The sequence below is a fragment of the Haliotis cracherodii genome, unplaced genomic scaffold, assembly GCF_022045235.1.
Source record: "Haliotis cracherodii isolate W230 unplaced genomic scaffold, xgHalCrac1.p SCAF_13, whole genome shotgun sequence".
Taxonomy (NCBI): Eukaryota; Metazoa; Mollusca; class Gastropoda; order Lepetellida; family Haliotidae; genus Haliotis; species Haliotis cracherodii.
Window position 1 is genome coordinate 17,504,074 of NW_027266268.1, and position 139,378 is coordinate 17,643,451.

Here is a 139,378-nt window from a genome sequence, read left to right on the forward strand (position 1 = left end):
CAACAGGTGTGTGATCAGCATGTGAACAGCATGTGTGATCTTATAGCGTCTCCCCAACGATGACATAAATTGCTTCATGTGTCATGGGGGCGGTCAGGTAGCCTAGTGGTTAAAGCGTTCGCTCGTCACGCCGAAGACCCGGGTTCGATTCCCGACATGGGTACAATATGTGAAGCCCATTTGTGGTGTCCCTCGCCGTGATATTGCTGGAATATTGCTAAAAGCGGCGTAAAATCAAACTCACTCACTCATGTGTCATGGGCTTTATAATCACCGTCGACAGATGTGTGATCTTAGCTTGAACGATTGAACACTTGAAACGCAGAGAGCAAGGGAAATAGGCCATGTTTAATGTAGACATACTACATGTGGATCCAGAGAAGGGGTGCAGACTGAATCGTTTGGTGATAAGTTTTCATCCTCAATAAATGTGCACCCTCCAATTCCTAGAAGTTGAATCACGCCTGCAAATACAAAAATGCTGACTCGGTTGTGAGATAAGCGACCAAGGTTTTTGACACTAATTCAGATGCCTTATCTTCAAAAGGCCTTGAATATAACAACCCTTGAATAGGCCTTGAATATAACAATCCTTGAATAGGCCTTGAATAAAACAATCCTTGAATAGGCCTTTGATATATGACAATCCTTAAAATGCCTTGACCGTTTCAATAGCTTGAAAATGCCTTTTATGGATTGAAGATTAAACCTATAGAGCCCTTGAATTAATTTCAAACATGTCAAGTAAATAACTGTTTTGTTGACCATTTTTTTAGATGACTTATTTTATGATAGCAATATTGCAAGTATTTTCCAGTGAAAAGTTCAAGTGCAATTACTAATGCCATGATTATGCAACAAGATTGTACTTGGTTTACACCGAATGTATAAATGTAGTGCGTTTTCTTGCCCAGGGTGTTGTTCCACAAAGTGATCCTGGCACTAAGAAGATGGTAACTCCCACTGTAACGGACTTGTGACATTGTGTGGTGATCACTGTGTGGAATGGCCCTGATGTCAAGTGTAGTATGCAGCTTTGTATTATACATGGCTAGTCATTGTCTAGTGGTTCCTTTTAGTTCCATGGTATTGGGTTGTTTTGTAATTTAGAAAGTAATGCTCAATGATGTTTAAATTTTTATTTTTTTTCTGCAGTCATGTTATTTTTGTCATATACAAAATCATGTAAGTGCTTGTATGGTTACAAGTCAGTTTTGACTAATGTGATTTAAGAAAGCAATTTGTGTATGAAATTATTTTTTTATGGAGATATATCTATCAAAATAGTAGAAAATGCTTTTTACGAAACATAACTTGTTTTTTTAGGTAGTGTGTGAACATTGCAATATTGGTGTGATGAATGTTTTATGATCTACTTGGCTTTTTTTATTCATATGTCGGGATGTACCGTATCTGCTGTAATAAGTGCTCTTGTGCTTAGAAAATTTTAAAATGGGGGTACTATTTTCAGAGATTGGGTGGTGGTGAACAAACTGGACTCAGACGTCAATGAAACTAAAATTTGTTCATTAACAGCAATAAGTAACTATGTGTACACCTTCTTAGCTTTTTGGGGGGGCAGTCGTGTAGCCTAGTGTTTGCTCGTCAAGCCGAAGACCCGGGTTGGATTCCTGACATGGGTACAAGGTGTGAAACCCATTTCTGGTGTCCCCCTCCGTGATAATGCTGGAATATTGCTAAAAGCCCCGGGGGGAGGGGAGCACGGGTGGCCGAGTCGTCTAAGGTGCCACGATTCGCCGTGCAGAGTTGCATCCCTTGGGCGCGCAGACACCTATGATTGTGGGTTCGAATCCCGGTTCGCCCCAATTATGTTTCTAGGTTTGTCAGCACCATGCCCGTGCTCGTGGTAAACATCTGAAACCTGCATCACTTCGGGCTTTCCTCCCACATTAAGCAGAGACACCGCGATATGACTACTGTTAAAAGCGGCGTTAAACCCAACTCACTCACACACTCCCTCACTGAAAGCGGCGTTTAAACCACACTCATTCACTCTTAGCTTTTGTTTTCTTTAAACAACCAGTAACACACACAAGAACATAGGGACTGTCATGGTAATTTTCGGTCTATAGGGGATTCTGATGCTGATGCTGATGCTGATAAAGTTGGTCAGGGGCTGCTTGTCGGAGCAAGGGGACAGGAGTGGTCAGTCGTCTGAGGCGCTGCCATTTGCTGGGCAGAGTTGCCTTCCGTGGGCATGCCAAAGACCTTTGATCGTCAGTTCAAATCCTATTTCGCCCGATTATGTTTCTAAGTTAGTCAGCACCATACGTTGCCTTTACAGTAACTGAAGAACCCAGGAACATATGATTGTGGGTTCAAATCATAGTTCGCCCCGATTATGTTTCTAGATTTGCCAGCACCATACCTGTGCTCATGATGACCAAAGTGGTAAACGTCTGAGACCTGCATCAATTCGGGCTTTCATCCAACATCATGCTGACACGCCGTGATATAACTGGAATACTGTTAAAATCGGCGTTAAACTCACTCACTCACTCACCAAAGAGGTAAACATCTGAAACATGTATCACTAGAGGGTTTCCTCTCACATTTAGCTGACATGCCGAGATAGAGCTGGAATATTGTTCAAAGCGGTGTTAGGACCACCTCACCCACTCACTCATTATTGTAGCAGGGCACTTAATACTGCAAATACGGTACAAGAAGCATGATGGTCAGTATGAGTTTTGAGTTAGATCTGAAATATTCATAAAGTAGAGATGAGTATCGGTGACAGTATTTCTCAGAGGACTAAACTAAGCGACAGGTGACATGGCCTGTAACCATGGCAACTGTTATTTATTACTCATATGTACAGCTGTAGTAGATGCTTTTGGCTGGTGTGAAGTATGCCGTTCATATATTGTGATCATGTTTTGAAAATGTCTCAGATTTAATGCTTTGTTGTAAGTCCATGATTTGTGTTCATGCAACCCATCTCTAATCACGTCTGTTGATATTTAATGTATATCTAATTCAGTTCAAATAGTTTTGTTAACTTTTGTGATCTATTGAAATTGTTGTAGATTGAAGAGATTATATGACACTGTCAAAAAATACTTTTTGAATGAGGTCTATTTTTTATAAAACATTCCACCTTGGTCTGGGAACAAAGACAGAAGATCTCCTTATATGGTAATTATGTAGATGTTAATGCTGGCTTTTCTACAGCTGTTTTGTGGCAGGATTTTAAACTGGTTCTTTAGTTCACATGCTGATTTTTGAAAGAATCTCACTGTACCGCTTTCCTCACATATTTGTGTTCCGGTTACCATTAGCTGTTATATAGAAACAGATTATAACACACATCTGGAAATTGTCAACATGATTTGTCTTGTGCCCATTGTCTGAGGCACACATGTCGTACAGAGTTTCATGACTTTGTTGTGACAGGATCCTCTGTTCATGGTTTGGAATGGCTATCTTGCCGCATTTTTTAAGAATGTCATGAGTATTCAACTAGTGAAAGAAATTTGACACATAGTAAATGGATTTTTTATTATTATCAATATTATTATTATCATCACTTATTTAATCAGAATGATATCTACAGAATTCAAAGACTGTTTCATTGCATCTGATGATATGAATATGTAGTGATTAACTGACAACTAGTTTTGTTCCATGAATATTTAATTAAGGACCAACTTTTAAAAGACATCACAATAGTGTTACTATTTTTTTTTAAAGGACATCAGAATAATATACACAGACAAATTCTGCAAACATAAATCAATTATGTATTAAATTAATACATTTTGTTTCACAACATATGGCTTACCCTTTTCGTGAACTCTAGGTGCCCTCCATTCATATACTTTTCACCACTATTTTGCCTTTTATGCACTATAATATATACGCAGATAACTGAGGCTGATTTTTCCCGGGCATTGAGGATTTATGTATTGTTAAGTTATCAGACATCTTGCCAAAACATTTGCACAACTAATTCATGTATCATTACTTATCAATTCTTGCTCAATTTTGATATTTTTTACTGAATGAAGTTCAACCTATTTACCTGGCAGTGTGTTCACTAGTCTGTTGTATACACATAGCCTCACCTGAATCCCAAGATCAGTTCCGGTTCTGACGCCAGGTGCTGCATGTGATAGACCTGCAATACTCGATGTAGGGTGTCCTGATTCACCTATGTATCCGCAAATTTCACCAGAGGATACAATACTTGATACGCCTACCCTGTAATATGTATCGATACTGAGGTGTGTATCGTGCCACCCCTAGTTCGATGCGACGTATTACAAAACCCAGTCAGTTCCGTCAGTTCATTATCAAGGGCAATTAGTTATATTATCGTGTGTGTGTGGAGCTATCATATCAGAGTTAGAACAGAGTAACCCTTTTCAAGTGGTCGGGGGTGGGGTGGGGTGGAGGCACGAGTGGCCTAGTCGTCTAAGGTGCCACGATTCACTGTGCTGAGGGTGCGGTCAGGTAGCCTAGTGGTGAAATCATTAGCTCCTGACATGGGTACAATGTGTGAAGCCCATTTCTGGTGTCCCCCGCTGTGATGTTGCATAACAGAAATGTCCGGAAGATGATTTCCTGATTAACAGGACTGAACTAGAAGGGTTTCAGTGTGTACATGTCATCCTTATTTGTTTTACTGTTGCCTCATCAATATTTTATTTATCTTTCCTGAAGCTGATGTATGATGAAGGTGTGTATTTTGTTTTGAAAATATTCTTCGGTACTGACTATTCCATCTTCTTAGGTCATGGTTAGGAGATTTCCAAATGATAAATTTTTCGCAATAATCCAGACGAGAATCAACAGGGAACATATTCTTGCTCCATTTGGGATTTGTAATTGTTTCACCATGTGTCATTGTTGCCAGAAAACAGTCACTTGTGTCTCATACCAAAATTGCAGAGGTGAAATATAAAATTATGAAAATAATTTGTCTCTGGTGAAATTAACAAGACCCCCAATATGACTCATGCTATGTTATACTACTCAAGGGAAGTTAAAGAACACCCCATTCTTTCATATTACTGAATTTATTGGGGCTGCTTAATCCTTACTTTTTCGAGTAGCATATATGTGACCAACCATGAGATTAGGAACCTGATGGGGGGAAAATTTTGACTGCTCATTATATTTTAAAACTACAGGATCTTTGGCACACAAAAGTACTATTCACATGCGTCATTTCATATTTATAAGGGGCACAGGTGACCCAGTCGTCAAAGCTCCATAATTTGCTGTGCAGAGTTGCGTCCCTTGGGCACGCCAGAAACCAATGATTCGCCCCAATTATGTTTCTAGGTTTGTCAGCACCATACTCGTTGGTTTCACCGAAGTGGTAAATTTCTAAGACCTGCATCACTTCGGGTTTTCCTACCACATTTAGCTGACAAGCCACGATATAACTAGAATACTGTCAAAAGCAGCGTTAAACCCAACTCACTCACTCATATGTATTACAGAGATACGTAGTATCAAACATTTGGACTCATTTTCCGCAAGTCCCATTTTCAGACTTGTAACTGTTTATGTAATTACTGCTTTTTGTAGAGATAATGTCTCATTAATTGAAAGCAGACATGTATTGACATGTTTTTTATTACAGTACAAACTAACAGGAGAAGAGTAAGATATTTTTTGTACAGTCCGCACACATGATGATTTTTATGGAAGTAAGTTGATGTCAAACGTTTTTGACACAATTGTATCTTGGCACCCATAAGGTCACTTTTCTCCTGGTGGATGACGTGTATGCATTGTCAGCTAAATACAGGGTGCCTAATGAAGGGTCCTCAACCCTGAAGTGTTTATTTTTATTTTATTATTTTATCTATCAGGATATGTCTGGAATTATAGCTGACATGTTGTGATTAGTGTTCAGCTTCAGCATCTTATAGCATCCTCCTCTATATCTCCAGGCCTGCCTAAAGCATGTACTCTAGTCTACTGCATATTGCTTTGGATTGCTTGTCATTTGAGACCTTTTTTTTAACATATACATGAACATATTTTAATCTTTTCAATATATTTGTAATGGTTATTATCTTGTTATCATATCTATATTCCATGTGAACGATATTGAGTATTACATTTCTACAATAAAATATTCTTTGTCTAGTTTTGTGTTGTGTACATTTGTCAAAAGGCTTTTTTGAAGATAAGCATGTTTACAGAATTGTGGGCGTTATTTATACCACAAGTACAAAATGTAATTTCTATTCATTCATCACTCGGGGCGGTCGGGTGGCCTAGTGGTTAAAGCGTTAACTCGTCACGCCGAAGACCCGATTCCTGACATGGGTACAATGTGTGAAGCCCATTTCTGGTGTCCCTGCCGTGATATTGCTGGAATATTGCTAAAAGCGGTGTAAAACCATACTCACTCACAAAAAAACTGCAAATCTGAAAATATATTTTTATCCACATCGTCAACTAAAAAAATACTAATAATTTTCAGTGCTCTGTTTCCCTTAATGAAATCTATGGTTGTTAGACAGACATGATGTCAAGCTGAATTAAACAGATTTTTTCAGATTTGGGATTGAGAAAAAAACATTTGCCAAGTAAAGTCAGAAACATTTCAGGGATCCATAGCAACAACATTTTCACCCAATCAAATTTCAACACCCCCTCACATGCGTAGTACATTTTATGCCACTGAATCCTGCACTTGTGAAGGACAAGTATTGTGAGACCCGTGAAGATCAGGGGTAGAATAGGTCTACAGCAACCCATCCTTGCCGTAAAGTAAAATCGTAAGAGGCGACTAATGGGATTGGGTTGTCTGGGTCGCTGACTTGGTTCATGCATGTAATCGGTCCCAGTTGCGTGGATCGATGCTCATGATGTCAATCAGAGGATAGTCTCGTCCAGACTCGATTATTTACAGACTGCCGTCATATAGCTGGAATATTGCTGAGTGCGGCGTTAAACACCAAACAAACAAACAAAGTTATTTTAGGAGAGAAAATGTCACCGCAATACTAATTTATTTTGGGATATTTGAATAAATGTGCTATTGATACTATGGAAAACTACTATTCAGGATAAAAAAGAACCTGTTTTATTTTCCATGCAAAGTTACACGTCATCTCGTCATCTCGTGATCAACATAATGAATTGTACATATCGAATTTGAATCATGGCATTCCCATAGTTGTATGTCTGCAGACACTTTTCTCACTCAGACTAATCCCTGTTGTTTCCAGTGATAATGTTTTTAATTTAATTTAATTTAAACTGTAAATGTAACGTGTGGAGTGAGTGAGTATGGTTTTACGCCGCTTTTAGCAATATTCCAGCAATATCACGGCCGGGGACACCAGAAATGGGCTTCACACATTGTGCCCATGTCGGGAATCGAACCGGGGTCTTTGGCGTGACGAGCGAACGCTTAAACAACTAGGCTATCCGACCGCCACTGTAACGTGTGGAACAGAAATGTTTCTTAAAAGAAACTTACAAAATGTTAATGGCACATTAGATATTACATTCAAATGAAAATGTGTCTTTGATCTCAAGTGCTCATGTCGTGTTCGCTGTGGGGAATCGAACCCGGTCTTTGGCGTGACGAGAGAACGCTTTAACTACTAGGCTACCCCACCAACCTTAAAAAAAGAGCCCTAATAGGCAGTGAATATGATTTTACGCCGCATTATTCAAGCAATATCACGACGGCGAACAACAGGAACTGGCTTCACATATTATACCAATGTGGGAATCGAACCCGGGCCTTCGGTTTGACGACCGAACGCTCAACCAGCAGGCTACCACAGCAACCAGGGCCCCGTTCCACAATGCGATCTTAGTGATAAGTTGGTCGTAACTCCCATACTTTATCATTGGCTTACGACCAACGTAGCACTAAGATCGCTCTACGGAACGGGGCCCTGCATACGACCTGAAGGGAATGAAAACGTGTTGTATACCACACAGAAAAGTGCGCATGTAGATTTAAACATAGAACAATAGCTGTAATAGAAACAAGGATCATACGACTTCAATGTGTTATGAGACACGTGGGGAACATTACTGTTCTCGGCCGGACACGCTCCTAGCCACCACGGGAACATCACAGAAACTCAACACCGACTGTCGCGCGATGCTAGACTTGCTGCTGTCGCTAGAAGGTGCATGACTGAAAAATAGGGAATACACATATTTATGCTTGTTTCTATGAAGTTGTTTATGAGTTGTGCAGTTCGTTGAAAAATCCCCACAGTTATCCACACTCGTGTTAACGATGAAAACCTTACAATGTGTGGAATATATTTAGCTCATTTACCGAAGCCGCATAAAAATCGAGTTGTACCTTCCAAACGGAACAGATTGTTTAGGACGAGTTGGATAGTACCAACTCGTTTCCCTGTAATTGTAGGTATAGATATGCACCTAAAACGCGAATTGAAGTTAAATAAGAATGAAATATAAAAGAAAAGGTCAAAGGTCGTTAGTGTGTCGCGGGGGGGGGGGGGGGGGGGGGGGGGCGGGGGCGGGTCGGTTGGTCGGGTTTGCTGACTTGGTTGATGCATGTCATCGTATCCCAATTGCCTGGATCGATGCTCATGATGTCAGTCACTGGATTGTCTGGTCCAGACTTGATTTTCAGACCGCCGTCATATATCTGGAATATATCTGAGTGCGGCGTTAAACAACAAACAAACAAATAAGTTCTGACCCGTTGGGTTCCAGGGCAGAATAGGTCCCCAGCATCCCATGCTTGTGTAACAGCTGAGTAGATTAGGTTCGGGTATTGTGCAACTCGCTTCATCATCTACAATGTATCCCCGTGTGCTCAGGCTATCAACCACTGGTTCGTCTGTCAAGATTCCATATTTTCAGGATGCCATGATATAGCTAGGAAAATACTGAGTGCGGCGTAGAACAACATTACTCACTCTCCATAAGCCCCGTTTCTCGGAATGATGGTAGGTAACTGACAAACGAAGAAAATATAAGGACCTTTTCAACAAAACTATCTCAGATTATCTTCTTTGTTTAATTATAGACACAGCAATCTCTTTCCGCAAGTTGGTCAGTAGACTAACATTTAGTCTCTGAAATCTTATATTACACAATATCCTTCCTGACTCTAAAAATTAAAAAAATAATAATCCCTATGCTGATTTCAGAGCTTGAGCTGGCTAGACTTGCTTTTGTATGCATTTCAAGATATTTTGTTTTAATTAAATAAATATATTCCACGGTCATGGCGCAGGACTAGTTGGTCAGTCGCGTCGGTCAGTGGTAGCCGCACGATTTGAACGAGCACGTGTGCAGGTCATGCACGTTCAATTACGTCACACATGTACATATACGCGAAGACGTCAGTCTACATTTTCAATGATTCGGTACTAACAAAAAGTAGGTTACAACTATTTCAAAATATTCACCTAGTTATATTACCCCAGGCAGCTAACAGCAAGGCTAGACCCCGGAAGCCAATTGTAAACCAGTTCGTGTGTACAGTGAAGCCATTGTTTCCAATGCGAACCGGTGATGACAGCTGTAAATGGTGAGTTGAACTGATTGATTTCTCCTTATCAAAGCATGTCCCTTGTCGAAAACCACGTATGAGGAACGTCCTGCAGTTCTATATGTCAACAGAAAATATTATATTTTATAAGGTATTTGATAAAATACTGCTTTTGGCTTGATTCCAACTCCGACCTCAGTTAAATGCCTACTTTATTGCTTTGCGAAAATATATCCACACCTGTTTGTCAACATAAACAAACACATTGCTACCGAATTATGCATGCGATCACATCCAACACGTGTTTAAATATCTGCTGCTCTAATTTAGACGAATCGGAGATGGAATCGTATGGGACGTTCCATTCATAATGGGATAGTTTGCACGTAAGGTACAGTCTTTCCCAAGTGTCAATAATGTAGGTTTCAGAGCGTGTATGTATATATATATATATATGCATCTTTTCGTACCTATTTTTACCTATATTGAACTATCGTGGATTCATATATTTTGTATGTTCTTCGTTCATTCATTCTTATTGGTAGTTATTGTAGATAATTCAAACAATCAAAATAAAGTATATATTACTTAAAGTATTACATACCACATTCGCCTTTAATGTATGCGGGGCGGTCGGGTGGCCTAGTGGTTAAAGCGTTTGCTCGTCACGCCGAAGACCCGGGTTCGATTCCCGACATGGGTACAATGTGTGAAGCCCATTTCTGGTGTCCCCCGCCGGGATGTTGCTGGAATATTGTTAAAAGCGGCGTAAAATCAAACTGACTCACTCACTCATTTAATGTATGCGACTTATTTGAAAACGGGTGAGCTTGGAATTATTTTAATTAAACGCGATCGAAGGGAGAAAGGAATCAAATCAAGATATTTTCTTCAAAGATATAAATATCTTTTCTAGATCGGTTACTTTTAATATACTCATGCTAACTTGCTATTTGTCTGCACAAAGCTAAGGCGAGGCTGTGGTTTTGCTCGTTGTAGAAATATCGACGCAATGTCCATGTGTACATATAAAGTAATCTCGTAAATTCTCCTGTACCCAGTGACCAGCTGACTTGCTATAAACACCACACATACACGTTCCCACACAGGCTACAGGTGGGCGGGGCAATATGATATGTTTACATTGCGCCATTGTCCGAGCGTTGCCTAGCAACGGGATATTCTCGGGTCAAACCCATTTCAGGTGTATGCCTTGATACAAAGATTATCAAATTGCATGGCAGGGGCCTATATCACCAGCTATAACAATTTTGTTTTATAGGTTGCGGAATGTTGAAAACTTGAACATAAATGTTCATTCTCTTAGTGTAGATTAGAGCACTCGGAACTTGCTGTCTAATCGTTAAAATTGTAAGTTAGAGTAAGTCTAACCAATTTAACGACTAGACACCATGGCCCGAGTGCTCTCACCTGTTAAATCCATTGCCAACATTTAGAGAACCCTATAACCTAAAATGTTGAAACAAAAGTGTTTTGATAAAAGTAGTTTTAAAGATAATCAAACACTCTTTGCTCAACAGAAGCCGACTTTGCGTGATGCACATTAAATATGTTCCGGGACTTTCGCACGTGCAGCTCGCTCCTTGGCGATTTGGGTTATGAAATGCATGTGCCGGGGCATGTAAACAATTCATATAGGGCCAACTCGAGCATATGTATCAATCAGTTAATGCTACTTACCCATATCCATGGCCTTATTATGGGCAAATAGCCCTGATCGCGATAAACGTAATTTCTTTTCTGTCTGTCCGTTTCGTTGAACGAAAAGGCACCCATATCACAAGTACGTACGAATACTAGTGAGTGAGTGAGTTAAATTCAACGTCGCATCGGCATTATTTCAGCTATATAAGTGAGTGAGTTGAGTTCAACGCCGCTTTTAACATTATTCCAGTTATATCGCGGCGTGTCAGCTTAATGTGGGAGGAAAGTCCGAAGTGATGCAGGTCTCAGACGTTTACCACTTCGGTGAGACCCACGAGCACGGGTATGGTGCTGACAAACCTAGAAATATAATCGGGGCGAACCGGGATTGGAACCCACAATCATAGGTTTCTGGCGTGCCCAAGGGACGCAGCTTTGCATAGCGAATTGCGGCGCCTTAGGCGACTGGGCCACCCGTGCCCCCTTCAACCATTTAACGACGAGATACAAATACTACAATGCCCTACTGTATAAAAAAACTGCTCAAAAAACATATTTCGCAGTTCATTAATGTTGTAAGAATATATTTTGTCATTAATTTTATAAAAAAAATCTATGTCAGAAGACTTGTTAGCCGACACACATTTTTCCTGAAATTGCTCTGTGGTCAAGGTAAATGATAGGCGGAAAAAGTTGGCTAATGCACGGTCATAGACAAAGGAGCCATGGTTTAAAATATATTAATATTTGAATGGACTATGTGATATCTTGTAAATCATATTAAGTTAACTACTCCCTCCGTGTAATGAGACCGTCTGCGCGAACATCATGCATCACTGTGTTAGATGAGGGTACGAACCGAACCGTGCATATCTCTCTGTTTGTTGTTTAACGCCGCACTCAGCAATATTCCAGCTATATGACGGCGGTCTGTAAATAATCGAGTCTGGACCAGATAATCCAGTGATTGACATCATGCGTATCGATCCACGCAGTTGGGATCGATGACATGCATGAACCAAGTCAGCGAGCCTGACCACCCGATCCCGTTAGTCACCTCTTACAACAAGCATATTCGCCTTTTACGGCAAGCATGGGTTGCTGAAGACCTATTCTATCCCGGATCTTCATGGGTCATATCAGTACTCTGGGTGCCATTAAATCTTCATCTGACACGCAGGTGCCAATATTTCAATGTTAAAACTTGTTTTTCGTCTAATTATTCTCGAAAAGAGTGAAAAATCAATAAACTTTTTCGCTCTGAGCTTATTGGCACGCATGTTCATGCATTCTATATGTGGAAATCCCAGTCTAATTAACTTGAACTTTCCTTGCCCTAAATGGCTTGCAAAATATGTGTGAAGAAATATCTCTCAAGATAATATCCAAATCTTTCTACTTTCGGAAAAAATACCACTATTGGCTTTTAAGTTTGGCTTACCTCTCTTTAAGGGGGGAAATCCGACGAAGAAATAATCCAATTGGTGTCGCCATACTAAATTGAAAACATCAATGCCAGAGGATCACCAGTCACGATTATCTCTCGTAACAGATTCCACTGGGCGTGAAAGGCAAAATAGTGATAAAAAGTATATGTATCGATAACTGAAAATCAGTGATGACACCAGGTGTTCGCGAAAAGGGTAAAACCCGTGAAGATCCGAGGTAAAATAAGTCTACAGCAACCCATTCTTGCCGTAAAAGGCGAATTTGCTTGTCGTAAGCGGCGACTAACCGGATCGGGTGGTCAGGCTCGCTGACTTGGTTCATGCATGTCATCGTATCCCAATTACGTGGATCGATGCTCGTGATGCTCACTGGATTGTCTGGTGCAGACTTTAATATTTTACAGACCGCCGTCATATAGCTGGAATATTGCTGAGTACGGCGTTAAACAACAAACAAACAAACAAACAAACAAAAAGGGTAAACCTGTCCTGCACTACGGGTAGCCCCCACCACACACATAATTTTCAGGACAGTCGGGTAGCCTAGTGGTTAAAGCGTTCGCCCGTCACGCCGAAGACCCGGGTTCGATTCCCAACATGGGTACAATGTGTGAAGCCCATTTCTGGTAACACCCGCCACTCTCACAATTTTCACACAAAATTAAGTGTTTGTTCATTGCCTAACGCTGCACCCAGCAATACTCCTGTCACACGACGTCGAACCTATACAATCGAGTCTGGGCCAGACGATCCAGTGAGAGTGAGTCTGGGCCAGACAATCCAGTGACAGTGAGTCTGGGCCAGACAATCCAGTGTCAGAACAGCGCGTTTACCGATTTTGATATTTTAACTAACGCATTATGTGTTAAGTTTTTATTTCTTCTAGGCGGTGGGGTAGCCTAGTGGTTAAAGCGTTCGTTCGTCGCGCCGAAGAACTGGGTTCGATTCCCGACATGGGTACACTGAGTGAAACCCATTTCTGGTGTCCCCCGCCGTGATATTACTGGAATATTGGTAAAAGCGGCGTAAGAGGATAGGTACTTTGTCAGAGTACGTGGGGTCTGGAACAGTAAGGAACCAGGAACAGTTTTGTCGTGTTATCTTGACTACCAGACAACCGTGACAAGGATTCCCCGGTGACCAGGAAGTTATATCGCCCCCAAATGTATATCCTGTTCGTATTAAGTATAGAGCGACCGTTGTGTAGTCTGGTGGTTAAAGCGTTCGCTCGTCACACCGAAGACCCGGGTTTGATTCCCCACATTGGTGCAATATCTGAAGTCCATTTCTGGTGTCCCCCGATATTGCTGAAATATTGTAAGAAGCGGCGTGAAACCATACTCACTCGTATAGGAATTCCCATCAGTTACTGCATGTAGTTGCGTCCCTTAATTATGCAAGGATCCGCTGATCGAAATTTCATTAGCAGATTCAAACCTAATTCTGATCCTTGATTTGTGAGCCTCATACCGAGCTTTTAGCTTTCACCAAAGTGGTTTCACATGTCCTCCGCCGTGACGATGCTGGTGTAAGCTGGTGAAAGACTTAAGAAATATGATCGATTTGCCACCTGTTTGGGACAGTTCTAATGTCTCGGCCAAAACAGTTCTTTGTAGGCTCTGCATAATTGCACAATGAAGCCTGTCTTCCCGAGGCAAGGGAGTTAACTGACTGTAAAAAGTCCGGGAAGTAGACTAAAACCACACATAGAGTATAACAGCGAGACTCCCGCAAGAACACAATATTGTTGTGAAAGTTTATGAAAAGTGTCATTGGAGCTTGACCACCGCGAATGTACAACGAGTGACCTAAGTGCACGTATACCAGTAAGAGGCGTCCTGTATTAATATTGACAATGTATCGAGTCCAGCTGATCGAGACCATGCACTATCAAGGGAGAGCACTCTTCCTTTCATAAACCAATCTGATTGAGGCAGTGTAAAATCCTGGCTTGGCTATTCAAAACCAAGCCCGATTGGAACTGTTCAATGACTCAATCAAAGTTAATGCTGGAATTACCAAGACAAGTATTTTAACAGCATATTAGTGTTTATCCTGCATTTCATTAACTCATCGAGACGTTCAAACACAGGGCTGTGAAACGTAATACAATATTCTCCTTTCAGCAATACAAATATTTTCGATTAATTTCTGACTGTTTAATTGCATACAAGAAACTGTACTGACTGTGCTCGTTGGCTTTAGCAAAATGGTTAATATCCAAGACCTGGATCACTTCGGGTGTGGGCTTAATAATAATAATAATAATAATAATAATAATAATAATATTATTATTATTATTATTATTATTATTATTATTATTATGATATTAATTTATTTTTTTTAAATTTTATATTTAAAAAAAATATTTTTTTTAATACTTAATAATATGATACTCAAAAGAAGTTAAAGAACATCCGAATCTTTCTTATTACTATAGTTAATCCACATGAAGATTAACTACAGTAATATGAAAGAATCAGGTGTTCTTTAACATCCTTTGAGTAGTATATATAATCTTACAATCCGCGATATTTACTGTTTAAAGCGGCGTTAAAAACATTTGATCTCAATCACTCCAAATACTCAACGGCCACACGGACCCGTGAAGATCCGGGGTAGAATAGGTCTTCATCAACCCATGCTTGCCGTAAAAGGCCACTGTGCTTGTCGTAAGAGGTGACTAACGGGATCAGGTGTCAGGCTCGCTGACTTGGATGATGCATGTCATCGATCCCAATTGCGTGGATCGATGCTCATGATGTCAATCACTGGATTGTCTGGTCCAGACTCGATTATTTACAGACCGCCGTCATATATCTGGAATATTGCGGAATGCGGCGTTAAACAACAAACAAACAAACAAAACTTTCAGAATGGTGTCTCTAGAAATGCAGACACACATATACCAGTCACCACCAACAGCGGCGCTCACTTCTGACAAGGACTGAACACACTGCAAATAAACGCGGTCCAAAATAGCCTCGATGAGGAAGTTTATATGATTTATTGTTTTGAAGTGCTTGTGTCAAAGTAGGCTGGATGTATAGCAGTTTATTTATCTAGGTATAGGGACATCCTCGGGCCATTGGTCGCCTTGTTTAGATCAGCGATAGGAACACATTGATAAAAGTTTGAGAAACTACATAGCTAGTCTGACATACAGACCCTGAAACAAATATATCCAATACAGCCCATGCAAGCCTATAATGTTTGTCAAGTCTAGATTACTGCGGTATCGGAAATCAGTATCTTTAAATGTAGAAAGACTCTGGGCTCCTTTTTATTATATTTTACAACTGTAATTTAACAACTGTTTTTTTCTGTTCATTTCAGAGACTAGATGCTAGTTAACTATATAGCTTAAACGCTTGGTTGACAGTTCATTGAATAAGTGAATGTTTTCCTAACGCCGCAGTCAGAATTATTCCAGTTGTATATCGGCGAGGGACACCAGCAATGGGCTTCACATATTGTACCCATGTGGAAAATCGAACCCGGGTCTTCGGCGTGACGAGCGAACGCAAAAACCTCTTGGCTACCCTACCGCCTCTTGAAAAAACCCTGTATACGTTAGCTTGCTTAATAGTTCAGTGTAGCTTAAGTGAATGTTTTCTGAACGCCACAGTCAGCAATGTTCCAGCTATGTCATGGCGACCAGGGAATTATCGAGTCGAGGTCAGACAAACCAGTGGTTGACAGCATGAACGACGTTTCAGGCTACGAGTAAGTGAGTGAGTTAATATTTAACGTCACTTTGGCGATATTTCAGCCATATCGTGACGAGTCCGGTCACAATGGCCTACTGTCAATAAGTCGCACAGTGTTGTGTGCCGCGGGCATGCAAGAAAGCTATGATCGTTGGTTCGAATCCCAGGTTCGCACTGTTTAATTTTTGGTTTGCCAGCACCACGGCCGTGCTCGTGGGTTTCACCAAGCAAAGACCTACATCATTTCGGGTTTTCCTCCCACACCAAGTTGCCACGCCGCGATATAACTGAAATAGTGTTCAAAGCGCTGTTAAATCAAACTGTGGGAATCAAAAAGTAAATATTTAATTCTGTCTCGAAAAAAATCCAAGCTGGAAAAAGTTGTTGATTTGACAAGGACTATCGCTGAGAATAGAATCCTCCGGATTAACAGGGTTTCACTGTAATCCAGACCAGATTATCTCTGCTTCATACCGCCTCGGTGCTCCAGCGGATAGAGTGTGTCGACCACCTGGAAGGACGGTCGGATAGCCTAGTGGTTGAAGCGTTCGCCCGTCACGCCGAAGACCCAGGTTCGATTCCCAACATGGGTACAATGTGTGAAGCCCATTTCTGGTAACACCCGCCACTCTCACAATTTTCACACAAAATTAAGTGTTTGTTCATTGCCTAACGCTGCACCCAGCAATACTCCTGTCACACGACGTCGAACCTATACAATCGAGTCTGGGCCAGACGATCCAGTGAGAGTGAGTCTGGGCCAGACAATCCAGTGACAGTGAGTCTGGGCCAGACAATCCAGTGTCAGAACAGCGCGTTTACCGATTTTGATATTTTAACTAACGCATTATGTGTTAAGTTTTTATTTCTTCTAGGCGGTGGGGTAGCCTAGTGGTTAAAGCGTTCGTTCGTCGCGCCGAAGAACTGGGTTCGATTCCCGACATGGGTACACTGAGTGAAACCCATTTCTGGTGTCCCCCGCCGTGATATTACTGGAATATTGGTAAAAGCGGCGTAAGAGGATAGGTACTTTGTCAGAGTACGTGGGGTCTGGAACAGTAAGGAACCAGGAACAGTTTTGTCGTGTTATCTTGACTACCAGACAACCGTGACAAGGATTCCCCGGTGACCAGGAAGTTATATCGCCCCCAAATGTATATCCTGTTCGTATTAAGTATAGAGCGACCGTTGTGTAGTCTGGTGGTTAAAGCGTTCGCTCGTCACACCGAAGACCCGGGTTTGATTCCCCACATTGGTGCAATATCTGAAGTCCATTTCTGGTGTCCCCCGATATTGCTGAAATATTGTAAGAAGCGGCGTGAAACCATACTCACTCGTATAGGAATTCCCATCAGTTACTGCATGTAGTTGCGTCCCTTAATTATGCAAGGATCCGCTGATCGAAATTTCATTAGCAGATTCAAACCTAATTCTGATCCTTGATTTGTGAGCCTCATACCGAGCTTTTAGCTTTCACCAAAGTGGTTTCACATGTCCTCCGCCGTGACGATGCTGGTGTAAGCTGGTGAAAGACTTAAGAAATATGATCGATTTGCCACCTGTTTGGGACAGTTCTAATGTCTCGGCCAAAACAGTTCTTTGTAGGCTCTGCATAATTGCACAATGAAGCCTGTCTTCCCGAGGCAAGGGAGTTAACTGACTGTAAAAAGTCCGGGAAGTAGACTAAAACCACACATAGAGTATAACAGCGAGACTCCCGCAAGAACACAATATTGTTGTGAAAGTTTATGAAAAGTGTCATTGGAGCTTGACCACCGCGAATGTACAACGAGTGACCTAAGTGCACGTATACCAGTAAGAGGCGTCCTGTATTAATATTGACAATGTATCGAGTCCAGCTGATCGAGACCATGCACTATCAAGGGAGAGCACTCTTCCTTTCATAAACCAATCTGATTGAGGCAGTGTAAAATCCTGGCTTGGCTATTCAAAACCAAGCCCGATTGGAACTGTTCAATGACTCAATCAAAGTTAATGCTGGAATTACCAAGACAAGTATTTTAACAGCATATTAGTGTTTATCCTGCATTTCATTAACTCATCGAGACGTTCAAACACAGGGCTGTGAAACGTAATACAATATTCTCCTTTCAGCAATACAAATATTTTCGATTAATTTCTGACTGTTTAATTGCATACAAGAAACTGTACTGACTGTGCTCGTTGGCTTTAGCAAAATGGTTAATATCCAAGACCTGGATCACTTCGGGTGTGGGCTTAATAATAATAATAATAATAATAATAATAATAATAATAATAATAATAATAATATTATTATTATTATTATTATTATTATTATTATTATTATTATTATTATTATTATATTAATTTATTTTTTTTAAATTTTATATTTAAAAAAAATATTTTTTTTAATACTTAATAATATGATACTCAAAAGAAGTTAAAGAACATCCGAATCTTTCTTATTACTATAGTTAATCCACATGAAGATTAACTACAGTAATATGAAAGAATCAGGTGTTCTTTAACATCCTTTGAGTAGTATATATAATCTTACAATCCGCGATATTTACTGTTTAAAGCGGCGTTAAAAACATTTGATCTCAATCACTCCAAATACTCAACGGCCACACGGACCCGTGAAGATCCGGGGTAGAATAGGTCTTCATCAACCCATGCTTGCCGTAAAAGGCCACTGTGCTTGTCGTAAGAGGTGACTAACGGGATCAGGTGTCAGGCTCGCTGACTTGGATGATGCATGTCATCGATCCCAATTGCGTGGATCGATGCTCATGATGTCAATCACTGGATTGTCTGGTCCAGACTCGATTATTTACAGACCGCCGTCATATATCTGGAATATTGCGGAATGCGGCGTTAAACAACAAACAAACAAACAAAACTTTCAGAATGGTGTCTCTAGAAATGCAGACACACATATACCAGTCACCACCAACAGCGGCGCTCACTTCTGACAAGGACTGAACACACTGCAAATAAACGCGGTCCAAAATAGCCTCGATGAGGAAGTTTATATGATTTATTGTTTTGAAGTGCTTGTGTCAAAGTAGGCTGGATGTATAGCAGTTTATTTATCTAGGTATAGGGACATCCTCGGGCCATTGGTCGCCTTGTTTAGATCAGCGATAGGAACACATTGATAAAAGTTTGAGAAACTACATAGCTAGTCTGACATACAGACCCTGAAACAAATATATCCAATACAGCCCATGCAAGCCTATAATGTTTGTCAAGTCTAGATTACTGCGGTATCGGAAATCAGTATCTTTAAATGTAGAAAGACTCTGGGCTCCTTTTTATTATATTTTACAACTGTAATTTAACAACTGTTTTTTTCTGTTCATTTCAGAGACTAGATGCTAGTTAACTATATAGCTTAAACGCTTGGTTGACAGTTCATTGAATAAGTGAATGTTTTCCTAACGCCGCAGTCAGAATTATTCCAGTTGTATATCGGCGAGGGACACCAGCAATGGGCTTCACATATTGTACCCATGTGGAAAATCGAACCCGGGTCTTCGGCGTGACGAGCGAACGCAAAAACCTCTTGGCTACCCTACCGCCTCTTGAAAAAACCCTGTATACGTTAGCTTGCTTAATAGTTCAGTGTAGCTTAAGTGAATGTTTTCTGAACGCCACAGTCAGCAATGTTCCAGCTATGTCATGGCGACCAGGGAATTATCGAGTCGAGGTCAGACAAACCAGTGGTTGACAGCATGAACGACGTTTCAGGCTACGAGTAAGTGAGTGAGTTAATATTTAACGTCACTTTGGCGATATTTCAGCCATATCGTGACGAGTCCGGTCACAATGGCCTACTGTCAATAAGTCGCACAGTGTTGTGTGCCGCGGGCATGCAAGAAAGCTATGATCGTTGGTTCGAATCCCAGGTTCGCACTGTTTAATTTTTGGTTTGCCAGCACCACGGCCGTGCTCGTGGGTTTCACCAAGCAAAGACCTACATCATTTCGGGTTTTCCTCCCACACCAAGTTGCCACGCCGCGATATAACTGAAATAGTGTTCAAAGCGCTGTTAAATCAAACTGTGGGAATCAAAAAGTAAATATTTAATTCTGTCTCGAAAAAAATCCAAGCTGGAAAAAGTTGTTGATTTGACAAGGACTATCGCTGAGAATAGAATCCTCCGGATTAACAGGGTTTCACTGTAATCCAGACCAGATTATCTCTGCTTCATACCGCCTCGGTGCTCCAGCGGATAGAGTGTGTCGACCACCTGGAAGGACGGTCGGATAGCCTAGTGGTTGAAGCGTTCGCCCGTCACGCCGAAGACCCAGGTTCGATTCCCAACATGGGTACAATGTGTGAAGCCCATTTCTGGTAACACCCGCCACTCTCACAATTTTCACACAAAATTAAGTGTTTGTTCATTGCCTAACGCTGCACCCAGCAATACTCCTGTCACACGACGTCGAACCTATACAATCGAGTCTGGGCCAGACGATCCAGTGAGAGTGAGTCTGGGCCAGACAATCCAGTGACAGTGAGTCTGGGCCAGACAATCCAGTGTCAGAACAGCGCGTTTACCGATTTTGATATTTTAACTAACGCATTATGTGTTAAGTTTTTATTTCTTCTAGGCGGTGGGGTAGCCTAGTGGTTAAAGCGTTCGTTCGTCGCGCCGAAGAACTGGGTTCGATTCCCGACATGGGTACACTGAGTGAAACCCATTTCTGGTGTCCCCCGCCGTGATATTACTGGAATATTGGTAAAAGCGGCGTAAGAGGATAGGTACTTTGTCAGAGTACGTGGGGTCTGGAACAGTAAGGAACCAGGAACAGTTTTGTCGTGTTATCTTGACTACCAGACAACCGTGACAAGGATTCCCCGGTGACCAGGAAGTTATATCGCCCCCAAATGTATATCCTGTTCGTATTAAGTATAGAGCGACCGTTGTGTAGTCTGGTGGTTAAAGCGTTCGCTCGTCACACCGAAGACCCGGGTTTGATTCCCCACATTGGTGCAATATCTGAAGTCCATTTCTGGTGTCCCCCGATATTGCTGAAATATTGTAAGAAGCGGCGTGAAACCATACTCACTCGTATAGGAATTCCCATCAGTTACTGCATGTAGTTGCGTCCCTTAATTATGCAAGGATCCGCTGATCGAAATTTCATTAGCAGATTCAAACCTAATTCTGATCCTTGATTTGTGAGCCTCATACCGAGCTTTTAGCTTTCACCAAAGTGGTTTCACATGTCCTCCGCCGTGACGATGCTGGTGTAAGCTGGTGAAAGACTTAAGAAATATGATCGATTTGCCACCTGTTTGGGACAGTTCTAATGTCTCGGCCAAAACAGTTCTTTGTAGGCTCTGCATAATTGCACAATGAAGCCTGTCTTCCCGAGGCAAGGGAGTTAACTGACTGTAAAAAGTCCGGGAAGTAGACTAAAACCACACATAGAGTATAACAGCGAGACTCCCGCAAGAACACAATATTGTTGTGAAAGTTTATGAAAAGTGTCATTGGAGCTTGACCACCGCGAATGTACAACGAGTGACCTAAGTGCACGTATACCAGTAAGAGGCGTCCTGTATTAATATTGACAATGTATCGAGTCCAGCTGATCGAGACCATGCACTATCAAGGGAGAGCACTCTTCCTTTCATAAACCAATCTGATTGAGGCAGTGTAAAATCCTGGCTTGGCTATTCAAAACCAAGCCCGATTGGAACTGTTCAATGACTCAATCAAAGTTAATGCTGGAATTACCAAGACAAGTATTTTAACAGCATATTAGTGTTTATCCTGCATTTCATTAACTCATCGAGACGTTCAAACACAGGGCTGTGAAACGTAATACAATATTCTCCTTTCAGCAATACAAATATTTTCGATTAATTTCTGACTGTTTAATTGCATACAAGAAACTGTACTGACTGTGCTCGTTGGCTTTAGCAAAATGGTTAATATCCAAGACCTGGATCACTTCGGGTGTGGGCTTAATAATAATAATAATAATAATAATAATAATAATAATAATAATATTATTATTATTATTATTATTATTATTATGATATTAATTTATTTTTTTTAAATTTTATATTTAAAAAAAATATTTTTTTTAATACTTAATAATATGATACTCAAAAGAAGTTAAAGAACATCCGAATCTTTCTTATTACTATAGTTAATCCACATGAAGATTAACTACAGTAATATGAAAGAATCAGGTGTTCTTTAACATCCTTTGAGTAGTATATATAATCTTACAATCCGCGATATTTACTGTTTAAAGCGGCGTTAAAAACATTTGATCTCAATCACTCCAAATACTCAACGGCCACACGGACCCGTGAAGATCCGGGGTAGAATAGGTCTTCATCAACCCATGCTTGCCGTAAAAGGCCACTGTGCTTGTCGTAAGAGGTGACTAACGGGATCAGGTGTCAGGCTCGCTGACTTGGATGATGCATGTCATCGATCCCAATTGCGTGGATCGATGCTCATGATGTCAATCACTGGATTGTCTGGTCCAGACTCGATTATTTACAGACCGCCGTCATATATCTGGAATATTGCGGAATGCGGCGTTAAACAACAAACAAACAAACAAAACTTTCAGAATGGTGTCTCTAGAAATGCAGACACACATATACCAGTCACCACCAACAGCGGCGCTCACTTCTGACAAGGACTGAACACACTGCAAATAAACGCGGTCCAAAATAGCCTCGATGAGGAAGTTTATATGATTTATTGTTTTGAAGTGCTTGTGTCAAAGTAGGCTGGATGTATAGCAGTTTATTTATCTAGGTATAGGGACATCCTCGGGCCATTGGTCGCCTTGTTTAGATCAGCGATAGGAACACATTGATAAAAGTTTGAGAAACTACATAGCTAGTCTGACATACAGACCCTGAAACAAATATATCCAATACAGCCCATGCAAGCCTATAATGTTTGTCAAGTCTAGATTACTGCGGTATCGGAAATCAGTATCTTTAAATGTAGAAAGACTCTGGGCTCCTTTTTATTATATTTTACAACTGTAATTTAACAACTGTTTTTTTCTGTTCATTTCAGAGACTAGATGCTAGTTAACTATATAGCTTAAACGCTTGGTTGACAGTTCATTGAATAAGTGAATGTTTTCCTAACGCCGCAGTCAGAATTATTCCAGTTGTATATCGGCGAGGGACACCAGCAATGGGCTTCACATATTGTACCCATGTGGAAAATCGAACCCGGGTCTTCGGCGTGACGAGCGAACGCAAAAACCTCTTGGCTACCCTACCGCCTCTTGAAAAAACCCTGTATACGTTAGCTTGCTTAATAGTTCAGTGTAGCTTAAGTGAATGTTTTCTGAACGCCACAGTCAGCAATGTTCCAGCTATGTCATGGCGACCAGGGAATTATCGAGTCGAGGTCAGACAAACCAGTGGTTGACAGCATGAACGACGTTTCAGGCTACGAGTAAGTGAGTGAGTTAATATTTAACGTCACTTTGGCGATATTTCAGCCATATCGTGACGAGTCCGGTCACAATGGCCTACTGTCAATAAGTCGCACAGTGTTGTGTGCCGCGGGCATGCAAGAAAGCTATGATCGTTGGTTCGAATCCCAGGTTCGCACTGTTTAATTTTTGGTTTGCCAGCACCACGGCCGTGCTCGTGGGTTTCACCAAGCAAAGACCTACATCATTTCGGGTTTTCCTCCCACACCAAGTTGCCACGCCGCGATATAACTGAAATAGTGTTCAAAGCGCTGTTAAATCAAACTGTGGGAATCAAAGAGTAAATATTTAATTCTGTCTCGAAAAAAATCCAAGCTGGAAAAAGTTGTTGATTTGACAAGGACTATCGCTGAGAATAGAATCCTCCGGATTAACAGGGTTTCACTGTAATCCAGACCAGATTATCTCTGCTTCATACCGCCTCGGTGCTCCAGCGGATAGAGTGTGTCGACCACCTGGAAGGACGGTCGGATAGCCTAGTGGTTGAAGCGTTCGCCCGTCACGCCGAAGACCCAGGTTCGATTCCCAACATGGGTACAATGTGTGAAGCCCATTTCTGGTAACACCCGCCACTCTCACAATTTTCACACAAAATTAAGTGTTTGTTCATTGCCTAACGCTGCACCCAGCAATACTCCTGTCACACGACGTCGAACCTATACAATCGAGTCTGGGCCAGACGATCCAGTGAGAGTGAGTCTGGGCCAGACAATCCAGTGACAGTGAGTCTGGGCCAGACAATCCAGTGTCAGAACAGCGCGTTTACCGATTTTGATATTTTAACTAACGCATTATGTGTTAAGTTTTTATTTCTTCTAGGCGGTGGGGTAGCCTAGTGGTTAAAGCGTTCGTTCGTCGCGCCGAAGAACTGGGTTCGATTCCCGACATGGGTACACTGAGTGAAACCCATTTCTGGTGTCCCCCGCCGTGATATTACTGGAATATTGGTAAAAGCGGCGTAAGAGGATAGGTACTTTGTCAGAGTACGTGGGGTCTGGAACAGTAAGGAACCAGGAACAGTTTTGTCGTGTTATCTTGACTACCAGACAACCGTGACAAGGATTCCCCGGTGACCAGGAAGTTATATCGCCCCCAAATGTATATCCTGTTCGTATTAAGTATAGAGCGACCGTTGTGTAGTCTGGTGGTTAAAGCGTTCGCTCGTCACACCGAAGACCCGGGTTTGATTCCCCACATTGGTGCAATATCTGAAGTCCATTTCTGGTGTCCCCCGATATTGCTGAAATATTGTAAGAAGCGGCGTGAAACCATACTCACTCGTATAGGAATTCCCATCAGTTACTGCATGTAGTTGCGTCCCTTAATTATGCAAGGATCCGCTGATCGAAATTTCATTAGCAGATTCAAACCTAATTCTGATCCTTGATTTGTGAGCCTCATACCGAGCTTTTAGCTTTCACCAAAGTGGTTTCACATGTCCTCCGCCGTGACGATGCTGGTGTAAGCTGGTGAAAGACTTAAGAAATATGATCGATTTGCCACCTGTTTGGGACAGTTCTAATGTCTCGGCCAAAACAGTTCTTTGTAGGCTCTGCATAATTGCACAATGAAGCCTGTCTTCCCGAGGCAAGGGAGTTAACTGACTGTAAAAAGTCCGGGAAGTAGACTAAAACCACACATAGAGTATAACAGCGAGACTCCCGCAAGAACACAATATTGTTGTGAAAGTTTATGAAAAGTGTCATTGGAGCTTGACCACCGCGAATGTACAACGAGTGACCTAAGTGCACGTATACCAGTAAGAGGCGTCCTGTATTAATATTGACAATGTATCGAGTCCAGCTGATCGAGACCATGCACTATCAAGGGAGAGCACTCTTCCTTTCATAAACCAATCTGATTGAGGCAGTGTAAAATCCTGGCTTGGCTATTCAAAACCAAGCCCGATTGGAACTGTTCAATGACTCAATCAAAGTTAATGCTGGAATTACCAAGACAAGTATTTTAACAGCATATTAGTGTTTATCCTGCATTTCATTAACTCATCGAGACGTTCAAACACAGGGCTGTGAAACGTAATACAATATTCTCCTTTCAGCAATACAAATATTTTCGATTAATTTCTGACTGTTTAATTGCATACAAGAAACTGTACTGACTGTGCTCGTTGGCTTTAGCAAAATGGTTAATATCCAAGACCTGGATCACTTCGGGTGTGGGCTTAATAATAATAATAATAATAATAATAATAATATTATTATTATTATTATTATTATTATTATTATTATTATTATGATATTAATTTATTTTTTTTAAATTTTATATTTAAAAAAAATATTTTTTTTAATACTTAATAATATGATACTCAAAAGAAGTTAAAGAACATCCGAATCTTTCTTATTACTATAGTTAATCCACATGAAGATTAACTACAGTAATATGAAAGAATCAGGTGTTCTTTAACATCCTTTGAGTAGTATATATAATCTTACAATCCGCGATATTTACTGTTTAAAGCGGCGTTAAAAACATTTGATCTCAATCACTCCAAATACTCAACGGCCACACGGACCCGTGAAGATCCGGGGTAGAATAGGTCTTCATCAACCCATGCTTGCCGTAAAAGGCCACTGTGCTTGTCGTAAGAGGTGACTAACGGGATCAGGTGTCAGGCTCGCTGACTTGGATGATGCATGTCATCGATCCCAATTGCGTGGATCGATGCTCATGATGTCAATCACTGGATTGTCTGGTCCAGACTCGATTATTTACAGACCGCCGTCATATATCTGGAATATTGCGGAATGCGGCGTTAAACAACAAACAAACAAACAAAACTTTCAGAATGGTGTCTCTAGAAATGCAGACACACATATACCAGTCACCACCAACAGCGGCGCTCACTTCTGACAAGGACTGAACACACTGCAAATAAACGCGGTCCAAAATAGCCTCGATGAGGAAGTTTATATGATTTATTGTTTTGAAGTGCTTGTGTCAAAGTAGGCTGGATGTATAGCAGTTTATTTATCTAGGTATAGGGACATCCTCGGGCCATTGGTCGCCTTGTTTAGATCAGCGATAGGAACACATTGATAAAAGTTTGAGAAACTACATAGCTAGTCTGACATACAGACCCTGAAACAAATATATCCAATACAGCCCATGCAAGCCTATAATGTTTGTCAAGTCTAGATTACTGCGGTATCGGAAATCAGTATCTTTAAATGTAGAAAGACTCTGGGCTCCTTTTTATTATATTTTACAACTGTAATTTAACAACTGTTTTTTTCTGTTCATTTCAGAGACTAGATGCTAGTTAACTATATAGCTTAAACGCTTGGTTGACAGTTCATTGAATAAGTGAATGTTTTCCTAACGCCGCAGTCAGAATTATTCCAGTTGTATATCGGCGAGGGACACCAGCAATGGGCTTCACATATTGTACCCATGTGGAAAATCGAACCCGGGTCTTCGGCGTGACGAGCGAACGCAAAAACCTCTTGGCTACCCTACCGCCTCTTGAAAAAACCCTGTATACGTTAGCTTGCTTAATAGTTCAGTGTAGCTTAAGTGAATGTTTTCTGAACGCCACAGTCAGCAATGTTCCAGCTATGTCATGGCGACCAGGGAATTATCGAGTCGAGGTCAGACAAACCAGTGGTTGACAGCATGAACGACGTTTCAGGCTACGAGTAAGTGAGTGAGTTAATATTTAACGTCACTTTGGCGATATTTCAGCCATATCGTGACGAGTCCGGTCACAATGGCCTACTGTCAATAAGTCGCACAGTGTTGTGTGCCGCGGGCATGCAAGAAAGCTATGATCGTTGGTTCGAATCCCAGGTTCGCACTGTTTAATTTTTGGTTTGCCAGCACCACGGCCGTGCTCGTGGGTTTCACCAAGCAAAGACCTACATCATTTCGGGTTTTCCTCCCACACCAAGTTGCCACGCCGCGATATAACTGAAATAGTGTTCAAAGCGCTGTTAAATCAAACTGTGGGAATCAAAGAGTAAATATTTAATTCTGTCTCGAAAAAAATCCAAGCTGGAAAAAGTTGTTGATTTGACAAGGACTATCGCTGAGAATAGAATCCTCCGGATTAACAGGGTTTCACTGTAATCCAGACCAGATTATCTCTGCTTCATACCGCCTCGGTGCTCCAGCGGATAGAGTGTGTCGACCACCTGGAAGGACGGTCGGATAGCCTAGTGGTTGAAGCGTTCGCCCGTCACGCCGAAGACCCAGGTTCGATTCCCCACATGGGTACACACATGTGTCAAGCCCATTTCTGGTGTCCCCCCCCCCCCCCCCCCCCGCCGTGATATTGCTGGAATATTGCTAAAAGTGGCGCAACGCTTTAAGTACTCACTAATTACTTCGGTAAAACAAAACGAATGATTACACTTGAAGAGGTCAACACGCCAAAAGAAGGTCCCGTGGACAAGATGCCTAAGATTCACCAATGGCTGTTAACTGCTACTATGAGCTTAAGTCTCTCTCCTCGCCCGACCGAACGTGTATTTATTGCTGGTTGTTTTTCATTCCTTTGAAGAACTGCTGATCATAAATCCGAGTTGTTAACTCTCGGACGAGACACTTATTCAATATACAAGTGTAGGTGAGTACTTGGGGTGTATCGATTGATCCTATTGATCACAATTGTCCACAGCCCGATAGCAATGTAACAATGACATACCAAACATCAATAGTTATCGATACTACGCCGCACACGTGATAAAATTAAAACATACTGTTAATCATATTATTTTCAAAAATATTCAGAAAAGCTCAAAAATATTTTTTAGGCAATAATAAGATGTATACTCCTTTAAACCACATTTCACTTTTCCGGTAGTCTGTTATTGATCTTTAGGACATCGTGGGCGTGTAGGCTTTGTAACCATATAAAAAATAGCTAATTTAATTTAAAAATATTTAGGGATATTTTTGTAAACGTGTGTTTTAAAATATAAGAAACAAGAAAATCTGTTCACTTTCAAAAACTGAAAAGACTTGCCGAACTTGCATACACTTTCTTTGTAGTTTTCGAATATTTGAAGGTGTGTGGGAGACTATTAAAACTGCGTTGAAGGATGATGAGGTTGTTTGGTTTTTTTAACGCCGCACTCAGCAGAATTCCAGTTTTATGACGATGTAACAAATGTTATATTTGGGATAACACTTTCTTTGTAAAGTACCGATTCTCGTATTTTGGGGGGTATGAGTCCCGTACGGGATTCGAACCCACACAGCCAGAGTGGGGCACCTCATCGCCATCACACAAAGACAGCGATCTAACACACTCAGCCTCCGAGACTTCCACAAAATGAAAGTCCGAAAACTGGTATTCTAGATCACGTGCTTTGTGTACCCCTCTGACAAGTGTAAATTGGCACGGCTCCCATGGCCGAAAGCTATGAACATTTAAAAAGTGGTCAAACGTAACAAATTATATATTTGGGATAACGCTTTCTTCGTAAAGTATAGATTCTCCTATTTTTTGCGTTTAGTCAAGTCACACTTTATGACGGCGGCCTGTGAATAATCGAATCTGGACCAGACAATCCAGTGAGCATTGATCTTGATCCAATGACATGCATCAGCCAAGTCAGCGGGGCGGTCGGGTAGCCTAGTGGTTTAAGCTTTCGCTCGTCTCGCCGAAGACCCGGGTTCGATTCCCGACATGGGTACAATGTGTGAAGCCCATTTATGGTGTCCTCCGTCGTGATATTGCTGGAATATTGCTAAAAGCGACGTAAGAGGGTAGGTACTTTGTCAGAATACGTGGGTCTGCCCCTCCCCCCCTCCCAAGTGCGTACACGATGACCTCGGGAGGGGAGGGGAGGGGAGGGGAGGGAGCGGAGACTTCCCTGTGACCTTACACTGTATATCTCATAAGGAAGTCCCCTTGTGGCGCGTGACTTGCGGTATATGGGTTTGATTCCCCATCATCTCGAGGTTCCAAACATTTACACGACGTCTCAGAATAACCAGGAACAGTATTGTCGTGTTACCTTGACTACCAGACAACACTGACAAGGATTCCCCGGGGACCAGGAAGTTACATCGCCCCCAAATGTATATCCTGTTCGTATTAAGTATAGAGCGACCGTTGTGTAGTATGGTGGTTAAAGCGTTCGCTCGTCACACCGAAGGCCCGGGTTCGATTGCCCACATTGGTGCAATATCTGAAGTCCATTTCTGGTATCCCCCGATATTGCTGGAATATGGTAAGAAGCGGCGTGAAACCATACTCACTCGTATTGGAATTCCCATCAGTTACTGCATGTAGTTGCGTCCCTTAATTATGCAAGGATCCGGTGATCGAAATTTCATTAACAGATTCAAACCTAATTCTGATCCTTGATTTGTGAGCATCATACCGAGCTTTTAGCTTTCACCAAAGTGGTTTCACATGTCCTCCGCCGTGACGATGCTGGTGAAAGCGGCGTAAAACCATACTCACTCACTCACCACAGTGGAACACGTCTGCGATCTACGTCATTATCATGCTGTGATATAAGTGAAATTAGGTTTATTTTCAAATTATAAAGTGGCGTAAATAATAAAGGTCAAAGTCAAAGAATAATCAGTCTCGATTATCTGCCGAAATATATGTCATTGGTCGTAAAAAGCACACTAGTGGTGAAGGGGCGGTCGGGTAGCCTAGTGGTTAAAGCGTTCGCTCGTCACGCCGAAGACCCGGGTTCGATTCCCGACATGGGTACAATGTGTGAAGCCCATTTCTGGTGTCCCCCGCCGTGATATTGCTGGAATATTGCTAAAAGCGGCGTAAAACCATACTCACTCGCTCACACTAGTGGTGAAGATTTTATGAATGGATCACTGAATGTCAGTGATGACACCGGGGGTTCGCGAAAAGGGTAAGCATGAACTGCCCTACCAGTAGCAACCGCCACTCACGATTTGAATAAAAAGTAAATATTTGTTGTCTAAAGCCTGAGGTAAACATTCAAAGTAAAATGCTGGCAAAATGCCATCGGCTTTGAACACAAGTCACTCACTCACACAGTATAAGAGGTAAGCGGAAGGTATGGAAGTACTTATAGTTTATTTTCGATGTGTTTTTGGCAATGGAAGCAAACGTATACATGCCCCAATCTGCAAGTCTCAAAATATCTTATTGTTATCAATGTACAGCTGGACATTACAAATAGAATATCACAGAACGTGATATGATCATATTATTATGAGTAGATCGCAACCGAAAGGTTTTTTAAAATTAATTTTGAAGTTAAAATGGTGTTTTTGATAAGTATGCTGTATTGTGTTGTTCTTTGTTGTTTAACGCCGCACCCAGCAATATTCCAGATATATGACGGCGGTCTGTAAATAATCGAATCTGGACCAGACAATCCAGTGATTAATATCATGAGCATCGATCCACACCATTGGGATCGATGACAAGCATCAACAAAGTCAGCGAGCCTGACCACCCGATCCCGGTATATTGAATGTACCTATATATTAGTGACCATGTACGCGAAATGATGACAGACAAACACAACGATGACCAACACAGCCAATACACCCCCAGCCCCGCTCATGGGAATTGCGTCCTAGAAGAGGCCCCCAGTAAGCTATGCTTGTATAAGCGACGACTTGCTTCATGGTGGTCGGCCCCGACCGCTTGGTTTGATTGCATGTCACAGTGTCCTGGCCACAGGCTAGACTTGCACATGTCTATAAGGCAATGATTATTAGTTCAAATAATAATTTCTAGATTATGTAAACAATAAGAACAAGTTGCAATGATTGGAGTCAGCTAGCTTGTACTGTTCACATATCTAGACTTGCCTATTAGGAGGATAGAATTAATTTACATCCATGGACGTTTCTTTCAGTACAGCCTTGGAGCAAGGCTAGCCCTAAGCCTTTGTGTCGTTGCATAAATATATCTAGAACTAATATATCACACGAGTCTCTGAAATGCACTATTCAGTGTATCCTTACACTATTGTGACTGCCCTGGGTGATTTAGAGTGTTATCCTACCCTTACAGCGGTGATTAGTACTCATGTTATCAACCACTGGTTGGACTGTTCAAGGCTAGACCCAATCACACCCATCAGGTCATCGTGAACTAACTGTGTGTTTACTGACTATGACGTTCTGAACGGTATGTTTTGTTTGTTTGTTGTTTGACGCCGAAATATTCCAGCTATACGAGGGAGGTGAATGCCATGCACGCAATCACCTACCAAATAAATCTTTAACGATGTTGTATAGAAACATGCATGAACAGTTCACCGGACCACAATTGTGTGGTACAAACTCCATTATTGACAGACCGCGGTCATATAGCTGTAATATTGTTGTATGTGGCGATAAACAAACACAAACAAACAACGGCTGAGCACTGACGCAAAAACGTTAAGTTAATATGAGAGGCCAATAATATGATCTAAGTAATATAGAGCTTTTCATTCAGTTCCACGAATACCCCACCTGTGCATTGCATGAAACTGATAACCCACTGAAGCGTGAAGATCGTGTCGATTGAATTCCGTTAACTGTTCATGAATATTAATGAGACCCCATACGTCATCGCTTTCCGCGAAAGCATGACCACGCGCTATTCAAATCTGATGGGTCAGGACGTGACCTCAACGCGGTGATTCTCCGAGAAGCGTCTTTGACAACGAAGCATGTTGTTATTCAGGTGAAAATGTCGTTGTGTGAGCCAGTTTGACACAGTGGAATATACTAATACGTTTACAACATGACGAAGGTAGCACCTGAAGACCACCCAAGTCCAGGAGGTGAGTTGATGATATATCATTTATGAAAACACCTATTCGATCTTCAGGCTGTCCAGGTGCAATATACCCGCCTCGTCTACATAATCGATGGTGCTTGATCGATAAGGCTCACTGTCTTTCACAACAGCATCTACGCTCGTAACAAAAGGCTGTTATTGACATCGGTGTGTGCATTTACCCAATGTTGAAATCATCATGTTTACTCGACTCCCGCGGGTATTTTGGCATCAATTTGCTGTGAAATCTGACCATGGCTTGTGTCAATATACATTTCCATCACGTACACGTTAAAATGTTTTCAGGCATAATACAAAAACATGGCTTACATACAGTGTAAATGTTTACATCAATGTTGTATGTGTAGTGTTTTAGCTCATTCTTAAATCAAGACAAATACTAAAATGTATTGAAATAATAAAGTTAGATAAAACTGTTTATCGGGTACACATATTTTTTGCACACTGTGAACAAACTACGATGTTTGGAATCAATAGATACCAAGGCGTCTTTAAAATCAATTCGATCCACCCGAAGTTGTTTACCTGATCATATATACAGATACCACGGCGTCTTTATAATCATTTCGATACATCCGAAGTTGTTTACCTGATCATATATACAGATACCAGGGCGTTTCTAATTTCAATTCGATACATCCGAAGTTGTTCACCTGATCATAAACATTTAGTATTGACAGTATATTTAATGAGTATCTTAATAAAATAGTATGATATAGTATATAGTATTATATGCTACTATCATCAAGCTGGCAATCGTATATCAGATTATAATAAGGAACACTAAACTTGCTGTCAATGAATTGTTCTGAAAATACATACACTATCCTGAACATGATGTTAGGGACACCGCCCATCACATGCCGACGACAGAATTACAATTCAACGTTGTATAAAAAAATATTTTTTTAAGAACAAAATGTATCTATTTCAAAAGCTGGCCGCTAATCCACTTAACATCCACGGTTGCGTCTAATCGGATTAAACTTGATTACAGTGAGCTGTACTTTGACACTGGTTTCACCGTGTTTAGCGTTTAGTGTTTAGTTACAGTGCGAGTCTGTACGACTCTGAAAACGTCCAGTTTTCGAATGCATGCTATCAAGACATCTGTAACATGCTGAAGTAGAATGTGTTTCCGAGCATTTTAGACAGACATGGTCACCTCACGAATGTATCGTCATATATACAGTTAACTACGTTTATAACGAACACGCTTATAACGAACTGACGGATATAACGAACTTATTTTTTAGTCCCGGCCATTTGACGTAAATATGCTGTATATATGCTTATAACGAACTACGGTTATTACGAACTAAAATTAGTGGTCCCTTTGAGTTCGTTATAACCGTATTTTTCTGTATCATATAATTATGTGTAGAAAACTGATTCTAGTATAATACTTAATTTATTTCTTGAATGGATCAAGGAATTTCCTCGGGGATGATTCCCAAACCATCCGTTCATCAGCATCATCATCCTTGGTGGGTTCATTGAAGTTATGTCCGCCTCCTTTGTCTATAGTGGAGAGAGCGTTTACCCCGGAGAGGAGAAGGTTGGGGGTTCGATCTCCGGCAGCGTCGTTCCGAAAGACGTAAAAAGATGGTTCTTGTTGTTACCCTGCCTGGCGCTTGGCATTAGGAGTTACACCAAGGAATAGTCGGCTCGATGTCAGTATAACGTGTCTTAAAGGGGTGTTCAGTGGGCTAGCTCGATTAAATCCCGGCATTAGCCCGAACTAGTACAAGCAGCCACACACACACGCGTGCATGCACGTCGCTACGTGAAATCATTTTGAATGCGACATAAAACCCCATATCACCTCACCTCGCATTATTAAAGTTATAAACGTCTACTTTGGGCTTCCATCTCTGTTCAAGCCGACACGCCGTAAAATAAATACCCGTATGTGTAAAGCAGCGTACAAATATGCATATAAATATATGTTTTAATATTTTGTTTGTAATACAAATTGTTTTCGCTGCACTCAGCAATATTCCAGCTATATGACAGCGGGCTGTAAATAATCGAGTCTGGACCAGACAAACGAGTGAGTGATGTCATGAGCAACGTCCACGCCGCCGAGGCACAATGACCCGCAGTCATCCAAGTCATCGAGCCTGACCACCCAATCCATTAGGTCGCCTCTTTTGACCAGCATAGGTTACTCGACTCGATAGGCTCGCTGACTTGGGTGATGCATGTCATCGATCCCAATTGCGTGGATCGATGCTCATGATATTAATCACTGGATTATCTGGTCCAGACTCGATTATTTGTAGACCGCCGTCATATTTCCGAGTGCGGCGTTAAACCAACCAACCAACCAACCCAGTCACCTACCAAATCCCACCCTCACACTTGTGATGGATTTCGGATTAAAAAAGGCCCCAGCAACCTTTGCTTGACGAAGGATGCGGCCAAATGGGTCGGGTTGTTAGGTTCGGTGACTTCATTCGTGTCATCATATTCCGACGACATATCAGTCACTGGATTGGATGGAATATTGCTAAGTGCGGCTAACAGCAAATAGCCTAACCCTCAAAAGACTCCCCTCCCGCGCACCTTATATAATAGATATAAGTATAGGTACAATTGAATCAGATGGCTTGGCATTTGAAAGAAATGAGTGAGTGAATGTTATCTAATGCCGCAATCATCAATATTCCAGCTATATCAGCACGGCGTGTAATTGATCTAGACCAGACACAGTTGTTAATAAAATTATGTAGTCTATAATATTGTTATGCCTAAATATGTTTGACAAATATGTATTTATAAAGAAATTTGTATTTATGACTCACTTGTGTATATATCAACTTGTTCTCGTCGCTATATGGCTGAAATAAAGCTAATGCGACGTCAAATTGTAATTCACTCACTCACCCATGTAGTCTGGTTGCTATGACACGCAGTCAACCAAGAAATCGAGTTTGATGCCCCGGTTCAATTTAGCCTGTAAATAATCGATCCTGGACAAGACAAACCCGTGGTTGATGTTACGTACAAGATTTTCTTGAGGCAACAATTTGCTTGAGGGGTAGTCTGACACGGGTCCCAATGGGTTGGTTTCAAGAGGGGTGGTTGGATGGTTCATATGCTCTCATATACGTATAACTCGAATACACTAAACTACGGTTATAACGAACACGCTTATAACGAACTGACGGATATAACGAACTAACTTTTAAGTACCGACTATTTGCTGTAGTTATGCTGTATATATACTTAAAACGAATTACGGTTATAACGAACTAAAATTGGTAGTCTCTTTGAGTTCGTCATAACCGTAGTTTACAGTCTCGAAAACTTCGGATATGTCGCAGCCTCCATCTGTTATCTCCCGCTTCGAGAAAAAACAAGATGGCCGAGCCTGTCATGGATGACATCCACCTTACAAATGCTAATACTATCGTCAGGCATGCCAGCAGCTCCTCGACACGCTTTCTCTCCGTGTAATCTTGTAAGGTACATGTAATAAATAATGGAAACTCCATACAGGGTTGGAATATCGACCACGCCGCGGAACATCCATCCAGTAATACTTGACATGCTAAAAGCTATTGAAGAAGAAAAAAAGGGCAGACATTAGGCGTTAGAGGAAAAATACGTTAGATACCACAATCATGTGTGACCTCTTAATGCAGTTATTTATAATCACGTCCCTCAGACCCATGAAGATCTCGGGCAGAATAGGTCTTCAGCAACCCATGCTTGTCGTAAGAGGCGACTAACGGGATCGGGTGGTCAGGCTTGCTGATTTAGTTGATGCGTGTCATCGTATCCCAATTGCGCAGATAGATGCTCATGATGTCAATCACTGGATTGTCTAGTCCAGACTCGATTATTTACAGACCGCCGTCATATAGCTGGAATATTTCTGAGTGCGGCGTTAAACAACAAACAAACAAACAAAAATCAATGTGTCGCTTACTTCTGTTTTTGTTGTTGTCTTTTTCACTTGTATGTTTACCTGCATGCGACGTAAAGACAACTTTCTTTTACCAACCGCAGGATAGGTTTAATTCAACAGGGTATTTACAAGCACAACGAAACTCATTTTAAAAAAAACAAGAAAAAAGTTGTGTTTCTCACCAAGAGCTTATCACGTTTCATTTTTTCAACTGGACAGAAAATGCTTCGTGAGGGTCTTTCAGACAAGGAAAGATAACTCTTCATTTATTGAGCTAATGTTAGAACATTTTTTGACGATGGCGAGAAACATTTTGTAGCTTATCCTGGCCTATCCCCCGTTACTTGGACTTACAAGGACTTATACCTCATTTGTCCCCCTTCTTCCCCCAACCCCACCCCCTCACCTGTGTAAAGACCCACCGTCAGCCCATGTTCCGCTATCTACGTGAACTAGAATCTACTAACGGCTTTCACTACGTGCTGTTACCACAACACACAGACCGCGCTATCTCAAACACTGACCTGATCGCATCAAGTTTCCTCCTTCAAAGTAATTTCGCGGTCCCTTCCTTGAAAGCGTTTAATGTAATCTTAAGCTTAAAGGTTAATAAGTCCCGGAAAACCTTGTCACTCAGATTGGCTGTTCGTCATGGCAAAATATACCTTGCAGTCACGAAGCAGCTTATATCATGTAGCTGGAGTACATATTATATTCAAAAATTAAAATTATTATTGAATATTATATCGTTTATTATGTGAAAATTAATGATAATTATGATTTATTTGTTTCCCTTTAAAACTGGTACATACCCCTTATGAAAGAATTACACGTTTTAATATAACTTGTTAATTGATTACCATTTCTGGTGTCCCCCGCCGTGATATAGCTGGAATATTGCTAAAAGCGGCACAAAACCATACTCAGTCACTGTTAATTGACTGAGTGAGTGAGTTTTGATTTACACGGCTTTTAGCAATATTCCAGCAATATCACGGCGGGGGACACCAGAAATGGGATTCACACACTGTACTAAAGTGGGGAATCGAACCCGGGTCTTCGCCGCGACGAGCGAACGCTTTGACCACTAGGCTTCCCGACCGCCCTACTTGTTAACTGCAGGAATTGCTAATCCGCATATCAATTGATATTGATTTTGTTCCGACCTAAACAAATTGAAATATAGTGAGTGAGTGAGTACGGATTTAAGCCGCTGTTAGCAATATTCAAGCAATATCACGGCGGGGGACACCAGAAATGGGCTTCACACATTGTACCCATGTCGGGAATCGAACCCGGGTCTTCTGCGTGACGAGAGAACGCTATAACCACTAGGCTACCAGACCGCCCCTGAAATGTGAATATAAAAGATTTCTTTTTATAAACACACTTGTAGCCTAATCTTCAGGTAAAACGACTTTTGAGTAAAGTACTTATGATAGAAAAGCCTGACAACACAGTTTCTTTCACTATAGGATAAGTAACTTGATGAAGTATTTGAAGTTTTGGTAAAGAGTGAGTGAGTGAGTGTTTAACACCAGATCCACCAGGGCGGCCTCCAAAAACCCGTGATATTGCTGGAATCATGCTGACTGCGGCATGATAAAACATTCAGTCGTAGACGTTCATTAAGAAGGTGAGGAAAATCGCCTTCAGCACTTGTTGGATTCCAGGTGAGAATCATTCTTGTCGTGAGAAACGTCAAAAAGGGGATCGGGTGGTCGGGTTCTTTGACCTGGCTCAAGGTGTGTCTTTCTTCCCAGGTGAAGACGGTCGTTGTTTATTTCAATCACTGGCTTGCCAGATACGATCATTTTGAGGCTTCCGTGATATAATTGCCTGCGACGTTAAACAACATACTCTCACTCACGCTTTGGTCGTGTCTTTTTGTGGGATCTCGATCCGTTTCAACCGAGCTACTTTTACAGATAATGGCTTTACATATATACTGAAGATTTGTTCGTTTCTTTGTTGTATGATGCTTTGACACTTTCGTATACAAACAGTCACAATATTTAGAATTAGCCTTTGGGTATAGCTCGAAATCGGGCACCACCTTAAAAAAAACAAAAACCAAAGTGTCTATGGCCAGCTCCTCTATGGGGGATTTCTCGACAGTGAGGTACCCCCGGGGCTAGCCAGTATATAAACTCTAGACACCTTGAATGGTCACGAATTAACTGCATCGTCAATTATCTGCTCGATAATAAAATTTGAGTTCGTGCGCCGAGAAAAGATATAAAGGCTTTCCAAAGACGTTTGACCACATTTAAAATAAGAAATATTTTTACATATAAAGTAGTCATATAGAACGTTTACAGTTTCCACAAAAAAGCGGTTATCTTAATAGTGTGTGATATTAAACAATGGTTATATATGAGAGTGTAAGTTTAAGCATATACAAATGTGTCATGAGCTAAGTGATAAAACAACCAAATACAAATAACAATTCTAAAGTCAGTCTACAAAAATACCTGTGAACAAAGCTTACATAATCTTATGTGACACTTATTTTCAGCCACTCCTAATTATGATTACACTTTGCTTAATGGTACTGCCATAAGATATGTCTTATTTACGTATAAACTTCGTTAAACCAAATGTCCGTATCAAATGTACGCAGATTTAAATATAAATAACAACATGCGTTGGCTGTAATTTCTGAGCATAAATCATTCATTTTTGATGCTGGTGTACATGTATGTTATACTTGAAGAACTCTGGAACAGAGGGCAATATCTATAATTTATCTAAATTACCCTCGCCAGCAAACTATATCTGTAAGCATCTACATAAAGTGAGTTAAGGGGCCCATTAACAAATGTCCATTCACATTACTGAATGGTATAATATATGGATATATGTACTTATTAGGCATTGCTCGTAATGTAGACATATTTGCTGAAGCTGTGTTACAAATATATTATGCTCAGACCTATGTAAGTACAAGAGAGTTACTTATTTGTACATCGCTAACAGATTAACTAAATGATTACATGTATATTATTACCGATTTAAGCTCTGGCTTAGTTGTTCTATTAAAATAGATATGTGGGATGTAAATACATATTTGTTATATATATTAATAATTATATACTAGCTGTAGAAAGTAACGTTTTCTGGCAGGCTAGTTCCATCAAATAACTCTTATAAACAATTATTAAAGCAGTCTGGATTCTGTTTATGTAAAAGTAATACATGCAATGTATGGTTCATCATATACCCTTTACATTGAGGGGCGGTCGGGTAGCCTAGTGGTTAAAGCGTTCGCTCGTAACGCCGAAGACCCGGGTTCGATTCCCGATATGGGTACAATGTGTGAAGCCCATTTCTGGTGTCCACCGCCGTGATATTGCTTGAATATTGCTAAAAGCGGCGTAAAACCATACTTACTCACTCACTCTTTACATTGAAAGATAATGTACATACCTCGTGTGATATAAAGAGTCCGGTCAAAGTGAGGTAGTTCGTCTGCATTTACGCAACGTTTTCACATATACAAAATAACTGAGTCACATTAAAATATCAATATGCAGATAAAATACACAGCTTGCTACCACGACACCCGATTGTTAACATCTTATTTCCTACTACACGAATGTTTTTGAACTCGGAACATGTTTGATATTCAATATATTCTATTTCTGGTGTCCCCCGCCGTGATATTGCTGGAATATTGCTAAAAACGGCGTAAAACCATACTCACTCACTCAATATATTCTATACCGTGGAGTTAATACTTAAATGGTAGTTTTGTCTAAACCTAACGCACATAGACTTGACAGATAAGTCCTTTAAACAGATACAATCCACTTAATATATTTGCCCTTGTACATGGTCAATAACATAAGATTAAATACATTTACATCTGATAATATTGCTCCATATACGATACAAATTATAAAACAATTTAAATTATAAATTTAGAGAAATAGTAAAGTGAACATGACTTACCTCCAAAGAAACCAACCAAAGTGTCTATGGCCAGCTCCTCTATGGGGGATTTCTCGACAGTGTGGTACCCCCGGGGCTAGCCAGCATATATACCCTAGACACCTTGAATTGACACGAATTAACTGCATGTTCAATAATAATGCTCGATAAGAAAATTTGAGTTCGTGCGCCGAGAATAAGGATAAAAAGGTTTTCCAAAGAAGTTTGACCAAGTGATGTCCACATAAGTTGAATAATACTTGATGAGCGGTCCGAAAATATTGATACAATTTGGGCGTATTGGTCAGCAAACGTGTGCTAAGCGGTCATTGCGATAGGACCCCCTCCGTGGTCTTGTGGTAGAGCGTCCGCCCGGAGAGCGGAAGGTCCGGGGTTCGATCCCCGACCGCGTCATACCAAAAGACGTTAAAAGATGGTACTTGTTATTACCCTGTCTGGCTAAAATAAGGACTGGTCGGCACGGAGTCAGTATACTGTGTCTGAGTGGGGTATTTATGTTAAACTGCACTATAAATCGGCATCAGCCCGGAGTAGTACAAGCAGCCACACACACACACACGTGCATGCACGTCACCATATAAGTGCAATAATCTTGGACGCGACGTTAAACCCCATTTCGCCTCACCTCATTGCGATGGAGGCTGAGACACGTACAGATAGATAATACTAACCATGCTCCAGGGATGTTATACAATTTTCTAGACAGCTGCGACCTTCACATGTGCGGCTGACTGAATACCTAAATATAACACAATAAAGACTATTTATACCATATTTAACTTTTATATAAATTTTAAAGAAAAAATGAACAATATTAGCGCTATGACAGTCGTTTCATGCCGTACTCAGCAATATTACAGGTGTATGACGGCGGTCTGGACCAGATAATCCAGTGATTCATGAGCATCGATCCACGCAATTGGAATACGATGACATGTATCAATCAAGTCAGCGAGCTTGACCACTCGCTCCCGTTAGTCGCCTCTTACGACAAGTATAGTCGCCTTTGACGGCAAGCATAGTCGCCATTTGTAGCGACAAGAATTGCTTGATGAAGATCTATTCAACCCGGATCTTCATAGGTCTATATGCACTGGATATCTTATTTTAGGGATATATGTTATGACACTACGTGCTCAGTGTTCCTTAAAAAAGTATCCCCACAATATTCATGACACCAACTTTTTTGTCTAGTATATATACATATCAGTAGAAATGTGAACCGTTCTTTCAAGCAGGTCAACACATTGGAGCTAGTTATAGAAGTACAATGTCATGTATATCTCTTGACGATCTTTTAACCTGCTGTAGTATAGCGCCTGACGTCAGCGCCTACCTCACACAGATTCCTGTCATTCGTCACCACTCGCCCCTTTCCGTATTCGGCTTCTCCCGGAATAACACGCGTTGGTCACGCATGAGATTCCTGTCACACCCGGGACATGTATTGCACCATGTCACAGACACCGTGATTCATTCACACACATGTGTTCCTCCAGTGAGCCGAAACAAGCATGGCGCCGTGCCAATAATCTGTCTGAAAAACGCATCACTCTCTCTCTCGCTCGGGTCAACACAGACGCACATACACCCGAAACACTAGTGTCAAAACTTGTGGCGTCACCGTGAGCAAGCGACTTAGTTTAAATGTACCCCTGTTCACCCAGCAGGGAACGGGAACCCGGTATGTGAGGTGGATGTAAAAACATAATAGCGCCCGCTGGCAGCGTGGGTTGTATACTTCCCAGGGAGTTGAGAATGATGACTGTCATGCAAACGGATCCACTGGTCTGGCAGCGATAGAAACTTTCATGTACATGTTTTTCTGAGGTATAATGGTATAATTGTCAGGTATATCATGAAGCGGAACTTGACAGAAACATATTGATTTTATTTGTTGTTTCAAACCCTATGGGGATTTCGGGATAAGATTGGTCCACTGTAACCAATGCTGGTCGTGAGAAGGGAGGGTTAGGCTGTTCGCTGTTTCATCGCACTGAACACTCCATCCAATCCAGTAACAGATATTATGAGCAACGATCTATGCCGTCGGGACACAATGACACGTGCGAAGTCACCGAGCTTGACCACCCGACCCATTTGGTCAGCTGTTACGGCCACCATTCTTTGCTTTGACCTTCTATTCCGACATCCCCACAGGTCTGAGGGTGGGGCTCGGTAGAGGACTGGCATTTTGTCGGGTGGGCTGGGTTCAGAGTTTAAGGTTCATCTCCAGTTTCCGCAATGTTTCGGTGATGGCAAAGGCCGTTTCGCACTCCGTAAGGCTTCCGGGTTAGAATTGGTCCCCAGCTGGCCGTAAGAGGCGACCAAATGGATCGGGGTGGGGCTGGGGGTGGGGGTGTGTTCTCGGTGACTTGGTTGATAGCGTGTCCTCGTACCCCGAGGCATGGATCGGTGTTCACAATATCAATCACCCGGTACAGACTCGATTATTTACAGACCGCCGTCAGATTACTGGAATATTGCTGTGTGTGGTGTTAAACAAGAACCAAAGTCTCGCTCGCCATAACAAAATGACAAAAGGCGGGGATACCACTGAAACACAAAGATACAAGGATACCTCTAAAAAAGATGATGTCATGTTCAACCCTTCCCTTTAAAAGGGCAAGGACGGTCGACTCGTCTTAGGCGCCGCAATGCGCTGTACAGAGTCGCCTCCCTTGGGCACGGCGGATTATGTTTCTATGTTTGTCAGCACCATACCCGTGCTCGTGGGTTTCACCGAAGTGGTAAACGTCTGAGACCCGCATCACTTCGCGCTTTCCTCCCATATCAAACTACCATGCTGTGATATAACTGGGATATAGTATAAAGCGGCGTGAAACCAGACTCACTCACGCACTGTTTAATTCTTCCCTCATATATTCTTGAAGATTAGAGGTAGATGTTGGGTAGCCTAGTGGTGAAAGCGTTAACTCATCAATGACCCGGGTTCGATTCCCCAATGTGTGAAGCCCAATATTTGTGTTCCCCGCCGTGATATTGCTGCAAAATTTGCTAAAGTCGGGCAAAACCATATTCACTCTCTTGAATTAACGATGTCTTCACGTGAGAGAAAAATATATTTGATTTTAGCATGTCATTACTCAGTGTTAACCAGCGTGTTTGTTGTTTCTGGAGGTATTAACCTAAATCCCCCCTGGTAGATATCGATCTGTGATCAGTGTACTTCCTCGTAGAAATATCGATTAGTGTAGATTGTTATACAGCAACAACAAATAAATCATACGTTCGGAAAAGATCGATTCTGATTTGCTCATTACAATATCCTTCGTTCTGTCACTAAGCAGTTTTGGGGGAAGAAATTATCGATAAAATTAACTTTTCGCAAGCGTAATGATGGTTTCAAATGTTGCAATGTTAGCTGCGAACAACTGAATGTATTTTGTGAATTTGAAATGCAGATTTCCCGTGTGTAGTTCCCGCAAGAAATAGATGATGGGAGTGATTGTCACATCGAGACTAGCTGAATTATTTATCGAATGCTGTAACTATTATCGACTACCGCAAAACACCAGATCTAATTCCGTTTCAAATCATGCGTTAATGTTATAGAACTGTTTGCTAAGAAATGTTTTTTTGTCAGTGAAAGCATAGGCCAATTGTTCCTTAATTCACGTCAGGTGAGAATCAATATCGTATGAACATGAACGGTAATGTCCCGGATTCTGGTGAAAAAATATGAGGCCAAACGAAAAGGAAAAGAAATGTTTCTCATTGTCGTGCGGGGTAAGTGAGTGAGTATGGTTTTACGCCGCTTACACCGCAATACCAGCCTTCCATATCTATTCCAGTTTGTTTATTTGTTGTCGAACGCCGAACTCAGCAATATTCCAGCTAAATGACGTCGGTCTATAAATAATCGAGTCTGGACCAGACAATCCAGTGATTGATATTGTGAAGAACGATCCACGCCGTCGGGGTACGATGACACGCCATGAACAATTTCACCGAGTCTGACCTCCCGATCCATTTGGTCGCCTCTTCCGATCAGCATAGTTTGCTGGGGAGCTATTCCAATCCTACGGGGGTCCTTGTTTGTAAGACCGCCTCTAGTGGTAGAGCGTCCGCCCGGCGTTCGATCCCCGGCCGCGTCATACCAAAAGACCTTAAAAGATGGTACTTGTTCTTACCCTGCCTGGCGCTCGGCTTTAAGGGGCTAAACAAGGACTAATCGGCTCGGAGTAAGTATACTGTGTCTGAGTTGGGTATTCATGTAAAACTGCGTCATGGTATCTCAGTGGACTAGCACTATAAAATTGGCATCAATCCGGACTAGTACAAGCAGCCACACACGCTATATAAGTGCAATAATCTTGGACGTGACGTCAAACCCCATTTCAACTCATCTTTTGTTTGTAATGATGAAATCGTATAGCCAACGTACATGTAATATGACAACCGAATCTTGCAGTTAGTGAGTTTTTTAAGCCATGCACCTTTGTGAGTGAGTATAATTTTACGTCGCTTTTAGCACTTTTCCAGCACTATCACGACGGGTGACACCAGAAATGGGCTTCACACTTTGTACCCATGTCCGGAATCGAACCCGGGTCTTTGGCGTGACGAGCGAAGGCTTTAACCACTAGGCCACCCGCCCGCCACTCTTCAATTAGAGTTATCTTTCCGTTACTTTGCTTTACGGCATGTTACACTATGTACAAAACTATTACGGTTCAAGTTCATGGAATGTTCTTTAAACACTTTCCTTATTGGAATTTAATATTATCCCTTATTTTAATTATTTGATTGTCTTCTTTCATTCGCTGTTTGAAAACAACATCATGAACACAAAAATGCGTTTAAATAAAAGAGAAAAAATAATCATGTTTACCTTACCATTTTCTAAGTCTGGAATTGATCAGAAACAATTTTTGGCCGAAAATTATAATCGTATCAACGACATGAAAGACATGCGTGCTGCACGTGCACCTTCATTTGTCCACGCGTGGTGTGAAATAGGTGTCGACGGTTGGATCAGTCTATTGTTTCACGGGGAAAGGATTAAAGTGGACACATATTTGTCACTGGCCTTTCTCACAGTCCCTGGACCTTATTATTTCCCTCACACCCAACCCTAACTATAACGCCAAAGCTTCTACATGAAGCAAGTCTAGAATTTCCCCTCTCACTTGGGCTCCTTTTTCAAATTAAATGGAGTTGTTTGTTTCTGTTAAAATTATATATTTTTAGAGACTAAGCGTTAGTCTAATTACTGGGAATCACGGATAAGTTAAACCAACTCATAAAACGCGTTTGAGACAATTAGGCGGTGCACAGAATTTGGGCAAACATGTTTGGTTTGTTACAGTGAGAGGGTGTACGCATGAAATTGACTACGCTCCCGTGGACACATGTGTTGTTCATAAGTCGATACCAGAATTCTCTAAAAGTCGTTTGATGGAAGTTACTTTAAAACAGATATGCATGTCAAGTCTGGCTAAGCATGACCAAATCATACATTCACAGGGATTCATTTTTGAGTATGTCATTGAGTCTACTATAACTACGTTAAGGTCTCAACCTTCACAGGGGCGGTCGGGTAGCCTAGTGGTTAAAGCGTTCGCTCGTCACGCCGAAGACCCGGGTTCGATTCCCGACATGGGTACAATGTGCGAAGCCCATTTCTGGGGTCCCCCGCCGTGATATTGCTGGAATATTACTAAAAGCGGCGTAAAACCATACTCACTCACTCACTCACTCACTCACTCGACCTTCACAATCATTTGATGAGTGAGACAACACTATTTAATGTTGCTCTCGGGGTAAAAAAGGTGTTCCATTTTCACAGCAAATGAATTCCCTTCATTCTCGCAATACTTCTCAATTGTTTTTATGTATATGCAGGTTTGTTGTCACTGTTTTCAGTCATCGAGCACCTCACATCAGCACTTACTACTACGCTATTGAACTCGCGGGTCGGTCGGGTAGCCTAGTGGTGTTGTAGTGGCGGTGTTCACTCGTCACGCCGAAGACCCGGGTTCGATTCCCGACATGGGTACAACGTGTAAAGCCCATGCCTGGTGTCCCCCGCCGTGATATTGCTGGAATATTGCTAAAAGTGGCGTAAAACCAAACTCACTCACTGAACCGCACGTATCCATCGTACCACTTGTCTCGGACCACCCGCTACCCCTATCTACACAATGGTACGCGCCAGTTTGCTAACGTCATACATAGTCCAACGGGGTTAATTGTCACGTCACAACTCACCTTATCCTGGCCTACCAGTGGCTCGTCGAATGATTGTCGTGTTGGTATAAACGATCACTTCATACACCGTAGCCCATATATAACTGAGACGAGTGCACGGGGTTTTAAATCATGACAATCGCGTACAGGTTTCTTTAAGACGCGAGGAAGAATTAATCACCCAACGTTATTTCTGTTGCAAATGGAATTTCTTTGTGCTCGCAAATGGTCGCCAATAGTTACGACGTTAACAAAAAGGAACATGTATAATGGGTTTAAAGGTAACATGGCGGTTTAATATCCCGCATATTCCCGCAGAGGCAGGGAACATGTACATCTGGTCCAGACTCGATTATTTACAGATCGCCGTCATATAGCTGGAATATTGCGTTGTTAAACAACAAACAAACACTCACAGACTTACTTTACTCGCTAAAATGCGTTGTGTTGTGGCTACATACCCGTATCGACAATATTTAGTCGGACTTATACAGATAGTGATTGCACAAACTGCTTCAGATATAATATACTGAACCAAATTAAAAACTTCACAATCCTAAAAATTTAACATTTTGACCAGTTATCATTGTGGGCCCTTGTTGTGTATTTAAACAGTAATTACCACGTATTGTCTTCAGATAACACCCGTTTTTGTGCAGGTGAATCGATCAAAATCATGTGCACAGCACTATAGTGGCAAAAGTGCTTTTTCACGTGCAACTGGTCACGTGGTCATAACACCGCACGTGTTTTCAGCCATACTTGTTAGCAGCCATTAACAAAAAAAGAAAAACACAAGAAAACAAAAGTCTTTACAGCCATTTGTCATGCCACGCCTTTCAAATGTGCAACGTGAACGTGCCATCGGCATGTTGCAGACGGGAACGTCCGTAGCTGAAGGACGATGGGTTGTAGTCGACGGACTGTTTATGATTTACAGACGCGTCTACAGCAAACGGGTATCACCGCTGATCACCCTCGGCCAGGCCGACCACGTGTGACGTCACATGCAGAGGATCGTCAGATTGTCTTAGGTCACCTCCGTAACCGACTTTGACGGCTACATCAACCAGAAATGAACTGTTTAGGGGTAGACTGAGCGCAAACTGTTGGAAACCGTCAGAGAACTGCTCACCTTCAAGCACGACGGCCATACTGCGGGCCGATTCTGACTCAATTACACAGACTTCAACGTCAATTGTGGGCACAGCGACACTTACGATGGACTCAGAGGAATTGGAATCAAGTCGTCTTCAGTGATGAATCCCGATTAAATCTTCGATTTGCTGATGGTAGGGCGAGTGTGTGGAGGCGCCGTCATGAACGTTACACCCAGTGTTGTGTACAGGACGTTGACAGATTTCAAGGCGGAAGTGTCATGGTGTGGGGTGCTTTCTGTGGCAATGCACGTTCCAGGCTTCTTGTCATCCGTGGGAACCTCAACGCTGCTGCTTACTGCTACCAGGCACCAGAACTTCTGCCTTTTATGGCAGCACATGGACCCGGTTTGATCTTCCAACACGACAATGCCAGACCCCACACAGCAATTTTGACAAGGGATTTCCTTCAGAATGCGGGAGTCAACGTCATGGACTGGCCGTCAAGGTCTCCCGACCTCAATCCCATCGAACACGTCTGGGATGCTCTTGGCAGAAATCTGCGCACTCTCAAGAAACAACCACAGAATTTGCAAGATCTTGGCACCATTTGCTGCAACAATGGCGTCGTCTTCCCAATCATGTGTTCACAAGCATCACAAGGTCCATGCAGAGGCGTTATGTGGCAGTTGTCAACGCACATGGTGGCCATACACGCTACTGAACTTGTGTGCCATCAGATTCTCGTGCTTGGGACTTATGATTTATGTTATTACCGAATACCGTAGGTGCTTGAAACAAATAATGGTTACCACCGTTAATTAACATTCTTCTTTGGACATTAATGATTAAAAATGACCTTCTCTGATACATTTGTCCGTTGTATATCATATATGGGATTACTTTAAAAAAATGTGAAGTTTTTAATTTGACTCAGTATACTTTAATAAGGGCCTGAGTAATAGTCCGAACATTTAAAGAAATATACTTAAGTCTACTTTCTTAAAGCATTTCATGATGCACAAGGATTTTGTCAAAGATCTCGCTCATGCAAAGCATGTGGTTGACAGCAGATCCGCACCGACATGGTAAGATGAAACACATGGGACATCCGATCATCAAACCCCTACCGGTGGCACCCGTCACAAACACACGCAAAGGCTTGTCAATTGTTCACTCGAACACCCAACATATGGTACAAGTCACGCTGGGGAATTGCATCGGAAATCACGCTTGTCGCTGATGCGACAAATTTGGAGAGGTCTTTCACACGTCTACCCTAAAACGTTTTACTGAGGCCTTGAATGTTTTTACCTTGATCAAACTGCTTTAACCAAGAGCCCATGACGCTCTTTGAAATATTCGTGGACAGATTTTGTGGATCGTTGCTCATGCTTTCAGTCACCCGTTTGTCTGCTCCAGGCTCGATTGTTAACAGGTCGAAAAAAATGTGCGGCGTTAAACAACACCCACTCACTCGTGCTCACCCCACATTGTTCTTGTATTAAACCTCGGGATAAAATAATGGACCAGAATATTAAACCAACGTATGTATTAACCTGTCGGTGTTTACATTTCGATCCCATGTGGCGGACCGACAATGACTTCTCTGTAGAAACCGGCTGCATTGTCACATGGCTCTTTGATCGCGTTGCGTGTTTGGCGTGGTCGCCCCGGCAACATGGTCAACAGATAACCCAAACAACATGATGTACTTCCCCAAACATGTTTTACCGTCACCAGAGGTCAACCGGTAATATGCCACGCAAAATAAATTTAGGACCAACCGATTATTTCTAGATCTATACTATAGTTAATTCATCATGGCATGACGGTTGACCTATTGTAATATAAAAGAATCGGTTATCCTTAACTTCTTTTATGTAGTATATTATATTGAGTAGTATTATATGTAGCCTATGACTTCGGTCAAGGTAAATACAAATCGACTGTTGACTTTCTCTCTTATTTGGGATAACACACTATGCAGATCAAAGCGAACACACTATGAATGTCAATATCACCACCGTGGATATTTGATTGACGTGTTTTTCTTTCTTGGTCAATGTTATCTTGTCATTATAACGGCCCCACGTGGAGAATTCAATTGATATATTATTAGTGTTTAAAGTACACCCGTTAAGGGCTGTTGGTGTGAAAGTATGTCGTGTATATTAAAATTGAAAGACTAATGGTTTTATTTTTACTTGGTTTACAGATCAGCAGACCCTCAATAAAATTAAATTAAAAATTTGTCTGAGAAATCCACAAATATCAATATGAGAAGCGATCACCCTTCGACTTACCTTGAAAATGCCGATTTTCTTCATTTCACCCAACCAAGAATGCTTTTAAAAAATTCGGGGGCATTGGGTCGCAATGGCTGTGCAGAGTTGCGTTCCTTGTGCTCGTCAGAAACCAATGATTGTGGTTTCGAATCCCGGTTCGCCCCGATTATGTTTCTAGGTTTGTCAGCACCATATCCGTGCTCGTGGGTTTCACCGAAGTGGTAAACGTCTGAGAGCTGCAATCACTGTGGGTCGTAATATACGGGACGACTAACGGGATCGGGTGGTAAGGATCGCTGACTTGGTTGATGTCATGGTATCCCAATTGCGTAGACCGATTCTCATCATGTCAGTCACTGGATTGTCTGGTCTCGACTCGATTATTTACAGACCGCCGTCATATAGCTGGAATATTGTTGAGTGTGGCATTACAATAAACAAACAAATACATTATCTGATCGTGATACCAAGTTTATTGGATTGGCTTACCGCACCTATAACACAAGCCTTTATACCTATATGGAGTTGATGACTTCCAGTTGTTGGGTAGAATGCATCATGCATCACACCAAATACACGCAGTCGCTCAGGTCGGCTTCAATCAGTTAGAAGTCCGCAAATAACTCTCCGACAGGCTATAACAATCATGTGAATCAATCAAAGCCTCGCTCATTCTCACCTGGCAACAAGGTAAACTGAACGCACTTCAATTAACTAGACCAACAATGACGTAAACAGACAGGGATACAGATGGGAGTTGTATCTATATTCATTACTCACATTATCAGCATTGATGTGAGTTGTTACATTCTTGATACATGTTAATACTGGTCACACACACACACACACACACACACACACACACACACACACACACACACACACACACACACACACACACACACACACACTCCCTCTTTGACTGTTGGATGTTAAAAAACTCCTCTCATCCCCACTGATTCACGCACTCTCTCTATAACGCTATCCACCCTCGTCTATAACGCTACCCCTCTCTCTACAGGTCTATCGTTTACCTTTAAAAAACAACGCAATGCCATAAAGATTCGTTTAAACTCGTGACGTATGTTTTTTTTTACTTAGCTCTTTACATAATGCTCTTTCCTTTACAATTCACACCAACATTACTCTTTAACCACCTGTGAGTGAGTGAGTGAGTATAATTTTACGTCGCTTTTAGCACTTTTCCAGCAATATCACGGCGGGGGACACCAGAAATGGGCTTCACACATTGTACCCATGTCGGGAATCGAACCCGGGTCTTCGGCGTGACGAGTGAACGCTTTAACCACTAGGCTACCCGACCGCCTCCATAACCACCTGTAGAATCAGAACATACAATACTGTCATACGAACATAAACTGTCTCGGTACACTCTGTTATACAGTCCACATAGTATTGGGAATGTTTATTTGAAGTAGGCGTCATGTATTTGTTCATTGTACGTGTGCCGGTAGTCCTCAATACCCACCTTAAAGGGGAATCGTGTCTTGAAAAGTTAATGAATTATGCACCTGTCATCTATAGCTTATATTAAACTCGGGTAATCGTTAAGTACACAGATACGAGAACGTTACCACTCTTCCTGGTCGCTTACATACTTTGTTAACTATGACGGGTGTTGACGTGATTATTCCGCGGAGAAACACCCCTTTGTTCCCGGTAGAGCCTAGACTAGAGCCAGTCTCTACATCATTTGTTTCATTGTAAGAAGTGTCCATCAGTTCCTGTAACAATGCGAACGCTGCTGCCAAAGGTGAAGTCTTGTTGATGCTTCCGGAAAACACTAAGGGCCCTATGCCTGGGGTTGATGAAATATGTTCTGTCTTCATTTGCAAAAAAATCCGAAGTCTGATAAGAAATATGATAACGTATGCCTTTTTGCCAGCAAACACTGGTGTAAAATGGTATTCGAAAATAATACAAGACAGGAAAATAACTACGATATGCGCCAGGAACTCGTTTCACAAAGCGATCTTATCACTACGACTGTAGTTATGATCGTCTTGTCGCGTTCGTGGGCACGATGGCCAAGTCGTCTTAGCGATTCACTGTGCAGAGTTGCGTCCCTTAGGCAGGCCAGAACCCTGTGATTGTGGGTTCGAATCCCGGTTCACCCCGATTGTGTTTCTAGGTTTGTCAGCACCATACCCGTGCTCGTGGGCTTCACCGAAGTTGTAAACGTCATAGACCTGCATCACTTTGGGCTTTCCTCCCACATTAAGCTGACACGCCGCGATATAACTATACTGTTAACGGGGCGTTAAAGCAACTCACTCACTCTTATCGCTTTCTTGAAGGGAATCCCTGGCTCTGAGTGGTGTGTTGAAAGGGAGATAACTCTGATCAATCTATGATGATATTATTGTAAAATTCCTCTCGTTTTTTGCCCAAATCATATTCTGTCAGGGTTCTCGCGTTATTAGCTCACCTGCCTTGAATGAGCGGTAATGGTCCACCCGTCCGATATCTCTTCGTCATTATAACCATCCTCTTTTACAAATCAAGGGATGAGGCTAAAGCCCAAGGTATCCTCATAACAGGACTCAGATTTGTCGGTTGAATTTTGATTTTGAATTATAATTAATGGTAAATTATTATATTTTGGATAAGGATAGTTTGTGTTGCATTTGTATCGGAACTTGTAGGTGATCATAAAAAAGCAAAACATTTTGTCCTTGTTTGGGTCCTCATAAATAATCTAAATCTTAATTTCACATTTATTTCATTAATTCACATTTCAATTCTTAATGCAGCGTTAGAAATTGGCACTAGTCCTATAGCCCTTGCCAATTTGCCCAATGGTAAAGGTATCATAAGGACTTGTAGAAATTTGCACTTTTTAAGGGATTTGCTATATGTTATCATTATAAGGACTAGTGCACGAAAACTGTTTAACCATGCTTAATGGGAAAGCGATCTTTCCCATCGGCGGTAAAAATAATACCTTTGTTATTCTGATAATACCTTTTTCTGTTGAACTATCGGTTTATAATGTCGGTTGATCCGTTAACCAAGAAAAAAACGTAAGGCCCGAAAAGAATGAAGATTGTGATTGTTTTAAGAAACCGCCAGGTCTTTAAAGTTAAAACTTTTGAATAATATGTACCAACATATAGGAACTAGTCACTAAAATACCTTTCTCGCCTAGTCAGCCTGAATTTGTATTCTGTAGGCCATGCAAGGGAATCTCGTTTTCACATCGATTTTGCTGAAAATGCACACGGCAAATATTCATAAAAACGCACTTTTATATATCATGTGCTGAGATAAAGTGTATTTAATTGAAACTACTTCTTAATTGATTATTGATTTATGCTTTGAATATTAGTTTGGGCGCAGTGAGTGTAAACTCGTTATTGAACAGCTATTAACGACAGCTTGATGATGTACATCATGGAGCCAGCAGGGCGCGCTGACACTGACTCCGTGATACAAAAGAGTCAGTTAAAAAAACGATATAAAAAAAATAATATCATTGAATTGTTTCCCTTCAGTGAAACAGATGTGACAGTTTCCTCGCACTGCATCGCGAAATTGTTGATTGGCACACTTTGCAAAACCACGGTCGCATCTGGCGCAGATATTGAGAACAGATATAACTCAGAATATCAAGTTCGTATGATAGGGACATAGATGTGGAATGACCTCTGCGAGTACAACTGTTACTGTGGCAATGCTGAGGGTGCCAATCTTTTGGTAGGATGTCAAGCCTTGATGAATTGTATTCCGGTGTGGGGTGTCGGGTGGCCCCCTCAATGCTGTGTCGTTATATTTTTGTTCTTGGGCACTAACGTCCCTTTAAATAGGCATCAAACGGACCTTAGCTGCCGACGTAGAACGTTATTCCATTCATATGTCCGTTTTCCTTTCAGAGCGATTACTGTGTTCGATTACATAAGGGCTTGTAACGGAAAACACCGCGACTAGGTTTGTCAGCACAATACCCGTGGGTTCCACCAAAGTGGTAAACGTCTGAGACCTGCATCACTTCGGGCTTTCCTCCCAGATGAAGCTGTCACGCCGTGATAAAATCATACTCGTTGCGTCACAGCACATTTTGTAATGATAACACACTATATCATATACCCGTTGCATGTACAGTAGAGCCAACATGGAGATGGTCATATCACAGGGGGTGTAACAACCAGACCCGTATATTACACATCTGCCGGCCTGATATGGCTGGTCAATGCATTTTGAATGGGCAATCGATATAAGCCAGGGTAAGAAATTAGAGTTACGTCCCTTAGTGCGTCGTCTGCTCGGCAAGTGAATTCCCGTGACAAGGTGAATATGTTTTTATAGACAGACACGAAATTTAGAGATGTTTTATGAATGTATACATTTTACAATTTGATGTTATGGTACATGATAAAAAGGTAATTGTATGGCGGTTTTCATATAATACCCTACATCAACCCTCGACCCCCAAGATCAGCCCAAGAGCCTTCGGTATGGGGGTCGAGGGTTGATATGGGGTATGATATAAAAACTGCCCAAAATAACCTTTAAATATCCACAGGGGCTCGTAACACAACAATTAGCAGCTACTCTGGCCATCTGTACCTTCAGTGACACAAACACGATACGTAAACCAGTATTAATGTTACCTTAACGACCAAATCAACATGTCAAAATGGTAACATTTTGGGTTTTTTGTTTTGCTTTTTTAACTTTTTAGTCTGTTGCAGTGACAGTTTACATCTTCGCATATTACACATACAGTTGTTGTACATTAAGAGAAGAGTGAGTGAGTGAGTATGGTTTTACGCCGCTTTTAGCAATATTCCAGCAATATCACGGCGGGGGGACACCACAAATGGGCTTCACACATTGTACCCATGTCGGGAATCGAACCCGGGTCTTCGGCGTGACGAGCGAGCGCTTTAACCACCAGGCTACCCGACCGCCCCATTAAGAGAAGAGTAAATGACAGCTTGAACAGTACTTGCTGAAATATCAAATATCGTAATATATATTTGCAATATATTTTGTTAGTAAACAGTTTTGAGTAAGCTCCCTCTGGATTTCGAAAGTTGGAATTTTGTGCGGGATTCTTTTGTTAAAAGTAATTTTTGCAGCACCAACATTATGGTATTTACAGAGTTATTGGTTTGTAAAGTATACCCGAGTAAAATGTTTTCTTTTGAAATAAGAATGTCTATTTTCCCTTTATTGAGAAGCCAGTTTTCCTCCCTAGTTGGTAAATTCAAAGTTCCAAATTACCCGTGACTTGACTATGAAAAACTGAAGGCGAACTAAATTGTAATGAGGTCGAAGCAGTTAAATGTCTGAAAAATGGAAAACATGTTTGGGACCGGACGTGTTTACTGAGGAATTCTTAAACTTCTTCTGGAATGATATTGGTATTTAAATACTTAATAAGAGCTCTCATTATTGCATGCATAACTGGTTAACTATCCATCTCACCAATCACATGTGTGCCATAAGATAGTTAACCAATACCAAATATTGGCGTCGAATATCATTATAATCGGTTTTCTATATGGTTGCCTCTATAGCTATATTGCGTAGAACATAATTTGTTTTGAATATATCTCTTAACAAAAAACAGAGGGGTTTTATGCCTTGGCGATACATTGGGGAAATAGCAAGACCGATTTAATGCACTATACTGAAAATTATCAAATCCCAGGCCTCTTTTATTATATTTCTCCATAAAGACCACAATAGGTGGTACAAGAGCAAATAGTAATATAGAACATCATTATTAGTTTACATGACATGAGAATGGCTAACATAATTTGTGAGTGTGTAACGTATTGAATATGTTCATTCTAAATTGTGTTTTATATTCTTTTTAAATACCCCTGTAATAAACGGTCAAAATGTGTACGAGATCAATATCCGGAAGCATAAGCCATATATATTATCTAGAGTAAACAATAAGTTCTATAGAGATTTACAGATGTCTTGTTTGGCTTTCGTGGGGGGTCTAGTAAATAATAATATTTCTGTCGTTGGCATTCTTTCACAAAATGTCTGGTTAAATGATAACATACACCTGGGGAAGGAAACGGTTGTCTACCAATCATGGTTTACGAAAGGCATCATATTTACAAATTATTTTATTGATGAAAAAGAAACATTTTCTCTCAGCAATAAAACATTAGAATTACCGTATTCTACGTAATAAGCGCCCCGCTCTAATAAGCGCCCACGGCGATATTTGCTAATTTATTGGCTAGTGAACAATCCCAATTGACACCCCTTCGATTGATCAATGTACACAAGACATATTTTCGCGTATAATATGCACTCGTGTGTTTTATACACCCTTAGTTATGGGCAATTAAATTCTGGAAAAATATATCTGTCGTACTTAAACATTTCAGGCTGTCAGCATAAACCACGCAATTTATCTTTCAACTCTGTTTTTTTTCACCAAAATAATATTCTTATAAGAGCCCCCTATGTCTAATTTTGAGAGCGCCCTGGGCGCTTATTACGTCGAATACGGTAGTTACCCAAACTTTCTAAGCCTGATCCTGTCTGTTAAGCAATGCTGTCGGCAACAGGGCATACCTAATTTTACTATTTACTGTATTTCACTTGTTAAAACCAGGACAAATCCTCAATATTTCTATAGAATACATATGGATAAACAAATCACCAAGAAACAACACCTTAAAAAGTAGCCGGAATCCCTGCTTGGATGTTAAATCTGCGAAGAGTTATCAATCTTATACCGTTTCGGTCTCATTAAAATCAGACCTTAGTTCTCGCTATCGCTAAACAAAGATCTGAGGACGAACCCATTACGTCAGAATGACCTTTCATCCAACCAATCAAAGCGTCGCTTACCAGATCATGAAAGTGACAGCCGGAATGTGTTTTCTCATCATGCAACCTCGAAAACGTTAACACGGGGTATTCCGAACGACAGTTACTGCCCGTACGACTGATTCCGTCAAAATTATCGCCTATCTCTCGCTTCCGTGGGACAAACATTTGAACGGAGGAGGCGTTCAACTGTACATGGGAAGTACTGTCATACAATCTCAACCATATATTAGACATTCAGGAATGTTCGTTTGTTCAGTTTTCAAAATTTTAATCGAGTACTGTGCCAACATATTTTTCACGCGTATTTTGAAATGGAAGTCGCCAGGTTGAAACGAGTACCGTAATGCTCGAGAAAGCTGCTTTCTAATTGGCTGATGTTTGTCATTTCAGTGGTTGGTCAAAGTTCGCGAAAGGTCGCTCTGACGTGACCCGTAATGGGATGTCCTCATATCTTTGTTTAGCGGCAGCGAGAACTTAGGTCTGATTTTAATGAGATTGATACCGATTAAGTGTACAAGGTCATGTAAAAATAAGCGGTTTCAATGTCACATATCACATCACATTCAATTTCGCTTCTGAATGAAATAAGATACGGGGATTGTGACTTTGTTTAGTTATTGCTCAAACGATAAATTATTTCACACCTATTTTGGAAACGTCAAAAGGTACCATATTTAATTTTTCTTTACATTTAAATAAAGGGGGCGGGGGGTCTCAAGCTAAACACTCACGCTATCAACCACTGGTTTGCACGCTCTAGGTCCACAGACGCCGTGTTTCAACGGACAAATTGCTGACTATCGCGAAGAGCCCACTCATACCAATCAAACAGTTGTTGACATGTAAATATATCGCCGCACATGCAACAGATGAGTGTGTCATTTATCAGATCCCAGGTACAGGATGGAAAGTGCTTATTGATTTCCAACATCTGGCACTGATGTTAGTGTTGTTTAAAGCAGGTACCATGGGCAGCAAGGCTGTTTAGTCCACGCAATTATTGATAAATCTCCAAGTCAGTTTCTACCTAATGGATAAATCCATTCACTTGAAACATCCGATGTATAACACGTAAAATGAATAAAATATGAAATATTATTATTCATCGAAGCACATATATTTTACAGGTGAGCCTTCCTCTACTGACCCGTCCGTATTACAGGGGAACAGTTTGTTTGACCAAACCCAAAGACCTCTAGAACACGCGTTATTTCGAGGGTGGAGTTCCAACGTTTGATGTCGGATAAAACAAAAAATCTTTAGGCCTCGGTAATTAAGTTTTGAGGCATACACCCACCCACCCCTACATACCCACCCATGATCTCCGTCCCCACTACCCTCTATCGTGAAAATGTTGACACCCTCAAAGAGAGCAACTGAAAGTACAATGAAGAAATGTAATCAAATTATAGAACAGGTGTGGATCTACAATAACATGCATTAATGTCTTTGACCCGATCCTGCGGGAACGTCGATCACGCCGATCGTGTTCAGAGTGAGATATAACGATTAGGTCTACTACTTATTGCCTTGAAGAATGGAAATAGATGGAGGACTTGCAGATGTATCGCCCTAACCCCCTCACTGCACATACGTAATCTTTAGGAATAAGATCGTTTTACCGACATGTATTTTTAACTGCCCCCTGTGCTGGCACGCCTTGATTTTTCTAACACAGTCGTCATAACCGCGTTATATTCTTTTCATGCTTAACATATCAATATCCTTGGTTACTCGTGCCTTCATATTCCAACTGTGCAGAGTTGCGTCGCTGTGGCACGCCAGTAGCATATGATTGCGGGTTCGAATCCCGGCTAGCACCGAGAATGTTTTTAGATTTGTCAGCACCATATCCGTGCTCGTGGGTTACACCAAAGTGGTAAGCGTCTGAGACCTGCATCACTTCGGGCTTTCCACCCACATTAAGCTGACACGCCGAGATATGACTGTGTAATACTGTTGAACGCGGCGTTAAACCCAACTTACTCACTCACTCACTCGTATGAATCACGGTTTATTCCACGTTATAACTCATATCCTGTATATCTACAAGACTGCCCTACTCATGAAACGTTCAAGACTGCTGGCAGATCGTTTTGTGTTATGTGATTGTCACGTACGTGAACGAATGAAACAAGCTCACCCATATACGGCGGATGTTGGATTTCAGCCAGCGCTGCGACATTATTTCTACTGTGATTTTGGGGCGGTCGGGTAGCCTAGTGGTTAAAGCGTTCGCTCGTCACGCCGAAGACCCGGGTTCGATTCCCGACATGGGTACAATGTGTGAAGCCCATTTCTGGTGTCCCCCGCCGTGATATTGGTGGAACATTGCTAAAAGCGGCGTAAAACCATACTCACTCACTCTACTGTGATTTATATATGTTTGCTTGCCACACATAACGCGTCTGTTATCCAATCTGACACATGTAGTCTATCCCCAACACTGTACCAGCGTACTCAGGCCTAATAGTATCATGTCATAGAGTATGTAGGTTCCTCATCGCGGTGTAACGGGAAGTCCGATTACACACCCGATAACGTTAACCCCGCTGTAACGCGCACAGTTCTACATTAATGATAAACATTGCCATACAAAGTGAAAAACGATTGTCAATTACGTGCGTTATGACTTATCATATTAGTGCTACTGAGTGTATCAATAGTATGTCACTCTACGACGACAGCTGAATGCATTACCAAATGTGTGCACGGAATATACCGGGCTTTCCCGAGTACCTTACATTCAAGCACCGAGTGAAGCGGCAAGCTTTTATATATCCGCTGAATTTAACGCTAGTTGAACCAGTTGGCTAAAGCGATACAGTATTTCATACAGCCAAACATTACATGCATTGCTAATTAGAGACGTAATTCTCCATATAATAACCCTAGAGAAAATTGGTAGTTTCCTGTATTTAAGTTATATGATCCATAATGAACTATGAAAATAAACAAAGGTCGGCGAACATGTCCTCACGGAAAGTAAACATTGTGTCGGCGACCGAGTCTGTACGGCTGATCAATGCGGTTATATAATGGTAAGCTCTTCACAGCAGTTACCTCCCTTAGCTTTGTAAACGGGACTTTTGATATTTGCGTTTAATAAAAATACCATTCACCGCTGCCTCCCTAAAATTGCTACCGGTTTAATTTTGTTACTCACGTCTGTTTTTACATTCTGTGTTCTGTTGATCCTGGACAAAACACAATTTTTCATCGGAAATATATTTGTTTGTTAAGTAAATCATAGCATGAGATTTGTTTACAACGAAGAATTGGATTTTTACTGAAATTATGACAGTTTGTCACAATTTTTTGTCTCATATGTATAATTATAGGCCATGAATTGAATAAATCATATTCATTTTTGTATTTTGTGTTTTATTTGTTACGTGCTTTATCGTTGTTTATTTTCAAACCTACTCTGATATATATAATTATTTTTTTCATACGTTTTTCGTTTCCCATTAAATTTTAAATAAACGCATTCCATTACAAAGTGGAGTTTTCGATAAAAATGCGTTTGTGGTTTTGTAGATCCTATATAAAGAGAAAAAGATACATCAACCAAATACGTGTGATAATGAATTTTATGTATCATATCCAAAATATATTGCAATAACGATGTTTAATTACCATCGTCATTCACACAATTGTTCGATTTTGCGCTTTTATTAACTGTGCAGCTTTCACAGCCTTGGTTACACATCACCCGAATTATTCAAGTTAAATAAAACGATTCGTTACACAATTAAGATCTATTTATTGTCTTTGGTGGTAATTTATACAGAAATAAAGATTTCCACACTCTACCCCTTAGTATTAAAATATCAATGTGTTACCGAACAAACTTTGTAGTACATACAAGCTTTAACATAACATACTCCTATATACATTGCTATCTATATGCACATGAATCAATATGGCCCAGCAGACGACACGTTTTGTAGGAACAGCTGTTGGATATATATTATTATTCCTTCCAATCAATGGCATCATGGACGATTCTATGCCTCTGCTGAGGATGCAATGTATATATTTTGCAAGTGATCTTCATAATAGGAGCGATCTGAGGTTATGTAGCATCAGCAGGCAGTGTTGAAAACAGCTTCGTCCTTTAGAGGTGTTGGTGGAACCATTGTGTGAGGAACGTCTAGGATGTGTGGAGATAGTTAAACAGACGGCATTAGTGTGTGCTAGTTTTGTCGTACACATTTTGAGACTTGTGCAAACGTGGTGTATGTAACGACGAGCGGAAGTGGTCAATCGGCAGACGACATTTGAAATCAAACCCTATATTTTTGGAAGAAACATAGTCTTCATTCTAGCTGTGAAGACGTTTTCATCATACATCGGTTAGCAAATAGCAAGAGGTCCTTTGGTGCATATGAACTGATATGGAGTGAGCAGACGACACGTACATTTGTAGAGCTATAAGGTTTTGGCGGGAAATAGCTGCTGGTGATAAAGGGTTATCTTTGCGAAGTGATAATCTGATTCTGATGATTGCATGTGACTGCTGACTTTGACAACGAATGTTACAGTGTCATAGCCATGTCGTCGGAGACATCGTTGTTGACAGTTGACGAAGGTAAGGCGCGTTGTGTAGCCATTTTGGTGAAGGATTTGGATAAATGTTTTATGTTTGAAAATCGTTTACATCGACGTGTGACCCGTGAAGATCCGTGATAGAATAGGTCTTCAGCAACCCATGCTTGCTATAAAAGGCGACTATAAGTTGGTCAGGCTCGTTGACTTGGTTGATGCATGTCATCGTATCCCAATTGTGTTGATCGATGCTCAATGGGTCAGTCACAGGATTTTCTGGTCCAGACTCGATTATTTACAGACCGCCGCCATATAGCTGGAATATTGCTGAGTTCGGCGTTAAACAACAAACAAACAAACATCGACGTGTATTCAGCATGTGGCTCCTCGGCTGACGTATTGTTATCAGGGCTGCAGGTTACAGGAATATCTGAATAATCTCCACCATATTGCCATCCATTTGAAAACTAGGGACGCCTCACGTGTTGCATGGAATGAATCATAACTAGATTAAATTACGTATACGCACCACTGGGCGAATGAATGGGCGAATGAATAGTTAGGTTGATTGTATTGTTCCGGTTTGTACATCTAAGGTTTCTTTTTTAATATTCAAAAATGACAATACTTCGAAAATGATTCGTTACAGCAGAAATTTGTTAATCCAGACGATTTCACTTGGTAGTGTCCGTATTGTTAACGAAGTAAGTAGTTGTAGAATTCAGAATATGCAAGGCGTTAGGTTTAGTCGAGGCTGGGGGAATGCCATGCATAACTCGCAACACAGCATATAAATCTTTTCAACAGGTAGATCTGTGCGTTTTGGCCTTTTAAGAATTATAGGTACGAAAATGGCTCTACGCACCAGCATCTAGACATTATAGGAGGCAACAACTCACTCGTTAAACTCACCATTGAGCGTGGAACAGTTTAGACTTTCTTCAAATATATTCCTTTGAAGAATCGTGCTTATTAAATCTTTATGGCTGGTATTCAAGATGTGTAATTTGATAAAAACGTTGCTTATTTGACATTAAAAAAGCAACTGATTTCTCCAAACCAAGGTCCAACTAAATGCCACAAAATGCTACAGGATAACCCTGTTAATCCGATTAACGAATCTTTGTTATTATGTCACTTTGTATACATAGGGAGACCGGACTATCGAGGTTTCACCTGAATGAGTAGGTTCCAACAGAAGGTTAAGTGAACATGGTATTTCAACTCTCTGTCTCCAGTAGCTGACAAGGGCACAATTAACGATCGTGGAGGGTCAGTGTGCGGTAGATCCTGCTCGGTGCATTGCTTCAGCCTTTCACCTGTTTTACTGTTAAGGGGTGTGAGGTAGCCTAGTGGTTAAAGTATCCGCTCGTCACACCTGTTACCTGGGTTCGATTCCGTGTAGATCATGTTTGAAGTTTGTCCATAGTCCTTGAGTTCTAGACGCTGCTTTAAACGATATTCACACACGCACACACACACACGCGCACGCACGCACGCACGCACACACACACACACATTCAGTGGAGACTCCGGGTTGTCTCAACCAACCTATAATTGTAAGACGTGCCTCGTGGATCGGATCGTCACGCTCGGTTATTTCATCGATTGCAGGGGCGGTCGGGTAGCCTAGTGGTTAAAGCGTTCGCTCGTCACGCCGACGACCCGGGTTCGATTCCCGACATGGGTACAATGTGTGAAGCCCATTTCTGGTGTCCCCCGCCGTGATATTGCAGGAATATTGCGAAAGGCGGCGTAAAACCATACTCACTTACTCACTCTCATCTCATCGATTGCATGTCATCGTACCTCGACGGCGTTGACCGTGCTTACAGTATCAATCACTGGTTTATTTGATCCAGACTGGATTATATACATATTCCGTCACCTGTGATATTGGTGCGGCGTAAAACAACAACAGATTAACAAAACACTGAGCATAAACTTACCTAGCTGTCACTATTTCATAAAATAGTGTGTACAAGTAATGTATAATTGATTACAATGCATTTTATAGTCATCCTCTTTTTGAGTTGATTTATTTAACGTGTTGAATTTCATTGTCGGGCATTTATTATATTTTGTAGTAATTTTATACCGTGGCGTCACTGAGCGATGCTCGACTTTTCAGATTCTTCAATGAAGGTTAACATACTTGTTATGTGCATGTGATGATAGTCGACTTCCGCGGTCGTGTCACTCCTCCTGTTATCACAGTAAATGTTATCAAGGTGTTGGCGCGTACTATAAATTTAATCTGCATTACTTACATCAATAGTCAGTAGCAAGAAGGTCGGCATTTGCGATAACCGCAAAATTAATTACCTGGGTTAAACTCAACAACAAACAAACTACCTCGATATCACTGGACTATTCATGACTGCGACACTTGACAATATTCACTCACTCATTCAACTTGATTTAGAGGATGAACATTATCTGTTAAATTGACAAAAATGTGCGTAATTTGTATCTGGAACCGACGCCATTACCTAAGGGTTTCAAATGTGTGTATTCGAAGTTGTATTCGATATTCTTCTGTGTTATTGAGTATTTGGTTTCCAGGAATTACAATACCGCCGGTAACAATGGCGGACACTGTTGCAGTGTAATCGGTCAATAACCCAAATTAGGCCACGTTGCACGTATTACATGAACAACAGACAACGCCAACCACGATTTATGACTTTCAAAATTCGTCATACAAAAGTCTCATACAGCCATTAAACCACCTGTCGGTCATATTTGTGTGGACTTTCATGTTTAACACCAAACTGGCCTATCACTAACCGATCGACCTAGTGATTGTATTCCACTTCAAGGCGGACGCCAGCTGTCGACCAAGTCAGGTTGCCAGTCAGTGTACCCAGTTAACTTACAATCATTAAAATCACTCCAAGGATATATCAATGGTATTCATCGACGTTTTCTCTCGCTCTCACCGCGCCAGTTGTACAGATTAAAATAAAAAATGCAGCAAAGTGGGTTTGGGTGATCCTGGCACAGTCAGGCTGGTTAGGCTCATCATCAGCCCAGGGTCCTTGCCCCCTCTACACGCAGCCCAGACAGCGAATGGGACTTCTCCCAGGAAGCGCTGCCTAGTGAAACCCACCAAGAATTTTTCGGAGAATGTGAAGACTCCCAAACACTGCAGCCTTCTGCATTACCCAACTTGCCAGAAGGGCTGTATTCCTGGTAGTAAACCCTGGTACTCTCCCAATGTCTGTCAACAGGTTTGGAGGTACCAAACCTAAGGCACCGAGAACAATGGGCAGTCGGATAACTTCGTTCTTGGGATGCAAGCGTGACATTTCGAAAGCGAGGTCCGCATATTTGCCATGTTTTTCCCCCAATCTTGTCAATCAAATTATTATCATTATTGCAATTATTATATAGTTGCATGGTTCAGTTCAACGGTTTTGTCCATGTTCTGGTGGTTTGTCTGTATAAGGATAGTGAGAATGGCTCATGAACCGAAATACCAGCCTTCCATATCTATTCCCGTTTGTTTGTTTGTTGTCGAACTCCGAGCTCCAGCTAAATGACGTCGGTCTATAAATAATCGAGTTTGGACCAGACAATCCAGTGATTGATATTGTGAAGAACGATACACGCCGTCGGGGTACGATGACACGCCTTGAGTGAGTGAGTGAGTTGGGTTTAACGCCGCTTTTAACAGTATTCCAGTCATATCGCGGCGTGTCAGCTTAATGTGGGAGGATCCCCGGCCGTGTCATACCAAAAGACCTTAAAAGATGGCCTGGCACTCGGCATTAAGGGGCTAAAACAATAACTAGTCGGCTTGGAGTAAGTATACTTTGTCTGAGTGGGGTATTCATGTAAAACTACCGCATTGTATCTCAGTGGACTAGCACTATAAAATCGGCATTAATTCGGACTAGTACAAGCAGCCACACACGCTACATAAGTGCAATAATCTTGGACGCGACGTCAAACGCCATTTCAGCTCACCCCTTGTTTCTAATGATTATTGACAGGAAAATTGTACATGAATTATATGCTGTGACAACCAAATCTTGCAGTTAGTGAGTTTTTAAGCCATGCACCTTTAGCAATATTCTAGCTATACCCACGCAGGGGACATATGATATGGGCTTCACACATTGTACCCATGGGGAATCGAAACTGGGCCACCACCACCTTCCGAATACAAGGATAAGAGGTTTAGACTGCAACATTTCAAGTAAACGAAACTGATTTAACATGAGCATTGGACACGTTTATTACTTCTATTACGGTACGTCGTTGGGATGGGAAACGACGATAGGACCACGTACCGCCGTTTTAGAGGTATATAGATTCATTCTGAGAGTCACAGGTAGCTCAATGGTCTTTGACTACGACATTCGCAGTGTGGTGTTCCCTCCTTTATTCCTTTTAGGATCCGCTGAAACTGGGTTCGATTATGAACCTTGGTTTATCAGCACCATAATCCCATAAAGTGGTAAATATCTAAGACCTGCATCCGTTCGTCATAATTCCCACATTACCTGACCCGCCGTGATGATTGAAATACTGTTTAAAGCGGGTAAAATCAAACCCCGAATCAATATTTGCAAAAGATAGTAAAATGAAAACTTTTCACAATCATTTCTTGCTAACCAGCATCGTGAACAGTTCGGAAAATATGAATAACTCAAAGTATTCAATGTATGAAAGTGTCACAGTAACTTGACACGTGAAACTACGTGTTCAGTCATAAGCGTGGGTCACAGCGTGAAGGGACATGTCGTTGGAACCGATGCTGTTACTGGTGAACGCCTGTGTGAGTTGGTAACATCTTGCTCGCCCAACTCGGGAGCCGGCAAAATGTTAACACTGGAATGTATGGATCTGACACACAGACTGTTAGCGTCAATCAATCACAGTTATTTAAAAAAAAATATGGCTAAAAAATATATAATGCTAACTAACCTCGTTCGCGTGAGCGCTTGAGAGTTTGGCGAGATAGCCGTGTGGTTTTGGAGAAGACATACTTGTGTCTGAGAGGGGACAAGCAGCAACGCCCTCCCCCCTCCCCCAACATACACGTAAACACACACACGCGCACACATACAAACACAGAGGTGCATAAACGCAATATAGTTCAATAATCTTGACCGACCCTTGTGTGGTTAGCAGATATCAAACTATAGTGTTAAAGTGAGTGAGTGGTAGAGTTAGGTTAGATAGGTTTAACACCGTTTTTAACAATATTCCAGTTGTATCACGGCGTGCCAGCTTAATGTGGAAGGAAAGCCTCGAAGTGATGCGGGTCTTAGACGTTCACGTTGGTGTATCCCACGAGCACGGATATGATGCTGACTAGCCCAGAAACATAATCGGAACTAACGGGGATTCGAACCCACAATCACAGGTTTCAGTCGGGACTTAACTCTGCACGGCAAATTACAGCGCCTTTGTCGACTGGGCCACTCGTACCCTTTCATCGTGTTTAAACTAAAGGGAATCTACGTTGTCATCCTCTGTATCTCAAGGGATCGTATTTCGCTAAACCTACACCCAGGAGATAAAAAAGATGATACGTTGTAGGTCTCAGGTACTATCGCACTACTACTACTACTACTACTACTACTACTACTACTACTACTACTACTACTACTGATACTACTGATATTACTACTAATAATAGAGGCTATCTGAACGACCAATGCATCGAGTTTATGCGCAGTGTGTTGAAAAGATCAGCAATCCTGCAGAGTCCTTTATTGGATGAAGTCGTCTGGCCTGAAAAGTGTCAATAATATACATTTCTAAAAGACATCTAATGTCTGAAAATACAGAAGGGACAACCTGAGTTAAAACCACAATATACTGAGTTATCCTTTATATGGGCTGGAGGCACCATGCCATACCATACCATACCATACCATACCATACCATACTAGCTTGCCTTCTTAACTAGAACAGTAGTATAGCCATGCAAATATAAGCCTAAAAAACATTTCCACAATCAAAAGAAATCTCTGCCCAAAACCGAGTCCACTGTCCGATTCCGACTGTATCATCAGAATTTGTTTATGAATCATTATCAAATAGGGATGATTCCTTCTCACTATTGGAGTTTTCGTAGGATTATTTGATATGTGGAACGCTGAACACTTGTCCTGTAACGGTAAACAAATTGTATGTTAAGCCCCTTTGTGCAGTCGATAACGACATGCATCGTTATTATAACAATGTCATTATATATTATAGATGTTTTGTTGTTGTTTTTCAGGGAAACCATTGGTTTACGACCCATCTTTCAAAGGACCAATCAAAAAGAGGTAAGTTTTGTCAACCTTTCAATAATTTAAAATCAATTACACAACAAACCTTCAAGACAGACAGATTTTGTTATGTTGGAGGCCATAAGACGCACAGTACAAATTAATTTTGACTAGATAAATTATCTGAACACTGTTTTGTTTTATATTTTTAATCCATCTGAAGAAATCATTTCTCAAGTTTTACTATTTAACCTTTACCATGTTAAACATACGGAGCCTCTTTACTTGTCACAAATATTGTTCAAAATGAGAACCACTACAGTTGAAATAGAACATTTATTAAAGTGAGTGAGCGTGAGTGAGTTGGGTTTAACGCTAGTTTTAACAGTATTCCAGTTATGTCACGGCGTGTCAGCTTAATGTTGAAGGAAAACCCGAAGTGATGAAGGTCTCAGACGTTTACCACTTCGGTGAAACCCATGAGCACGGGTATGGTGCTGACAAATCTAGAAACATAATCGGGGCGAACCGGGATTTGAAACCACAATCATAGGTTTCTTACGTGCCCAAGGGACGCAACTCTGCACAGCGAATCGCGGCGCCTGAGGCGACCCGTGCTCCCACATTTATTTAAGATTTTACCATGACTTATATAGTGTGTGGCCTTTTTTAGCCAAATGTATGACAGCTAAGCCCATTTATCATCATAATGCTTATTGTTTAAATCCACGTTGTGGCATAAATTATATTACCGATCAGCATTTCGGGAATATATATCAAATTAAATTTGATTATATATCATATATTGCCACAATTCATAACATCTGTCGAATATAACTCGTAACTACATATATCATGAATATTTACAAATCAGGAACTTACATTTGTGTTTATAGATTGTGATATATCATATAATGTATTTCCATAGAGTAAAGGATTTCACTCGTAACATATCAAAGCCTATATAACACCATGTATACCCACTGATCGAATCATATGTGTTATATATCATACTGTCACATGTATATCAACAGATCAAAACATCTGTTTATTAATAGAGTATGATGTAGCGTATGTCGTATGCATCATGATATATACCACGTTATAACATATATCCTGTATATCCACAGATCAAAGCATCTGTTTATTAATAGAGTAGGATGTAGTGTAATGTCGTATGTATCGGGGGGCACGGGGGGCCCAGTTGGGTCCCTTATTAGACACGCCAGAAACTTAGGATTGTGGGTTCGAATCCCGGTTCGCTCCGATTATGTTTCTAGGTTTGCCAGCACCATACCCGTGCTCGTGGGTTTCACCGAAGTGGTAAACGTCTGAGACCTGCATCACTTCGGGCTTTCCTCCCACATTAATCTGACACGCCGTGCTGTAACTGGAATACTGTTAAAAGCTGCGTTAAACCAAACTCACTCACTCACTCGTATGTATCATGATATATTCCACGTTATAACATATATCCTGTATATCCACAGATCTGAGCATCTGTTTATTAATAGAATATGATGTAGCGTATATCGTATGCCTCATGATGTATACCGGGTTATAACATATATCCTGTAATATCCACAGATCTGAGCATCTGTTTATTAATAGAATATGATGTAGCGTATATCGTATGCCTCATGATGTATACCGGGTTATAACATATATCCTGTAATATCCACAGATCTGAGCATCTGTTTATTAATAGAGTATGATGTAGCGTGTGTCGTATGCATCATGATATATACCACGTTATAACATATACTACGTTATAACATATATCCTGTATATCTACAGATCTGAGCATCTGTTTATTAATAGAGTATGATGTAGCGTTTGTCGTATGCATCATGATATATACCACGTTATAACATATACCACGTTATAACATATATCCTGTATATCCACAGATCAGAGCATCTGTTTATTAATAGAGTATGATGTAGCGTTTCTCGTATGCATCATGATATATACCACGTTATAACATATATCCACAGATCATGCACGGACATCATCTGCTGTATACTATTCCTGGCGTTTGTGGCGGGCCAGGTAGTCGTGGGCTTCTATGGTGAGTCCCTTACAAACCACACAACATCGATGTAACATAAGCATCACCCCAGTTCCATTCTCAGCTGTAACAGCCTAACGTCACCAACTTTTCAGCTCTAAATACTTGAGAGTTCCTTAATACTGCAGTGTTCCTTGATAGAATTGTACCTTATGCACAACGTTATTACGAGGACTACCCAGCAACCTGTGACAGCTTCCTGCCCGCTGCATTACACCAAAAAGCAGCATATCAGGACCACAAAAGAAAACCAGCATAGAACTACCAAACTATGGAATATGTATAAACTTTACATTGAAATTGCCCCACAAATTATAAACTTACACATTTCCACATAAAGCTTGAATCGTAAAGATAACAACCCTGTACAATTTCAATGGAACCAAACATAGTATGACACGTGGTCTGTCTCACGGTCCTTGAATATTTCCAAATATATTTTCCCTTTCGCTCAGTCCTGTAATGCAAATTGCCTAAATGAAGCAAGCATAGATTTTCCTCTTGCCATCTCACTGGGGCTCCTTATCAATTTAAAGGGAGTTTTTTTCTTCAAAATTATATATTCTCAGAGACTAAGCATTTGTCTGAAAACCACCCAGTACACCGTCCTACCCCCCAACTTAAGGATTTTTGGTCGACAACTTTTGAACTGCGCTTGGCTGTACAAGTAGTACATCTGTTCTATGATGGCTAAAACTGGATGAATAACAACTCACTCTCCTAAAGCTATAGTTATATTTCCTATTAGTTTAGCTAACTATACGAATCTTGATAAGCTAATATGTGTTGAAGCTTAAATATTTTCAGGGTGGATTTGGTTACCAAACATTAAACATTATGAATCGCTTGACCATTAAATCTAACATATTCATTATCAACGTATCCAGAGTGAATATTCATGTAAGGAGAGTTGAGCCATGTCAAGACAGTGTGAACAACGTTATAGTAACATGCCTCTTACTACCCCCACAGCCTATGCCTATGGGGACCCCACCCTACTGCTCTACCCCCAGGATTCTGAGGGTAACCTGTGTGGAATTGGTACAATGAGGTGAGGTCCAATATTTGTGCTGATATATATTGTAGTGACCGCTCCTCTTGTGGTCCGTGTTTGATCGTATAGTTATTGTTCATGTAAAACCGTACGATTTGGAATGTAGCTGTCAGCAAAGTGATCGAAATCCGGACGTTGTTTTATAACGTAAATATTTATATCCTGAAGTACTAAGTTTTGCAGATGTATTTCTGAGACCTTTGTTCAATTTTTAGCAGTTTGTATTTCGAAGTGGTGTCCGAAATTGACCAAAACAGGAGGATCTGTGCGGCATGAAAACACGTTATATCTTGATGACATCCATTGAACCACAGTGTATTAGAAGTGTGTTAAAGAAAATGGCAGATATTTGTCACATTATAGTTGACATATTGTCTTTCTGCAGAGAATTTTCTTCAGAAATCCTAGCTTATTTGTATTATTTACATAAGAAATATCCCTCAGTAGAAATACATTTTTTGAAAGGCATCGATGTTTTACACAAAAAATATGTATAATACAAAAACAACAGGATACATTTCTGAGACGTTTTTACAGGGGGAAGACCGACCTCTTCTTCTTCGACCTGACGGAATGCGGCCGGATGGGGCCAGGTGTTTTCATCAACGGTTGCCCCACACCCCAGGTAGAGGGATACCGCCAGTCAAACCAGTCCCGTGGAGGTTGGGGTTGGGGTTGGGGTGGGAGGGTGGTGGTCAGGTGTAGGCCACAGACTTGTCATAAGAGCCGCACCGTGCCATCATGTGTGGTTCGGTGCTCATGCTATCAACCACTGGTTATCACTGACAAACTCAAACATGTACAGTAAAGCTTTAATATTGCTGATGTGGGTGTTAACCAACACTCGCTGATTCTCAGCCAGACCATTATACAAATATAACCATACAACTCCCGAGAAATCCCCTTTTTGGAGCAATCAATGTCTTTAAACAGAATAACGGTCTGCGAAATATAAAATAATATACCTTTCGCCGTGATATTGCTTAAACATTACAAAATGATGAAAGTCTTAGGTGCCTATATTCATTTATTGTTGATCAAATGAAAATAATACAATCAAAATCATATGGAGCGACACATTCAACGCCGCATAAAATCACATTCACTAAACGGCCACGGCGCTTAGTCACAGTCAAGTTATACCTGTAAGGTTTGAAAGGTACAATATACAGTTAATTTCCTCAACCTTGTTAATCCGGAAGCTATAGTTCACTGGGACTCAGACCTTGTCCATTGTAGCACATTTCAGGAATGCGATTCCTATGCGACGTAGTATGTCTCTTTTAGTATACATAGGGATGTCCGGAATAGCTGTGTCCGGATTAACACGGCTGTACTGTATATTCCAGGTGTGTGTGTCAAGCTGCCCAACTTCCAACTACGTGGCGTTTCCTGACTTCCTTAAAACCGGGAACGCTGCGTCAGATTTAATATGTGTTGACGGCGCAGACAAAACAAAGGTAAGAAATAGTTCTGTCTCTCACAACAGATCGATTCCCAATCTCATTAAAATCCGATCTAAGTTCTCGCTGCCGCCAAACCAAGATCTGAGGACATCCCATTACGCTTCACGTCAGAACGACCATTCGCGAGGTTTGACCGACCAATGAAACGACTAACAAGAAGTCGACATCAGCCAATTAGAAAGCAGCTTTCTCGACGTTTACGGCACTCGGCGACTTCCATTTCAGACTACGCTTGAAAAGTATGTTGATACAGTTCTCGATAAATATTTTGAAAACTGAACAAACGAACATTCCGGAATGTCTTAATATGGTTGCGATTGAATGGCAGTGCTTCCCACATACTGTGCAACGCCTCCTCCGTTCAAATGTTTATCCCTAGGAAGCGAGAGATAGACGATAATTTTGACGGAATCAGTCATACTGTCGTTCGGAATACCCCGTGTTAACGTTTTCGAGGTTGCCTGATCAGAAAACACATTCCGACCTTCACTTTCATGATCTGGTAAGCGACGCTTTGATTGGTCGGATGAAAGGTCGTTCTGACGTGACCCATAATGGGATGTCCTCAAATATTTGTTTAACTGAGATCTGTTTTTAATTAGATTGGATCGATTCCCTATATCTTTTGGATATATCTTGAGTTATTTTCCATTCCGTAGTTGTTTATTTATGTTCCCGTCCTGATGGCCAGCGACGTCCTTGAATTTGCAAATCAGGAAAACGTTCAATGTCTTGAGCATTTTGAGAGGCGTCATTTTTTGTCATTTCGAAAAAGAATGAATTTAGGTTGGTATATGGAATTAAAAACCATAATTATACCAATCTACCTCTTTATTGTCAAAGTGTTGACGCGAACATGTCTATCAATTTATGCTTTATATGTCTTTGTTCACTGCTGAATATGCTCTTCTGTATTTTGTAGGTGTTCATGTAAAATGATTGTTTATCAGCCTGGTGCCTTAACATTCGTAAATAAAGAAAGTATTCACTTTTGTTTGATGGTGTCTAAAAATGAAACAGACAAGAAATGGTTATTCGACGGTGATGTATTTGCTGGGGATGTCACAGTTGTAGTGCGAATCCCAACTCGGCAGTGTTTCGGCGACTATTTTCAGCCGGGTAACTTTTTGATAATGTTATTTTTTGGTCAAATCCATTTTTCGAGTGAATATACTTTCTTTTGCGGGGCAGTAGATGCTAACTACGGGCGACATAATCTGGGTTATCTGTTATAATGTTACAACCACCTATACACTGAGTACGTAATTGTCCATAGAGGAGTAACCATCAAGTTTGTCCTTCACCTTGCAGCAAGTGAGCGAGCTAGTAACGTCGAAGGCCTGTGCTCCGTTCTACTTGAAGAGTACCTCAGGTAGGACTTAATCTGACATATTTCTCCAGGGGATTCCATGGAAGAATAGGTCCCCAGTACCGGAAATTGGTTGATGTTCAATTGTTGAACATTCTGATAATCGTCCTAGATTTTAGATTTTTGACTCAATGCCCATTACTATCGTACCATTCATCAAGAAACTCTGGGTGCCATGACATTTCAGACAGATGGGATCAAGTGTTTACGAATACATATAGCAAGTGATTCCGTGGATGACCAATGTTTTGTGCGTTAATGTTTCCATAAACTTGAACAAATTGGGCCACGCCCCTTAACGAGCTATTTTGCTGTATCATTGCGCTGATGGATGTCACTGATTTTTTTCTCGTTGTACACAGTTTTGTGTGATATGTATTAAATAGCAATATGTGAATTTATTATTATCGATTAATTATTCATAAAATATGAAACTTTTCAATATTATTTTTGAATTTATAAACGCAAATGTACGTAGTATACACGCATAAGCGCAGAACATATTGGCGTACTGTCTGAATACACCTCTGATTATATCCTTGTGGTTGTAACAGATCTGTAAATACACCTCTGAATATATCCTTGTGGTTGTAACAGATCTGTAAATACACCTCTGAATATATCCTTGTGGTTGTAACAGATCTGTAAATACACCTCTGATTATATCCTTGTGGTTGTAACAGATCTGTAAATACACCTCTGAATATATCCTTGTAGTTGTAACAGATCTGTAAATACACCTCTGATTATATCCTTGTGGTTGTAACAGATCTGTAAATACACCTCTGAATATATCCTTGTGGTTGTAACAGATCTGTAAATACACCTCTGATTATATCATTGTAGTTGTAACAGATCTGTAAATACACCTCTGATTATATCCTTGTGGTTGTAACAGATCTGTAAATACACCTCTGAATATATCCTTGTAGTTGTAACAGATCTGTAAATACACCTCTGATTATATCCTTGTGGTTGTAACAGATCTGTAAATACACCTCTGAATATATCCTTGCAGTCGTAAAAATATCTCTTAATACGTCCCTGGATATATCCTTGCAGATCTTTGAATACAACTCTAAATATGTCCTTGCGGTTGTAAACAGATGTCTAAATACACCTCTTAATATATTCTTATAGTTGTAAACAGATGTCTAAATACCCCTCTGAATATATCCTTATAGTTGTAAAAAGATCTCTCAATACCCCTCTGAATATATCCTTATAGCTGTAAACAGATGTCTAAATACACCTCTGAATATATCCTTACAGTTTGAACATATCTCTCAATTCACCTCTGAATATATCTTTGCAGTTGTAAACAGATGCCTGCCAGATATAAGCCAGTTCGTCAGTTTGGGTAACAGCGCTGCTGAGGTGGCGACCTCTGCCGGAAGCAACATCCCCATCACAGATGGCAGCAACAATACAGTCACAGGGGAGGCCCTGAAGGTGGCTGAGGAGTAAGTACACACAGTTGTCTCCTCATCATCAATAATGTCAGTTTTGCCGAGATGTATCTTAGGGTCATAAGACTCATGATGCTACTATACGTCAAGAGTGCGCAATGATTTAATACCAAAACAGAACTGTACGTTTTGAGTCGACCAAGCACTCGAAAACACGACGACCGGGTACAAGGAAAAACGACGACCACACACTCGGAAAAAAAAGCGGCGAACACGCACTCGGAAAAAAACGATGACCAAATACTCGGACAAACGGCGACCCAACACCTTAAAAACGGCGACCAAACACTCGGAAAAACGGCGACAAAGCACTCGAAAAAATGACCATGCTCTCGAAGGCACGGCAACCACGCATTCGAAAAAACAACGACCATGCACTCGAAAGCACGGCAACCATGCACTCGGGAAAACGGCAACCACGCACTCGGAAAAACGATGACCACGCACTAGGACAAAAACGACGACCACGCACTCGGAAAAGCGGCAACCAAGCCCTCGGAAAAACGGCAATAATGATGACCAAACAATCAGAAAGGATACGACCCATAATCAAGCTCTCGAAAAATGGACTACTGGATTCCTTCCCGACGTTATCCGAGTGGTTGGTGGTCTCAAAACGGACCTCCTAATAGTATAGTATACTCAATATTATATTTCAGGTTTGTTGTCTTTGTGTGCACAAATCCGACAGATAGCAAACCTAGTTCTATCTTATTGGGTAGATATTATTTCTTTTATTGCAGGCCTAATTTGGAATGTCCAAAAGCCTATGGTAGATGTGTAATCTATATCTGAATTTCAGGCTTCAACAAAACATGAATATAACACCGAGTGTCCTTGAGCGCAGTGTCAGGTTATAACGCCTCCGCATGACAGTCAATTTGCCATGTAGCACCTCATGACTATACCAACACACAGATACGCTGACTGCATCTTACGATCAAATGGGTATCTTGGTTTTTAAAAAATTCTTAAGTTCATGTTCGTTGCTCTATATATTAGATCAAGTCATTCACTTCAAAATGACCAAGTCCAAGGCCTTATTTCAATAATAGGCAGAAAGTCTTCTGAAGCCACGGATGCGCTTTTTAGACAAGAAAAGATAACCCTTCTTAAAATCCGGACAATCCGGACATTCGTGATAATAAAATCAAAACCGTTTTAACGTATACAACAAAATATGTGTTGTCCTGAAAAGGTCGTTGATATAGCATGTATCTGAGACCATATTATGAGACATTCTGTTAACTCTCCAAGAAATAAGCAGTTTATAAACTTAGAAACCCCGTTTAGACATGGTGAATGCGTCACAGATCGTGTATTGGTATGGTCGTTGGTGCTACGTGACCCCTTACCAGGTGTCTTGCACGTCAGGGAAATGGGTTGACGGGGATGTGAATCATCCTTTATGAGGTGGAGCGAAGATATGGCCGGATTGTTTTCTGACATTCTTCGGAAGACAATTTCTCATTTTTTAAACATCTTATCTTTTATGTTCATAAATGTTATATCTTCTATTCCATGCTTTGGACGGACTGACGTCTTTCTTCATTTTCTGAACAACTGCACTTGTCACAGTTGGTCTTGGTGGCGAGTAACCCATTTCGCTAGACATGACTCTATATTCGCCACATAGAGCTACATCTGGTGTACTGCATGTACTGCATAATCACCATTATTGCATAAACTTAGTATAATGCCCTGAGACACGTGACTCATAGTTGCATCCTCGCATATGTGGGTTTTACAGTACCTTTTCGTAAACGTCCATTAAAACAGAGATTGACTTGTCCGGATTTGTTGATTGCGTGTCATCGTACCCTGATGTCGTTGAATGTTGTTCATGCTTTCAGTCACTGGTTTGGTTTAAAGGCCACTTAATGTATTGCGTACGCCGACGGCGCGGTACGTTGCTCATAATGTTAATCACTGGTTTGCCTAGTCCAGAATGATTACAGGTCGGCGTCACGAAGCTTAAATGTTGTTGAACAACACACAAACAAACCAAACGATTTATCCAAACTAGTAATTTAGGTAATAATTATATTCTTGTACAGACAACATAATAACATCACATTTCAAATCTATCCACACTCGTAAAAAATAAATGAAAATAAATCCAATTCAGTCAAAAGACAATCAACAGTTTAAAATCCCCCTTGGCAGTGCGGGTTAGAATAGGCCCGTTTGAGGCGACAAAATGGAACGCCTGGTCAGCCTCAGTGACTTGGGTGATGTCATGTCATAATATCAATCACTGGATTATCTTGTCCGGATTATTTACAGGCTGCCGTCATACAGCTGGAATATTGCTGAGTGCGGAGTAAAAACAACAAGCAAACAAACATTTAGAAACATTTTAATTTTTAAAGTTCAACATCGTTTCATTCGTGTTCTTTTAAAATTCCCAACAGAAACACTTTCCGAGAGATGTCGATTTCCAGTAATTATTATTACACTAAACTACGTTTATAACGAACACGCTTATAACGAACTGACGGATATAAACGAGCTGTTTTTGGTCCCGTCCATTTGCTGTATATATGCTGTTAGTATGCATATAACGAACTACGGTTATAACGAACTACATTTAGTGGTCTCTTTGAGTTCGTTAGAACCATAGTTGATGTAAAAGCATAAATATATAGAAAGGCATTTGGTCATATGTTTTCAAGACACTGTATTGATATGCCATAACTCCCCAACGATAAACAACACATACACGTGCATCATCTATTGTATTTCAGAACATTTATTCAATATTAATTCTCTGTGGTGAATATGTTTCAATGCATGTCCAGAGAACTGCTTGCATCTCCTCTTGGTACCAGTGTTCAACTCTATTTGCATGCTGTGCGTATTACTGTCAGCGGAATATGAAACTAGTATTGGGTAGTGACTTATATTTGGTAAAATGCACCTTTCGGATATTAATAATTGATTTTAATTTTTTTCTCATATTACAGAGTTGAATGAATATATCGACACAAACTGTGTAAATGAATACGCTAGATTTAATACACGGTGTCCTTGGTAGAGATAGCTAGAACGCCCAATACTTCTGTGAATACATCTATACATAACACGGTATGGATATCAATATTAATTTACAGGCAATATACAATTTATTGCTGTCCATAATGTAAACCGCATTTAGGGTTAGTTATATATTCTTTGCAAAATAACAAAAGAATAACTTGTAATCCGGCTGATTATTAGAAATCGTGCAATCAATGTAAGCTTTTCATCAAAAGGGGTCTATTTAGATCTTTTAAAACTACATTCGAGAATATCCATGTATCGCGGACTCTTATTATTTGAAAATTACACAAATTAAATGTTGATTCCGATACTTCATCATATTCGACACAACATTGTGAAATTCGCTTTGTGAAACGAGGCTTATTGGGGGACTTACGGCAGACGTGGTGTTGTGGTAGCTTTGTGAAACGAGACCTATAAAGTGAATTACGACAGACGTACTGCGAAAATCAATTTGTGAAACAAGGCCTATTGAGAGATTTACGACAGATGTATTGCGAAGATCGTTTCCTCGTCTTAGTGCTGTGTGACCACTTTGTGAAACGAGGCTCATTGACGCGATTACGACAGACATAATGTTGTATGACCTCTTTTTAAATGAGATAAACTGACGAAATAACGAAAATCATGCTAAAATTTGTTCATGACTCAATTCTCTTGTTCTGCTGCCGTGCGCAGGTTACCCGTACAGCCGGACTTCCGCGTCTTGTACCGTGCGATCTTTGCTAGGGACGTCTCTCCTAAATAACGATAAGAATATTCAAAACGAAATATATGAATTCAACAGTTTGCTGATTATAAACATGACCTATATTACTTAAACTATGCTTCTATTAATATTGAAATATATGATTACCATGCATTTCTTTCAAACAAATTTGTTTGCGAAGTGTTTGAGACAGGTGTCACCGCTATACATTGCTGACACATAGAAACAGTTAGATTGAACCTTTTGGTAAAGTGATCTTATTTACCAGTACAAGGTTAAATATATCAAGTTTACAATTAACACATATACCAAGTATATAGTACTGACCTCCATAACCTATTTATGTTCATGATTCTTCTATACATATATACATTTATTTAAACACGCAAATTATGAAATATCCGCTTACTTTGGTGGAGGAATTTATGCTTGCACAGGAATCGATTTGTTATTTCTTGCCAACTACATATTTCAGTATTTGCTCTTGCATAATTATATATTGTTGTTTACAAACAACTTATCTGTTAAATATATATTATATATATCATATCACCTTTTCGTGAACTGTTGTAATTGTCATGTCAGTGAAGGTGTAATGTGGTTTAACGTCGCGTCCAAGATTATTGCACTTACAAAGCGACGCGCATGCACATTGTCTGTGTGTGTGTGCGCGTGCGTGCGTGCGTGTGTGTGTGTGTACTAGTCCGGACTGATGCCGATTTATAGTGCTAGCCCACTGAGATACCATGCCGCAGTTTAACATGAATACCCCACTCAGGCACAGTATACTGACTCAAGCCGACCAGTCCTTGTTTTAGCCCATTAAGACAGGGTAACAACAAGTACCATCTTTTAACGTATTTGGGTATGACGCGGCCGGAGATCGGACTCCGGAGACTCTACAACTAGACCACGGAGACGGTCTATTAGTTAAATCAAAGATCAACGCACATGGTATCTATATATTGTAGGTTAGATAACTATATTTACATTTTGATTACAGTTATAGCTATGATGGAAATAATTTGAAAGTTAGCAAATCGATTTATTATATATATTCTATTGTAAGCAGATTAAACTTATGACTTATGTAAATAAGAACCGGCTGAGTATCGCATTTTGTAGTCTCATGTAAACTGAAAGACGGTTTTGTTTGCAATAATATAATATAAAACGTATAACATAACTGACAGTGTATATTGTAGAAGTATTCTAATAGAGGGCGTAGAGACAATGTATATGACGCGTGTTTGCAGAACACTTCCCCATGAGGTCCTAAACAAAAGTAATGAAATTGTCACAATAAACTAACGTGTTGGGTAAAGAAACGAGGGACGGTGGGGGTAGCCTATTGGTTAAAGCGTTCGCTCATCACGCTAAAGACCCGGGTTCGATTCTCCACATGGGTACAATGTGTTAAGCCAATTTCTGGTGTCCCCTCCATTATATTGCTGGAATATTGCTAAAAGGGACATTGGATATTTTTAAAAATAATTTCGATTAAACATTGTTATTATTCGCATTCCGGCCCAAACCGAATGGCATTTTACGGGATCTGCTGATTTGTGCCGAATGCAAGCAATGCCCTACATTAAGGCCTATGTGTTCAATTGCAGGGTGTTCCAGGCTTTTCTCAAGGCCAAGGAATATGGAGAGAAGATTATCTCGGACATTGTGGAGACCTGGTACTTGATCCTCGTGTAAGTACCATAAGAAAGTACCGTTATTGAGACCATTTCTGAAGAGAATAAGACACGTTGGCATATACAACGACACCTCGTTAATACGTACGCGTCCCTCCGCGCCTTGATGACTACCTCTAGGAAGTCTACGTGGATGCCAAAGGATATGAATGAGTATGAGTAGGAATAATAAATTCGGACCCTGGTCTATCCGCACGATTTTACTGGGAAGAGCAATGTCCGGATAAACGAGTTTCGCCGTGTATGTAAAAAATATTTTCTCAAAAACTTCATTTCATACGCATAACAGTCGGGTTGGAATCAACTGTTTTATAACTTTAAATAAGTGAGTGAATTGGGTTTACCGCCGCTTTTAAAAGTATTACAGTTATATCGCGGCGTGTAACTTTAAATGAATCAAAAACAACAAAAAAAGTAATCACTCCTTTGCAATCATTGTGTGTATGTACAAGTAGCATATTTGTTAGCTGGTATCATTGTCATCAATTACTGTAGTTTTTAAACATTCTAACAATTTTTTAACAGAGTGCATTATACTTGTAGGTGTCTGGTGTTGACGATGATTGTCTCCCTTGTGTACATCGTCATTATGAGATGGATAGCCGGATTCATGGTGTTCTTCAGCCTCGTCGCCTTCGTCGGCATCTTCGGCGCAGGTCAGATATATGCAGTTGCATTTAGTTTAATTCATAAGGTTAATTTATTCATTAATTTGGTATTCTGTCAGGAGGGACCCGTCAAGATCCGGGGTAGAACATGCTTGCCGTAAGGGGCGACTATACTTGAGGTAAGGGCGGCTAACATGATGTCAATCATTGGATTGTTTGGTCCAGGCTTGATTATTCACAGACAGGCGGAGCACGGCTGAAGATCCGGGGTAGAATAGGTCTTCAGCAAGGCATGCTTGTCGTAAAAGGCGACAATGCTTGTTGTAAGAGGCGACTGACGGGACCGGGTGGTTAGGCATCGCTTGGATGATGCATGTCATCGATCCAAATTGCGTGGATCGATGCTCGTGTTGACAATGATTGGATTAACTGGACCAGACTCGACTATTTACAGACCATATAGCTGGAATATTGCTGAGTGAGGCGTTTAACAACAAACAAACAAACTCTGTCAGGAGGGGGGCGCTGGGGAAATAAGGCGAGGTTCGAAGGTGCTACAATTGGCTGTACACAGGTGTGCCATGAAGACATGGGTTCAATTCGAGGAAGGGCGTTGCAAAACTACTGACGTCAATGTTGTGAACATCAACATCTCTGTCAGATATAGAAATGTCTGGCATATAAACCGAAAGACTGGAACACAAGAGGTCCGAGGCAAGAGCGTCTATTAGCCTGTTTATCAAAGTATTGTAGAAAATAGGTTTTGATTGAGGCTAGTGGACACGCTTGCCTCGGGGAGATGACAATATAGATACGGAAAGGCTCAGAAATAACCTGTTTGAAGGGTTAAAATTCCTGGTTTTACAAGAATCGGTCCAGTTCGGCTGGTGACCTAACCATTCTTGGACCAATAGGGTAACCGAATGTCCTAGAGTCATTTAACTTAAGATCACGTGGGGAGTTTTCTGTCATTAAATTTTCACAGTTAATTCACTCTGTTTTTGTCTTTCTGGCGTTGCTGTGGACATCAACATTTTTCAGAATTGCCAACTTCGATTCAGTTTCATAAGGCCATGACTTTTAACCAATATTGCGAAAACAGTACATGTTCTTACACCTTGTTGGCCGTGGGCTGGCCTAGTGGTTATAGTTTTCGCTCGTCACGTTGATTCTCCACATGGGTACACTGAGTGAAGCCGTTGTTATTACTGACGTAGTGCTTAAAATATACTACTCGCTCGCTCTTACACCTTTCCCAATGTTTTATCTAGGCTCCGGCTACTGTTTCTATCAATGGTACTACTCCCGAGGCAGCCAGGAATCCTACACGATCTACATGGGGGGTCTGACCTTCACTTTTCAGAAGGAAAAGCTATTTCTCGGATGCGGTAAGTGATAGAACTACTTCCATAAATAGTTCTCCGACGCCATTTTGTATAGCCGATGTAAACGCGATTAGTAGGCGATTTCTGATTGGTCATATACAGACAATTGCTTGACAAAGGCTCATGCATCGAATATCTATTTGTAAACATGAAAATGTTGGTGAAAATATTGACAAGAACAGAGACTGGTTTTATTTCTTCCCAACTGTTGCTGCATTCACACACACAGGCTTGTCTTGACAAACACGAGTTTGCAAACATTTATTGTCCGTGTTATGGTGGCCCATAAGGGACATGGAGTCTGTTTTTCAATATTTTGATATTTCACTTACAGTTATCGTAACCTTTTGCAAATTAACACGATTTGTCATATAAATATGTGATAAATCATGTATAAAGTAGATATTGAATCGCTGAAAAGTGAGGCGAAAATGTCAAAAACTAAAATGAAAATATCAAAAGCAAAACCGAAAATGTCAAAAACAAAAGCGAAAATGTCAAAAACTGAAATGAAAAAATGATAATATTCACACCGCGGTGGAAATAGTTTTCTGTATTTTCATTTTAGTTTTTGAGTCCTTAATGAAGATTTCATTATTTAATATAATACCGTAAAGTGTATTGACAAGTGCATGATCTGATCAAAACCATGGCACTTGCAGGCATAACAGCGGGCGCCATTTTCCTCATCGTCATGCTCATCCTGCTCTTCCTCATCTCCAGGATCCGAATCGCCATTGCTCTCATCAAGGAGGGAAGCAGGTATGTGATGAAGTATTATATACTACTGAAAAGAAGTTCTAGAACACCCGATTCTTTCATATTACGATAGTTAATCTGTCAGCTGAACTGTAGTAATATGTAGTAACTTCTTTTCAGTCGTAAATAAACTAGTTGTCAAGGCGAGGTTTGCTGCCACCAGCATGTAGTACTGTTTATAATTTCACAAAATGATAAAGATCAACGACCTCCCACTGTAAGTTACGAGCCTTCAACTGCTGTCAACTACTAAACACGCCACACTCACTCGTTTTCTGAAATAATCAATCACGTATAAGCGAATATTTTTTATTATTAGTCATTTGAAGTAATTTTCTGCAAACGTTTGTATTTTTTAAAGTTTTTTTTAAAGTGATGTAACAGACCCATTGTGCCAAGTGCAACCCCTTGCTTAAATTTGAATACTAACATTACTGACCTTGATCAGTGGGAGCATGGTGGATCAGGCATCGTAATTTGTTAAGTAGAGTTGCGTCCCTTGGTCGGTCCAGGATATACTTATCGTTGTTTCGAATATCATATTAGACCCAAATATAATGACACCCGTGGTCGTGGCTTTCCCCAAAGTCGTAAACATCTGTGACCTTCGCCACTTCGGGCTTTCCGACCACGTAAATTAGAAACGCCTTGATATAACAGACTCAATCACAAGAAGTGTCCGAAACATTTTCCTGGTAGAGAATCTGACGTGTTGCCTTATCATCATCTGTATCTGTGAGTAAGATAAATTCAACGTCATAAATGGCACTGACGTCTTCACGTCCCCTTGAATAGTCGATGACATCATTGGTAAATCCCTGGCTATTTTTACCTCCGTCACAAAAGAGCTCACTGTCATAGATAAAATTTGGGTCGTGAGTGAGATAGATTTAAGACAGCTTCAAGAATGACTCTTATGGCAGTCGTACGCTTCATGAATACGCTGGTCACAAGTGGCTGCTTGTTTGGCTCGGTAACTTGGTTGATTGCGTGTCATCGTACCCCGACTGTGTGGATCGTTGCTCATAATATCCGGGGTAGGACAGGTCTTCAGCAACCCATGCTTGCCGTAAAAGGCGACCATGCTTGTCATAAGAGGCGACTAACGGGATCGGGTAGTCAGGCTCGTTGATTTGGTTGATGTATGTCATTGTATCCCAATTGCGTGGATCGATGCTCATGTCAATCAAGTTCAGACTCGAGTATTTACAGGCCGTCGACATATAGGTGGAATATTGCTGAGTGCGGCTTTAAACATGAACAAATTTAGAACATGTACACTATATGTGACCGCTTTGTATTTCAGGGCAGTGGGGAACATGATGTTCACCCTCGTCTGGCCGATCTTCCCCTTCATCCTACAGCTGGCCGTCGTGGGGGTCCAGCTGGCCATCGCTGTGTATCCTTGTTACCATGGCAACAATATATAGCTACACCCTTGTGAAGAGGCCACCCTTAATCTTATACATTGAGATCCGGGTTATGAAATATCCGGATTAAGGAATGAATACTGAGTGATATAATTTCATTTAGGGAGCCGTTGATCGCCCTGGAGACGGGGGTTCCAGATTAACGAGGATTAATAACTTAACAATATGATTTTATGATTACCGTTTTTGACATAGTCAATAATTGATTGTTTACCCAAATACTGAATTCTTCGTGACATAACTATTCATATTTGGGACAACTGTTCTTACCAGGATGCATTTTATTTTTTATTTTGTCTTCTTTATTCTTCTGTAACTGCCTGGTCAGGTTATTTTTCATTTAACAAAAATGATATCCGGTCATTGTTGATTACGGAATATTTTGTTCAGGTGCATTGAATAATGCTCACTATATTGACCACTAGTTTGTGTATTTCGCACCTAATTACCCAACAAACTCTTTAATGTAATTGTGAGACTGAATTAGTTGACGTGTTTCGATTATTCTGTTATAAACGCTCGTTATTCTCATAATACCCCGCTTGCCTCGCTTGGTAGGTCGTAAACAAATACATGCTATTTATTTGTTTGGTGTTTTTATTCAGGTATATTTTTCACGAATGTAGCTAGCCAGGGGGTATAAACATTAATAATATAAATACTAACATTGCTTTGTGTTTCTGGTAAACCTGTTTGAAAGTGGGAAAAAAACATATCATGATGCCAATAACAAAATATTGAAATAGGTATTGCAATGCAGATCTAAGAATTGTAATATTGTTTCAGTTCGGTGCCGTTCATGGAACCGCTCAATATCATTCTAATATATGATATGATCATATATTGATAATGGATAAGAAAAATAATGGATATTATTTGGTAGTGTTGAAACAATATATAGCCCAGGTATCAAAATAGGATGCTACATATAGATTTGTCTTAATTGAATTAGGTTATATTTTACTGTTATCCTCAATACTTCAAGGGTTAGAATACACTACGTTCCTCCATATACGGCTTAATAGTGACGTGTGTCTATAATTCGTAGACTAAATGTATATAAAGACCCCGGGGTATTGTAACATCCTACTTATGAGATGTGACCCGAATGCAGAGCAATAGGATTACGTCACTGGAGGTTCATAATACTGAAAATCAAATACCAATTTAATAGTAATACTGCGCCAGATATTCACCATTAATATGCACGGGGCGGTTAGTTAGCTCAAGCGTTCGTTCGTATCGACGGAGACCCGGTTTCTATTCCCCATTGGTACAATGTGTGAAGCCCATTTCTGGGGTCCCCTGCTGTGATATTGCTGGAGTATTGCTAAAAGCGGCGTAAAACCGTACTCCCTAAATATGGTATAAACCTTAACTGGCTAAAGCTACCTCGCGTCTATTGGACGGAACCAGCAACTTGGCCAGAACAACATCACGTTCGCTAACGGGACTGTCAACGAGGACTTGGTCAAGCAGACCACTAAAAACCTGTTCCAACAGATACCCTGTGACACAGATGTAAGTATACGTGATTGGGGCAGGTTGCACTTTTGTATCGGCCCTGACCATGTTTTTGTAATAAAAATTGTTTGAATGGTGGGTGATCTCGCATGCTTACCCTTTTCGCTGATTAACAGTCATCCGTTCATATTCTGTAAATTATGTGTTTGTAATGAAATTAATTTTCATCACTATCTTGAAACCCTATAGGATATGTTTCGATGACGTTTTGAATTTAAATACTTTTTCAAGTAGTGTGCAATGGTTACGACTCAAACGTAAGTGCTTTCTTCCCACATTAATCTGTCACGCCGCGATATATCGGGAATACTGTTAAAAGCGATGTTAAACCCAACTCACACAAACACACATTTTCTTTTTTTTTTTATAACGTTAGCGCGTTGTCAAGAAGCATGTTTGTATCATTCTGATAAAATCAGACTGTGTGAGTTGGTGAGTTGGTGACAAGAACATTTTCATTTTCAGACGAATGACACCACTCTGGGAAACGTGTGTGGTTACTTGAAGTATGGGCGCGGAGAGTAAGTCACTCAAACATTCATTGTAAACCGGACCGCCTCCGTGGTCTAATGGTAGAGCGTCCGCCCGGAGAGCGGAAGGTCCGGGGTTCAATCCCCGGCCGCCTCATACCAAAAGACGTTAAAAGATGGTACTTGTTGTTACCCCGTTTGGCTCTCGGCTAAAACAAGGACTGTTCGGCTCGGAGTCAGTATACTGTGTCTGGGTCGGGGGTATTCATGTTAAACTGTGGCATGGTATCTCAGTGTGCTAGCACTATAAATCGGCATCAGTCCGGACTAGTACAAGCAGCCACAAACACACACATACACGTGCATGCACGTCGCTATATAAGTGCAATAATCTTGGACGCCACGTTAAACCTCATTTCACCTCACCTTTATTGTCAACCATTCAGTGAGTGAGTGAGTTAATATTTGAAGTCACATCGGCATTGTTTCAGCCATATCGTGACTTGCAACCATTTAGTACATGTGATGACAGGGAAATTTGCTAGCCTTGTGCTAAATGTTTGCTCGTCACCTCGAGGCCACGGTTCCATTCCCCACATGTGAACAACGTTTTAAGCTTTTATTGGTGCCCTCGCCGTGATACTATTAAATGGTTTGAAAGCGGCGTTCCACAAGGCTCCTTTATATAACATAAGGGTGGCTGTGTAAGCCTTGTGGTTAAACATTCTCTCGTTGCCAACGTATACAGGTTCAATTCCCTTAGAACAATGTCCGACGCCATTTATGTCAACCTTTGACGGTTACTGTAATATTGCTGAAAGCGGCATAAAACAATACGCATCACATGAAGATAAGCACGATACTGTATTTCAGCTTCACCATCTACCTTCAAATCTACAACATCTTCATGCTGTTCTGGATGGTCAACTTCGCGGTGGCCCTGGGTCAGATGACCCTGGCCGGAGCCTTCGCCTCGTACTACTGGGCGTGGGACAAGAGCAAGGACATCCCCGCGTTCCCCCTGGCTAGTTCCTTCTGGCGGTGCTTCAGGTACGTACACTGCAGATCGACCGGCGTGTGTTTCAGAAAGACTGTGTTTAAAGACCGCCCACACTGAAACAACACGGTGCGGCGCGGTGCGGCGCGGCGCGGCACGGTGCGGTGCGGTGCGGTGCGGTGCGGTACGGCGCGTCTGCTTAAATAACCGGGTCATTGGCTTTTCAATAGCAACCTTGATTAACGGAGCGTGTCAGAAGTGTCTGAATAAAAATATCGATCGCTCAAAATGTTATTTTTGTTGAGTATATAGGTCCCGAGTAGCCTGTGCCTGTCATGAGATGTGACTAAATGGATCCAGTTGTCAGGCTCGGCGACTTCCTTGATTGCATGTCATCGTATTTCAATTGCGTGGATCGATGCTCATAATGTCAATCACTAGATTGTCTGGTCCAGATTCGATCAATTACAGACCGCCGTCATATAGCTGGCATATTGCTGAATGCGGAGTTGAACAAAAAAACAACAACAAACAAATAAACTATTTCGTGCATCAATGATCGAGGTCAATCACTTGATTGTCCGACCCAGACTCGATTATTTGCAGACCAGTGTCATATAGATTGAATATTGCTGATTTAAAAATAATATGTTTCTGAACTGCTGCTATGATGCTGCTTGAACGTGGGTTGAACAAACGTTCTGTCGTGCTCTCCGCTTCAGTGTGTCCCGGACCGCCTCCGTGGTCTAGTGGTTGCACGTTGCTATATAAGTGCAATAATCTTGGACGCGACGTTAAATCCCATTTCACCTCACCTCTGTGTGTCCCGGCCTTCAGATGTAAATCTTCGTGGAGAGCTGATGGCGCAGTTGTAGTTTTGACATGATGTCATTCTACCATGAGAGAATGTCATGTGTCGGCGGCGATAATGAGCCTTTTGTTATTTTGAGTGGGTTGGCAATTTGGATTAATGACTAAACTGTTTTAACCTTCAAATAGCAGTACGTTGCTTACGATATAGTTACACAAATACTACTGATTTAATATCCCGTAGTAATTTAGTAATTTTCGCAGAAAGAAAAAATAAATTCTTTTGATATCACTACAATTTTTTTTTATAAAATAGAGGTTATTTCAAGTGCCTCGTGGAATATCATGTTGCTCTCATCGAATGACGGGGGAAAAGAAATATTTTTACGTACGCCACTCTTGAAAATATATCCTTTTCCCCCGTCGCTCGATGAGAGAAACATGATATTTCACGAGGCACATGAAATATCCTATTTATTTGTACATTTTGTGTAGTTGTCTACCGAAAATAATTTTTGTCATTACAAAAGTAAAACCTTGAAACGTTGATTCTCCCTATCTTACAGTCAGGGACGTTTCACTATCCCTTTGTAAGTGCGACTTTAAAAGTAGTTCCGAGTTTGCAAATCAGCAAAAATATAAACAAAAGAATACCAAATATTTGAGGTTGAAGTTCTTTGTGATACATTTCGATATTATTATATACAAAATCAACTTCAAACAAAAATATTCCTGAAAGCTACGAGACCGCCGTAGGAAACGAAGGAATACACGTTGGTCAAGTAACAAAAATGGCGCTTTACGAAATAAACTCGATTGACGATTTAAATGAGAAATTTACAGTAACTGTTTATAAAGAAACATTTTTAAGAGAATATCCAACGACAAGAAGCGATATAAAATCCATAAAATGACCATCTTGTCAATGTGGAACTAACGTAAAAAGGGAGTCAACAGTTTGTGTACGGGCCAGGTACTTACGATAAAGGGAGATAATTTGAGGGGAGGTAATTCTTGGAAGGCAATATTTCCGTCAAAGTATAATATCCACTGCAGTGAAATATCAAATGGTGTGTTCACTGCAGTAAAATATAAAGTGTTATGTTCACTGCAGTGAAATATCATGTGTTATGTTCACTGCAGTGAAATATCATGTGTTATGTTCACTGCAGTGAAATATCAAGTGTTATGTTCACTGCAGTGAAATATCAAGTGTTATGTTCACTGCAGTGAAATATCAAGTGTTATGTTCACTGCAGTGAAATATCAAGTGTTATGTTCACTGCAGTAAAATATCAAGTGTTATGTTCACTGCAGTAAAAAATCACGTGTTATGTTCACTGCAGTGAAATATTAAGTGTTATGTTCACTGCAGTAAAATATCAAGTGTTATGTTCACTGCAGTAAAATATCAAGTGTTATGTTCACTACAGTGAAATATCAAGTGTTATGTTCACTGCAGTAAAATATCAAGTGTTATGTTCACTGCAGTAAAATATCATGTGTTATGTTCACTGCAGTGAAATATCAAGTGTTATGTTCACTGCAGTGAAATATCAAGTGTTATGTTCACTGCAGTAAAATATCACGTGTTATGTTCACTGCAGTAAAATATCATGTGTTATGTTCACTGCAGTGAAATATCAAGTGTTATGTTCACTGCAGTGAAATATCAAGTGTTATGTTCACTGCAGTAAAATATCATGTGTTATGTTCACTGCAGTGAAATATCAAGTGTTATGTTCACTGCAGTGAAATATCAAGTGTTATGTTCACTGCAGTAAAATATCAAGTGTTATGTTCACTGCAATGAAATATCAAGTGTTATGTTCACTGCTGTGAAATATCAAGTGTTATGTTCACTGCAATGAAATATCAAGTGTTATGTTCACTGCAGTGAAATATCAAGTGTTATGTTCACAGCAATGAAAATTTCTCAACTTCCGAAAACTCAGTCTTTCACACGGTCTGGTAATATAATGAAGAAAATAATTACTGGAATGAGTTATCATGCCAGACGGGAAGACATAACATGTTTATGTGAATGTATTCGTGAATCATGTATTGTGGAACAAGTCCCGAAAGATCTCCCTCAATCCAACTACAGCAGCGGTTGATTACTTTTTATCTTACGTCCCACGCTGTTGTGTTTATAGTGTTAATGCATGCTATGTATGAACGCTTCTCGACTCCAGGTATCACCTGGGCACCCTGGCGTTTGGCTCTCTCATTATTGCGATAGTACAGATGATCCGGATCTTCCTGGAGTACCTGGACCACAAGCTGAAGGGGAGCGAGAACGCTGCGGCCAAGTTCTTTTTGAAGTGAGTTCCACAAGCCTGGTAGTTATTGAATGAACCTGCATGTTGTACACAGATGTCTGATAGTTACTGAATAAAACTGTCTCTTGTCTGCAGATGTCTGATAGTCACTGTATAAAACTGTCTGTAGTCTGCAAATGTCTTATAGTCACTGAGTAAAACTCTCTCTTGTCTGCAGATGTCTTATAGTCACTGAATAAAACTGTCTCTTGTCTGCAGATGTCTTATAGTCACTGAATAAAACTGTCTTTTGTCCACAGATGTCTGATAGTTACTGAATAAAACTGTCTCTTGTCTGCAGATGTCTTATAGTCACTGAATAAAACTGTCTGTTGTCTGCAGATGTCTGATAGTTACTGATTAATAATGTCTGTTGTCCACAGATGTCTGATAGTTACTGGATTAAACTGTCTGTTGTCTGCAGATGTCTGATGGTTATTAATACTGTCTGTTGTCTACAGATATTTGTTAGTTCCAGAGTAATACTGTCTGTTGTCTGCAGTTGACTGATAGTTACTGAGTAATACTGCCTATCTTCAAATAGTCTGATAGTTACTGATTATCACGATCTGTTGTCTGCATATGTCTGAAAGTTATTGATTAATACTCTCTATTGTCTGCAGATGTCTGAAGTGTTGCTTCTGGTGTCTCGAGAAGTTCATCAAATTCATCAACAAGAATGCCTACATCATCGTAAGACGTTGATACCACGTATTGAGTGTAATATAATAACATATATTTACAAATTTGTAAACAGGCGTAAAACAGAGATATTTTTGCTCTTGTGATACAAATATAAATGCGGAAGGCGTAGCATGATCATGTACGGTATGGTAGGGGTCAGTGTTAGGCATAGCTGTGATCATGTACAGAGTGTAATGTGTCATGAAGGTTGTGACGGGGTCTCCAGACGTGTCCTGGGTATGACAAGATGACAAATGGCCCCAGAAGTGTTGACCTTTGCGCTCCCTGTTTCAGACCGCCATCTATGGGAAGAATTTCTGCATGGCAGCAAAAGACGCCTTTTTCCTCATCCTCAGGAACGTTGTCAGGTACGGGTTTACTCACTAACCCTGCAGTCTTCAGCAACACCCATACTCGCCCTACTAGGCGACTATGTCAGTAAAAGGCGACTTACGGGATCGGATGGTCAGACTCGCTGACTTTGTTGATGCATGTCATCAATCCCAAGTTACGTGTATCGATGCTCATGATGTCAATCACTGGATTGTCTGGTCCAGACTCGATTATTTACAGACCGCCGACATATAGCTGGAATATTGCTGAGTGCGGCGTTAAACAACAAACAAACAAACTAACTTACCCTCTAGCATATGTGAATATGAGACAGACACAGTATATCGACTTCAGTGCACCGTCGTTTGAGACGCCGCAATTCCCTGTAAAAAGTTACGTCCCTTAGGCATTCCAGGATCCCATGATCGCCCTGATTATGATTCTTGTTCCCCACCATACTCATGGGTTCCACCGGCGTGGTAAGCGTCCAAGACCTGAATCTTTTGGGGCTTTCCTCCGTAAATACGCTGACATGCCGTGATATGACTGAAATAGTGTTAAAAGCCTCGTTACATATCACTCACTAACTCACTCTTTTATTGTTTCGCGATCTTCTTTTGACACTGTAATGTGAATATGTAAAATGCACCCAGGTTTAGTTTCCCGAGCCAGCAAGCGCAATTTCAGGTATACTAATTATATATACTAACGGTAAATCAAAGAATGAAGAAAGTTAAACCCAGTCATGTCAGGACAGTCTCCCAGTCGTCCGGATCAATGGGAGTTATGTCCCTTCGTACATACTCATTCAAACTCCTTCGCAGCGCGTGACACCTTCGTTACACTTTCGGTAAAGAGAGTTCCTCGAACGGGATATCGCTGTGAGGAGTTGGATACTCATTATACAGTCGTTGCCAAACCAAGGCGAGAAAGACGGAGAGTGTTAAGTTACGATGCCTCTAAATTGTACAATGTTCCCACTTACAGGGTTGTCGTAATAGACAAGGTGACAGATTTCCTGCTCTTTATCGGAAAACTGGTGGTCGTTGGACTTGTAGGTGAGTAAAAAAATGTAGGAATTAATTAACTTAAGGGAAATTCCCATTTTGATAAAAACCGTTTCAACAAGCCAAACCAAACGAATTTAACACCTTGATGCTTTAGGTGGGTAAAATAAAACATACATATTCACAAAAATGTCTATCAGAATTATTTGTTACTAAATCACACTTCACAGGACGGATTAAATGATTTTGGGTGGGGTTGTTTGCTAGTATTCATTAGAACCTATATACTCACAAGCAAGCTGTCGCCAACATTGGTATTACATTAGATGGTTGTAGTATTTGCAAGGGAGGATACGTCAATAACGCTGTAACATGTTGGTCTACAGGAGCGGGCTCCTTCTTTTTCTTCGATGGGAGGATTCCGTACTTAGCCAAGTACACTCCTAACCTCAACTTTTACGTTGTCCCAATTGTGGTGAGTCGGTGGTTACATTGTAATATCATCTAAGTAAATGAATGTTGTTTTACGCATGGCGGATGTTGGTTATATTTGCCAATTTCGTATATCCGATTATTGGTAATGTCCGCCTGTTGGGTATGTCCGACTTTGTGACATCTGACTATTGTTGGTATCCGACTATTGGTTATATCCGACTATAAGTTATATCAGACTGTTGGTTAAAATCTGACTATTGTTGATATCTGACTATTGGTGAATACTGACTATTGGTTATATCCGACCATTGGTTATATCCGATTATTGGCAATATCTGACTATTGGCAATATCCAACTATTGGTTATATCCAACTAATGGTTTAATCCGACTATTTGTAATATCTGACTTTTGGTTATGTAAGACTATTAGTAATATCTGACTGCGGGTTATATCCAACTATTGGTGATATCTGATTATTGGTTATATCTGCTTTTCCTCGACTGTTCGTTAAAGGCGTCTACTCACTATATGTGCTTTACTTGTTTCAAGATGCTAACACTATTTATTTGCAGGTGGTCATAATTGGCAGCTACATAATCGCAGCCTGCTTCTTCAGCGTGTACGGGATGGCAGTGGACACACTCTTTCTGTGTTTCTGTGAGTCACTTATACAGTTACTTAACACTTGTATACTGCTGATAATAACTAAATTGAGAAAAATAATCAGAATCAATCTGCATATGGTGCAGGCAATAACATCAGCAGGGTGGAAGGTCCACTCATGGGCCGGGTGAACTGGCATGTTTACACACGGAATCATCACCATCACCATCATCATCATCATCTTCTAAACATCATCATCATCCCCATCATCTTCTAAAAGTCATCATCATCATCACCATCATCATCTTCTAATCATCATCATCATCATCACCATCATCATCATCACTATCATCATCTTATAAACATCATCATCATCATCTAACCATGGTTATTATCATCACCATCACCATCATCATCTTCTAAACATCACCATCATCATCATCGTCATCATCATCTAACCACGGTTATTATCATCACCATCATCATCTTCTAAACATCATCATCATCATCATGCCACGATTACTATCATCACCATCCGCATCTTCTAACCATGATGATGATGATGATGATTATTGCTATTCTTATTATTATCATTTCAGTGGAGGATCTGGAACGTCACGACGGGTCAGCAGACAAGCCGTACTACATGAGCAAGGAGATGATGGGCATCCTTGGGAAGAAGAACGCCATCCCTAAGAAGAATGACTGACCAGTGACACTTCGCTGATAGGACGGCACAGCTGCAGCGTCCCTGACATTCTAGATGAACCTTAGATAGTTGCAGCGATAATTTGAACCTTTGTTTCCATGGCAATTATTTGCACTCTGCTGTGATACTTGTATATGCCTTGACTCAGTATTGTGTACAAACATATTTTTATCAGAATAAGATTATTATCCACAATGAGGGCAACTATCGGTTTGATCAAGGCCCTCATTAGGGATACTTAATAATACTCGTGTGTGAAATGGAAATGACAAGTTTGTATACATATTTCTATTTCCCCTTTCTCTGAACAAAAGCTAGTTTGATTTATTTTCTAGTTATAGGGGCCACTGAACGAAATTCCCTGTGATCTTTTTACGAAATCAAATCGCTGTTTTATAAAGCAATGTGATTCTCAGTTGTAACTGGAGAAGAAGAAGAAGACAATGATCTTGTCAGATTCACAAGCCTATCTTGAAGCGAGGACGAATGTTTAGATTCAATGTAAATGCGCTTTGTAGAAATGTGTATGAGATTCTTAGCAATGTATTGTGGGTGTTGGGGCTGCAATGACTTACATCAGACATGGCGACTATGCTTGTGGTAAGAACAGCTAACAGGATCGGTGGTCAGCCTTGCTGACTTGGTTGATTCATGTCATCGTATGCCAATTGCTTTGATCAATGCTCATGATGTCAATTACTGGATTGTCTGGTCCAGGTTCGATTATTTACAGACCGCCGTAATATAGCTAGAATACTGCATAGTGCGGCGTTTAACAACAAACAAACAAACAAACACGAGACAAAGTGGTCCTCTTAATGGAGAACCACATACCATACAGAACCCTACTTGTATGTGGTCTACAAATATATAATACTGCCTTGCTCTATGATAGTAAAAACCCAGGTATCTATGTCATTTTAGCAAAATATACCAAATTCAATATCTTTCGTTTTTGACAATTAATATTACTTTTCAAATCAGTGGTCACCATTATTCTAAATTAATATACTGGAAAATATGTTTGTTGCAAACATATTCCATTGGGCGTAAAGTAGTCGTAATGGAAGTTATATTAATAGAGTGGAGGTTTGTGTGTAAAACATTGCATCATTGTGTTTTTGTTGTGAAGTAGGTGTATTCACTAGTGCTAGTGTTGGTTCAATCTTGGTATCTAGGCCCATCACGACTTTATGAAATGTGTAAATGCATTACTGCAACCAGATACACAAGTAGAGACTTGGAGTTCAGTGTCGTGACATTCTGTTTACAAACAACTCTTCTTGCCATGGAAAATATGCATTTTTATCATTTAAGATATTCAACAGATTCAAGTCCAAGACAAATGTCAGTATTCCCAGCTTAACACCTGGACATAATGTGTCAGCATTCTTTATAAATGTCAACTCGATACAGAAAGCATTATTTCACACAGTGAAACCCCATTAATTCGGACGATTTCCAGTTGATCCGTCCTGATTAACAAATGTCCTGATTAACGTATTCTTTATAAATGGCAACTCGATACAGAAAGCCTTATTTCACACAGTGAAACCTAATCAATTCGGACGTTTTCCTCTTGATTCGTACTGATAAACAAATGTCCTGATTAACGAGTCTTTGTCAGAGAGTAATGTTGTATCTGTAGGCGGTCCCAGGGTAATCAGCCGGAAAACGGGATGTCCGTACTAGCGGGGTTTCACAGTATTCAGTTTACAGGTGTGGACCCTTTTGACAACCCCCTGAGCTGAACCTTGAGTGCATAGTGTTTACTCTGCAGCCGTGTCAGGGGGGAATATTTTAATATCTTGTCTATATATTTTTAATAACGAATCTTTCCAAATGGCAGTAATGGTTAATGTTCATATACCTTGGTTGAATAGAATAGTGTTAACTTGAGTAAGCTGTCTTGTCAGTAGACGTGATTTTATTCTTGAAATAGTTGTCTGGCGTATGTCATGACAATGGAATTTCTGTATAATAGTAACTTTATTAGTTAGAATTCGTTTTGAACAAGCAACGCTAACTTCAAACAGTTAAGGGAGTGAAATACATGTGTAGTGGAACCGACCATTTTATATTGTGGGAGGGGGTGTCTGGAATGTTTGTCAGAGGTAGCACTTTCTCGGCTTTTGATTCATGACATAATTTGTCACCAGAAAGGATAGGCTGAACACTTTCATGTTCCTTCTCAACACATTTTCTTCAGGACAGACAAACATTTATCTCTTTTGTGGAGGCAAGATTGTTTTTTAGTATGCCCTCCCCTCCCCCCCCCCCCCCCCCCCCCCATTCAAATGGTAGGACCCTTAGGCTTCTACCGCTTCTTCATTCGTGGCCAACTCGTGGTGCAGGTGACGGAAAGGGGCGATTGGTGCCGAATGCTGCTTCTTACTATTGCAAGCACCTTCAGTGTGTATAATGCTTAGTTTCATCCACCCTGTCTACTGATGACTCTATTCTACGAAAGCAATACTCTATATTCACGCTTTGGGTAACCACAGTTTGACAAACACGACGATTCATGGGTGTTCCGTGTAGTAAAACATAAAACCAAAAATGTACATTTTTGTGATGAATAATTATATTCCTTGTGTACTCCTGTGTATATTTGTAAGTATGGCTTTAAACTGTATCTATTCATTTTCTTATAAATGTATGTAAAGTATATCTATGGAAACAAATTCGTGCAATCATGTTCATCTTATCTACGTTCTAGGTGAAAGGTATGAATCTAAACACTTGACAAATTTTACTCTTTTTAAATACATTGCGTGTGAAGTCGTGCATGTTGTAAGAACCAGCTTCAGACGTACTGAAACAGCGTTACGTTTGAAAGTGCCCGGGGCCCACTTGTACAAAACGATCTTAGCGCTAAGACTATTGTAAACCTATGTTAAAGTATGGGAGTGAAGATCATCTTAGCGCTAAGATCGCTTTGTGCAAGTGGACCCTGGTAATTTGCAAGTTTTTCAGTGACATCAGGTAGAAATGATACGGTATTCAAAACGTTCGAATACATGTGTCGTGTATGTATGATTCACTGACGTGTATTGTAGCGAGTATCAAACTTTCCACAAAAGCAGGTGATTTTCCTCTGTATATATGCTAGCGGGTGTTAAGATATGTCCTTCATACCTGTATGGTGGGTAATTACGCCTTGTATATAATGTTATGTTATGTAATAAAGTTAATTTATAAAAGATCGTACCACTTATGTGACTGACATAGTCGATGATACTTTGTTATATAAATGTTATAAACAATCAGCGAACCCATTTTTGCTCCTGAAGCTGCACTTCGCAAGTAGGTATTTTGAGGATATTTGTCCTGTTGGCGCTACGAGACTCACACTTCGTTATCCCTGAATGAAAGACCTACACATTTTTGTCTACTCAAAACACCGTTCATTTTTACACCCAGCATGTAAAGTGAACGATTGTATTCCAATCCCTGAGAAAAAATATCCCCCCTCCCCCACACGATGTTCGGGAACATATGATTTCGTTTTTAAAATTACCCCCTTCCTTCCGAAATTATCAAATGATTAGCTTCGAAGTTAATAGGAATATAGTGCATAACATACTTTCAATTAATTAAAATAAAGTTTGTTCTCTCTAGGAAGCACCGATACGTGTTAATGTTCTTTCGTTGCGTGACTTATGCTGGTCAGTATATGGTCAAGCGCTTGAACTCTATACCAGCAGTCAGGGTTTTCAATGTTTCACGTATATCCTGTGACATTGTCTTTCTGTTCTGATGGTATTTCCGTCCTTAATATGCCTTATATTCTGTACATATATATTCAAACTGAAAACTACTTGTATTTTCCTAATAATTCCTATTGTTTTACTTATGTTGTGAACAAAGCCAAACATCTTACATGTTTAAAGCAATGTGCACTGACCGCTTGAACACAATGTTGACCGCAACATGCTGCCTATCCCCCCTTGAGGTCAACCAAGAACAGAAGTAGTTCGCGGAAGGAGTCTTTAATATTATTCCAGTTGTTGATGGGAACGGTTGACGTAATGGTTTTAGCCTCTCAGTGCGCTGTACAGAGTTGCGTCCCTTTGTTATGATCCTCTGGTCTTCAGTTCGATTCCCTGATTCGCCTCCAATATGACGCTTCATCTGTCATCTCATTGTGTTTGAGGACGTACTTGAAACCAAATTTTCCCTCAACCTGCTCGTGGAAATTATCGACTTCTTTGCTTCTGAAGCTGATGTTGAGCCTTAGGATGGTGATACAGTGAACCTCGATAACTCGAAGTCCTGACTATACAGAATGTATCGAGTCATCCGTAGTTCGACACGAGCGCTGAGGCTGACGATGATTCTGACGGAACCAACAGATACATATACTACACAAAAGAAGTTATAACACCCGATTTCTTTAACAATAGCAATATGAAAGAATCGGACTTTCGTTAAATTATTTTGAGATATATACATGGCGTTATATGATAAATCGAGTTCCGAGTTAGGTTTCACGGTATATAAGGCAGCATAGGAATGATTCTGTGATACAATCATACACGAGGCGAGCTCCAGTCAGGGGCCTCCTGGGTAAAATATTTTGTGCTGATTCAGCGGTTCACATTTCTTCACCTTGTAATGTTGACTGTTTCTGTTTCTTGTTACTGCTGTTCAATATTTCATGAAATAAATATCTTTTGATATTCCTGACTTCAGGTTGTTTTTCCTGACATCCAACCGGGGCGGTGGTGTAGTCTAATGGTTAAAGCGTTCGCTCGTCACGCCAAAGACCTAATTTCGATTCCCCACATGGGTACCATGTGTGAAGCCCATTTCTGATAGTGCTGGAAAATTGCTAAAAGCGGCGAAAAACAATACTTACCAACTCACCTGCAATCCCGAGCAACCTATCATTGTCGGACCAGGGATCGGGTTGTTTGCATCGTTGACGTTTTGATTGTACGTCATTGAGACAGAGTGAGTGACTTGGGTTCAGCTCCTCTTTTAACAGTATTTCAATTATATCACAGCGTATCAGCTTAATGTGGGAGGAAAGCCCGAAGTGATGCAGACGTTTACCACATAGGTGAAACCCACGAGCACGGGTATGCTGCTGACACACCTTGAAACATAATAGTGGGCAACCGGAATTTGAACCAACAATCATACGTTACTGGCTTGCCCAAAGGACGCAACTCTGCACAATGGACGCAACTCTGCGGCGCCTTAGACGACTGGGCCACCTGAGCTCCCGTATGTCATCGAACATAACAGCATGGGACATTGCTCTTTATGTCAGTCATTGTCCTGTCCACATTAGATATTAATTAGCATCACCCCTAACCGTGCAAATGAATCGAACACTGATGGTGTTGTAGAGAAATACTCAGCCAGGCTGCCACGAGGAATCACAGACTTTAGAAGCTGCAGGGCCTGCGAACTCTTCAGGCCCTCATTTAAAAATCTGCAGCTAACTGTGACAAATAAGTCGACTCGTAAATTTACTGCTGGCCAAAAGGACCCATACATATTTAAAACTACGGGGCCGACACGTAATGTACCTGCCACGGGCCCACGGGCAGGCGCTTATTTTTTAACACTGTGGTTATCTGATATAGCTAATGCTCGTCACATCGAGGTGTTGAGGTGAAAGGGGTTTTAACGTCGCGTTCGAAATTATTGCACTTATATAGCGACGCCGGACTGATGCCGTTTTTATAGTACTAACCTACTGGGAAAGTCCGACTCAGACACAAAATACTGACTCCAAGCCGACCAGTCCTTGTTTTATCCCCTTAATGCCCAGCACCAGCAGGGTAACAAGTACCATCTTAAACGTCTTTTGCTTTGACGCGACCGGGGATCGAAATCCAGACCATACGCTCTCCGGGCAGATGCTTCATCTACAACATGTAGATCACCATGCCGAAGGCCCAGGTTCGCGTATCCACTGTTGTTGTATGTTCAAATGGATGGTTGGTATCTCACGTCGCTATTTAACTGGTATTCTGGGATGCAAAGGGTGTGATCCTTGTTGATTATTTAGAACGTCAAAAGACGATTACCGGTGCCTACTATGCTGATTTGCTTCATTGCCTGAGAGATGCTATCAAAGAAAAGCGGCGAGGAATGCTGACTGCTGGGGTTCTACTTTTTCATGACAACTCACACCTCTCGACTTGCAAAGGCTGCTGTGCGACAGTGTGGGTTCGAAAAGCTTCCTCATCCTCCATACTCGCCAGACCTGGCACCAAGTGATTTCCACCTGTTTCCTAAACTGAAAGAACACCTTCGTGGAAAGCACTATGACGACAACGATGACCTCAAAGATGCCGTGAATGGGTTTTTCAGGGTGGCTTCAGAAAACGTCTTCCTGACTGGAATTGAAAAGCTTCACTATTGATATGGGAACTGTATTGAAATGCAGGGAGATAACGTTGGAAAATAAAATTCAAAACACTTTCAAAAGTGTTGGTTTTGTTTGCTAGGCTTAGAACCTCTTGACCTGCTGTCGTACGTACGCTGCACGCATTGCTAAATGTAGCCACGTGACCCGAAGCTTTCCTGGAAAGTAATAACGCGATCAAAACCCAGAGATGATGTTTATCGCTGGCACAATTTATCATTACTGCAAGTAATATTTCTTATCGGTGGAATTGCTTGTTTTCACTTTATAAGTATTATATTAACACACTTGCAGCTACCTTCGTTGATTAATCATTGCGATATTTCGTGATGCTGATTCAGGCAGCGAGCACTACAATGATTTATCACGAACCATCAGTCAGTGTGGACCTATTACTATCAGTCCGACCATTCATACCACATTCTCTAATGGGAATATGATGATCCGCCACTTGGAATGTTGCCATAACTCCAGAAACCTGTATGCATGCATCGATGTGATGAAAAAAACAAGGTTGAACATGAAGCCTTTTTAAATTTTATTCACATAACCATACAATTAACGAAAAAAATATTGGATATTAAAAATATTGTTTTAATACATTATTTCCTCACAATAGGAAGTTTAAGTATTTAGGGCATCATAACGGGTACATGGCGTGCACAAACCTAGTTGCTTTAAATAGGTTGATTGTACAACTTTCTTGTCTTTGTAGGAAAAAAAGGAAAATTCCCATGGTCAACATTGACCTAAATGGGACCTTGTAACTATATAGAACACTTCCATCGTGTGGAGATCCATCTGTAGTGAACACTTCTAGTCTCTATCTAGAACACCTCCATCGTGTCAACATCCATCTGTAAAGTGGAACACTTCTCGTCTCTATCTAGAATACCTCCATCGTGTCAACATCCATCTATAGATGGGAACACTTCTCGTCCCTATCTAGAACACTTCCATCGTGTCAGCTTCCATCTGTAGAGTAACACTTCTAGTCTCTATCTAGAACACTTCCATCGTGTCAGCATCCATCTGTAAAGTGGAACACTTCTATTATCTATCTAGAAAACCTCCATCGTGTCAACATCTATCTGTAGAGAGTAACACGTCTAGTCTCTATCTAGAACACTTCCATCGTGAGAAAATCCACCTCTGTCGAGGAATACTTCCAGTCTCTATCTAGAACACAAAAACCACCGTGTCAACATCCATCTATGGATGGGAACACTTCTCGTCTCTATCTAGAACACCTCCATCGTGTCAACATCTATCTGTAGAGAGTTACACTTCTAGTCTCTATCTAGAACACCTCCATCGTGTCAGCATCCATCTGTAAAGTGGAACACTTCTAGTCTGTATCTAGAACACATCCATCGTGTCAACATCCATCTGTAGAGAGGAACACTTCTCGTCTCTATCTAGAACACCTCCATCGTGTCAACATCCATCTGTAGAGGGGAACGCTTCTAGTCTCTATCTAGAACACCTCCATCGTGTCCAGATCCATCTGTAGAATAGCACTTCTAATGTAGATATAGAACACCTCCATCGTGTCAACATCCATCTCTTTAGAGGAATACGTCCAGTCTCTATCTAGAACACCTCCATCGTGTCAACATCCATCTATGGATGGGAACTCTTCTCGTCGTTTCTAGAACACCTCCATCGTGTCAACATCCATCTGTAGAATAACACTTCTAGTCTCTATCTAGAACACCTCCATCGTGTCAAGATCCATCTCATGAGAGGAATACTTCTAGTATCTATCTAGAACACATCCATCGTGTCTACAACCATCTGTAGTGAACACTTCTATTCTCTATCTAGAACACATCCATAGTGTCAACATCCATCTCTTGAGAGGAATACTTCTAGTCTCTATCTAGAACACATCCATTGTGTCTACAACCATCTGTAGTAAACAGTTCTAGTCTCTATCTTGAACACCTCCATCGTGTCAACATCCATCTGTAGTGAACACTTCTATTCTCTATCTAGAACACCTCAATCGTGTCAACATCCATCTGTAGAGGGGAACGCTTCTAGTCTCTATCTAGAACACTTCCATCGTGTCCAGATCCATCTGTAGAATAGCACTACTAGTCTCTATCTAGAACACCTCAATCGTGTCAACATCCATCTCTTTAGAGGAATACTTCCAGTCTCTATCTAGAACACCTCCATCGTGTCAACATCCATCTATGGATGGGAACTCTTCTCGTCGTTTCTAGAACACCTCCATCGTGTCAACATCCATCTGTAGAATAACACTTCTAGTCTCTATCTAGAACACCTCCATCGTGTCAAGATCCATCTCATGAGAGGAATACTTCTAGTATCTATCTAGAAGACATCCATCGTGTCTACAACCATCTGTAGTGAACACTTCTATTCTCTATCTAGAACACATCCATAGTGTCAACATCCATCTCTTGAGAGGAATACTTCTAGTCTCTATCTAGAACACATCCATCGTGTCTACAACCATCTGTAGTGAACAGTTCTAGTCTCTATCTAGAACACCTCCATCGTGTCAACATCCATCTGTAGTGAACACTTCTATTCTCTATCTAGAACACCTCCATCGTGTCAACATCCATCTGTAGAGGGGAACGCTTCTAGTCTCTATCTTGAACACCTCCATCGTGTCCAGATCCATCTGTAGAATAGCAATATTAGTCTCTATCTAGAACACCTCAATCGTGTCAACATCCATCTCTTTAGAGGAATACTTCCAGTCTCTATCTAGAACACCTCCATCATGTCAACATCCATCTATGGATAGGAACACTTCTCGTCGTTTCTAGAACACCTCCATCGTGTCTACATCCATCTGTAGTAAACACTTCTAGTCTCTATCTAGAACACCTGCATCGTGTCAACATCCATCTCATGAGAGGAATACGTCTAGTCTCTATCTAGAACACATCCATCGTGTCTACAACCATCTGTAGTGAACAGTTCTAGTCTCTATCTTGAACACCTCCATCGTGTCAAAATCCACCTGTAGTAAACAGTTCTAGTCTCTATCTAGAACACCTCCATCGTGTCAACATCCATCTGTAGTGAACACTTCTAGTCTCTATCTAGAACACCTCCATTGTGTCTACAACCATCTGTAGTGAACACTTCTATTCTCTATCTAGTGTCTACAACCATCTGTAGTGAACAGTTCTCGTCTCTATCTAGAACACCTCCGTCGTGTCAACATCCATCTGTAGTAAAAACTTCTAGTCTCTATCTAGAACACCTCCATCGTGTCTACAACCATCTGTAGTGAACAGTTCTAGTCTCTATCTAGAACACTTCCATCGTGTCAACATCCATCTGTAGTAAACACTTCTAGTCTCTATCTAGAACACATCCATCGTGTCTACAACCATCTGTAGTGAACAGTTCTAGTCTCTATCTAGAACACATCCATCGTGTCAACATCCATCTGTATTGAACAGTTCTAGTCTCTATCTTGAACACCTCCATCGTGTCAACATCCATCTGTAGTGAACAGTTCTCGTCTATCTAGAACACCTCCATCGTGTCAACATCCATCTGTATTGAACAGTTCTGGTCTCTATCTTGAACACATCCATCGTGTCAACATCCATCTCTTGAGAGGAATACTTCTAGTCTCTATCTAGAACACATCCATCGTGTCAACATCCATCTGTAGTGAACAGTTCTAGTCTCTATAAAGAAAACCTCCATAGTGTCAACATCCATCTGTAGTGAACAGTTCTAGTCTCTATCTTGAACACCTCCATCGTGTCAACATCCATCTGTAGTGAACAGTTCTAGTCTCTATCTAGAAAACCTCCATAGTGTCAACATCCATCTGTAGTGAACAGTTCTCGTCTCTATCTAGAACACCTCCATCGTGTCAACATCCATCTGTAGTGAACAGTTCTCGTCTCTATCTAGAACACCTCCATCGTGTCAACATCCATCTGTAGTAAACACTTCTCCCGCGTTCTCTAACCCCTCCCCTCCTCACTCAGCTTCCTCTTCATCCATGCATCCAGGCACTCATCGGTCGTGCGCGTCTCCAGTCCCCCGCTCTTCTCGCCACGCTGTCCAACTCTGCGCTTTCCCTTTGCAGCCTTTGGGCGAATCCTTCTCAAGAGGCTGTTCGAACGAGGAACATCGTTGTCGATGGTTGTCTTGTGTTTGATGACGCTGCATTCGACTACGGAGTCGGTGTCCTCAGCAACAGCGCCGGGGAGGATCTCCTGTGGCCTTGTCCTCGCTCCTTTTGCTGCTTTTGGCCTGATCCTTTTCTGGGCAGTTCCAGACTTGGAGGTTTCGTCTTCCGTGGACAGATTGTCAATTCCCCTTTGGACTTCTTTCTGAGACAGGGGACTGGGTACGTGTGGTGTGCGCTTGCCCTTTGCTGCCCTGGGTCGGGGCACCCTGTACCTTGAGTTGTCATTCTCATTTGCGAAATTTGTCTCAACGACCTTGATTTCTTCAGCGGTGTCATCTTTTTCAGACAGTGTACTGAGAACGTGTGGTGTGCGCTTGCCTTTGGCTGCCCTGGGGCGGGGCACCCTTGACCTTGAGTTGTCATTCTCAATAGAGATATTTATCTCAACGACCTTGATTTCTTCAAAGGTTTCATCTGTCACAACGCTTGTATCCGAGGATGATGTAGGGTCTGTTCGTTTCACAGTTTGCTGGCCTGAAATTGAAAAAAACAACACTTTTAAACAAACTGGGTGAGGTGAGGTGAAATTGGGGTTTAACGTCGCGACCAAGATTATTGCACTTATATAGCGACATGCATGTACGTGTGTGTGTTTGTGTGGCTGCTTGTACTAGTCCGGACTGATGCCGATTTATAGTGCTAGCTCCCAGCCGACCAGTCCTTGTTTTAGCCCCTTAATGCCGAGCGCCAGACAGGGTAACAACAAGTACCATCTTTTAACGCCTTTCGTATGACGCGGCCGGGTATCGAACCCCGGACATTCCGCTCTCCGGGCGGACGCTCTACCACTAGACCACAGGGACGGTCTTTTAAACAAACTGATATTTAGTTCTGGAATGAAGATTTTAGGTGGCATTTTGCAATATTATGCAATGGGTTTGAGACATTGTACCCATGAGGGAATGGAACTGAGGTCGTCACGAGTCAACGCTGTAAACACTAGGCTGTCCCAATGCCCCCAAATAGTTTTGATAGGAATAAGTAAATTAATCATGTGTTTGTCGCCGTCAGCAATATTTCAGATATGTCATAAAGCTACCGCCGCCGTCATATACACAAAGAGAAAGGTAAAGCACATCCTAATATATTTCATAATTGTTTAGGGTGCACAGGTGGCCCAGTCGCCTAAGGCGCCGTGATTCGCTGTGCAGAGTTGCGTCCCTTGGGCACGCCCGAAACCTATGATTGTGGGTTCGAATCCCGGTTCGCCCCGATTATGCTTCTAGGTTTGCCAGCACCATACCCGTGCTCATGGGTTTCACCGATGTGGTAAACGTCTAAGACCTGCATCACTTCGGGCTTTCTTCCCACATTAAGCTGACACGCCGCGATATAACTGGAATACTGTTAAAAGCGGCGTTAAACCCAACTCATTCAATCACTCACTCATTACTGTTTGGTCCCAATATTTGTAACAGTCGTGAAAAATATAATTACGGGAAGAATTATGTTTTCTCGAGATGATGTAATCAGTGATGCGTGACGAAAGCTCACGTGCCATGCATGGTATTCCCGTGCAGCATGCTACCCTCGAGTATCTCTAAAAGCAGTGTATCCAAACGTTAAAATTGCTTTCTTCAGCTCGGTTTTAAACAGTTATTCCATGACGTTGTGTGACCATGGCATGAAGGCGATTATCAAACGCCACAAGAGTGCAAAACGCAGGAATGTCTTGTAATGCCATTAGTCAGAATTTGGGGTATCATCACACTGTCGTAAGCCGTTTCGTCGAGAAACATGCTCAGACCGGTGATGTAAAGGACCGTCCAAGATCCGGAAGACCTCCTGTGACGACACATCAGGAAGACAGGGACCTTATCCGTCTTATACACCGAGAACCCTTTCTAACAAGTACTCGTCTGAAACAGCTGTGGTTGCCCAATCGTCGTTTCAGCACCAGAGTCGTTAGGAGCCGGATGAAAGCAGGACTGTGGGCTAGACGAGTCATAAAGCGTCCCTTGTTGAGAGATCACCACAAAGCTGCTCGTGTAGCATGGTGTACTGTGCGACAGAACTGGAATCTGAGAACTTGGAGACGGATCCATTGGTCAGACGAAAGTCGCTTTCTGCTCCACGTTACTGATTGAAGAACGAGAGTTTGGAGGCACCGGAACACGGCCTACACCCCCGTGAACATTAAACCGACTGTTGTTGGTTTGGGGGTGTATCTCTCATGATTGCAGGTTGGATTTGGTCACCACAAGGTGCAACTTAACAGAGGATCAGTACATCCGGGACGTTTTGAGGCCTGTCGTCGTTCCTCATTTTGACAACCACCCTCTTGCTACTCGTCCTCAGTAAATAGATGACAGTGCCAGGCCTCATCGTTCGCATGTAGTCGTGGATTACATGAGGGCCAATGCAATAACGACTTTACCCTGACCAGCAATGAGCCCAGATTTGAACCCCCCTGAACATGTTTGGGATACTCTGGGGCGGCGCATACAGGCACGAGATCCTCCTGTACAAGATTTACGTCAATTGGAAGCAGCATTGCATCAGGAGTGGTTGTTGTTGACCCATCAACAGATCCAACGTCTGACTGGAGGCATGAGACGTAGGGTGGAATGCGTCATCCGGGCACGTGGCGGTTATACCCGCTGTTGATCTGTTTCATGTGTCAAGTCAAGTAGAGACTTTAAGGAACATTTTCACATGAAACATCATACGTAACTCGTTTACTTAATCCTGCAGCTCCATCTTGTTTTGAGGTATTGTCTAAGGTCAAAAACAGTACCTGTGTTACCATGATGTTTTTGTCAGTAAATTTCAATCACAACTCGCCATAACTTCTTTATTTGTTGTCAAATGTTTGTTTTATCCGATGATATTGGTATCGCCCAGCCCCTGTGGTCAGTCATCCCATGCCATTGTTTTTGCCATTTGTCATGGTTCAGAAATAGGGGTGTGCTTAACTTTTTTCTTTGTGTATATATAGCTAGAATATTGCGGCTCATTCTGGACTTGATGACATTCATCCTTGTTATAAACCTCATCATATGACCTATTCTAATACGGGTGGAGGGGTGGATTGGGCTGGTGTGGTTGGGGGGGGGGGGGGGGGGGGGGGGGTAGATGTATGACGCTTAGTTACGATAAAAATACTAATTATTCAATCTTTACTCATCAAGACTTTAGTGGGGGCACGGGTGGCCCAGTCGTCTAAGGCGCCGCGATTCGCTGTGCAGAGTTGCGTCCCTTGGGCACGCCAGAAACCTATGATTGTGGGTTCGAATCCCGGTTCGCCCCGATTATGTTTCTAGGTTTGTCAGCACCATACTCGTGCTCGTGGGTTTCACCGAAGTGGTAAACGTCTGAGACCTGTATCACTTCGGGCTTTCCTCCCACATTAAGCTGACACGCCGTGATATAAATGGAATACTGTTAAAAGCGGCGTTAAACCCAACTCACTCACTCACTCATTCAAGACTTTAGTGCGTAAGTTAAAGGCTCTTGTCGAGTGATTCAGATGCTGACTGGAGGCATGATTTAAGAAATGCAATTTGTAACTTGATAAGACATTTACATTTTCACCGGTTTTGGCCCAAATATATGTTACGCGGATTATTGCCAAGGCCAGTCTAAACTACAGGCAAATATGATTATGTATACTTGTGATCCTTTTAACATTTTCATTGATTCTAAAACTTCTTCACTTTTCATCTCCTTTTTATTGAAGTAACATCATTTCCAATAATATATATACTACAACAATTACTACTACTTCTGCTGCTACAATAGTCCAGACTGTGGAATATATTTATTTTGTGAAAACAAACTAATTTTAGAGAGAGATATGTTGTGTATTAACATATTAAATACAGTATTTTAGTTTACTGCTACTATTACTACGGCTATTACTACTTTTGCTGCTACTACGTCAACTGCTGCTGCTGCTGCCACCACCACCACAAGTACTACTACTACTACTACTACTACCACTACTCAGTCTTCTACTACGACTGCTGCTCCTACTACTACTACTTCTATTACTACTACGTTTACTACTACTACTACTACTACCATTACAACTACTACAACTACTACTACTACTACTACTACTACTACTTCCACAACTACCACTACTATCACAAACACCACTACTACAAAATGCTGCTACCACTGTGGTCATTGGACAAAAAGACGTTTTTAGGATGCTTTCTAACCATCGGTTTTCCGTCCAAATAACGGGGCAAGGACCTTTAAAGGTTACGGTACAGATTGTGATATTTTAAAATTTCATCTGGTTATTTTTTTTCACAGCTACAATTTGGAGTTATGCCACTGTCCTTTGTTGAGAGTTTTGTTATTAAACTATCCATTGCCCTCGTCTGTCTGGAATATTGCCGATGATTTAATAAATATTGACTGAATAACACACTCACTATGAAATATAATATCAAGATAAGAAAGACTTACTTGACTTGTCCTGATGTTTGACAGAGATTGACACCACCCTGTCCTTGCCCCGTTGTCTCCGAATCAAGTCTCGAAACTCCGTCCACTTTTCTACAAGGGTCAGCTCCCTGTCCTCCCTCCCTCCCCATCCCGACCTGGGGGTCTGCGTTAGGAGTGACTGTTCACAGCCCATTAAATAATCTTAATACGTTATCCATAAGGTAAAAGAATCTATCGATGAAAAACACGTCTTGCGCTTTCCATTACCCGGTGATTATGACGTCAAGCCATTGATGACGTCATAGTATTGTTACGTGTGCAGACACCCGACTCCAATTTAAGCCACGCCCACCGGGCAACTTTAAACACACTCCGGCGCAGTGGTGACTTAGCATGGAACTCTGGGTGGACGATAAAAAAAATAAAGTGACCCGGGCTTTACAAAACGGCGTGTATGTGATCATGATGACAATATTGTACCTAAAATGGTTGAGTATCATACAGTTAGAATGAATATTTAAAAATAACATCGCAGAGCGAAGCTGCTTATGTGCGTATAATTCGCACAATAAATAATCATAACCGAATTGATTTTGTGTTTGTGTTTGTTTGTTTTGAATACACGTGGAAAAAAATAAAACAAACAATTACATGACGTCACCGGGAGTAATTTACTAAATGTAGCCTTTTCAACTTGTGTACCTGTTTGTCTGTCCAGATATTTATTTACTGATCGTACGCAGGCATCCCGAATACATGAACTCTACTGCAGTGAATAATGAAAAAATGCTACGTCTCGCTTGTTGTAACTTAGATAGGTATCGCTGTTGTGTGTTATGCGACATGTGACACACTTAGGGCATCACATTGACAGATGCAAATAAGAAGTCACCTGAAACAGTGTTTGAAAAAAAGTGAACTCATCGGTTTAAAAATACGTAATAGAATGGCCCCAACGAAGTAAATCATTATTAAATACCCAAAGAAAACCGCAATTCCCAGTGTGAGTGATAACGTGAGTAAATACTCAATAGTTATTGTTTTTAGTCTGGGGGCTTGGTGACAGGGTAACAGATCTAAAGACCCTCAACTGTGACGTAGAAATATATAACGTTAACTGTATGTACAAAATGTTAAATGTTAACTGTATGAAAGGAACTAATTGTTAAAGACCAGGGCCGGAATAACTCGCCAGCATCTCATACTTTTCGTAAGAGCTGACTAATATGGGATGTTCATGCTATCAGCCCCTTGTCATCTGGTCCAGAATCGAATATCTTTTGAAAAGCCTTCATTTTTTATTCACTCACTCTTTCACTGACGCGCCGAAAAGGCTATATTATATTTTCGGACAACGCGGTTTAAAAACTGAAATTTAATTCATATATGAGTACCAACTTCAAACTGTAATATGGCAATTCAGAATGACAAATTTCGCCCGTGCGTCCAGATAGATTTACCGTAAGGCGGTACACGGCTCTCTCTGTGCGCACGTCGCCAACATGATCATATTTCAGATGTATGGCGAGACGGAGTCCAGTTTGGAGTTATCGTTCCTAGGTGACGTCACTTCCTGTTTTCATTCGGCACGTGTTGTGTGTTGATCATACATTCGAAGAGAAGATTTGATAAAGTCTAGTCTTTACGTAATATCCTACGGCAATGGGATTGTTTTCTACAAAAAGCAAGAAGCAATACGTCAAAAAAGGGGTAAGTTCGCAATGTCACCATCTTGAATATGTATTTTTGCCATCAGTTTATCAACAGTCATATTGATGAATTATTTTTATCATTAGACATGTAACACTTACGACTGACAAGACGGTACTCTCCCTAAACATCACAATGTATTCAAACACGGCTATAACAGGCCTCAAAGTTGCGACTAAAACGGTCGCCAATGCGACCTAAAATTCAATTTGACTACTGTCTAAAATTCAGTTGTAGCCAAATGACTACCTTTAAAAATATCTTGTGCCACAAGTTGTGGCGACTAAATTCTATTGCTACACATATGTAGACACAAAAATAAACATGTCTGCTACTAATCATGATACAGTTATAATACCTTTTGGCGACGTCCCCCCTTTCGATCTTTCATTTTTTCATGACGTTCCCCCTCCCCTTATAATAAAGGACCAGTCCCCATGTAGCATATACCAACATTCAGCGTATGAATTAGTTTCCAAAGTTCACAGGCCAGGAGGACTTGTTAACAAAAAAAGCCTTCATCATATTTTACTAGCCCACATTTATGACAGCCTCCATACATTGCGTTATCCTAAATGTACTTCAGGTGTTTGTGGGGGTTCCCGGACTTTCACATGCATCGCTACTAATGTACATACATGTATATGGCTCCATGTAAATCAGTCATAATCAGCGTACAGCAAAAACCCACTTTACTATTTTGTGTTTCCGATAAACTAGATGAAATGAAAACAAAGTATTGACAAACAAACTTTGACATTAAATGACACCTTAACTGACTTGATGATTCATAGAAATAAATTTGTATTGACTTGAAGTTTCAACTTGACAGTCAAGGCAACTTGAAATGTTACTAGCCCAATTTAAAAGTCGCTATTCGTGGTATTTGGCTAGGAGGGCAGCTATTTCGAACACTGCCAACATTCAATGTTAGAATAACTTATAAATTTGGAACAAAATCATATTATTATATATGTAAAATCATTTTTCCCAAAATGTCTGTCAAAGGGCACAAAGATTATAGTCTGCAGTCCAAGACAAATCCATGGAATAAGTTTATAGCAGGCCTCAAAGTTTATTTTTTTATCAAGTAGCCATATGGCTACAAATATTTTTGTCCAGGTAGCAAGTGGTAAAATAAAGAAGTCAAGCCAATAGTGTTGGTAGCCAAAAGCATTTGAAATGATCTTTTATCAAATAAGTATTATATGTACAAGTCATAGCACTAGTCTTGGAATTGTATATTAGTGGAAACTGTACTTTGACAGCGTTAGAAATTGGCACTAGTCCTGTAGTCCTTACCAAACTACCCAATAGTAAAGGTATCCTAAGGACTAGTAGAAATTGGCCCATTTTAAGGGGTTTACTATATGTTATCATTATAAGGACTAGTGGACGAAAACTGTTTGAGTTTTGTTATTTTGCTTATCCAATAAATTATCAACTAAAATAAAATACTAATTACATTAATATTTATGTATTTCGGTTCATTGTTGACTTTAGGAGGAATTATTTGTAAGTACAATTAGTAGCAGACATGTTTATTTTTGTGTCTACATATGTGTAGCAATAGAATTTAGTCGCCACAACTTGTGGCACAAGATATTTTTAAAGGTAGTCATTTGGCTACAACTGAATTTTAGACAGTAGTCAAATTGAATTTTAGGTCGCATTGGCGACCGTTTTAGTCGCAACTTTGAGGCCTGTTATAGCCGTGTTTGAATACATTGTGATGTTTAGGGAGAGTACCGTCTTGTCAGTCGGAAGTGTTACATGTCTAATGATAAAAATAATTCATCAATATGACTGTTGATAAACTGATGGCAAAAATACATATTCAAGATGGTGACATTGCGAACTTACCCCTTTTTTGACGTATTGCTTCTTGCTTTTTGTAGAAAACAATCCCATTGCCGTAGGATATTACGTAAAGACTAGACTTTATCAAATCTTCTCTTCGAATGTATGATCAACACACAACACGTGCCGAATGAAAACAGGAAGTGACGTCACCTAGGAACGATAACTCCAAACTGGACTCCGTCTCGCCATACATCTGAAATATGATCATGTTGGCGACGTGCGCACGGAGAGAGCCGTGTACCGCCTTACGGTAAATCTATCTGGACGCACGGACTTCTTTGCTTCTGAAGCTGATGTTGAGCCTTCTAAAGGATGGTGATACAGTGAACCTCGATAACTCGAAGTCCTGACCATACAGAATGTATCGAGTCATCCGTAGTTCGACACGAGCGCTGAGGCTGACGATGATTCTGACGGAACCAACAGATACATATACTACACAAAAGAAGTTAAAGAACACCCGATTTCTTTAACAATAGCAATATGAAAGAATCGGACTTTCGTTAAATGATTTTGAGATATATACATGGCGTTATATGATAAATCGAGTTCCGAGTTAGGTTTCACGGTATATAAGGCAGCATAGGAATGATTCTGTGATACAATCATACACGAGGCGAGCTCCAGTCAGGGGCCTCCTGGGTGAAATATTTTGTGCTGATTCAGCGGTTCACATTTCTTCACCTTGTAATGTTGACTGTTCCTGTTTCTTGTTACTGCTGTTCAATATTTCATGAAATAAATATCTTTTGATATTCCTGACTTCAGGTTGTTTTTCCTGACATCCAACCGGGGCGGTGGTGTAGTCTAATGGTTAAAGCGTTCGCTCGTCACGCCAAAGACCTAATTTCGATTCCCCACATGGGTACCATGTGTGAAGCCCATTTCTGATAGTGCTGGAAAATTGCTAAAAGCGGCGTAAAACAATACTTACCCACTCACCTGCCATCAACCCCGTGGGGATTCCTGGTAAGAATAGGTCCCGAGCAATCTATCATTGTCGGACCAGGGATCGGGTTGTTTGCATCGTTGACGTTTTGATTGTACGTCATTGAGACAGAGTGACTTGGTGAAGCTCCGCTTTTAACATTATTCCAGAAATATCACAGCGTGTCAGCTTAATGTGGGAGGAAAGCCCGAAGTAATGCAGACGTTTGCCACATAGGTGAAACCCACGAGCACGGGTATGCGGCTGACACACCTTGAACCATAATAGTGGGCAACCGGAATTTGAACCCACAATCATACGTTACTGGCGTGCCCAGTGGACGCAACTCTGCACAAGGGACACAACTCTGCGATGCCTTAGACGACTGGGCCACCTGAGCTCCCGTATGTCAAAAAACATAACAGCATGGGACATTGCTCTTTATGTCAGTCATTGTCCTGTCCACATTCGACTGATGCCGTTTTTATAGTATTAGCCCACTGAAATGTCCGACTCAGACAAAAAAAACTGACTCCAGGCCGACCAGTCCTTGTTTTATCCCCTTAATGCCGAGCGCCAGGCAGGGTAACAAGTACTATCTTAAACGTCTTTTGCTTTGACGCGACCGGTGATCGAAATCCAGACCATACGCTCTTTGGGCAGACGCCCCATCTACAACATGTAGATCACAATGCCGAAGGCCCAGGTTCGCATATCCACTGTTGTTGTATGTTCAAATGGATGGTTGGTGTCTCACGCCGCTATTTAACTGGTATTCTGGGATGCAAAGGGTGTGATCCTTGTTGATTATTTAAAACGTCAAAAGACGATTACCGGTGCCTACTATGCTGATTTGCTTCATTGCCTGAGAGATGCTATCAAAGAAAAGCGGCGAGGAATGCTGACTGCTGGGGTTCTACTTTTTCATGACAACTCACACCTCTCGACTTGCAAAGGCTGCTGTGCGACAGTGTGGGTTCGAAAAGCTTCCTCATCCTCCATACTCGCCAGACCTGGCACCAAGTGATTTCCACCTGTTTCCTAAACTGAAAGAACACCTTCGTGGAAAGCACTATGACGACAACGATGACCTCAAAGATGCCGTGAATGGGTTTTTCAGGGTGGCTTCAGAAAACGTCTTCCTGACTGGAATTGAAAAGCTTCACTATTGATATGGGAACTGTATTTAAATGCAGGGAGATAACGTTGGAAAATAAAATTCAAAACACTTTCAAAAGTGTTGGTTTTGTTTGCTAGGCTTAGAACCTCTTGACCTGCTGTCGTACGTACGCTGCACACATTGCTAAATGTAGCCACGTGACTACCGAAGCTTTCCTGGAAAGTAATAACGCGATCAAAACCCAGCGATGATGTTTATCGCTGGCACAATTTATCATTACTGCAAGTAATATTTCTTATCGGTGGAATTGCTTGTTTTCACTTTATAAGTATTATATTAACACACTTGCAGCTACCTTCGTTGATTAATCATTGCGATATTTCGTGATGCTGATTCAGGCAGCGAGCACTACAATGATTTATCACGAACCATCAGTCAGTGTGGACCTATTACTATCAGTCCGACAATTCATACCACATTCTCTAATGGGAATATGATGATCCGCCACTTGGAATGTTGCCATAACTCCAGAAACCTGTATGCATGCATCGATGTGATGAAAAACAAAAGGCTGAACATGAAGCCTTTTAGAAAATTAATTCACATAACCATACAATTAACGAAAAAAGTATTGGATATTAAAAATATTGTTTTAATACTGTAACATTATTTCCTCACAATAGGAAGTTTATGTATTTAGGGCATCATACCGGGTACATGGCGTGCACAACCCCAGTTGCTTTACACAGTTTGATTGTACAACTTTCTTGTCTTTGTAGGAAAAATAGGAAAATTCCCATGGTCAACATTGACCTAAATGGGACCTTGTAACTATATCTAGAACACCTCAATCGTGTCGAGATCCATCTGTAGTGAACACTTCTAGTCTCTATCTAGAACACCTCCATCGTGTCAACATCCATCTGTAAAGTGGGACACTTCTCGTCTTTATCTAGAACACCTCCATCGTGTCAACATCCATCTGTAAAGTGGAACACTTCTCGTCTTTATCTAGAACACCTCCATCGTGTCAACATCCTTCTGTCAAGTGGAACACTTCTAGTCCCTATCTAGAACACTTCCATCGTGTCAGCTTCCATCTGTAGAGTAACACTTTTAGTTTCAATCTAGAACACTTCCATCGTGTCAGCATCCATCTGTAAAGTGGAACACTTCTAGTCTCTATCTAGAAAACCTCAATCGTGTCAACATCTATCTGTAGAGAGTAACACGTCTAGTCTCTATCTAGAACACCTCCATCGTGTGAAGATCCATCTCTGTCGAGGAATACTTCCAGTCTCTATCTAGAACACAAAAACCATCGTGTCAACATCCATCTATGGATGGGAACACTTCTCGTCTCTATCTAGAATACCTCCATCGTGTCAACATCTATCTGTAGAGAGTTACACTTCTATTCTCTATCTAGAACACCTCCATCGTGTCAACATCAATCTGTAGCGAACACTTCTAGTCTCTATCTAGAACACCTCAATCGTGTGAAGATCCATCTCTGGAGAGGAATACTTCTAGTCTCTATCTAGAACACTTCCATCGTGTCAACATCCATCTGTAGAATAGCACTTCTAGTCTCTTTCTAGAACACTTCCATCGTGTCAGCATCCATCTGTAAAGTGGAACACTTCTTGTCTGTATCTAGAACACATCCATCGTGTCAACATCCATCTGTAGAGAGGAACACTTCTAGTCTCTATCTAGAACACCTCCATCGTGTCAAGATCCATCTCTGGGGAGGAATACTTCCAGTCTCTATCTAGAACACCTCCATCGTGTCAACATCCATCTGTAGAATAACACTTCTCGTCTCTATCTAGAACACCTCCATAGTGTCAGCATCCATCTGTAAAGTGGAACACTTCTCGTCTCTATCTAGAACACCTCCATCGTGTCAAGATCCATCTGTAGAGGGGAACGCTTCTCGTCTCTATCTAGAACACATCCATCGTGTCAACATCCATCTGTAGAGGGGAACGCTTTTGGTCTCTATCTAGAACACCTCCGTCGTGTCAAGATCCATCTGTAGAGAGGAACACATCTCGTCTCTATCTTGAACACCTCCATTGTGTCAACATCCATCTATAGAGGGGAAGGCTTCTAGTCTCTATCTAGAACACCTCCATCGTGTCAACATCCATCTGTAGAGAGGAACACTTCTATTTTCTATCTAGAACACCTCCATCGTGTCCAGATCCATCTGTAGAGGGGAACGCTTCTAGTCTCTATCTAGAACACCTCCATCTTGTCCAGATCCATCTGTAGAATAGCACTTCTAGTCTCTATCTAGAACACCTCTATCGTGTCAAGATCCATCTCATGAGAGGAATACTTCTAGTATCTATCTAGAACACATCCATCGTGTCTACAACCATCTGTAGTGAACACTTCCATTCTCTATCTAGAACACATCCATAGTGTCAACATCTATCTCTTGAGAGGAATACTTCTAGTCTCTGTCTAGAACACATCCATCGTGTCTACAACCATCTCTAGTGAACAGTTCTAGTCTCTATCTAGAACACCTCCATCGTGTCAACATCCATCTGTAGAGAGGAACACTTCTCGTCTCTATCTAGAACACCTCCATCGTGTCCAGATCCATCTGTAGAGGGGAACGCTTCTAGTCTTTATCTAGAACACCTCCATCGTGTCCAGATCCATCTGTAGATTAGCACTTCTAGTCTCTATCTAGAACACTTCCATCGTGTCAAGATCCATCTCATGAGAGGAATACTTCTAGTATCTATCTAGAACAACTCAATCGTGTCAACATCCATCTGTAGAGGGGAAGGCTTCTAGTCTCTATCTAGAACACCTCCATCGTGTCAACATCCATCTGTAGAGAGGAACACTTCTTGTCTCTATCTAGAACACCTCCATCGTGTCCAGATCCATCTGTAGAGGGGAACGCTTCTAGTCTCTATCTAGAACACCTCCATCGTGTCCAGATCCATCTGTAGAATAGCACTTCTAGTCTCTATCTAGAACACCTCCATCGTGTCAAGATCCATCTCATGAGAGGAATACTTCTAGTATCTATCTAGAACACATCCATCGTGTCTACAACCATCTGTAGTGAACACTTCTATTCTCTATCTAGAACACATCCATAGTGTCAACATCTATCTCTTGAGAGGAATACTTCTAGTCTCTATATAGAACACATCCATCGTGTCTACAACCATCTGTAGTGAACAGTTCTAGTCTCTATCTAGAACATCTCCATCGTGTCAACATCCATCTGTAGAGAGGAACACTTCTCGTCTCTATCTAGAACACCTCCATCGTGTCCAGATCCATCTGTAGAGGGGAACGCTTCTAGTCTTTATCTAGAACTCCTCCATCGTGTCCAGATCCATCTGTAGATTAGCACTTCTAGTCTCTATCTAGAACACCTCCATCGTGTCAAGATCCATCTCATGAGAGGAATGCTTCTAGTATCTATCTAGAACACATCCATCGTGTCCACAACCATCTGTAATGAACACTTCTATTCTCTATCTAGAACACATCCATAGTGTCAACATCTATCTCTTGAGAGAAATACTTCTAGTCTCTATCTAGAACACATCCATCGTGTCTACAACCATCTGTAGTGAACAGTTCTAGTTTCTATCTATAACACCTCCATCGTGTCAAGATCCATCTGTAGAATAACACTTCTAGTCTCTATCTAGAACACCTCAATCGTGTCAACATCCATCTCTTTAAAGGAATACTTCCAGTCTCTATCTAGAACACCTCCATCATGTCAACATCCATCTATGGATGGGAACTCTTCTCGTCGTTTCTAGAACACCTCCATCGTGTCAACATTCATCTGTAGTAAACAGTTCTAGTCTCTATCTAGAACACCTCCATCGTGTCAAGATCCATCTGTAGAATAACACTTCTCTTCTCGTCGTTTCTAGAACACATCCATCGTGTCTACAACCATCTGTAGTGAACACTTCTAGTCTCTATCTTGAACACCTCCATCGTGTCACGATCCATCTGTAGTAAAAACTTCTAGTCTCTATCTAGAACACATCCATCATGTCTACAACCATCTGTAGTGAACACTTCTATTCTCTATCTAGAACACATCCATAGTGTCAACATCTATCTCTTGAGAGAAATACTTCTAGTCTCTATCTAGAACACATCCATCGTGTCTACAACCATCTGTAGTGAACAGTTCTAGTCTCTATCTTGAACACCTCCATCGTGTCAACATTCATCTGTAGTAAACACTTCTAGTCTCTATCTAGAACACCTCCATCGTGTCAAGATCCATCTGTAGAATAACACTTCTCGTCTCTATCTAGAACACCTCAATCGTGTCAACATCCATCTCTTTAAAGGAATACTTCCAGTCTCTATCTAGAACACCTCCATCATGTCAACATCCATCTATGGATGGGAACTCTTCTAGTCGTTTCTAGAACACCTCCATCGTGTCAACATTCATCTGTAGTAAACACTTCTAGTCTCTATCTAGAACACCTCCATCGTGTCAAGATCCATCTGTAGAATAACACTTCTCTTCTCGTCGTTTCTAGAACACATCCATCGTGTCTACAACCATCTGTAGTGAACACTTCTAGTCTCTATCTTGAACACCTCCATCGTGTCACGATCCATCTGTAGTAAAAACTTCTAGTCTCTATCTAGAACACCTCCATCGTGTCTACAACCATCTGTAGTGAACAGTTCTAGTCTCTATCTAGAACACTTCCATCGTGTCAACATCCATCTGTAGTAAACACTTCTATTCTCTATCTAGAACACATCCATCGTGTCTACAATCATCTGTAGTGAACAGTTGTAGTCTCTATCTAGAACACATCCATCGTGTCAACATCCATCTGTAGTAAACACTTCTAGTCTCTATCTAGAACACATCCATCGTGTCTACAATCATCTGTAGTGAACAGTTGTAGTCTCTATCTAGAACACATCCATAGTGTCAACATCCATCTCTTGAGAGGAATACTTCTAGTCTCTATCTAGAACACATCCATCGTGTCTACAACCATCTGTAGTAAACAGTTCTAGTCTCTATCTTGAACACATCCATCGTGTCAACATCCATCTGTAGTGAACAGTTCTAGTCTCTATCTTGAACACATCCATCGTGTCAACATCCATCTGTAGTGAACAGTTCTGGTCTCTATCTTGAACACATCCATCGTGTCAACATCCATCTGTAGTAAACACTTCTCCCGCGTTCTCTAACCCCTCCCCTCCTCACTCAGCTTCCTCTTCATCCATGCATCCAGGCACTCATCGGTCGTGCGCGTCTCCAGTCCCCCGCTCTTCTCGCCACGCTGTCCAACTCTGCGCTTTCCCTTTGCAGCCTTTGGGCGAATCCTTCTGAAGAGGCTGTTCGAACGAGGAACATCGTTGTCGATGGTTGTCTTGTGTTTGATGACGCTGCATTCGACTACGGAGTCGGTGTCCTCAGCAACAGCGCCGGGGAGGATCTCCTGTGGCCTTGTCCTCGCTCCTTTTGCTGCTTTTGGCCTGATCCTTTTCTGGGCAGTTCCAGACTTGGAGGTTTCGTCTTCCGTGGACAGATTGTCAATTCCCCTTTGGACTTCTTTCTGAGACAGGGGACTGGGTACGTGTGGTGTGCGCTTGCCCTTTGCTGTCCTGGGTCGGGGCACCCTGTACCTTGAGTTGTCATTCTCATTTGCGAAATTTGTCTCAACGACCTTGATTTCTTCAGCGGTGTCATCTTTTTCAGACAGTGTACTGAGAACGTGTGGTGTGCGCTTGCCTTTGGCTGCCCTGGCGCGGGGCACCCTTGACCTTGAGTTGTCATTCTCAATAGAGATATTTGTCTCAACGACCTTGATTTCTTCAAAGGTTTCATCTGTCACAACGCTTGTATCCGAGGATGATGTCGGGTCTGTTCGTTTCACAGTTTGCTGGCCTGAAATTGAAAAAAACCCCACTTTTAAACAAACCTGGGGAGGTGAGGTGAAATTGGGATTTAACGTCGCGACCAAGATTATTGCACTTATATAGCGACATGCATGTACGTGTGTGTGTTTGTGTGGCTGCTTGTACTAGTCCGGACTGATGCCGATTTATAGTGCTAGCTCCGAGCCGACCAGTCCTTGTTTTAGCCCCTTAATGCCGAGCGCCAGACAGGGTAACAACAAGTACCATCTTTTAACGTCTTTTGGTATGACGCGGCCGGGTATCGAACCCCGGACATTCCGCTCTCCGGGCGGACACTCTACCACTAGACCACGGGGGCGGTCATTTAAACAAACTGATATTTAGTTCTGGAATGAAGATTTTAGGTGGCATTTTGCAATATTATGCAATGGGCTTTAGACATTGTACCCATGAGGGAATGGAACTGAGGTCGTCACGAGTCAACGCTGTAAACACTAGGCTGTCCCAATGCCCCCAAATAGTTTTAATAGGAATAAGTGAATTAATCATGTGTTTGTCGCCGTCAGCAATATTTCAGATATGTCATAAAGCTACCGCCGCCGTCATATACACAAAGAGAAAGGTAAAGCACATCCTAATATATTTCATAATTGTTTAGGGGGCACGGGTGGCCCAGTCGTCTAAGGCGCCGCGATTCGCTGTGCAGAGTTGTGTCCCTTTGGCACGCCAGAAACCTATGATTGTGGGTTCTAATCCCGGTTCGCCCCGATTGTGTTTCTAGGTTTGTCAGCACCATACCCGTGCTCGTGGGTTTCACCGATGTGGTAAACGTCTTAGACCTGCATCACTTCGGGCTGACACGCCGCGATATAACTGGAATACTGTTAAAAGCGGCGTTAAACCCAACTCACTCACTCACTCACTCATTATTTTTTGGTCCCAATATTTGTAACAGTCGTGAAAGATATAATTACGGGAAGAATTATGTTTTCTCAAGATGATGTAATCAGTCATGCGTGACGAAAGCTCACGTGCCATGCATGGTATGCCCGTGCAGCATGCTACCCTCGAGTATCTCTAAAAGCAGTATATCCAAACGTTAACATAGCTTTCTTAGGCTCGGTTTTAAACAGTTATTCCATGACATTGTGTGACCATTGCATGAAGGTGATTATCAAACGCCACAAGAGTGCAAAACGCAGGAATGTCTTGTAATGCCATTAGTCAGAATTTGGGGTATCATCACACTGTCGTAAGCCGTTTCGTCGAGAAACATGCTCAGACCGGTGATGTAAAGGACCGTCCAAGATCCGGAAGACCTCCTGTGACGACACATCAGGAAGACAGGGACCTTATCCGTCTTATACACCGAGAACCCTTTCTAACAAGTACTCGTCTGAAACAGCTGTGGTTGCCCAATCGTCGTTTCAGCACCAGAGTCGTTAGGAGCCGGATGAAAGCAGGACTGTGGGCTAGACGAGTCATAAAGCATCCCTTGTTGAGAGATCACCACAAAGCTGCTCGTGTAGCATGGTGTACTGCGCGACAGAACTGGAATATGAGAACTTGGAGACGGATCCATTGGTCAGACGAGAGCGCTTTCTGTTCCACGTCACTGATGGAAGAACGAGAGTTTGGAGGCACCGGAACACGGCCTACACCCCCGGGAATATTAAACCGACTGTTGCTGGTTTGGGGGTGTATCTCATCTCATGATTGCAGGTTGGATTTGGTCACCACAAGGTGCAACTTAACAGGGGCTCAGTACATACGGGACGTTTTGAGGGTAGTCGTCGTTCCTCATTTTGACAACCACCCTCTTGCTACTCGACCTCAGTACATGGATGACAATGCCGGGCCTCATCGTTCGCATGCAGTCGTGGATTACATGAGGGCCAATGCAATAACGACTTTACCCTGACCAGCAATGAGCCCAGATTTGAACCCCCTTGAACATGTTCGGGATACTCTGGGGCGGCGCATACAGGCACGAGATCCTCCTGTACAAGATTTACGTCAATTGGAAGCAGCATTGCATCAGGAGTGGTTGTTGTTGACCCATCAACAGATCCAACGTCTGACTGGAGGCATGAGACGTAGAGTGGAATGCGTCATCCTGGCACGTGGCGGTTATATCCGCTACTGATTTGTTTCATGTGTCATGTCAAGTAGAGACTTTAAGGAACATTTTCACATGAAACATCAAACGTAACTCGTTTACTTAATCCTGCAGCTCCATCTTGTTTTGAGGTATTGTCTAAGGTCAAAACCAGTACCTGTGTTACCATGATGTTTTTGTCAGTAAATTTCAATCACGACTCGCCATAACTTCTTTATTTGTTGTCAAATGTTTGTTCTATCCGATGATATTGGTATCGCCCAACCCCTGTGTTCAGTCATCCCATGCCATGATTTTTGCTATTTGTCATGGTTCAGAAATAGGGGTGTGCTTAACTTTTTTCTTTGTGTATATATAGCTAGAATATTGCGGCTCATTCTGGACTTGATGACATTCATCCTTGTTATAAACCTCATCATATGACCTATTCTAATGCGGGCGGAGGGGTGGATTGGGCTGGTGTGCTGGGGGTGGGTAGATGTATGACGCTTAGTTACGATAAAAATACTAATTATTCAATCTTTATTCATCAAGACTTTAGTGGGGGCACGGGTGGCCCAGATGTCTAAGGCGCCGCGATTCGCTGTGCAGAGTTGCGTCCCTTGGGCACGCCAGAAACCTATGATTGTGGGTTCGAATCCCGGTTCGCCCCGATTATGTTTCTAGGTTTGCCAGCACCATACTCGTGCTCGTGGGTTTCACCGAAGTGGTAAACGTCTGAGACCTGCATCACTTCGGGCTTTCCTCCCACATTAAGCTGACACGCCGTGATATAAATGGAATACTGTTAAAAGCAGCGTTAAACCCAACTCACTCACTCACTCACTCACTCACTCAAGACTTAAGTGCGTAACTAAAGGCTCTTGTCGAGTGATGCAGATGCTGACTGGAGGCATGATTTAAGAAATGCAATTTGTAACTTGATAAGACATTTACATTTTCACCGGTTTTGGCCCAAATATATGTTACGCGGATTATTGCCAAGGCCAGTCTAAAATACAGGCAAATATGATTATGTATACTTGAGATCCTTTTAACATTTTCATTGATTCTAAAACTTCTTCACTTTTCATCTCCTTTTTATTGAAGTAACATCATTTCCAATAATATATATATACTACAACAATTACTACTACTTCTGCTGCTGCAATAGTCCAGACTGTGGAATATATTTATTTTGTTAAAACAAACTAATTTTAGAGAGAGATATGTTGTGTATTAACATATTAAATACAGTATTTTAGTTTACTGCTACTATTACTACGGCTATTACTACTTTTGCTGCTACTACTACAACTGCTGCTGCTGCTGCCACCACCACCACAAGTACTACTACTACTACTACTACTACCCACTACTCAGTCTTCTACTACGACTGCTGCTCCTACTACTACTACTTCTATTACTACTACGTTTACTACTACTGCTACCATTACAACTACTACAACTACTACTACTACTACTACTACTACTACTACTACTACTACTACTTCCACAACTACCACTACTATCACAAACACCACTACTACAAAATGCTGCTACCACTATGGTCATTGGACGAAAAGACGTTTTTAGGATGCTTTCTAACCATCGGTTTTCCGTCCAAATAACGTGGTAAGCTGAACGCATAGCTTCCCTTTAAAGGTTACGGTACAGATTGTGATATTTTAAAATTTCATCTGGTTATTTTTTTTCACAACTCCATTGGAGTTATGCCACTGTCCTTTGTTGAGAGTTTTGTTATTAAACTATCCATTGTCCTCGTCTATCTGGAATATTGCCGATGAGTTAATAAATATTGACTGAATAACACACTCACTATGAAATATAATATCAAGATAAGAAAGACTTACTTGACTTGTCCTGATGTTTGATAGAGATTGACACCACCCTGTCCTTGCCCCGTTGTCTCCGAATCCAGTCTCGAAACTCCGTCCACTTTTCTACAAGGGTCAGCTCCCTGTGCTCCCTCCCTCCCCATCCCGACCTGGGGGTCTGCGTTAGGAGGGACTGTTCACAGCCCATTAAATAATCTTAAAACGTTATCCATAAGGTAAAAGAATCTATCGATGAAAAACACGTCTTGCGCTTTCCATTACCCGGTGATTATGACGTCACGCCATTGATGACGTCATAGTATTGTTACGTGTGCTGACACCCGACTCCAATTTAAGCCACGCCCACCGGGCAACTTTAAACACACTCCGGTGCAGTGGTGACTTAGCATGGAACTCTGGGTGGACGATAAAAAAAATAAAGTGACCCGGGCTTTACAAAACGGCGTGTATGTGATCATGATGACAATATTGTACCTAAAATGGTTGAGTATCATACAGTTAGAATGAATATTCAATAATAACATCGCAGAGCGAAGCTGCTTATGTGCGTATAATTCGCACAATAAATCATCATAACCGAATTGATTTTGTGTTTGTGTTTGTTTGTTTTGAATACACGTGGAAAAAAATAAAACAAACAATTACATGACGTCACCGGGAGTAATTTACTAAATGTAGCCTTTTCAACTTGTGTACCTGTTTGTCTGTCCAGATATTTATTTACTAATCGTACGTAGGCATCGCGAATACATGAACTCTACTGCAGTGAAAAATGAAAAAATGCTACGTCTCGCTTGTTGTAACTTAGATAGGTATCGCTGTTGTGAGTTATGCGACATGTGACACACCTAGGGCATCACATTGACAGATGCAAATTAGAAGTCACCTGAAACAGTGTTTGAAAAAGTAAACTCATTGGTTTAAAAATACGCAATAGAATGGCCCCAACGAAGTAAATAATTATTCAATACCCAAAGTAAACCGCAATTCCCAGTGTGAGTGATAACGTGAGTAAATACTCAATAGTTATTGTTTTTTAGTCTGGGGGCTTGGTGACAGGGTAACAGATCTAAAGACCCTCAACTGTGACGTAGAAATATATAACGTTAACTGTATGTACAAAATGTTAAATGTTAACTGTATGAAAGGAACTAATTGTTAAAGACCAGGGACGGAATAACTCGCCAGCATCTCATAATTTTCGTAAGAGCTGACTAACATGGGATGTTCATGCCATCAGCCCCTTGTCATCTGGTCCAGAATCGAATATCTCTTGAAAAGCCTTCATTTTTTATTCACTCACTCTTTCACTGACGCGCCGTAAAGGCTATATTATATTTTCGGATAACGCGGTTTATTATAAGGGGAGGGGGAACGTCATGAAAAAATGAAAGATCGAAAGTGGGGACGTCGCCAAAAGGTATTATAACTGTATCATGATTAGTAGCAGACATGTTTATTTTTGTGTCTACATATGTGTAGCAATAGAATTTAGTCGCCACAACTTGTGGCTTAAGATATTTTTAAAGGTAGTCATTTGGCTACAACTGAATTTTAGACAGTAGTCAAATTGAATTTTAGGTCGCATTGGAGACCGTTTTAGTCGCAACTTTGAGGCCTGTTATAGCCGTGTTTGAATACATTGTGATGTTTAGGGAGAGTACCGTCTTGTCAGTCGGAAGTGTTACATGTCTAATGATAAAAATAATTCATCAATATGACTGTTGATAAACTGATGGCAAAAATACATATTCAAGATGGTGACATTGCGAACTTACCCCTTTTTTGACGTATTGCTTCTTGCTTTTTGTAGAAAACAATCCCATTGCCGTAGGATATTACGTAAAGACTAGACTTTATCAAATCTTCTCTTCGAATGTATGATCAACACACAACACGTGCCGAATGAAAACAGGAAGTGACGTCACCTAGGAACGATAACTCCAAACTGGACTCCGTCTCGCCATACATCTGAAATATGATCATGTTGGCGACGTGCGCACGGAGAGAGCCGTGTACCGCCTTACGGTAAATCTATCTGGACGCACGGACTTCTTTGCTTCTGAAGCTGATGTTGAGCCTTAGGATGGTGATACAGTGAACCTCGATAACTCGAAGTCCTGACCATACAGAATGTATCGAGTCATCCGTAGTTCGACACGAGCGCTGAGGCTGACGATGATTCTGACGGAACCAACAGATACATAAACTACACAAAAGAAGTTAAAGAACACCCGATTTCTTTAACAATAGCAATATGAAAGAATCGGACTTTCGTTAAATTATTTTGAGATATATACATGGCGTTATATGATAAATCGAGTTCCGAGTTAGGTTTCACGGTATATAAGGCAGCATAGGAATGATTCTGTGATACAATCATACACGAGGCGAGCTCCAGTCAGGGGCCTCCTGGGTAAAATATGTTGTGCTGATTCAGCGGTTCACATTTCTTCACCTTGTAATGTTGACTGTTCCTGTTTCTTGTTACTGCTGTTCAATATTTCATGAAATAAATATCTTTTGATATTCCTGACTTCAGGTTGTTTTTCCTGACATCCAACCGGGGCGGTGGTGTAGTCTAATGGTTAAAGCGTTCGCTCGTCACGCCAAAGACCTAATTTCGATTCCCCACATGGGTACCATGTGTGAAGCCCATTTCTGATAGTGCTGGAAAATTGCTAAAAGCGGCGTAAAACAATACTTACCCACTCACCTGCCATCAACCCCGTGGGGATTCCTGGTAAGAATAGGTCCCGAGCAATCTATCATTGTCGGACCAGGGATCGGGTTGTTTGCATCGTTGACGTTTTGATTGTACGTCATTGAGACAGAGTGACTTGGGTGAAGCTCCGCTTTTAACATTATTCCAGTTATATCACGGCGTGTCAGCTTAATGTGGGAGGAAAGCCCGAAGTAATGCAGACGTTTGCAACATAGGTGAAACCCACGAGCACGGGTATGCGGCTGACACACCTTGAAACATAATAGTGGGCAACCGGAATTTGAACCCACAATCATACGTTACTGGCGTGCCCAAGGGACGCAACTCTGCACAAGGGACACAACTCTGCGATGCCTTAGACGACTGGGCCACCTGAGCTCCCGTATGTCAAAAAACATAACAGCATGGGACATTGCTCTTTATGTCAGTCATTGTCCTGTCCACATTCGACTGATGCCGTTTTTATAGTATTAGCCCACTGAAATGTCCGACTCAGACAAAAAAAACTGACTCCAGGCCGACCAGTCCTTGTTTTATCCCCTTAATGCCGAGCGCCAGGCAGGGTAACAAGTACTATCTTAAACGTCTTTTGCTTTGACGCGACCGGTGATCGAAATCCAGACCATACGCTCTTTGGGCAGACGCCCCATCTACAACATGTAGATCACAATGCCGAAGGCCCAGGTTCGCATATCCACTGTTGTTGTATGTTCAAATGGATGGTTGGTGTCTCACGCCGCTATTTAACTGGTATTCTGGGATGCAAAGGGTGTGATCCTTGTTGATTATTTAGAACGTCAAAAGACGATTACCGGTGCCTACTATGCTGATTTGCTTCATTGCCTGAGAGATGCTATCAAAGAAAAGCGGCGAGGAATGCTGACTGCTGGGGTTCTACTTTTTCATGACAACTCACACCTCTCGACTTGCAAAGGCTGCTGTGCGACAGTGTGGGTTCGAAAAGCTTCCTCATCCTCCATACTCGCCAGACCTGGCACCAAGTGATTTCCACCTGTTTCCTAAACTGAAAGAACACCTTCGTGGAAAGCACTATGACGACAACGATGACCTCAAAGATGCCGTGAATGGGTTTTTCAGGGTGGCTTCAGAAAACGTCTTCCTGACTGGAATTGAAAAGCTTGACTATTGATATGGGAACTGTATTGAAATGCAGGGAGATAACGTTGGAAAATAAAATTCAAAACACTTTCAAAAGTGTTGGTTTTGTTTGCTAGGCTTAGAACCTCTTGACCTGCTGTCGTACGTACGCTGCACGCATTGCTAAATGTAGCCACGCGACCCGAAGCTTTCCTGGAAAGTAATAACGCGATCAAAACCCAGCGATGATGTTTATCGCTGGCACAATTTATCATTACTGCAAGTAATATTTCTTATCGGTGGAATTGCTTGTTTTCACTTTATAAGTATTATATTAACACACTTGCAGCTACCTTCGTTGATTAATCATTGCGATATTTCGTGATGCTGATTCAGGCAGCGAGCACTACAATGATTTATCACGAACCATCAGTCAGTGTGGACCTATTACTATCAGTCCGACCATTCATACCACATTCTCTAATGGGAATATGATGATCCGCCACTTGGAATGTTGCCATAACTCCAGAAACCTGTATGCATGCATCGATGTGATGAAAAACACAAGGCTGAACATGAAGCCTTTTAAAAAATTAATTCACATAACCATACAATTAACGAAAAAAGTATTGGATATTAAAAATATTGTTTTAATACTGTAACATTATTTCCTCACAATAGGAAGTTTATGTATTTAGGGCATCATACCGGGTACATGGCGTGCACAACCCCAGTTGCTTTACACAGTTTGATTGTACAACTTTCTTGTCTTTGTAGGAAAAATAGGAAAATTCCCATGGTCAACATTGACCTAAATGGGACCTTGTAACTATATCTAGAACACCTCAATCGTGTCGAGATCCATCTGTAGTGAACACTTCTAGTCTCTATCTAGAACACCTCCATCGTGTCAACATCCATCTGTAAAGTGGAACACTTCTCGTCTTTATCTAGAACACCTCCATCGTGTCAACATCCATCTGTAAAGTGGAACACTTCTCGTCTTTATCTAGAACACCTCCATCGTGTCAACATCCATCTATGGATGGGAACACTTCTCGTCTTTATCTAGAACACCTCCATCGTGTCAACATCCTTCTGTCAAGTGGAACACTTCTAGTCCCTATCTAGAACACTTCCATCGTGTCAGCTTCCATCTGTAGAGTAACACTTTTAGTTTCTATCTAGAACACTTCCATCGTGTCAGCATCCATCTGTAAAGTGGAACACTTCTAGTCTCTATCTAGAAAACCTCCATCGTGTCAACATCTATCTGTAGAGAGTAACACGTCTAGTCTCTATCTAGAACACCTCCATCGTGTGAAGATCCATCTCTGTCGAGGAATACTTCCAGTCTCTATCTAGAACACAAAAACCATCGTGTCAACATCCATCTATGGATGGGAACACTTCTCGTCTCTATCTAGAATACCTCCATCGTGTCAACATCTATCTGTAGAGAGTTACACTTCTAATCTCTATCTAGAACACCTCCATCGTGTCAACATCAATCTGTAGCGAACACTTCTAGTCTCTATCTAGAACACCTCAATCGTGTGAAGATCCATCTCTGGAGAGGAATACTTCTAGTCTCTATCTAGAACACTTCCATCGTGTCAACATCCATCTGTAGAATAGCACTTCTAGTCTCTTTCTAGAACACTTCCATCGTGTCAGCATCCATCTGTAAAGTGGAACACTTCTTGTCTATATCTAGAACACATCCATCGTGTCAACATCCATCTGTAGAGAGGAACACTTCTAGTCTCTATCTAGAACACCTCCATCGTGTCAAGATCCATCTCTGGGGAGGAATACTTCCAGTCTCTATCTAGAACACCTCCATCGTGTCAACATCCATCTGTAGAATAACACTTCTCGTCTCTATCTAGAACACCTCCATAGTGTCAGCATCCATCTGTAAAGTGGAACACTTCTCGTCTCTATCTAGAACACCTCCATCGTGTCAAGATCCATCTGTAGAGGGGAACGCTTCTCGTCTCTATCTAGAACACATCCATCGTGTCAACATCCATCTGTAGAGGGGAACGCTTCTAGTCTCTATCTAGAACACCTCTGTCGTGTCAAGATCCATCTGTAGAGAGGAACACATCTCGTCTCTATCTTGAACACCTCCATCGTGTCAACATCCATCTGTAGAGGGGAAGGCTTCTAGTCTCTATCTAGAACACCTCCATCGTGTCAACATCCATCTGCAGAGAGGAACACTTCTCGTCTCTATCTAGAACACCTCCATCGTGTCCAGATCCATCTGTAGAGGGGAACGCTTCTAGTCTCTATCTAGAACACCTCCATCGTGTCCAGATCCATCTGTAGAATAGCACTTCTAGTCTCTATCTAGAACACCTCCATCGTGTCAAGGTCCATCTCATGAGAGGAATACTTCTAGTATCTATCTAGAACACTTCCATCGTGTCTACAACCATCTGTAGTGAACACTTCTATTCTCTATCTAGAACACATCCATAGTGTCAACATCTATCTCTTGAGAGGAATACTTCTAGTCTCTATCTAGAACACATCCATCGTGTCTACAACCATCTGTAGTGAACAGTTCTAGTCTCTATCTAGAACACCTCCATCGTGTCAACATCCATCTGTAGAGAGGAACACTTCTCGTCTCTATCTAGAACACCTCCATCGTGTCCAGATCCATCTGTAGAGGGGAACGCTTCTAGTCTTTATCTAGAACACCTCCATCGTGTCCAGATCCATCTGTAGATTAGCACTTCTAGTCTCTATCTAGAACACCTCCATCGTGTCAAGATCCATCTCATGAGAGGAATACTTCTAGTATCTATCTAGAACACATCAATCGTGTCAACATCCATCTGTAGAGGGGAAGGCTTCTAATCTCTATCTAGAACACCTCCGTCGTGTCAACATCCATCTGTAGAGAGGAACACTTCTCGTCTCTATCTAGAACACCTCCATCGTGTCCAGATCCATCTGTAGAGGGGAACGCTTCTAGTCTCTATCTAGAACACCTCCATCGTGTCCAGATCCATCTGTAGAATAGCACTTCTAGTCTCTATCTAGAACACCTCCATCGTGTCAAGATCCATCTCATGAGAGGAATACTTCTAGTATCTATCTAGAACACATCCATCGTGTCTACAACCATCTGTAGTGAACACTTCTATTCTCTATCTAGAACACATCCATAGTGTCAACATCTATCTCTTGAGAGGAATACTTCTAGTCTCTATCTAGAACACATCCATCGTGTCTACAACCATCTGTAGTGAACAGTTCTAGTCTCTATCTAGAACACCTCCATCGTGTCAACATCCATCTGTAGAGAGGAACACTTCTCGTCTCTATCTAGAACACCTCCATCGTGTCCAGATCCATCTGTAGAGGGGAACGCTTCTAGTCTTTATCTAGAACTCCTCCATCGTGTCCAGATCCATCTGTAGATTAGCACTTCTAGTCTCTATCTAGAACACCTCCATCGTGTCAAGATCCATCTCATGAGAGGAATACTTCTAGTATCTATCTAGAACACATCCATCGTGTCTACAACCATCTGTAATGAACACTTCTATTCTCTATCTAGAACACATCCATAGTGTCAACATCTATCTCTTGAGAGAAATACTTCTAGTCTCTATCTAGAACACATCCATCGTGTCTACAACCATCTGTAGTGAACAGTTCTAGTTTCTATCTATAACACCTCCATCGTGTCAAGATCCATCTGTAGAATAACACTTCTAGTCTCTATCTAGAACACCTCCATCGTGTCAACATCCATCTCTTTAAAGGAATACTTCCAGTCTCTATCTAGAACACCTCCATCATGTCAACATCCATCTATGGATGGGAACTCTTCTCGTCGTTTCTAGAACACCTCCATCGTGTCAACATTCATCTGTAGTAAACAGTTCTAGTCTCTATCTAGAACACCTCCATCGTGTCAAGATCCATCTGTAGAATAACACTTCTCTTCTCGTCGTTTCTAGAACACATCCATCGTGTCTACAACCATCTGTAGTGAACACTTCTAGTCTCTATCTTGAACACCTCCATCGTGTCACGATCCATCTGTAGTGAACAGTTCTAGTCTCTATCTAGAACACATCCATCGTGTCTACAACCATCTGTAGTGAACACTTCTATTCTCTATCTAGAACACATCCATAGTGTCAACATCTATCTCCTGAGAGAAATACTTCTAGTCTCTATCTAGAACACATCCATCCTGTCTACAACCATCTGTAGTGAATAGTTCTAGTCTCTATCTTGAACACCTCCATCGTGTCAACATTCATCTGTAGTAAACACTTCTAGTCTCTATCTAGAACACCTCCATCGTGTCAAGATCCATTTGTAGAATAACACTTCTAGTCTCTATCTAGAACACCTCAATCGTGTCAACATCCATCTCTTTAAAGGAATACTTCCAGTCTCTATCTAGAACACCTCCATCATGTCAACATCCATCTATGGATGGGAACTCTTCTCGTCGTTTCTAGAACACCTCCATCGTGTCAACATTCATCTGTAGTAAACAGTTCTAGTCTCTATCTAGAACACCTCCATCGTGTCAAGATCTATCTGTAGAATAACACTTCTCTTCTCGTCGTTTCTAGAATACATCCATCGTGTCTACAACCATCTGTAGTGAACACTTCTAGTCTCTATCTTGAACACCTCCATCGTGTCAACATCCATCTGTAGTAAAAACTTCTAGTCTCTATCTAGAACACCTCCATCGTGTCTACAACCATCTGTAGTGAACAGTTCTAGTCTCTATCTAGAACACTTCCATCGTGTCAACATCCATCTGTAGTAAACACTTCTAGTCTCTATCTTGAACACATCCATCGTGTCTACAACCATCTGTAGTGAACAGTTCTCGTCTCTATCTAGAACACATCCATCGTGTCTACAACCATCTGTAGTGAACACTTCTATTCTCTATCTAGAACACATCCATAGTGTCAACATCTATCTCTTGAGAGAAATACTTCTAGTCTCTATCTAGAACACATCCATCGTGTCTACAACCATCTGTAGTGAACAGTTCTAGTCTCTATCTTGAACACCTCCATCATGTCAACATTCATCTGTAGTAAACAGTTCTAGTCTCTATCTAGAACACCTCCATCGTGTCAAGATCCATCTGTAGAATAACACTTCTAGTCTCTATCTAGAACACCTCAATCGTGTCAACATCCATCTCTTTAAAGGAATACTTCCAGTCTCTATCTAGAACACCTCCATCATGTCAACATCCATCTATGGATGGGAACTCTTCTCGTCGTTTCTAGAACACCTCCATCGTGTCAACATTCATCTGTAGTAAACAGTTCTAGTCTCTATCTAGAACACCTCCATCGTGTCAAGATCCATCTGTAGAATAACACTTCTCTTCTCGTCGTTTCTAGAACACATCCATCGTGTCTACAACCATCTGTAGTGAACACTTCTAGTCTCTATCTTGAACACCTCCATCGTGTCAACATCCATCTGTAGTAAAAACTTCTAGTCTCTATCTAGAACACCTCCATCGTGTCTACAACCATCTGTAGTGAACAGTTCTAGTCTCTATCTAGAACACTTCCATCGTGTCAACATCCATCTGTAGTAAACACTTCTAGTCTCTATCTAGAACACATCCATCGTGTCTACAACCATCTGTAGTGAACAGTTCTCGTCTCTATCTAGAACACCTCCATCGTGTCTACAACCATCTGTAGTGAACACTTCTATTCTCTATCTAGAACACATCCATAGTGTCAACATCTATCTCTTGAGAGAAATACTTCTAGTCTCTATCTAGAACACATCCATCGTGTCTACAACCATCTGTAGTGAACAGTTCTAGTCTCTATCTTGAACACCTCCATCATGTCAACATTCATCTGTAGTAAACACTTCTAGTCTCTATCTAGAACACCTCCATCGTGTCAAGATCCATCTGTAGAATAACACTTCTAGTCTCTATCTAGAACACCTCAATCGTGTCAACATCCATCTCTTTAAAGGAATACTTCCAGTCTCTATCTAGAACACCTCCATCATGTCAACATCCATCTATGGATGGGAACTCTTCTCGTCGTTTCTAGAACACCTCCATCGTGTCAACATTCATCTGTAGTAAACAGTTCTAGTCTCTATCTAGAACACCTCCATCGTGTCAAGATCTATCTGTAGAATAACACTTCTCTTCTCGTCGTTTCTAGAATACATCCATCGTGTCTACAACCATCTGTAGTGAACACTTCTAGTCTCTATCTTGAACACCTCCATCGTGTCACGATCCATCTGTAGTAAAAACTTCTAGTCTCTATCTAAAACACCTCCATCGTGTCTACAACCATCTGTAGTGAACACTTCTAGTCTCTATCTTGAACACTTCCATCGTGTCACGATCCATCTGTAGTAAAAACTTCTAGTCTCTATCTAAAACACCTCCATCGTGTCTACAACCATCTGTAGTGAACAGTTCTAGTCTCTATCTAGAACACTTCCATCGTGTCAACATCCATCTGTAGTAAACACTTCTAGTCTCTATCTAGAACACATCCATCGTGTCAACATCCATCTGTAGTGAACAGTTCTTGTCTCTATCTAGAAAACCTCCATCGTGTCAACATCCATCTGTAGTGAACAGTTCTAGTCTCTATCTTGAACACATCCATCGTGTCAACATCCATCTGTAGTAAACACTTCTAGTCTCTATCTAGAACACATCCATCGTGTCTACAACCATCTGTATTGAACAGTTCTAGTCTCTATCTTGAACACATCCATCGTGTCAACATCCATCTGTATTGAACAGTTCTAGTCTCTATCTAGAACACATCCATCGTGTCTACAACCATCTGTATTGAACAGTTCTAGTCTCTATCTTGAACACTTCCATCGTGTCAACATCCATCTGTAGTAAACACTTCTAGTCTCTATCTAGAACACATCCATCGTGTCAACATCCATCTGTAGTAAACACTTCTCGTCTCTATCTTGAACACATCCATCGTGTCAACATCCATCTGTAGTGAACAGTTCTAGTCTCTATCTAGAACACATCCATCGTGTCAACATCCATCTGTAGTAAACACTTCTCCCGCGTTCTCTAACCCCTCCCCTCCTCACTCAGCTTCCTCTTCATCCATGCATCCAGGCACTCATCGGTCGTGCGCGTCTCCAGTCCCCCGCTCTTCTCGCCACGCTGTCCAACTCTGCGCTTTCCCTTTGCAGCCTTTGGGCGAATCCTTCTGAAGAGGCTGTTCGAACGAGGAACATCGTTGTCGATGGTTGTCTTGTGTTTGATGACGCTGCATTCGACTACGGAGTCGGTGTCCTCAGCAACAGCGCCGGGGAGGATCTCCTGTGGCCTTGTCCTCGCTCCTTTTGCTGCTTTTGGCCTGATCCTTTTCTGGGCAGTTCCAGACTTGGAGGTTTCGTCTTCCGTGGACAGATTGTCAATTCCCCTTTGGACTTCTTTCTGAGACAGGGGACTGGGTACGTGTGGTGTGCGCTTGCCCTTTGCTGCCCTGGGTCGGGGCACCCTGTACCTTGAGTTGTCATTCTCATTTGCGAAATTTGTCTCAACGACCTTGATTTCTTCAGCGGTGTCATCTTTTTCAGACAGTGTACTGAGAACGTGTGGTGTGCGCTTGCCTTTGGCTGCCCTGGGGCGGGGCACCCTTGACCTTGAGTTGTCATTCTCAATAGAGATATTTATCTCAACGACCTTGATTTCTTCAAAGGTTTCATCTGTCACAACGCTTGTATCCGAGGATGATGTGGGGTCTGTTCGTTTCACAGTTTGCTGGCCTGAAATTGAAAAAAACAACACTTTTAAACAAACCGGGTGAGGTGAGGTGAAATTGGGGTTTAACGTCGCGACCAAGATTATTGCACTTGTATAGCGACATGCATGTACGTGTGTGTGTTTGTGTGGCTGCTTGTACTAGTCCGGACTGATGCCGATTTATAGTGCTAGCTCCGAGCCGACCAGTCCTTGTTTTAGCCCCTTAATGCCGAGCGCCAGACAGGGTAACAACAAGTACCATCTTTTAACGTCTTTCGTATGACGCGGCCGGGTATCGAACCCCGGACATTCCGCTCTCCGGGCGGACGCTCTACCACTAGACCACAGGGACGGTCTTTTAAACAAACTGATATTTAGTTCTGGAATGAAGATTTTAGGTGGCATTTTGCAATATTATGCAATGGGTTTTAGACATTGAACCCATGAGGGAATGGAACTGAGGTCGTCACGAGTCAACGCTGTAAACACTAGGCTGTCCCAATGCCCCCAAATCGTTTCGATAGGAATAAGTGAATTAATCATGTTTTTGTCGCCGTCAGCAATATTTCAGATATGTCATAAAGCTACCGCCGCCCTCATATACACAAAGAGAAAGGTAACGCACATCCTAATATATTTCATTATTGTTTAGGGGACACGGGTGGCCCAGTCGTCTAAGGCGCCGCGATTCGCTCTGCAGAGTTGCGTCCCTTGGGCACACCAGAAAGCTATGACTGTGGGTTCGAATCCCGGTTCGCCCCGATTATGTTTCTAGGTTTGTCAGCACCATACCCGTGCTCGTGGGTTTCACCGAAGTGGTAAACGTCTGAGACCTGCATCACTTCGGGCTTTCCTCCCTCATTAAGCTGACACGCCGTGATATAAATGGAATACTGTTAAAAGCGGCGTTACACCCAACTCACTCACTCTTTCATTCAAGACTTTAGTGCGTAAGTTAAAGGCTCTTGTCGAGTGATGCAGATGCTGACTGGAGGCATGATTTAAGAAATGCAATTTGTAACTTGATAAGACATTTACATTTTCACCGGTTTTGGCCCCAATATATGTTACGCGGATTATTGCCAAGGCCAGTCTAAACTACAGGCAAATATGATTATGTATACTTGTGATCCTTTTAACATTTTCATTGATTCTAAAACTTCTTCACTTTACATCTCCTTTTTATTGAACTTACATCATTTCCAATAATATATATACTACAACAATTACTACTACTTCTGCTGCTACAATAGTCCAGACTGTGGAGTATATTTATTTTGTGAAAACAAACTATTTTTAGAGAGAGATATGTTGTGTATTAACATATTAAATACAGTATTTTAGTTTACTGCTACTATTACTACGGCTATTACTACTTTTGCTGCTACTACTGCAACTGCTGCTGCTGCTGCCACCACCACCACAAGTACTACTACTACTACTACTACTACCACTACTCAGTCTTCTACTACAACTGCTGCTGTCTCTGCTGCTCCTACTACTACTACTTCTATTACTACTACGTTTACTACTACTACTACCATTACAACTACTACAACTACTACTACTACTACTACTACTACTACTACTTCCACAACTACCACTACTATCACAAACACCACTACTACAAAATGCTGCTACCACTATGGTCATTGGACGAAAAGACGTTTTTAGGATGCTTTCTAACCATCGGTTTTCCGTCCAAATAACGTGGTAAGCTGAACGCATAGCTTCCCTTTAAAGGTTACGGTACAGATTGTGATATTTTAAAATTTCATCTGGTTATTTTTTTTCACAGCTACAATTTGGAGTTATGCCACTGTCCTTTGTTGAGAGTTTTGTTATTAAACTATCCATTGTCCTCGTCTATCTGGAATATTGCCGATGAGTTAATAAATATTGACTGAATAACACACTCACTATGAAATATAATATCAAGATAAGAAAGACTTACTTGACTTGTCCTGATGTTTGATAGAGATTGACACCACCCTGTCCTTGCCCCGTTGTCTCCGAATCCAGTCTCGAAACTCCGTCCACTTTTCTACAAGGGTCAGCTCCCTGTGCTCCCTCCCTCCCCATCCCGACCTGGGGGTCTGCGTTAGGAGGGACTGTTCACAGCCCATTAAATAATCTTAAAACGTTATCCATAAGGTAAAAGAATCTATCGATGAAAAACACGTCTTGCGCTTTCCATTACCCCGTGATTATGACGTCACGCCATTGATGACGTCATAGTATTGTTACGTGTGCTGACACCCGACTCCAATTTAAGCCACGCCCACCGGGCAACTTTAAACACACTCCGGCGCAGTGGTGACTTAGCATGGAACTCTGGGTGGACGATAAAAAAAATAAAGTGACCCGGGCTTTACAAAACGGCGTGTATGTGATCATGATGACAATATTGTACCTAAAATGGTTGAGTATCATACAGTTAGAATGAATATTTAAAAATAACATCGCAGAGCGAAGCTGCTTATGTGCGTATAATTCGCACAATAAATAATCATAACCGAATTGATTTTGTGTTTGTGTTTGTTTGTTTTGAATACACGTGGAAAAAAATAAAACAAACAATTACATGACGTCACCGGGAGTAATTTACTAAATGTAGCCTTTTCAACTTGTGTACCTGTTTGTCTGTCCAGATATTTATTTACTAATCGTACGCAGGCATCGCGAATACATGGACTCTACTGCAGTGA

At 41.3% G+C, this 139,378-nt stretch overlaps 1 protein-coding gene across 3 annotated transcripts; it reads left to right on the forward strand.

The window, feature by feature from the left end:
- Positions 1-32,371: 32,371 nt before the first annotated feature.
- LOC139459690 (choline transporter-like protein 4) lies at positions 32,372-99,274 on the forward strand. Of its 3 annotated transcripts, none has more exons than XM_071241311.1 (24): positions 32,372-32,535; positions 67,641-67,689; positions 69,630-69,703; positions 70,676-70,754; positions 71,295-71,382; positions 72,107-72,217; positions 73,535-73,595; positions 74,908-75,055; positions 75,864-75,914; positions 80,429-80,512; positions 81,059-81,171; positions 82,395-82,511; positions 83,171-83,270; positions 84,574-84,666; positions 86,086-86,218; positions 86,687-86,742; positions 87,565-87,741; positions 90,694-90,822; positions 91,443-91,512; positions 91,798-91,871; positions 92,824-92,894; positions 93,230-93,318; positions 93,853-93,937; positions 94,483-99,274. In XM_071241311.1, exons 1-24 carry the CDS (start codon positions 32,496-32,498, stop codon positions 94,590-94,592), a joined length of 2,202 nt encoding a protein of 733 aa, XP_071097412.1. In that variant the 5' UTR covers positions 32,372-32,495; the 3' UTR covers positions 94,593-99,274. The 3 variants fall into 3 exon arrangements, with proteins under 3 accessions (XP_071097412.1, XP_071097415.1, XP_071097414.1); XM_071241313.1 differs by lacking the exon at positions 32,372-32,535 and adding an exon at positions 60,848-61,442; XM_071241314.1 differs by lacking the exon at positions 75,864-75,914.
- Positions 99,275-139,378: the final 40,104 nt, after the last annotated feature.

Bases quoted from the DNA above. Each gene is read 5' to 3' on its own strand.
- LOC139459690 (XM_071241311.1), top strand. From the start codon at position 32,496: ATGACGAAGGTAGCACCTGAAGACCACCCAAGTCCAGGAG. The intron at 83,271-84,573 runs GTATGTGATGAA...TTTGTATTTCAG, and splicing joins CTCATCAAGGAGGGAAGCAG to GGCAGTGGGGAACATGATGT. The intron at 93,319-93,852 runs GTGAGTCGGTGG...ATTTATTTGCAG, and splicing joins TTTACGTTGTCCCAATTGTG to GTGGTCATAATTGGCAGCTA.